The 144179-nt window shown below is 41.8% G+C and overlaps 2 protein-coding genes across 3 annotated transcripts; both read right to left on the bottom strand.

Annotated features, from left to right (window-relative positions):
• Nucleotides 1-24284: 24284 nt before the first annotated feature.
• On the bottom strand, nt 24285-31550 carry HSD3B1 (hydroxy-delta-5-steroid dehydrogenase, 3 beta- and steroid delta-isomerase 1). Its single transcript, XM_058173301.1, has 3 exons — nt 31271-31550; nt 28930-29094; nt 24285-25296 (listed from the first exon to the last, which is right to left on the bottom strand). The coding sequence occupies exons 1-3, from the start codon at nt 31422-31424 to the stop codon at nt 24482-24484; spliced, it is 1134 nt and encodes a 377-aa protein (XP_058029284.1). The 5' UTR covers nt 31425-31550; the 3' UTR covers nt 24285-24481.
• Nucleotides 31551-40443: 8893 nt separating this feature from the next.
• On the bottom strand, nt 40444-123100 carry HAO2 (hydroxyacid oxidase 2). Of its 2 annotated transcripts, XM_058172540.1 has the most exons (13): nt 123013-123100; nt 121650-121827; nt 82021-82093; nt 77219-77272; nt 75593-75652; nt 71841-71889; nt 64039-64191; nt 59169-59320; nt 54206-54489; nt 51678-51893; nt 47446-47604; nt 45190-45259; nt 40444-43244 (listed from the first exon to the last, which is right to left on the bottom strand). In XM_058172540.1, exons 7-13 carry the CDS (start codon nt 64167-64169, stop codon nt 43189-43191), a joined length of 1068 nt encoding a protein of 355 aa, XP_058028523.1. In that variant the 5' UTR covers nt 64170-64191; nt 71841-71889; nt 75593-75652; nt 77219-77272; nt 82021-82093; nt 121650-121827; nt 123013-123100; the 3' UTR covers nt 40444-43188. The 2 variants fall into 2 exon arrangements, with proteins under 2 accessions (XP_058028523.1, XP_058028524.1); XM_058172541.1 differs by lacking the exons at nt 77219-77272; nt 82021-82093; nt 121650-121827; nt 123013-123100 and having other exon boundaries at nt 75593-75795.
• Between the last annotated feature and the right edge of the window lie 21079 nt (nt 123101-144179).

Below are 144179 nucleotides of genomic sequence, written 5' to 3'. Positions count from 1 at the left end.
GGCGGCTTACACTATGTTAAGCAATAGTCTTCATCCATTTGTATATTATATACAAAGTCAACTTTATTGCCCCCAACAATCTGGGTCCTCATTTTACCTACCTTATAAAGGATGGAAGGCTGAGTCAACCTTGGGCCTGGTGGGACTTGAACTTGCAGTAATTGCAAGCAGCTGTGTTAATAACAGACTGTCTTAGTCTGCTGAGCCACCAGAGGCCCCTGGTTGATTGAGTGGAGGAGGCAGCTATTCCTCACCAGAGAGATCTGCATCTTATCAGCACCACTGCCTATCAGCCTGATCCTTCCCCTGTGTCTGTGAAGGCAGTGTTGTGACCCAAGCCCAAGTAGGTAGTAATAAACCTATTCCGTGGAAAAACAAACTTTATTCGAACAGCTGGGAATTACTTCATTCCCAGCTTTGTTCAACTCAAAGTAAAACAATTGCTTCCCAACTCAAATTCCTCAGTTATCTCACAAACCTTAGTCCAATTAGGCAAACTGCCAAAGGCCCTTTCTGGCAAACGTCCAGAAGCCACAAAAACAAAGACGTATATCAAGCAGAAGATGAAGCAGAAGACGCAGCTACAACGTTGTTTTCCAGCAAAGCTAAAACACCGGTGCTGGTCTGTTTTAAGCCTTATGGGAGGGGCCAATCATCTCTTGGCTCTACTCCCGAGTTGTCCTCTCTGCTTGAGCTGCTGTTGCCTTCTGGCAGCTCTTCTCATACGTGCATTAGGAGCAGGCTCCTCCTGTTCCTCTGCCTCACTACTATCAGTCTCTGGAGGCTCTGAAGTCTGCACCTCGCTTCCCGATGGCCCTGGCCTCACCTCAGCTTCATCACTGTTCAACTCCGTTGCCAGCTCCGTAGGCTGCTGACGGACCACAACAGGCAGCTCTCCTAGTTGACTATCTTCCCCAATGTCTAAGAGGCCTGGCACAGCATCCTCAGCCTCTGGCCTCTCCAAACATGTCAAGGGAGATGTGCCATTCCTGTCGGACAGTCCCAGTTCTAACTTCTCCGAACTGGGCTCCAATGGGGCCGTGACAATCAAGTATTTCAGCCAAAGAGAACTCAATGAGAATAACCTTATTTAACATTTCAGAATTTTAACATTTTGAGGCCAGATGGATCTTGATGGTTTTGTACAGTATGCTAATTTGCAATAGGAGGATGGTGTGAAAGTAGAAAAATAAATGTTTTCCCCGCCTTTGTGATCAGATGCAAGCTAACCATTTCTCTCATCCTTAAAAATAATTTTCCTTGTAAAAAGGTGTGTTCATTACTTTATTACGCCATGTTCCTACCTTTGGGGAACACTTATAAATTTGTGTTAGTCCAGTGAGGGAAAAGGTATTTGATCCCCTGCTGATTTTGTATGTTTGCCCACTGACAAAGAAATGACCAGTCTGTAATTGTAATGGTAGGTGTATTTAACAGTGAGAGACAGAATAACAAAAATATCCAGAAAACACATTTCAAAACAGTTATAAATTGATTTGCATTTTAATGAATAAATAAGTATTTGATCCCCTATCAATCAGCAAGATTTCTGGCTCCCAGGTGTCTTTTATACAGGTAACGAGCTGAGATTAGGGGCATTCTCTTAAACGGAGTGCTCCTAATCTCAGTTTGTTACCTGTATAAAAGAAACTTTCCACAGAAGCAAGCAAGCAATCAGATTCCAAACTCTTCACCATGGCCAAGATCAAACAGCTGTCCAAGAATGTCAGGGACAAGATTGTAGACCTACACAAAGCTGAAATGGGCTACAAGAGTATCATCAAGCAGCTTGGTGAGAAGGTGACAATTGTGCAATTATTCGCAAATGGAAGAAACACAAAATAACTAAATCTCCCTCAGTCTGGGGCTCCATGCAAGATCTCACCTCATGGAGGTTCAGTGATCATGAGAACAGTGAGGAATCAGCCCAGAACTACATGGGAGGATCTGGTCAATGATCTCAAGGAACCTGGGATCATATTTACCAAGAAAACAATTGGTAACACTACACTGTGAGGGACTGAAATCTTGCAGTGCCCGCAAGGAACCCCTGCTCAAGAAAGCACATGTATAGGCCCATCTGAAGTTTGCCAATGAACATCTGAATGATTCAGAGGAGAATTGGGGAAAATTGTGGTCAAATGAGACCAAAATCGAGCTGTTTGGCATCAACTCAACTTGCAGTGTTTGGAGGAGGAGGAATGCTGCCCATGACCCCAAGAACACTATCCCCACTGTCAAACATGGAGGTGGAAACATGTTTTGGAGGTGTTTTTCTGCTAAAGGGACAGGACAACTTCACCACATCAAAGGGACAATGGGTGGGGTCATGTACCATCATATCTTGGGTGAGAACCTCCTTCCCTCAGCCAGGGCTTTGAAAATGCACTGTGGATGGGTATTCCAGCATGACAAATGACCCACAACACATGGCCAAGGCTCAAGAAGAAGCACCTTAAGGTCCTGGAGTGGCCCAGCCGGTTTCCAGACCGTAATCCTGTAGAAGATCTCGAGGGAGCTGAAGGTTCCAGCTGCCAACCGTCAGCCTTGAAATCTTAAAGACTTGCAAAGATCTGCAAAGAGGAGTCGGACAAAATCCCCCCTGAAGTGTATGCAAACCTGGTGGCCAACTACAAGAAACGTCTGGCCTGATTGCCAACAAGGGTTTTGCCACCAAGTACTAAGTCATGTTTTGTGAAGGGCTCAAATATTTATTTCACTCATTAATATGCAAATCAATTTATAACTTTTTTGAAACGTTCACTGTTAAAATAAGCCTACCATTAAAATTACAGACAGATCATTTCTTTGCAGTGAGCAAACGTACGAAATCAGCAGGGGATCAAATACTTTTTCCTCTCACTCCCCATACCGTGCAGCCTGGTTCAAGAATCCTAGAGCATAGAATAAGAAGTAGCAGATCATCCTGGTTAAAACCTTATTTGATCTTCAGTGCAAAATAATTAAAAAGGTATATTGATCACTGTTAATTACATGTTCAGCCAAAGAGTATAGAATACTGTAATATATAGATATTTGCCAAACTTCATTTTTCTCCTCGGGTAAGTGTCATTTGAGAGAACATAACTGGCCTGTGCAGTGAGCCTAATGATGAGTATCAACGGACAGTCCAAGTTCTTCTGTTTCTTTAGTCAGACAATTGGATAGAAGAGCTATCTGTAAAGCTCCTGCATAATGTAACTTGGTATTGTACCTAGATGACATACATGGCTGTATATCTTGATGAGAAGCAAGTTCCTATCTGTTGTAAGAAAGACTGCATGTAATTCAGAGCGTTCTTTGTCTTCAGGAAGGGATTAATGTAACCTTACCCAAATAAGGAAAGTAAGCACACTTAATTCAAAAATCCAAATTTCCACGCAATTCAAGGGAAACAGTTCTCTGAACTGATATTAGAAGTTCAATTTCCTCTTTTAGAAGTTGTTTTTAGCTGATTGATTTGAATTTAAGAATACAGAGGTGAATACAGAGAGAATAGGGGAGAAAACAACTATAATGAGTTGTGTTATATTTATGTGTGTGTGTGCGCGTTGCTCACCAGCTCAGTAATACCAGAGCAGCTGGTTCCACCTGCTGGCTGGAAGATTAATTTTCTTTAGTAACTTCACTACCTACGGCCTATTCTAAGACTGAGCGATCAAATGCCCCATTTCTAACATCATACATTATTCAGAGTGGTATTCAATGTTCATCGCTTTTGAACTCGGCAATTGAATGCTAATGGTATGGAAGGAGGAAATAGAACACTTTAATTTGCTGGCCAAGAATGAAATGGATTGGTTAGAATCTTGTACAGACAGGTTTCTTAATTCATTTATATAATAAATTGAAGGCAAGCATCAGAAATGATTTAACTTTCTTTGTATCAAAGTGCATTTTTGCACTCTGTATCAAATCTTCCATTTTTTAAATGTGTTTAAGCATGTTTAAGCATTAGAGCAGTGAGTTCAATATCAAGAATTTAATTGACTTGCCCTCCTGAGCAGATTCTCTCAAAAGCTTTAGTCACAATATAAAAAAAATGCCATTCTGGCTACAAGAAAAATTGCAAAGTCCATAGTAACACAAAAGCTGCATTGGGCCAACTATTATCACACAACAGTGTGCAAGTTGGTGGGATGTCATAATCTCTTCACTAAGCAAACTGCTACAGAAGATAAGTGGGGAGAGACTGGGGAGAAAGGTGACTGGATGTTAAAATGTATTTAGCCAGAGTTTTAGATGGAACAACAGAAGAAACTGCAAATGTTTGAACAAGTCTTTGGTTCATAGTTACATTTCTTTTTATGTATTCCCCATAACTGGGAGGATGAGAAAACAATACATAATCCGGTATATCTATAGTAGTAGTCTTAATAGATTACAGGTAGTCCTCGATTTGCAAGAGTTCAGTTAGTGACAGTTCAAAGTTACAACAGTACTGAAAAAAAGGTCTTACGACAGTTTTTCACAGTTACAACTTTCGCAGCATCCCCATGATCATGTGATCAAAATTCAGATGCTTGGCAACTGGTTCATACTTATGACGTTGCACAGTCCTGGGGTCATGTGGTCACCTTTTGCAACTTTCTGACAAGCAAAAACTAGGGAAGCCAGATTCACTTAATAACCAAGTTACTAACTTATCAACTGCAGTGATTCACTTAACAACTGTGGCGAGAAATATTGCAAAATGGAGCAAAATTCACTTAACAAATGTCTCACTTAACAGAAATTTTAAACTTAATTGTGGTCATAAGTCAAGGATTGCCTATATTGTGTTTTTAGTTTATTAGATGTACTTTCTAAAAATTTTAAATAACATCCTAGACAGGGGTGAAATCTAAAAATTTTCCCTATCAGTTCTGTGGGCGTGGCTTAATTAGTGGGCGTGGCTTGGTGGTCAGATGACTGGGTGGGCATGGCTGACAATAATAATAATAAATAAAAATAATAAACAAAGTATTCAAAACAATAAGAGGTACCAAAAACCAACTTTCACACTTTACACACATACACCACAACACAACTGGCTCACATACAATGTAAAAGCAGTTGCACTTCATACAAAATGGCCCGTGCAACAAGCAGGAACCTCACACAGCCACAAAAGAGCTCAAAAACCAACTTTCACACTTTACAGACACGCAACATAACTGACTCTCTCTCTCTCACACACACACACAATGCCACATACAGCTTTTTGAGATTTTGTGTGTTTGTGTAGTTAGAGTGAAACACTGCAGAAACACCAAACCTCAGAAAGCTGCACAAATATTTTATTTTATTTTATTTATATTTATATATTTATATTTATATCAGGGGTCTCCAACCTTAGTAACTTTAAGATTTGTGGACTTCAACTCCCAGAGTTCCTCAGCCAGCAAAGAGTTGAAGTCCACAAGCCTTAAAATTACTAGGGTTGGAGACCCCTGTTTTAGATAAAAGCAGCTAAATTTAAAACTTCCTTAACTTTAAATTGCTGTCTAAAAAAAAACCCCTTAAAAAACCCCAATTAACTATTTTTTAAAGCTCCCCCCTTTACTTACCCAATTGAGGCAGGCAGATTGAGTTGCTCACCGAGGAGATGGATTGCAGGCAGGCAGATTCAGTTGCTAGCTGATGCAACTGATTGCAGCAGCCAAAGCAAAGCAAATCATAGCGAGCCCGAAAGAAGCAGCAATTAAGCAAGTGGGGATGGGCGATTGAGTGGGCATGGGCGGAGCTGTTGTAAGAGCTTGTAGAAAAAATATTTTTTAAAGGTTCTGGTGATCAGGCAACTCAGCTGGGATCGCCAGAGGAGCCTTTTAAAAGCTTTTTTTAAATAACCTCTTTGGCTGAAGAGGTTGTTAAAAAAATCTTTTAAAAGGTTCTGATGATCCCAGCTGAGCCGCACAATCATCAAAGGCTTTTTTTCTCCAGCGTATAGGGGGAAGATCATCCATGTATGGGTAATACTCTGCTTCTCTGATTGGAGACCGAGTCAAACTTTGTTAGCCACGCCTACTCCTGCCCGGGCGCTCCCCAGTTCGACTTGGTCTTCCGATGAGTTGAGACTGAGAAATGAGACTCCCATTCTTGGATTTTCTTTCAGACCGTAAGTTAGCATAGGTAGTATATTTATTTATATTATTCAGAGTGAGGCTTGGCTATCGCTGATAAGTGATCTAGAGTGGTAATTTCCCTTCCGGCAAATTCATTCATTCAGCCGAAGCCCCGGCCGTTTTCAGCGCTTAGCGAAGGGGGCGTTGCATACTAACAAGCAGCTCCTGGCATAGTCTGCATTTGCAGAGAGGGGCTTGATCCCTGCCTAGATTTTCTAGGTATGCTGTTTCAGGCAGCGCTTGGAACGCCGCTAGAGCCGCGGCAGGAGGGCTCATATGAGCCAGGCTGCCCTACCCGCAGTATAGCGGCTGGTGCGTTAGGCGCCATTTTAGCCGCGGCAGGAAGGGCCAGCCTGCCCAAATTACGTTGAAGTGGCCAGTGCTGAGATGCCCTTAGCCGCAACGGATATGCTCATTAAGAGCCTGGCCATCCGTGTTACAGAAGAGCGGCTAGCGCGATATGCGCTATCATGGCCACGGCAGGAGTGCTCATGGCGAGCCAGACTGCCCGGACTGCAGGGGAAGTGTTTTTGAGCGCAAGGCGCCTTACAGCCACGGCAGGAGCGCCCTTAGGAACAAGGCTGTCTGAATTAGGGTTAAGTGGCCGGCGTTTGAGACGCCCTTTAGCCGCAGCAAAAATGCTCCTTCAGAGCTTGGCTATCCAAATTGCGGAATAGCGGCTAGCACGATTTCTCTTTCATGGCCACAGCAGGAGAGTTCATGGCAAGCCAGGTTGCCTGGAATACGGAGGGAGTGACTTGAACGGCAGGCGCGCTAGGCGCCGTTTTCTCCCTCAGCAGGAGCGGCTCATTACAAGCCAGGCTGTCTGTCCTGGTTTTTTTAAATTCCAAATTTTAAAGTTTTAATCCTTTGTAATTTTATATGGGGTATTTTAGGTTAGGTCAATCTGACGGTTTTAATTTGGCCACTATTGAATAGGTATTTTAAATTGATATTTTAACTTTGTATACTTGCTGTTTTTATTTTTGGCTGTACACCGCCCTGAGTTCTTCGGGAGAAGGGTGGTATAAAAATTTAAATAAATAAATAAATAAATAAATAAATAAATAAATAAATAAATAAATAAATAAATAAATAAATAAGAAAGTAAGGGAGAGTTTAGTTACATTATAGCCGCAGCGGCAGAGCTCATACAGAGCCTTATTGCCGATACTGCACTCTATACGTGAGGCGGCTAGCGTGATTGGCGCTGTTTTGGGCTCAGCAGGAGAGCTCATGTTTTCCCAAGCTGCCGGGTTGAATTTAACGGCTGGCGCGCTTGGCGCCATGTGGCTGTGGCAGGACAGTGGTTATGAACCGGTCTCCATGATCTACAAGTGAAGTGCAGGAATTGCATAGAGAAATCCAGACAAGTTCGCGTTCTTCAAAGTTGAGGCAGAAAAGCTCTTGAAGAGCCAGTCTGCCGGGGGATGATGACTGTGACTGCTCGAATCGCCTTCCCCTCCCCCCGTTTACACCAGGGGGAGTTTTGGTCTGACCAGTTGGCCCATCGAAAAGGTAAGGAGCGGGAAAGTTTGGCGGTAATGCAATAGCAGCGGGATAATCCTCGTTTCAGACCACCCCAAATAACGGGCAAAAGATAGAAAGAAAGACGCCCGGGAAAGACCCCTGCAGTCAATCTGGTTGTATATACATTGACGGTCATACCAGAGTGATCCTTAGACCTATGTAACTACAAGGCGCATGTGCCACATTGGCAGTGTTAGAGATTCCCACCTTCCCGCCCTTTTTTAACGGCGGGAAATTTGCTGCCTTTACTTCAGCTCCAGTTAGAACTGGTCGGCTAGCCTGCCATTTATCTAATTCATTCAGCAATCCTTCGAGCAATGCTCTACTAATTCTGTTTTTTTGACGTTTGTTCTCTGGGCAGCTTCAAGCTTTTTAATAATGATAATAATATAATAATTATAATAATTATATTTTTAATAATAATGAAGAAGATAATATTAAGAATATTTATAATCTTATTCAGGCCTAGTTTCACAGGGACGGCAGACTCATCCTTCACACGGATTCCATATGTCCTTCCCAGGTCTGGAGGTTTTCACATATTATTTAATTCCTTTTAATTTAATGAATTTACATTAATGAATTTAATAAATTAATGAATTTAATAAATTTTAAAAGATTTTTAATATAATAAATTTAAATACAATTTAATACAATTTAAATGTATCCCAAGTCTGATAGTTTCTGGCTGGAGGATTTTACATATTTATGGCTATTCATTGGCATTTATTTCCTCTAAGAGGTTTACCCGTTCATTTCCTCTCCACCCCTTCAGGTTAAGGGGTGCTAAGTAGGAACTGCTGTTCCACAGGTTTGAAATATCCCTGATATTTATACTAACTGTGACTCCTTAGAGGTTCTTATCCCTCGTTCTTCATAATGCCCCTGCTAAGGGGTGGAGTCCACTTGTGGGTTGCTGGGTCAGGTTTTCTGACCTTCTCCTATTATTAATGATCAAGTGATTCTGCGGGTTCTTCTTCTGACCTGCAACCTACCCGTCGCTTGGGGGACCTTGTGCAAGACCTAGGACTTCACTGACAGCAGTGTTTTGGGATTTCACTTCCACCCTCGATATGGGGACATGATACTGTAGGGCCTCTACTGGTATATAGAAATATAGATGTAGATATAAAATAACATAAATAAATAAAATAATAAAATAAAATAAATAAATTAAAATAAAATGATAAATAAACAAATAAATAACAAACAAACAAACAAACCATCATCTACTAGATATCTTGGGTGTCAGTAGGTCCTTGGTTCAGCAGTTCAGGATTAATGAGCCTGTTCTGGACCCGGCTCTCTCCTCGAGAGTCTCCTCTACCCCTTCCAGGAGACGAGGACTGCTATCCATGGTATTTAACTCCACCACAGAGCTATGTTAATGGAGTTGCTCTTTAGTTCCTGGTACCAGCGCAGGTCCTGGGGATCGTCCATTGCTTTGGACGATTATCCAGGTTTCTTACTGTTGCCCTCCCTGAGGACAGCTAGTGTTTTAGAGGTTAATATAATTGCTGTTTCTTTCAGTACGTCACTACAGATCCAGATTACTTCTCCTATGACTCACAGGCTCCGTGTGATTGCTTCAGGTACAGGCCCTATCATTTGGGCGGAAAAGGTAATTCTCTTTTTCCTTCACAGATTCCCTCCTGGAAAGCTCTTGGAACCTTCCAGAAGGGGTCTCTTACATCCTTTGGTGGATTTATCTATGCGCAGTCTTATGACCTTTTTTGGGTCACATTCTATCTGGATTCCTTCCCTGTACAGAGTGGTTCCTGGGCTATTCCCTGGGTAGGGCAATTTCTGACTGCCCACGTACCCTTCTGATCCTGACCACCGGAGAGTGTTCCCTGGAGAAGGTCGTTCACGTTTGTATAGTAGCTGGGTTAGTGCAATCACATCCCAGGTGGTGCAAGGCAACGGTCTAGATCACATCTTATTCCTTGCCTGTTCTTTTTCTCTGTCTTGGAATCCAATCAGGTGTCAGGGCCAATTCTCTACCGAAGGGCCTTGTCTGTCTGAGGATATCCAGGGTTCGATTGGAGGCAGGATCTTCACAGGCCTCACTAAGAGACTTGAATAGACGGCTGGTGGCTGAGGCACGGTGCTGGTTGATCGGTAAAAATGGTGGTTCGGAGGATTCCTCTTCCTTGTATAAATCTCCTACGTGAGTTGCAACAAGAATAGGACAGGAGTCACAGCCTTCGGTCTTCAGAGACGACCAACCTGTAAAATGAAGACTAGGTCTGTTGTTTCGATCCCAACTTTTGGTGCTATTACAGGCGGTTGCGTTGGTTCCCAAAGGGGATTCCCCTTTCAGTTTCCTTGTCAAATAGGGATCCACTCAGTCAATAGGTAGTTGGTCATGAATTGACTTCTTTCAGGGTTCCAATTTCGGGAACCTCCAGTTTAGGTCCCGCTTCCATTGTCATTCCAGATATCGGAGGGTCATGTTCAATCCTGGTCCCATTGGAGTTGGGGGACATATTGGTTTTGGCCTTTCAGGCTGAAGGGTTGACAATTCTGAACCTAAGACTGGGGATATTGCAGTATTCAGGTCTTGAGAGCTTCTGACAGACTGCTATTATCAATCAGAGTTTCTGAGTTACTTCCTGAGGTTTTCCACTTCAGTTTTTCCAGCTGGTTTCCTTTGATTAACATGACACCAGGACTCCATAGGCTGGCATGAAGATCTTACGGCCTAGGTCCAAGTAGGTATAGTAACCCAGTCCGTGGGAAACCATACTTGTTCAACCTCTGGGACTTGTCCCTTTCCCAGCGTCATTTCATCCAAGCTAACACAGGATTCCATTCACGAATCTTTTTCTCGTCTCTCAGACCTTCGGCTTCTTGGGTGACCTGCTACAGGTCTTCCGGACTAACGCCAGAATCCGCAACCTCCAAAGAGATTTACAAGATGGTTTAGGATGCAGAGACGCAACTACTTGTAGCTTCTGACCAACCTCAGAGGCTGGTGCGGTTCGGTTTCGTGCTTTGTAGGAGGGGCCACTCATCTCTTGCTACTTTCCCAAGTTGTCCTTCCTGTTTGAGTTGCTCGTGCATTCTGACATCTTTTCTGCTTGATGCACCTGGACCAGGTTCCTCCTGCTCCTCTGCCTCAGGGCACCTGTTTTCTGGAGAATTTGATGTCCGTAATTGCTTCTCGAGGGTCCTGGTCTCGTCTCAACTTCGTCTCTGTTCTAATCCGTTGCCGATTCCATGGACTGCTGGGGAACCCCGCAGCGAGATCTGGATTTCTTTGGTCCCTAGGGCTTCACATAGCAAGGAATTTTCCAGGTTGGTTCAGGTCTGCTTTGACTGACTAGGTAAGGTGTTGTCCTACTTCCTGAGGACTCTTACCTGATTGTTCTTCAGAAATCTTCCTTGTTCCCAGTTGGTTATTTATCTCAGGTTTGTTTCTTTTACTTATAGACCAAGGGCTCGGAACTCATGTTCCAACCTCTTTGGGAGCAGATAGGTCAGGACCCTTTGGATCATACAATGTCTGCAGGCCCTCCGGCAGACCGAAGGGGCTATGGTAGTAGTGACTCGACGGTTGGTGGTTGCTTAGTCGACCGGCAGGTTTTATCATAGCTGATGTCTCTTCGGGGGGCTAGTCCGAGGATTCTGTATCACATAGAGGTGTCTGATTTTTCCCTTTTTTTCCAATGGGCTATGTCTCAAGTCAGTGTCTTTCAGTGTCTTTGGTCATGGTGTGTTTATTTCTCCTTCCTATCCGACATTTCATCTGATTGGTCCTGGACATCTCAGATTTTCCTTGTACTGTTTGGCCATCCTTTCCCTGTGGAAAGATGGAGTTCTTCTCTTTTCGGAGTCCCTTTGGAAGCACCTCAGGGTCCTTTCTCCGGGGGAGTTTGGTCTCTGAGTGGTCCTTCAATCGCTGGAGGGATTTCTGTTTCCAGGGATCCGGGATTCCGGAAATTCTTTTGAGGCGCGACCATGCGGCGGTGTAATGATACCTGGTTTGGCAAGTAGGTCGGCATAACGGTTTGGTCGTCCTCCTTCCTGCTTCTCGCATTGCGGGTGGGAGGACTGCATTTCATCTGCGGCGACCGACGGGTGAAGAGATTCGGACCAGACGGCTTCCCTCCCTTATGGCTTCCATGCTTTGGTATGTCCCATACATGGATGATCTTCCCCCTATACGTTGGAGAATGGGGCATTGGTCTTACCTGACACGCCCTTTCTCAGCGTGGGGGGGAAGATCATCCAGCCCCACCCTGCTGACCGCCTGGTCCGTTGTCCGGGAGGGATTCTTATTTTCTTCTACAGATGGTGAGTCTCAACATTGCTACGCCTTCGTCGAACTGGGGAACGCCCGGGCAGGAGTAGGCGTGGCTAACAAAGTTTGACTCGGTCTCCAATCAGAGAAGCAGAGTATTACCCATACATGGATGATCTTCCCCCCCACGCCAAGAAAGGGTGTGTCAGGTAAGACCAACGCCCCATTTTACTTTTAAAAGCATTTTGTCGGCTAAAGAAAAATGCTTTTAAAAGTAAAAAAAACCCAAACCTCTTATGATGGTACGGCTCAGCTGGGGCAGGAGACCGGGCAAGGGATTTTTGCTACCGGTTCTCCAAACCACCTGCTGCCATCGCTACAGGATTGGGCGATCTGGTCCGAACCGGGAGCATTTCACCCCTGATCCTATAAAGTATGTTGAGCAAAGAGACATCCAGCCATCCAAAGAGGCTCTAAGGCTAACAGTAAATCAGATATTAGGCGTTCCTCTGCTAGTCCCAAACTTTTGTTTCTTAACCTCAGCAATCTTAAGATGCATTGGCTAGGTAGGAATTTTGGGAGTTGAAGTTGTTGGGTTGAGAAACTCTACTACAACACACCTTAAATCCAATTCTATCCATGAATAAACCCACAGATCCACTCGCTGATCGAAAGTAGAAATGGAAATTAACCTTTTGAAATTAAAGTGCAAATCATTTATACAATGCAATTTTACCTATTTTTCTCTATTTATTCTATTTAATTTTATAATCCTATTGCCTAATGGTGCTAGCACATTTTTTATTTGAAAGGTTAAAAAAGATTTGTCATAACAATTAGCATAGCGGAGGGAACTGCTTAGAATAAACTAGCAGAGCATTCTGGTTACATTTTAATACGTTACCTCGGGTAGCAATTGGTGATACCTCAATTAGATATAAATAAAATATGTATTTCATTAAATGGCTACATTTCTGTGCCATTCTTTGCAAGTCGGGGACATGTAAAGTGTAAAGATATATATTTAAAAAGCATTGTCTTCTGTTACGTATATATATTATTCCATGCCTAGAAAAGGACTAAAATTTTGCTGCTTCTTTTGCAGATGGCAAAAGAAAACACTCGGGTGCTTGCTTGCAAAGCTGAGCCTACCCCAAAATCTATTTTTATTTTCTGTCCTTTCATTTTGTATGTTTGTAATTGATCAGTGAATATTGAAAGCAATCCCCTTAAGAGCTAAAACACTGAAAAAGGCCTTGAAGTTCCAGTCCGGCTTCCGACCCGGTTACAGCACGGAGACAGCTTTGGTCGCATTGGTGGATGATCTCTGGAGGGCCAGGGACAGGGGTTATTCCTCTGCCCTGGTCCTATTAGACCTCTCAGCGGCTTTTGATACCATCGACCATGGTATCTTGCTGCGCCGGCTGGGGGGATTGGGAGTGGGAGGCACCGTTTATCGGTGGTTCTCCTCCTATCTCTCCGACCGGTCGCAGACGGTGTTGACAGGAGGGCAGAGGTCGACCGCGAGGGCCCTCACTTGTGGGGTGCCGCAGGGGTCGATTCTCTCGCCCCTTCTGTTCAACATCTACATGAAGCCGTTGGGTGAGATCATTAGTGGCTTTGGGGTGAAGTACCATCAGTACGCTGATGACACTCAGCTGTACTTCTCCACCCCAGGTCACCCCAATGAAGTTGTTGAAGTGCTGTCCCGGTGTTTGGAAGCCGTACGGGTCTGGATGGGGAGAAACAGGCTCAAGCTCAATCCCTCCAAGGCAGTGGCTGTGGATGCGGCATCTCGATTCAGTCAGCTGCAGCTGCAGCTGACTGTTGGAGGCAGTTATTGGCCCCAAAGGATAGGGTGCGCAACTTAGGGGTCCTCCTGGATGGCGGCTGTCGTTTGAAGATCATCTGACGGCCGTCTCCAGGGGGGCCTTCCACCAGGTTCGCCTGGTTCGGCAGTTGCGCCCCTTCCTTGATCGGGATGCCTTGTGCACAGTCACTCACGCACTCGTTACCTCTCGCTTGGATTATTGTAATGCTCTCTACATGGGGCTCCCCTTGAGGTGCACTCGAAGGCTTCAGCTAGTCAGAATGCAGCTGCGGGTGATAGAGGAGTGTCGCGTACCTCCCATGTAACACCTCTCCTGCGCAGACTGCACTGGCTTCCTGTGGCTTTCGGGTGCACTTTAAGGTTTTGGTTATGACCTTTAAAGCGCTCCATGGCTTAGGGCCGGGGTACTTACGGGACCGCCTACTGTTACCATATGCCTCCCACCGACCCGTACGCTCTCACAGAGAGGGACTTCTCAGGGTGCCGTCCGCCAAGCAATGTCGGCTGGCGGCCCCAGGAAGGTCCTTCTCTGTGGGGCTCCCACTCTGGAGCAGCTTCCCCCGGGTTTACGCCAAATACCTGACCTTCGGACCTTTCGCCGCGAACTGAAGACACATCTTTTTATTCGCGCGGGGCTGGGTTAATTTTTATGGATTTTATAGTTATTATTAATTTTAAACGGGGTTTTAGTTTTTTATAGATTTTTAAATTTTTAGGCAAATTATAATAAGTTTTTTAATTTTATATTTTATATATAGTGTCTTGTTTGTTTTTATTTGCCTGTACACCGCCCTGAGTCCTTCGGGAGAAGGGCGGTATAAAAATTTAATAAATGAAATGAAATGAAATGAAGTCATGTAGCAAACAGGAACCAAGGATATTACATAGCTTTCTTATGGGGATCATACAATTGTATTGATGGACCTCAAAAATAATTTACATAGTTCAATCCTTCGCTGAGCCTGGAAATGTACCATTATAAAAGTATTTTTTCCAGAGCTATCGTATTACCTTTGATTAAAGCATTTTAACAACTTCCATACACTGTTAAAAAAAAAAAGCTGGTTCTCTGGTAACATTGGTTGCACTGTATGCAATTAACAGATTGCATGTAACAGATGTATGTCAGGAAATCTTTTAAATACACTTCTCCAGATCTAATAAATTCTAAGAGAGATTCTTACCCTTTCTGGGTCCTTATCTCAACACATTCTAAATTCTTAGTATGTGTTCAATTTAAGAGTAAAATCAAGGGAATGGAGAAAGTAAATGGTGATCTACCTACCATATCCCAGTAATGGGGATCTAGTGTTCCAGAAGTTGTGGAACAATAAATTGTAGCAACCATTGTCAGGCATGAAGAATTGGGACCACACCAGGGGTGAAATGCTCCTGGTTCGGACCGGCTTATCCAATCCGGTAGTGATGGCGGCTGCTGGTTCGGAGAACTGGTGACAAAAATCCCTGGCCCCGCCCCCCTGCCTCTGCTGAGCCGCGCCATCAGCAGAGAGTTTTTGTTTTTTACTTTTAAAAGCAGTTTTTCTTCAGCCGAAAACATGCCTTTAAAAGTAAAAAAAAGCCTTGAGGATCCCGCCCCTCAGCTGAGATCGGCAGAGCCTTTAAACTTTTAAAAAAAAATTTTTTTAAAGGCTCCTCTGGCGATCTTACCTGAATTCCTTATCAGCAGAACCTTAAAAAACAAGTTTTCTACAAGTAGAAAACTTCCTTTTAAGAGATTCTAAGGCACTTACCTGATTACTGATCTAATGCATGGCTTTCCCAGCCCGAAAGGAGCAGTTTCACTTTCAGCACCAGACAGAATCAGTTGCTAGCTAATCTATTTCCTCAGCGAGCAACTAATGCTGGCTGGCTTTGCTGGCTGAGGAACTCTGGGAATTGAAGTCCACAAACCTTAAAGTTACTAAGATTGGAGACCCCGATCTAAAAAATATAAATATAAATAAAATAATAAAATAAAATATTTGTGCAGCTTTCTGAGATTTGGTGTGTTTCTGTAGTGTTTCACTTTAACTACACAAACACATAAAATCTCACAAAGCTGTATGTGGCATTTTGTGTGTGTGTGTCAGTTGTATTGTGTTGTGTGTGTGTAAAGTGTGAAAGTTGGTTTTTGAGCTTTTTGTGGCTGTGTGAGGTTCCTGCTTGTTGCAAGGGCCATTTTGTGTGAGTGCAGCTGCTTTTACATTTTGTGTGTGTGTCAGTTGTGTTGTGTGTGTGTGTAAAGTGTGAAGGATGGTTTTTGGTACCACTTATTGTTTTGTATACTTTGTTTATTATTTTTATTATTTATTGTTATTGGCCACGCCCACCCAGTCATCTGACCACCAAGCCACGCCCACCAATTAAGCCACGCCCACAGAACCGGTAGGGAAAATTTTTAGATTTCACCCCTGGACCACACATTAAGTTCCAGTTACGCTGATTTCATGGCTATACACTAATGTATGCTAGTCAACTAATGAACATTCAATAAGAACTAATGGAATCCGGTGTGTGTGTGTGTGTGTGTGTGTATTGTATCTATGTATTGTATCTATGTATTGTATATATATTGCTACATACTTGGATCATTTGTGGGCACATAATGACTCCAGGCTGATTCCTGTCTTGACTCTTCCCCCAGACTCTGCTTTTTCTACAACTATTGACAGAATTCCTAATAATGAAAGATGATGTAGAGTAAATCTGTAGGACCAGATTGCACATCCTTATGTACCGTATATAGTTACATAAAATATTTTAATATTCTATGTTCTATATAGAATAAATACAGTCTATATTTTAATATATAAATATTATGTGTGTGTGTGTGTTATTTGAAAGCTATTTTAAATTGCTACTATAGCATGACCACATCTATCTTACTGTAAGTAGAATTTCTGAGCTCATGTCTTGTGGATGGAATCAGAAGAGGGATTGTGCCCCCTTGTGCTCCCAGACACTTCAGAAAGAGAAGACTTTTATGTGATCATAGCAGTGGTGGGTTTCACATTTTTTTACTACCGGTTCTAAGGGTGTGGCTTGGTGGATGCGGCATAGCTTGATGAGCATGGCAGGGGAAGGATACTGTAAAATCCCCATTTCCTCCTGATCAGCTGGGACTTGGGAGGCAGAGAATAAGATGGGAGTGGGGCCAGTCAGAATTTTTACTACCAGTTCTCTGAACTACTCAAAATTTCCTCTACCAGTTCTCCAGCACTGGTCAGAACCTGCTGAAACCCACCTCTGGATCATAGGTGGGAGATTCATTTCTCCATATATTTTTTTTCCAAAAAAAAGGTTAGTTCCACCTAGTATAGTACTGTTGTTTTTACCTTATGTATGGTGGGGTTTGCTCATCCTTAATGGCAAATTCATTGACCACCTCATTGTAACCATTTTTTCTTACTTATGCTTTCTTTGCTTTTGGGAGTGGCTTGTCTGACCAGTTGTAGTTTCCTTTGCAGAATATGGCAGGATGATGTGGTGGTAGGACTCAGTGAACCTTCACTAGGCAACGCATCCTTTTTTCCTCGTTTTTCTGGTCAGGAATGAGGAGTCCAAATTTTGCCTTGGTTTGAAAGCTGAGTAAAAATTATGACTCTTGTTGCACTAACTACAACGTGAGCAAATGACGTGAACAATATAGAAGATCCGCTTTTCTCTTCCATCTTTCTTCTCTCTCTACTAACCTGATATGTGGCATATAACTCAGGGTCGAAGACACTTGGGGAAGGAATTAAAAGCGGAAGCAGGGAAAGAGATAGACTCCCCACCTCTATCCTTGGCTCTGTACTTTAACATGAATCCTGCGTTTGCCTCAGTTTGCATATATTTGGCAAAGATGTTATTGGTTAAAATAAGGAATATTTTTATGCAGGGGGAAAACAGGTAAGATAGTGGCACAGGATTATTTTTTTATATACCACCATTAAATTCCAAAGTGTAGATTCCAGTCTGTTTTGAACTGTTTTGAAATGTCCCCGTTTGGGGACATTTACTGTGTATTTATAAATTCCCTTTATATGCTTCAATCAGAGCAGCATGCCTTCCTTAGGGCAATGGGTACCTTTCTCATATAGCTATTTAATATATGCTTGTCTTGGGGGTGCTGGAATAGTTGCTAGGTTTCTCAAGGTGATATCTGGAATAAAACTGAAAGGAGGTGCTAAATCGACTTCATTCCCTTAAAGCTTTTCTATCATTGTTTATTCATTAATTGCAACACAGCATGTGTTTTCAAAATGAAAGAAACTTATTATAGAAAATTCAGAAAATGTTTCTTTGGACACTTAAAGGACTTCATGTTATTTTGCTAATCTTTCTACCTGGTGTTTTTCTCTATTCTATATGATCTGGACATTCTCAAAAGGGATGATTCAGACAATGTGCAGGAAGAGATTTTATCCAGAGAAACATATTTACCATGATACAAAAAGATGCTGAGACCCCCAGAAAGCGTGCAGAAAAGAGCAACAAAGATCTTTGTTAGGGGTCTGGAGGCTAACCATTTGATGAACAGTTAAGGGAGCTAGGTATGTCTAGCTTATTGAAGAGAAGGATTAGTGGTGACATAACTTCCAGTGTTTGAGCAACTATCACAGAGAATAGGGGATTGACTGATTCCCCAAAGCACTAGGAAGCAGGAGAAGAAGTAATGGGTGAAAGCTTGTTAAAGAGAAATCCAACCTAGAAGTAAGGAGAAATTTTCTGATAGTGAGAAAAAATAATCAATAGAATAGCTTGCATCCCAGAGTTGTGGGTGCTTCATCACTGAGGTTTTCAAAAATAGAGTGGACAACCATTTGACTGGGATGGTATAATGTCTCCTGTCTTGAGCAGATTGTACTAGAAGACATCCAAAGTCCTTTCCAGCCCCATGGTTCCATGTTGAGAAGCATTGGGCAAGGCTGTTTCTTTGATCAATCACAGGTTGAAACAACTGATCCATCAGGAGTCTTTGAGATTCTCCAAGTTCTCATCTTCACAACTGGAACTCCTTTGGGATTAGAACCATCTAATTATGCTAAAAATACCACCCAAGAGAACACAAGCCTTAATACTGAAGCTGAGATCTCGTCTATGGCAGAGAAGCCACATAAACAGCACTGAGGATGTTACCTAATTTGGGTAATGGGTAATGAAACTTCTGCAAGAAAACAACCAAGCTCAGAGAACATCAAGGACTTCTCATTTGAACTCTGATCTACAATGATCTACAATGATCTACAATTATTATAATTATATAATAATAATTATCTACAATTATTCTCCTTTATTGGAGCCTCATAAATGCACTGAACCCAGCGAGACTTTTAGCCGGCATTCTGACCTAATTTCAGCAAATTCACACAGGAGAGAAGCGAATGCAGGGAAAAGTTAACTGCAAAGTTCACTTTTTTATGCCCAAGAGAATCCATACAGGAGCGACGCCATTCCTTCGTGCTGAGTGTGGGAAAATCTTGAGTCAAAACTCTCATCTGGTCAGTCACCAGAGAACTCGCACACGCTTTGTATGTAGAGAGAGTGGCAAAAATTTCCGTGATTGTTCAAACCTGATGCAGCACCAGAGAACCCACCCCAATGAGAATGCCTTGGGTATAGGCTTTACGCAAAGTTCACACCTCACAAGGCACTGGAAAACCCATGTTAGGAGAAACTCTCTAAGTGTCCTGAATGAGGGAGAGACTTCCATTACAAGGCTCAACTCATGCAACATCAGAGGCTTCACATAGCATAACAAGGCAAAGAGAAGTTTGCCTTCTTAGCCATGTGAACCATTTAACAACCACATGATTTGGATTAATAACAACATGATTCACTTAATGACTACTGTAAAAACAGTCATAAAATTGAGTCCTGTCATGTGAGTGTCTCAACTTACAATTGTAATGACAGCCAAAATTCTGCTTCTAGTTATGATCATAGTCAAGGACTACATGTAGTTGAATTCCAATGCAGCTTTTGAAAATTATTATTTTTCATCTCCACGTGAAAAATTTCTCCTTTCATATCAATGCCAAACTCAGGGGGTAGGTAGGTGGAAAATAAGATGCAGATTTAGACTTTTCTTTCTCTCGCTAATTTGTCATTCTAACTTTCATTCCTTTACTGCTTTCTTGGTTGTAATTGAGTTTCGATGTTTGGAATTTTTTTCATAAGCATTCAGCTGAAAAAAATTGACTATGAATAGGCTAAGAATAGAGAGATGCAAATAACTTGCTTTCTAGGTAGTGTCATCCTTTTTGATTCATAATGTTGGAAGCTCTTCATGTGAAGACAAAAATGTCATAAGTGATAAGCAGTAAGTAATGGCTTTGCAGAGGTGGCTTTTCTTTTATAGCACTTCCTGTAGAGCCATTGCCTTACACACTGTAAGCCGCCCTGAGTCTTCGGAGAAGGGCGGGATATAAATGTAAATAATAATAATAATAATAATAATAATAATAATAATAATAATAATAATAATAATAATAATAATAATAATAATAATAATAATAATAATAATAATGTGGTTCTATAAAGCATTTCATGTAAAAAGAAAGAAAAAGCCAAGAGCCATAATCATGTAATTCCTCTTACCTGTAAGCACAATTTTTAAATAGTTGTACTTCTACCATAAACAAATGAGGGAATGTTTCCTGGAATAGTTGATTACAAATCTAAGCATCTAGAAATTTTCACTTGTTTTCATTGATCTTCTACAACATATCCCGAGAACTTAGATGAGGAAATGCCCTGTGCCTTATGCTGAATATAGCAATAGCTTCTTGAGTGCCAATATTATTGAAATATTGTATATTTAGCTTTGTTAGACTCAAATCACTAGGAAGCTAACTGGCTGACCAACCGCACTCAAATTCGTAACTGGCTGACCAACCGCACTCAACGTGTAGTCCTCGGTGGAACTACACATGGAGGGAAGTATGCAGTGGAATACCCCAAGGCTCTGTTTTAGGCCCAGTACTCTTCAACATCTTCATCAATGACTTGGACAAGGGGATAGATGGGGAACTCATCAAATTTGCAGATGACACCAAGCTGGCAGGAATAGCCAACACTCCAGAAGATAGGCTCAAGATACAGAAAGATCTTGACAGACTTGAACATTGGGCACTATCTAACAAAATGAAATTCAACAGTAAAAAAAGTAAGATTCTACATTTAGGCCAAAAAAACAAAATGCACAGGTACCGGATATGTGGTACCTTGGTCAATAGTAGTACCTGTGAGAGGGATCTTGGAGTCCTAGTGGACAACCATTTAGATATGAGCCAGCAGTGTGCAGCAGCTACCAAAAAAGCCAACACAATTCTGGGCTGCATAAGCAGAGGGATATAATCAAGATCACATGAAGTGTTAATACCACTTTATAATGCCTTGGTAAGGCCACACTTGGAATATTGCATTCAGTTTTGGTCGTCACGTTGTAAAAAGGATGTTGAGACTCTAGAAAGAGTGCAGAGAAGAGCGACAAAGATGATTAGGGGACTGGAGGCTAAAACATATGAAGAACGGTTGCAGGAACTCGGTATGTCTAGTTTAATGAAAAGAAGGACTAGGGGAGACATGATAGCAGTGTTCCAATATCTCAGGGGTTGCCACAAAGAAGAGGGAGTCAAACTATTCTCCAAAGCACCTGAGGGTAGAACAAGAAGCAATGGGTGGAAACTAATCAAGGAGAGAAGCAACCTAGAACTAAGGAGAAATTTCCTGACAGTTAGAACAATTAATCAGTGGAACAACTTGCCTGCAGAAGTTGTAAATGCTCCAACACTGGAAATTTTTAAGAAAATGTTGGATAGCCATTTGTCTGAAATGGTATAGAGTTTCCTGCCTGGGCAGGGGGTTGGACTAGAAGACCTCCAAGGTCCCTTCCAACTCTGATATTATTATTATTAAACTATTGAGAAATTGCCATCAAATCAATATAAGATGTCTTGCTAATGCCAAGTGAAAACAATTTGAAGCATATGCTGAAGGTTGTTTGTTTTTTTTCGAGGGAGGGGGTATGTTTCAAACTTAGAATAATCTTTTCAGATTTAAGCTTGTGACAATTCATGAAGCAATAAATAATTTGGATTCTTTTAGAAAATTCAAAGTAAAGTTCTGTATTAAAATATTAATATTAACTATTAAAATAGTTCTAGCCTTTGATCTGATTTAGAAATTAGATGTGCAGATTCTCAAAAGCCTGTAACATTACATTATCCAGTTTGGCAGGATACTTTTTTAAAAATCCAGTACAGGTTTTGTGTGTATTTTTAAAAGAAAAATCTGAAAATATTTATCAACTTCTCAGGCAAAAATTGATTACGTATTTTTAAATTGGTGTAGATTTAGTGATTGCATAGATTTTCTCTATGATGATTTCTCTCCAATCTGGCCCTTCAAATCTTCAGGCAAAAATTAATTTTAAAAGGTAGAAAAGCATAGAGAGATATTTCCAGTTTTCTTTCAGTTTTAAAAAGGTTGTGCACTTATAGCAGTTCTGGGCTGCCTTTCTTTCAGGGTTTCAGTTCAGCAGAACTCAACAACAATAACAAAAATTTTAAAAAACCCAAATCATAAACCAATAAGCCACTATAAAATAATAAAATGGCAACCCAAACAGAAGTTACAAAGTCATCAAAACGGGCTCCAATCTATCAGGATCTGGAGACCTGGGACAACCACCAGTCTTGATAGGATTGGAGCTGATTGTGTGGCAGGTTAAAGATATCCCATCAAAGCCTCAAAAACCAATCATTTTCCAAAATGGCAAGGCATTTTCTTAAGCATGCCCCTCCCCCCTTCCCCCATGTGAGCCTTCCTCCTGTATCTTGTATCTCAAAGGAAGCCTCCACAAATGGGCAATGGAAGCTCTGGTGATAATCTTGTGCCTGGGCAGAAAAAAGGCAGCCTCTGATGTTCCTGAGATGCTTGGAGCTGGGTGTGGGAGTTTTATTGTTTTTACAGAATTGTACGGAGACATGTTGGCCTTTGAAGAAAATACATAGTATATGTTTCTAATCTCATGAGCTGAAGTCTGAGAATTGTACCTAGGAGCTAAGATCAGAGGCCTTTGCTATGCTAGAAACCGGCCATAACCAGAATTTACTGATACGATAGTTACTCTAGAGACAACCCCTAGGAACTAGGACCATAAAAGGAAATTCGTAAATGAGGGCAGGGGGAGTAGTGGGAGATGTAATCAGGGGTGGAGATAATGTATTCATTTTAGACACTTTGGATAGGTTGTGACATCATTATTACTAAGCCAATGAAGAAGAGGTGGGAGATAAATTTGTAAAGGTACTAGGGAATATAAGGCAAATGTATTGATGATTTACGGTGTGTCCACTGTATCTGCCTGTGCGTGGTCCATCCGCTTTGCAAATTGAAGAATAAAATTACCAGTGTTTTCTCTTGGAAGTTTTGGTTGATGCTTGTTTATTTCCAAACTAGACAATGTATCCCACATGGGGACAGGCTTGTTACATGGTGGACAAAGGGAGGGAGAGACTCATAGTGGGTCACCACTGCTAAGCAGATAGGGTATTAACTAAATTGTTCTTGATCCTGATCCCCCAAGAAAGCAACTATTCTTCCTCATCTTCTGTCAGCTGCAGTCAGTACCTTGGCTTTGCTATCAAGGCAGCTTACAAGAGAAGAAAGAAGGTCTCTGTACTGTGAACTACAATACCCGCACCTGGCCCTGCAGCAGGTGGGCAGGCATATGGGTACCTTCCTGCTTCTTCCTGCTTCAGCCTGAATTACTGCTTGGACAGGCAATTGATGCTCCCCTGGCAGCGAGTTGAGAGAGACCCCCAGTATTTCCAGCACCCCAAAACAGCCCCAAAATTGCAATATTTTCTGGGTGAGGAGCTGCCATTAGCAAGGAAGGCTCTTTTCAGCAAGGAAAAAGATGGAGATTTGCTGCTCTGCCATTGTCCTTGTTCTTTTGCAGATGGAGCACTACAGTAATCCTATTTTTTAAGAGAGAGACCTAGGGATGTTTTACAAGACAACAGTTTGAAAATTTCTGATCAAATGTTACCCTGGCAGCTGCCTATGGAGAAAGCAGATATTGAAGGAGACTTGCAGGAGATGGAACATTCCCATAACAGGCTAAAATAGAGAATCGGAGCTGGCTAATCCTTGGCCAGCTATGTCATCACCAACATTGTTCCACATGGTGTCAGGAGAAGAGGGAAAACACTATAAGGGGAAGAGATAAATATGACTTCAAGCTGCCCCAGCTGCAGACTGGAGATGAAATGAAGGCAATGTCATGAGGTTGTATCATATAAAAACAAGTACCATAGCATGTTTAGGCCATGTTTAGAGACATCTGAGCATGGGATCCTTGGATGGTTGTTCATGATGTGCTAGGTCATTTATCTGGTGTGTGTGGACCAAAATTGATGTGAGTGTAAAACTACATGGACTTAAAGATGCTCAACAAACTGAGCCTATCAACACCTTTCTACATTCCCAAAAGGAGAATGAAATGTTTTCACAATACTCTGGATGCTCTGGAATTAGGATGTTGAATGCTGACAGGAACTCAACTTAAGTGGACATAAAAAATGGTCAGACATCAGGAGGGATGCTCATCTGATATTTTAATGTTGCAAATATAGATACAACATGGGAAATTTATTCAAGTTTTCAGTATGTTTTCCCATTTTAGATATTTTGATACTCCTAGTAATGCTGGGCTGTGACCATAATAAAAAAATATTGATTGATTCAATAATTGTTTTAAAGAATAGACTTTTCTGGAATTCAGGTAGTCTTACTTTTCAGGTATGCTGCCCTCAGGGGGGTTATGTCAGCAATCCATTGACTTGTGCGCTGCTTGGATTCTTCCCACGAGTAGCGAGGAGTATAGTTAAAATCCCTTTGTGCTTTCTTGTAAGAAAAACTGAAAGGGGTGTTGAGCAGGATGACAAGGAAATGATTAATAGAAGGAACATATCTGAAGAAAGGTTTGAGCAAGAAGCTCACAATCTCCAGGAACAGAGCATAATAATATAGAAGTGGGATGGGCATCATAGGTTTGGGTTCAACACCAAACCCCAACTCCTTTGTCAGCTCATAATTGAAGTCGGAGTAGCTTGTGTGGGGAGAATCATCTGAGATGTAGTAGAAACGCCCTCGGATCTGTTTCATTTTTGTTGGGTTTCTCATGGCTTTAGCCAGTTGAATATGAGCCCAAGCAACATTTCCCACATAGACAGGATTTACAATCGCCTCTTTCCTAGACAGCCTCAAAAATACATTATTGTTTAGGATGCTTTCATCGAGGTGGCTCAGAAGGAAAGGACTGCCTTCTCCATAGATGTACATAGACCTCAAAGCACATGTCACAAAACTGTTGCCATCCTTGAGTGGCAAGCTATCCAGCTCCAGGACACATTTCTCTGCCTCTCTTTTAGTTTGAGCATAGGGCTGGCCTGGGGTGACCTGATATGGGGTGTCTTCATCACCATCATAGATGGGATCTCCTCTGTTGTTTGGGCCTGTCACCTCAAGGCTGCTGGTGTAAATAAAATACTGGACATCATTGCGAAGGCAGGCTTCCATCAGCAGCTGTGTACCTTCAGAAAAAGGGAAATATTAGCAACATTACAAAGGCTGAGATAGTTGCTATTCATCTGCCCCCCACCTCCCAGGAGAACATCATCTTATAAATTGATGCCACAAAAGGCCTCTGAGCCTGTTTGTCAGAACTGCCACCTTCTAGACTATATTATCCTCTACAGTGGTGGGATTCAAATAATGTAACAACCAGTTCTCTGCCCTAATGACCAGCTGAGTAGGCATGGCTTGGTGGTCATGTGACCATGTGGGCGTGGCCAACTCAACGTCACTCACATCGATGGGCGCTTCGCCTTAGCTGTTACAATGTAATAAGAGTTAACCAGAGAGGCAGTTTCTGTAAGCAGGGCAATAAAGATTAGGCTAGAAACAATACCAGAATCAGTGGTGAAATCCAAATTTTTTTACTACCAGTTCTGTGGGCTTGATAGGCATGGCAGGGGAAGGATACTGCAAAATCCCCATTCCCTCCCCTCTCCTGGGGGAAGGGTATTGCAAAATCTCCATTCCCACCCAACTCTGGTAGCAGCCAGGGACGGTATTTGCTGGTTCTCCGAACTACTCAAAATTTCCACTACCGGTTCTCCAGAACCTGTCAGAACTTGCTAGATTTCACCCCTGACCAGAATGTTTCCTTCCTGCCTTCCTTACAGGATTAGCCCTGTAAAGTGGAAATAAAATATGATTTCTTACAACAACAAGTTCTCTGAACTGCTTAGAAAATTAACAACCAGTTCTCCCGAATAGGTGCAAACTGGCTGAATCCCACCACTGATCCTCTACAAATGGAGGTAAGGATCGTTTTTACTTAGAAGCCCAAGCTGACGCAGGTCTGGTACTGCTGTTTTTGCAAGTGTTGCTAGAAAACAGGCTTATTGTGCATTAATGGGAGCGAAGGTTCCCAGAAGAACTTTCACAGCCCCAGAACTACAGTGAAATATTTAAAGGAGACTTTTATATTTTCCCTCTGTTTCTTAGTGTCCTCCTCCTTTCTAAGCCTTATGTCTGAAGGACTTCACTGAATCTCTCTCCCCTCTCCTGCAATCAAATATGTACTGGAAGCTTTAGAATCTAACTGGATCTTTTTAATGAAGACTGCATGCATTCCCCAAGAATGGTGCTGTTTCAGATAGGTTGCCTATAATTTAATCTACTCATTTCCCATTACTATTTCTCTTTAACCTAGGAATGAATGCCATCTTCTTTATTGAAAAAACAGTTGCATTTCTGATTTTGTTTCAGATGAAATAGTGTTTTAAAAATTATTTTACTGCTCTGATATTACTGATTTTACTGACATAATCACATTGATGGCAATCTGTTTCAAAATAAACCAACAAAGGAACTAATTTCCTTGACTCATTACAGTTATGAATACGCATGTTTCTAGGAAACGTCAATTGTGGCTTATCTCTGTGAGAAGATGGGCTTTGGCATTAATAGCACATAATTCTGCATGGGGCACAGATACCAGGACTGTAGATCACCTCATATGTCCTATTAAATATTTTAGGACTTATTAGGTATGATCATTGCCTTAGGTTATTTATAAAAAATAATAAAGAAGGATGAAAACAAACAAAGATATAAATATAACTATAAATGATACGATTCCTGACCAGGATTATTCTTGATCCGAAGGATTGGGAATATCTTTTCTATAAAATGAAAACGGATCTTGATTTGATATGTGCCTGGATTAGCTAATTTGGTGATGCAGTTTGTGTGTGTGTGTGTGTGTGTGTGTGTGTGTGTGTGTGTGTGTGTGTGTGTGTGTGTCTCCAAGTCAGGATTAAGTCCTGATGACTGCCTGGACTATTCTCTGTGATTTTCTTGGCAAGATTTTCAGAAGTGTTTAATATTGCCTGGGCAGATGAATGTCTGCCCAGGCCCAAGGTGACCTAGCTAACTTTATGCCTAAAACAGGATTAGAATTCACTGTCTCCGGATTTCTGGCTTATTATATTATATAGTTGATTTTTAAAATGAAAGTCCCCCCCCCTCTCTGAGAGAGGGGAGAGAAAGAAAGAACGAAGGAACATTCTCTTCATTGAGAATATTTGGGTTTCTTTGTGTGTTTGGACACACATATACAGTAGTCCTCAACTTACAATAGTTCATTTAGTGACCAAAGTTACAACAGCACTGAAAAAAGTGACTTTATGACCATTTTGAGGACCTGTATACTGCACGAATCAAGAAGAGGGCCGTGAAAATAATTGCAGATCCCTCGCATCCTGGACATAAACTGTTTCAACTCCTACGCTCAAAACGACGCTATAGAGCACTGCACACCAGAACAACTAGACACAAGAACAGTTTTTCCCCGAAGGCCATCACTCTGCTAAACAAATAATTCCATCAACACTGTCAGACTATTTACTGAATCTGCACTACTATTAATCGTCTCATAGTTCCCTTCACCAATCTCTTTCCATTTATGACTATAACTTGTTGCTGGCAATCCTTATGATTTATATTGATATATTGACCATCAATTGTGTTGTAAGTGTTGTACCTTGATGAACGTATCTTTTCTTTTATGTACACTGAGAGCATATGCACCAAGACAAATTCCTTGTGTGTCCAATCACACTTGGCCAATAAAAATTCTATTCTATTCTATTTTTCACAGTTACATTTGCAGCATCCCCATGATCACGTGATCAAAATTCAGTTGCTTGACAACTGGCTCATACTTATGATCATTGCAGCATCCTGAGATCATGTCATCACCTTTTGCAACCTTCTGGCAAGCAAAGTCAATGGGAAAGCCAGATTCACTTAGCAACCAGATCACTAATTTATCAATTGCAGTGATTCACTTAACAAGTGTGGCAAGAAATGTCACACTAAAATGGGACAAAACTCACTTAACAAACAGAAATTTTCTGTTTCTGAACAAAAGAAAATTTGGGCTCAATTGTGATCGTAAGTGGAGGACTACCTGTATATACAGAGAAAAGGAGACAGGCTAAGTGCATCAGGTTAGAAACTGGGAGACAGAGAGTTCTAGTCCTGCCTTAGATACAAAGCCAGATGGGTGAACCTGGGCTAGTGGTCACTTTCTCTCAGCTCTAGAAAGATGGCAAGGACAAACCACTTCTGAAAAACCTTTGCAAGAAAACTGCAGGGACTTTTCCAGACAGAATGGAATAAAATATATGCTGCCTGCTTTACGAGGTTTGTGTGGGGTCAGTTTAAAATTACTTGTTTCTGGGTTTCTTATAGAATAAACGATGTGCGTGGGGTTACCTGATCCCTGTCTTTTTGCATGTGAGACATTAAGAAAGATATTTTCCTCCCAGACAACTTTGTAGGGTTTGTGCAAATGCATATCCATATACCCATGTAATGTCTTCCAGAACTTTTCTTCTTAAACAGACACTTATCCACACAGAGAGAACAATCCCAGCCATAGTGGAAGGAGGAGGTGAACCCTTCTCTCATCTGCAATCCAGATGCTCCCCATGAAGAGAGACACCTGACCATTATCCCTAGTAAGGCCAGGAGCAGCCCATTCACCACCTGCCAGTGAGGGGCTGACCTCTCTCTGTGCAGTCTGAGGAGAATTTAAAATTTCTTTGCAAGCACCACTCTCTGGCTCGGCCTCAAAAGTCATCCCACCTTACCCCTGACGTTGACATCCCAGAGGGTCTGCTTATCAATGAACCCCCGAGGGTCAAGGATGGCAGCTGCATGGATGACAAGCGAGACTCCTTGGACTGCAGTTTCAAGAAGCGGCACATCCCGGATATCACCTTCTATGACTGTCAAGAGGGTGCTACTCTTCACTTCTGGAAGAAGAAAAACACCCAATAAGTAATGACCTATATTTAACTTCCTTATATTCACTATAAAGCAAGCAATGCAGACCATCCTTAGAGAAGGGGAGAGAAATAAGCCCTCTCCTCCTCCCTCCCCATGCTGTTAAGTTTTATTTCCCATTAGCCATCTAGTCAGATAACATAGAAAAACAGGACAGGCAGAGCAGCAATGGACACCCCAGTTTAGCTGCCACTTAAGCTGTCTTTGCCTTTGTGCTGAAAATACAATTTTCTTCAATGCCATTGAAAGACAAACCCTGAACTCAAGCCTACAATGAACTGTGACTCTCCATCTTATCTGAAGGGAAGTCGCTACATGAAGATATCTGTGGCTCTATGCACAAGGACAGGCCCTGTCTTAATCAATGAGCTTAAGGGCAAAGGACGTGTATTCCAAAACAAAGTGTCTCTTCATCTTAGCATGTCAACTGGAGGTTGGAGCAAGTAGCAGGATTTAAAGCTCTAAGGATCATAGGAATTGCTGAGCCTCTTTTCTTATTAGAAAAGATCAGAGAAAGAGACCTTGGACCAAGCTAGAACCTGTGGAAACTTGTTGATGGCAGGGTCTGAAGCTTTTGCCTCAGAACCATTACAGCTGCAATCTGAGGGGGGGAAATTCTGTGGAACTCACTGAGCAAACAAACTGAAGTTCCTTTCTTACAACCCAGGCAGTTGATAGTTTTGAATATGTTCATTAATCCTCTGAGGAAACATGCATTAAACTGAGCTGTTCTGTCAATAGCATAATACATACAATGCATATTCTGTACTTATAAAAAACATTAGTTATGTTACAGTTTATTATATAAATGATTGTACTGACTGCATAAAATACCCCATTTATGTTTGCTGACAAAAATTTGTTAGAAATGAACAAGAATAAGGAATTTATAACATTTATAAAAATATTAGTACTGTAAAGCCCCAGTGGATTTACATTATATCCATAGTTCTCCCAACCTCAGTAATAGATTGGAATAAATATATTCAGCATTCTGTCTAGGAAATATATTCCCAAAATAAAAATATTTTTGCATTCCATTTTAGACATGATTTTTGATGCCTGCATTTCTATTTCCAATCCCAAAATAATAGGAAACTGCCTGTCACTACTGATTTACAGAGTTGCAAAGTTCATGGGTGACTTGTTCCTGGCCGCAAAGCAAAAGTTTGCTAGGATTTTTTTAGTTTCCCCCCTGTGAAGTGATAGCTTTTAACCAAACTACGGGCAGTTGCTGAAGTCAGAAATACCAATGAGACTCTTGAATTTTTCTAATGAACTGACAGACAAGTATATTTTCCTGGATTCCTTACACCAAAATAAGGTTTTGCCAGGAGTGGGAAGAAAAAAAGAAAAGCAAACCCATTTACAGTAGTTAACAACCAGATACCTTCAGGAAAATGAAGGCTAAGCAGGAACTGTGCAAATCCATATACCCAGATATATTCCTATACTACTTTAAATATATAAAGCTTACTTTTAAGCCTTTTCTCTATTAACAGTGCAAACAATATCTGATTTTCATTTTTTCTTAATCTGGATTTGTGCACAAGCTTATGCATATCACTATTTTGGGCATCAGAGAGATGACGTCTATTCTTTCTTTAAAGCTAATCTTCTAATCCAATTTCCATGTGTACACGCATACTATGTACAGTTCCTTTCAATTAAAATTGAAATGTCATGAAAAATATCCTAGATATTGTTGACAGATCTCTTAGCAGAAATGTTATATAGACATATTAATAATAAATTAATTATTAATAAAATAATAAGTTAATTATCTAAATTAATCTGGCTAATGTTGAGGGAAGGGCGGGGTGGGGGGAGCTGAACTTACACTTCTTCAGACTTGGGGCCGAGGCTCAGCTGATAAAATGCTCCTCCATATTAGAAACATTTCTTCTAACATGCCGAGGAAATGTTTTTAATCTAGTTTATTATCTATTCTGTATGTTTAAAAAACTGGAGAAAACATTTCCATTCTATGAATCTTCACCAGCCAGTCTGAAATGGCTTGACTGAGAAACTGAGGTGCCACCTGAGCAAAGTGGGATCCTCTACATGAGAAGCTTCTACAATGTGGATTTGGGTATTTCTTCCTGGGCATCCAAATTACTGCCTCCTTTCAACAACCTTACTTACTTTCAAAATCCTGGAGTGCTTCAACGCTGAAGGTTTTGTCCAAGACTCTGACTTCGGCCAAACTCTCCTTTTCTGTCAGCAGTTGGCAAACAATCCTTTGACCCAGGAACCCACTAGCACCAGTCACTAGACATCTCATTCCTCCCAGGGACATGGTGATGAGCAAGGAGATGCTGCAAGAGCCTGCTGTTCCTCCTGAAACAAAAGAGAAAAAGAAACAGAAAGAAGGAATGCAGCAGAAAGGGGGTGGCTGCAACTGGTAGATCTTGGCCAAGTGGGAGTGACTTCATATTCAAGGCTATTCGCTTCTATCTCTTCCCTCTGCCTACTACTGCTGAGTTATTACATGTTTTTGAAATGAAATCCAAGAACATTCTAATCTCTAAATGTTATTGTACTGCACAGTCTTTGGGTTTTAAAGCTTGAGATGGTAGTTGAGGACACTTTGCATTTGCAGATTGCCTTTTCTTTCTGACCCCTTCTACCTGGTATCTAGTGAAGTCTCTTCTTACCATAGATCAGGGGTGTCAAAGTTGATTGCATGGAGGGCCACATCAGGGCTATGGTTGGCCTCAGGGAGCTGGCCAGGCGTGGGCGACTGGGTGGGCATGGCCAGTTTGACACCTCTCACTGGACATGGCAGATTAGGTGGGCATGGGCAACTGGGTGGACGTGGCCAGCTTAACGCCACTCACTGGGTGTGGCTGACTCAGGACGGAACAAGTCTTACCAGCTAACTTGATGTGGGAACAATTTGGTGCCCCACAAGTTCCTCAGCTCCCCAAACTGCTGGCAGCCAAGGGCATGCACGCACATACATACATCAGTGGTGGGTTGCTCCTGGTTCTTTCTGGTTTTGTCTAGTTCTTCTGAACCGGTAGTAAAAGTGGCGAGAGGCTCCGCCCACCCACCCGGGCATCATAATTGATGATCTGTGCATGTGCAGAAGCGCGCACGCTCCTGTTGCAAACTGGTAGTAAAGCTAAATAGAACCCACCCCTGACATACATGCATTCCAAGTTTGGAGACTTTTATCCACATAGGAAGGAGAGAGCTTTCTCTTCAAGCCAAGGCATGATTGACAGTTTGTAAGGTCAAATGTGGATAAAAATCTCCAAACTTGGAATGGTGTGTGTGTGGGTGTGGGTGTGGGTGTGCGCGCAGCATACTAAAGGAGATGTTCTTCTCCCAATCCCAGACATCGTTGGCATTTCCCTGTCTGGTGCACCCTCCCAGCAAAGGAGGAGGGGGAGGATGCTGCTGCTGTGTGTGGAAACATGGAGGAGAAAGTTTGCAGGAAGCAGTTTCCTCGAGTCCAACTTTTGCCTTGGGAAATCTCTGGAGAGCAAGAGGAAGCGGCAAGAGAGCAGTGCTCCCTGGTCCTGCATGAGGGAGGCTGGCCCGTCTTGAAAGGGAATCCCTGTTTCCAATTATGAGTGGTAAAGATGCTAGCTTGTTGGGGCAGCCTTTTCTCATGCTGCTCCCCCACTATCCTCTCCTCCTTTCAAGGCCGAAGCTGGACTCGGAAAAAACTGCTTCCTGCAAAATTTCACTGTATCAGCATTATAGTTGCCCTCAAAGGGCCAGTTGCATGTAAAACTTTTGTATCATATTCATTCAGGAATGTATTAACATGGGCCGAACAGGATTAATATTTCAAATATGAACAAATATTTCAAATAAACCTGCAAAAATAAATTTAAAACAAAGAACAGACATAAGCTTTTTGGTTCTCTTTCTCTCATGTTGCTTTGTCCGAGCTGGATGCTTAGCATCTTTTATTGGCTACAAGTTCATCCATGTTTGGAGTTAGGTTCTGAGCTGTGGAAACGCTCAGGATAGAATGGAGGTGTGCATCAGTGAGAACACTTTTGTGTGCGTTTTTGTTTACCCTCATCACGGAAACTTTCTTAGGGCTGAGAGAAACTGATTGGCTCACAGTTGAGAACTTGAACTCAGTTTTCCAGTTTCTAACCCGGTGCCATAGCCATAACCAGACTGTCTTTCTTTAATCTCTCAGATGATTTTACCTTATTATATATAAAATTCTCACCTTCCTTAAAGCTTTGGCTGATAATATTAGGGAATCTCAAAGCAGTTTACCATACTCCTGCATCCTAAAACCATATGATGAATTCTTTTGTACAGTAAAGTCTATAAAAATAATATTGCTGATTATTCATCCAAAAAAACAAAAAAACAAACAAGTGAAACAAGGATTTGATTGTGCACAGGATTCAGAGTTGAATGACATTACATATATGTCTCTCTGTGTGATTATCACACAGATGTTTTATCACATATGTACAGTAATGTTTCATTCAAAGTAATGGGTTGAAACTGCCATTAAATTTCATTCCCAAATTAACATTTTTCTTATTTAAGGCATGTTGCTTTTTCACCCCACTGAGAAAGCTATTTTGATATATTTATCCCAAAGATGCTTTTTTCAATTAATATTTTCATTAATTCAGTTCTAAAGAAGTTTCTTGGATGAGTAGTGAATTGTCTTCAAGGAATAACAAAGAAAGTCCAGTTGCCTCTTGAAAAAGCACCTCTGGGACAACCATGACACGAATGACTGTCCATAGGCTTTTGATATATTTAGATTTAAAAATGTATAGTGGGGGAAGACCAAATTAATCTATATATCCTTCTCCTTCAGCTAGACATGGGTGTCAGACTGGCAGCCTGTGGTCTAGATGTGTTATGCGCAGGCCACCCCACCCCAGCTCTGTGAAGGGAAAAAAAAACATCGTGAAATGCAACAGGACACAGTGAGTTTGACATCCATGAGCTAAACAAAGATTATCCCAGGATGCTTTGGGATGAAAAAAAATCAAAGTATAAAATTCTCTCTGTTTACCAGTGTCATTACTGCTCATAGCTCACCAATCCCTTTTTGAACAGTTGGCAGAGTTTTTATCACTCTCCTTGACTTCTGTCTAGTATTACAAGAATTATAGTAATTATCTTCCAGAGGATGGAAATCATAAGTGTATAGTTCGGAGATTAGAATTCATTGGAAAGATGGATGTTTGGAAAAGTGTTCCAATGCCAGTTGAAGAAATAATTGGATTGGCCAGAATCTGAACCATATTCTGCAGCCTGCAGAAAAGCTTGCATTTCAGGAGTGAAATACTCCTCTGGAGCAATTACTCCAGAATTAATGATATCATGACTCAAGATAAAGAGTCTTGGAAATAATCACATACTTTGTAATCCTACTCATACCCGCTGCTTCTATCACCTGGCCTAATGCAGCTGCTATGAAATGCTCCCACTTCCTCAGAATTTATATTGCCTGGTCAGCTATTATAAATATTCACCAGCTATCAAAGGACATGAACTTCATTAGAATTAGTTCCAAGAAAAGAAATTCCAATGGGAAAAAAAATATGGTGACTGAAAATCAAAGGGAATTTCAGAAGTATGCCAGATCTAATTCCTAAATTGGAGGAAAACAGAATCTGGTGACACATGCCTGATACACCTTTTGTATGTACAAGAAAGAAGGAAAATCTCAAGTCACATTTCAATCCCCAGATTGAAATAAAAGATATTTGCTAGTCCATCGAGTGAGGTGATGGAAGAAAAAAAAATAAGTCAAAAAGAGTGAGTTCTCTGAAGATTCTGGGTTCTTTCCTATGCAAACTGTTGTTATTAAGTAAAAGAAAGCTGAGACAATAGTGATGAGAGATAGGAAGCCATGGCAAGTAAGGGCATGACTTACTCATGGCCTTACTTACTCATCAAACCCTCCCAGTTTCCTGGAATGGCAGGCACTGTCTATTCTGGTCAGTATTCCATGAAGTAAATTCCATGAAGGACTCTAAAGGGGCGTGCATAAGAGCACAAACGTGCCTACCGTTCCTGTCCTACTGTTTCTTTCCCTATGTATAAGTGTTTTCCATTATCTTTAACTGGGCACAATCCAGCTAAAATGAAGCACTATAAATTATAAATTGCACATCATCAAATAAAAAAGCAATACATGAAAACAACAAATACGGAGAAATTTCCTAACGGTGATAAAAATCAACCAATGGAACAACTTGCCTTCAGAAGTTGTGGGTGCTCCATCACTAGAGGCTTTCAAAAAGACTCTGGACAATCATTTACCTGAAATGGTAAAGGGCAGTGATGGCAAACCTTTTAGAAACCAAGTGCCCAAATTGCAACCCAAAACCCATTTATTTATTGTAAAGTGCCAACATGCTACATGTGAGCCGCCCACCTTACCTCAGACAGGGGAAGGAGGAAGCGCTCCCATTGGGCTGCTGGGCAGAGGGGCCACCGTGCTTCCATTTGCAGAGCACTGCCCAGCCTCCCCTGCTGTCCCCTTCCCTGCCCCACTTCCGAGCATGTTGCCCCTGCTTCCCAGTTCCAACTCCATCAGGGAATCGCTTTCATTTATTTTATTTATTTATTTATTTATTTATTTATTTGTCATAACAATATATACAAGCGTTACATAAAAGGTTATAAATATATGAACGTATATATGAGGAGAAATGAGGTACTAAAAACGTGTATATACATAGGGAAAGAAACAGTAGGACAGGAACGGTAGGCACGTTTGTGCTCTTATGCACGCCCCTTTAGAGTCCTCTTAGGAAAGTGGTGAGGTCAACCGTGGACAGTTTTTGAGTGAAACCTTTGGGGTTATGAGAAGAAACCACAGAGTCAGGTAATGCATTCCAAGTATATACAATTCTGTTACAGAAATCGTGTTTTCTGCAATCTAAACTGGAACGGTTGACATTGAGTTTGAATCTGTTTGTAGCTCTTGTGATATTGTTATTGAAACTAAAAAAGTCATTGACAGGAAGGACATTACAACGGATGATTTTATATGCTAAACCCAGATCCAGTCGAAGGCGACGAAGTTCCAAGTTTTCTAGACCCAAGATATCAAGTCTGGTGGAATAAGGTATTTTATTAGTTTCAGAGGAATGGAGAATTCTTCTCGTAAAATACCTTTGGACACGCTCAACTGTGTTGATGTCAGATATATGGTAAGGGTTCCAGACAGGAGAGCAGTAATCAAGAATTGGCCTAACAAATGTTTTATATGCTCTGGTCAGTAGCGTGGTGTTTTTTGAAAAGAAGCTACGTAAAATTAAGTTGACAACTCTTAGAGCCTTCTTAGCTATGTAGTTGCAGTGGGCTTTGGAACTTAAATCGTTAGATGTAAAAACTCCAAGGTCTTTGACAGGGTGGGGGTCATCTGCGAGGCAATGTCCATCAAGCATGTACTTTGTGATTGGGTTCTTTCTTCCAATGTGCAAGACTGAGCATTTACTGGTTGAAATTTGTAGTTGCCAAATTTTAGACCAGGCAGATAGATGATCAAGGTCCTTTCCTCCCTCCCCCCTCCCAAAGGGGGTAAGGAAAGACAATAGGCTAGGGGAGAAGGGGTGGCCTTCCATCCACTTCTGACCTGCAGAGCCTCCAGTAGCTGACGGCTTGTTACTCAGTGAGGCAGCCGATGAGGCCGACCCTGATGCTGTGCCCCCTGCGCCCGCCGGGTTGCTCAAGGCCACTCTGCCTGGCGCTGGGCCCAAAGAATTGGAGCTGGATGAAGAAGAGGAAGCCGAGCTGAAGATGGTAAGCAGTGTGACCTACCCACTGCTTTTAGAGCCAGACCTCTTTTGCACTGGAGAAGACTTCTTCTTGGCCGTCTGGTCGGCTCTTGATGGTGCTGCCACACTGCTGCTGCTTTCAGCACTTGGCATAGTGATGGCGCGTGTGCCCACAGAGAGGGCTCTGAGTGCCCTCTCTGGCATGCGTGCCATAGGTTCACCTATGGTATAGGGTCTCCTGCTTGAGCAAGGGGTTGGACTAGAAGACCTCCAAGGTCCCTTCCAATGTAAGGGACGTGCATAAGTGTACCGGTGTGTCTACCATCCCTGTCCTAATATTCCTTTTTACTTACTCTTTTCATGTATCCAAATTATGTTTATACTTTTACCTATCTTATATATGATTGACAAAATAAATAAATAAAATAAAAAAATAAACTCCATTATTTTATGTTCTAAATCTACAAGGGCTGCTTTGCTTCAATGAAGGTTTGAGCAATGCCTTCCCTCAGAGCTGTCTTGTGAAGCTAGATGGACGTCTTGAATCTAAGAGCAAAGATTGGTTTGTTCTGCTCTGAGGAACACAAATGATTTCTTTGTTCTGCTTCATGAAGAATTTAGAGAAAGCTCAGGGGATAGGCTTGTTATCTCCCCTGGAATACTTGTCAAAACCTGCTTGGTTTTCTTTTTTTTTAGTTTTAGTTCTGCCATATCCTATCATCAGCAGCAACCTTGCATAAAGAATTGCTTTATTTCATTATCTTATTGGTAATGAAATAAATTAGAATTGGAATAAATCCAGGATTAGAAATCTGAAAGAAAAAATGGTATAAACTGACTGAACTTTGGCTTGACATGCATTAGCGTCTCTATTCTGACACAGCAAACATCTGACACACAGAGAAGCATCCAGTATGGATGAGGGACCCGTGAATGGAGGTAGATTTTCACATCTGCTGTGTATGCAGGGAGTCAGGCATAAGAATACCCAGCCAAGCACGTACAGTAGAACTGACTAAAGTTGCCAACAACTGTCTGGATCACATCTGACATTTGGATGTATCTCAAGATTTTTTGGAATTAGATGTCAAGGTGGGTGAACTGAATTTTAAAAAAAGGTTTTCTGTTTTCTTCCCACCCTCTCAATATTCATCTATCTGTGCACATCTATTTAACTTAAAGGAAGGCAGAGCCTACAATGAAAAAATCCCCACCAATCTGAGCCAGAGCAGTTCAACTGTGAAACTCAATTAAGGAAGGTGATGAGTGTCCTTGGATGAATATGTTCAAGCAGAAGTTCTAGAGCTCTTTTCATGAATTCTTTCAATTCGCTCCATGCAGTAAGCAGGGGATTGACTCTGATGGCTTAAATGGCTGCTTTCAAGGATACAGTATGTTATATGATTCCATCAATTGTCTAAGTTTGTCGAGTGATTTGCAAAAAAGCCCAAACCAAATAAAATAAGACAAAACATCCTCCAGAGAAACTGCCATATATGGTAGTGGTACCAAGTGGTAAGGGAAAAAGAATGGAAAAATTGCAGATAGCGTTCATTTAGCAACTGCCTCATATAGTGGCTGATCAGAGTTATGATGGTGATGGAAAAGTAACTTTGCAACCAATCCTTGCATTTATGACCCTCACAGGTTTGTAAAGCTAAAGTAAAAACTGCAACAAGATGATAAACACAGTCATAACTGTGAATGAGGTAATCACTGAACAAGGACTACCTGTAATACAAAGAACCTTCTTTGCATTTTATTATTATTAAGAGAATTTTGTAATTTCAATAAATGTAGCTTTAACAATACAAGGTATAGAACTATTATAAAACTGAAAACCAATTTTATATGTGTATTTTAAAATTCTATGGATGTTTTCTTAGGAATAAGCTCCACTGAATCCACCTGCTTAGAATCCATGGAGTTAACTTAGTCTGCTTATGGCTACGTAGGAATTCTAGGCAGATCCCTCTTTTAACTCTGCCTCCAGGTTCTGCCATTCCTTTTCCTATATTTTTTTAGTAAGAAAGGAGTGATTTGCATTTTCTCTCTCTCCCATCCACCCCATCATTCAGTATTATATCTCACTAGCTTGTGCTTCAAATATCCTCTTCATTTTTATTACTTTTGACAATGAGCACAGAACAGAGTTTGACATAAAACTTATTTCATTTACTTGTAGTTGTTTGAAGGAAAAATAATTTGCAATAAATTCCTATGGGTCTTTGTTTTGAAATAGACTCCATCTTGCATATTGGAACTGAAGATCCAATGACTGGATCTCATTCTGTACCATAACCATTTCAGTCCTTTTAGTTTAACCTCTACTTTGCACAATCCACTGTGATTATTAACACAATGCATATGTTTCAAATTCATATATTGTTCCTTTTTTTTAATAAAAAAACCCCCTTTGGACGAAATATCAAGCTTAACCTGTCAATCACTTACATGGCAATAATGAGAACCATTGAAAGAACCTCTTTTTTGCTCTGAGAGGATGAGAATTTTGTCTCTTTGCTAGTTTGTTCTCATCTCTATCCTATCATTTAAACATGGCTAGTCGTTTTTAAAGAAGAGCTGGGGGGGAGGGTCACTCATTTTTCCTTAGCTTTAACAAAGAAAGCCAGGTTGGTCTTGTGATGAAGGGACTAGGCTAGAACCTGGGAGACTGTGAGTTCTAGTTCCACTTTATGTGTGAAATTCAGCTGGGTGGTTGTTGTGGAGAAAATAGGAGGAGAAAGGAATATTAGATATGTTTACTGCCTCAAGTTCTTTATAAATATAATAAACTGGGATAAAAACATCTAATAAAATAAATAATTCTTCCTGCTGTCTTCATCATTTGCTGCCACAGTTGTTTCATTTAGTTCAGTCCGAAAAATCAGAGATCTGGACTTGGTATTTCTGTGGCTCTCTCTAATAACAATGGACAATTAAAACAAAATGTTCATATAACTTGTCCTCCTTTTTCAAAGAGCTCAGTATGTTTCCCCCTATCCTTCATAAATCCTTGGGGCTACTTGGAAAGTTTCGTCATTGTGGGAAACCCTTGACATCTATTGGCTGATAAGTGATAAGTCATTTTCTTATCTAAGGAATTATGAGTTGGCTAAAAGGTCAGGTATCTGTGGAACAGGCAGGCGGCCCCAAGTGAAGGCCAAGGGGAAATGAAAGCAGAGGCATGGTTATCTCCAGGAGAATGTTGAATCTAAACACATTTTTACAGAAGTCAAGAGTTGCAGTTTTCTGCAAACTTAGCCTCCCAATAGTCAAACCTGGAATGGTGCCACTTTCTTCAGTTAACTCTTTTCTGTTCATACTTTCAACAGACCTTTGCCCTGAAAGCAGGGCAGGAAGCTTGGCAGATCATTTTCTCACCCCGGCTTCTTCCAGACTTGGGGCAAATTCCTTGTCTTTCTATACCAAAGGTCTCCAACCTTAACAACTTTAAGCCTGGAGGATTTCAGCTCCCAGAATTCCCCAGCCAGCTTTGCTTTGTTGGCTGGGGAATTCTGGGAGTTGAAGTCCTCCAGGCTTAAAGTTGCCAAGGTTGGAGACCCCTATTCTATACTGATTTCTACTTAGGAAACTGGCTGCAGCATAGGGCCAATCTGTTTTGTGCGATCCCATTCCTGGAGCTTAAGGAAGACTTGTATTACACACCTGACTTCTGGAAGGTTCAGTTCTGGGGCAACATCTCAGAAATTTTATTCCTCCTCAGACTGAAAGGCTGGCTTACAACTGGATCTACGAATGCCAAGGGACACTAGACTTCTTGCTACCCAAAATGACAGCCAAAGCAGTTTGTGACAGTAATATATACTTCAATGAATTCAAGATTTCAAGCAAAAATTTAGCATTGTGTGACTTTGTGAAGTCATTTTTCTGAGCAGCCTCCTTTAAACCACAGCAGTAAAAATAAGAGGCACATTTTGCTGCAGGGTTAAACAATCTCTTTGTGGTTAGGGAGTGCATTTTTTTTTATTTAGGAGTTTCAGGCTGCAGAGTTTGTGATATGATATTTTCCCCTGAGTTGGACTGTTGGAAAAGAATATAATACTTTACAATAGTTTCAAAAATGAAAAATCACTCCATTGAAATTAGGTAGCTTTACTATTAAATTTTGACAAGATATTCTGGCAAAGCTTACCTACAGTTTACCCACCCATTTTATAGGTAAAAAATCACAATGAGCAAATCCTAGCCACAGTTATAAGGCTTATGCTCAGTACATGGATTTTAAAAATATGCACATGATGTGCTGATTTAATTTCTTTTATTTGAATAATAATGAGTGATTGATTAGATTCTCTTTAGACACAGGGGGCTGTGGCTATTTAGAATATAGATAAGAATGAACTGCTTGGTGGGCAGACAAGCAAAATTTTCGATTATATAAACACAGTTCTATACAGTATAATTTATAAACAACGGGACTATTCTATTTTATTTTGGATTGATCAGGCATCCTTTCAAATACAGTATGTTCACTTTTGATATCTGGTATTTGGCTCCCTTTAAGAATTCTGACAAAAGAAGAACGGGACGACAGAGAACAAGGTGGCTGGATGGAGTCACTGAAGCAGTTGGCGTGAGTTTAAACGGACTCCAGAGGATAGTAGAGGATAGGAAGGCCTGGAGGAATGTTGTCCATGGGGTCGCGATGAGTCAGACATGACTTCGCAACTAATAACAACAACAACAAGAATTCTGGAGAACAACACATTATTAGATTAGATTAGAGAAAGGGCAACAACTTAGTTTCTATTCATGAACCCAGAGATAAAGCCCTATGAAGAACAATGAACATTGCTAAGCATGCTAAATTTTGAGAAGACCTTATTGAAAGGGAGATACCCTATAAGAGTGCTCTTCAAATATCTGAATAGGTATCACATAGATGAAGCCTAGATTCTCTATCATTACAGATGGATTTGTGCAAAGCCAAAAAAAAATGAGTTGTATTCCCTGGTAATTGTATGAAGCCATTACTGGGCTTTTATCATCACACGGGTCTGGCTTCCTGTTCCCATATTGATGTCACTCTAGTTAAACTGAGAGCTTCTTCCCTCATCAGCAAATGTTTTTACGGTCATGGGGGGAGGGGGGGCAGGTAGTTTTCCTTTCTAACTGGAAGATGAATAGAGATTGGCTGATGCATTTCTGGATCATCTATTGATCAGGAATGGTGAGTTCTGATTAATGGAGTGATTGATTCTCTGGGAGCACTTCAGACTTGCAAAGACAGGTTCTAGTAAGGAAAAAGAAGTCTAATGAAAATAATATTTAATCTAGCACAGGGGTAGTCAACCTTTTTATACCTACCGCCCACTTTTGTATCTCTGTTAGTAGTAAAATTTTCTAACCGCCGACCAGTTCCACAGTAATGCGTCATGTATCGTCTGCACATGCCTCTCACACATCGTGGATTGGGTTTGGGGGGGGGGACACCGGCTACCAGCTCTGCTTGTCTGTTACAGCTGGGTGGTATGTGGGGAGATGCACGAGCTATTCTGGGACGAGGCTCTTTTGTCTGCGGTCGCACTATAGCGCCATTTAGTTTTACTTGCCTAATGTGAACTAAACTTATGCGTGAGTGATATAAATAGTATATTTTCAGAAATTTAAATGGTCACAGGGAATTTTATGAAAACCTAATGAAAATATTTTTAAATAATTCTATGAATTTTTTTTAAAAAGTCAATTAAATTAAAAAAAAGGAAAGTGCTTCAGTATCGGGCAAAACCCCTACCGCCCACCATGAAAGCTGAAACGCCCACTAGTGGGCAGTAGGGACCAGGTTGACTACCACTGATCTAGCAAGTTGGTTGCTTCCCTTTTGTTGAACGTATTCAAACAGATGTTGGATAGAAACCTGCCAGGGATGTTTTAATTAAGATTTCATCACTGAACTGTACTTGGACTCCGTGGCCTAATATTGCCATTCCAAGTAAGTGATGCCATGATTTTGTTTTATTGTATTATTCAAAGTAAACCACATAAGTCATTGGATAGTATGGCATTTCACACACTTAATCCAGGGAGGAGAATGTAGTAAAATTGAAAGTTTTTAAGGAATGTTTCCTAGCTGGGTATCATGAAGACAGGCATGCAAAAGAATGGGGCTCCCAGTTATTCATAGTTCAATATAGGCCAGCTATAAGTCCCATTCATTTCAGGGCACTGCAAAAATTTCATCAGACAAACTTTTTGACATGTGGTTGATGGCCAAGCTCTCTCCCTTGTTTTTAATCATCCAGAGTTTTTCTTTTCTTTTCTTTAGCTACCATACTATTTCTGGTCCAGTGAGTGTTGCAGGAGAGTTCTTTACAATTTGGAATATTGAACAAGATGCCGGCCAATTTCTGCGACATTTTTACAGCCTAAGTGAAAAGAAAATATGCAAATGGTTAAAGGAATCTACTATACCCAGAAAACAAGGCTCATCAAGAAAAAAAAATTAAAACAGATTCAAGTTTCTTGTTATGAGCTGATGAATAGAAGTACATTTAAACATGGAAATCTAATTTTGCATTCCCCCCACTTTCCCTGACTCTCAGCTAGAGTTAGTCCTCGATTTATAACAGTTTACTCAGTGACCATTCAAAGTTACTGAAAAAAGTGGTTTATTATCGTTTTTCACACAAATGACCATCCCTATGGTCACATGATGAAAACTGATTGCTTGGCAACTGACTAATATTTATGACAGTTATAGCATGCTGGAGACGTGTGATCACTTTTGTGACCTTCTGACAAGCAAAGTCAATGGGGAAGCCAAATTCATTTAACAACTGTGTTACTAACTTAACAATTGCAGTGATTCATTTAACAACTGTGGCAAAAAAGATTGTAAAATGGGGCAAAATTCACTTAATAAATATCTCGCTTAGCAACAGAAATTTTGAGCACAAATGTAATCGTAAGTTGAGGAATACCTATATAATTTCTTTTCAGTTGAAAAACAATTCATCTTATGAATTTTGAAATTGAATATATCAACATTATATAGAACTTTGTCCCCTCTCTATAATAACTACGGGATTTTGAAATGTTAAAAATGCAAATAAATAAATGCAAATAAATTTATTTTAGTTTTGTTCTGTACACCAATTCCTTCAATCAATGAATATTCCCTAATTGCATTTGCCAAAACCTCCATCACTAATGCAAATAAAACTGGGGATAAAGGGCAACCCTGTCTTGTTCCTTGGCTTAAGGTTATTATCTCTGTAACACCATCATTTATAACTATTTTCACTTTATTCTCTGAATATAGTTGATTTATGACTTTTCTATTTTTTTTTAGAAATTGAGATATTCAAAGAAATGAGTGGTATAATGAAACCTGGAGTATGGCAACAAATAATAAATTAACAACAGAAATTAAATTTTAAAAAGGGATGATTAAAGTAAACAATTATAATGAAATATGGGGGGATTTTATAAAAAGTGTTGGTGGAAGACAAAGGGAATAAGCCTAGTCAAGAATATATATTGTTTTGGAGGGGATAAGGACACAATTGAAATATATTGTATATCTTTTAGTTGTTATAGAAGAAATATAAGGGGGAAAAAGGTCTTGAGGGGGGATCAGTGGTGGATTGCTCCGCCCACCCATCTGGACATCATCAAATACCCTCTGTGCATGCGCAGAAGTGGCATGCGAGCAAACCAATAGCAAAGGCAAGTGAAACCCACCATGGGGGGGGATGCACTGTAATATCTCCCCCTTTTTTGTATTTAGATTTATATGTATTATGTTTATATTGTTTGTATTCAAAATAAAAAAATATTAAAAAAACATTATATAGAACTGAGCTGCACAGCTTGGCAGTGTATTTCCAGGTGCCATTTAAGGTGCTGCTAACTACCGGTACTTATAAAGCCCTTCAAGGCATAGGCTCTGTTATTTGAAGGCCTGCCTGATCAGTAAGATTGAACAAAGTTGGTGACCTTCAAGACCCTTCAATCAAAAAATGCTATTTATTGGAACCCAGGAAACGTGTCTTCTCACTCATGAAACTGTTTTCTGGTACTCAGATCTCCCAGAGATCCAGCTTCCACCCTAAGAATGTTCCAGAAATTTAAAAACGCAGATGTTTTCCCAGGCCTTGGGACGGGTGTTTGTGTAGCTTTGTCAGTGTAATATATTATATATGGGATGCAATTAAAAAATTACTTTTTAATCTGTTTTTATACTGTAAGCTGCTCAGAATAGTTCTAGAGTCAGGTGGCCTTCCAGATCTAATCAACACATAGAGATATACCAATCAAAGAAATGAAAAAATAAAATAAAATACAACTGTAAAGTAAAAATGTTTTTACCTGTGAGAGCCATTGACAGACAAAATTCATCTTTTAAAATCTTCAAAAGTTCTTGAAGTCCTTCTTTACCCTGTTTCAAAAATGAATGGCATTGTAAATGATGTGACTAACCTAGCTTGAAGATGTAGAGAATCCTGCAGAAAGCTTTTACTGAAAGCTTTTTCAAATAAAAGGCTCTCATTTTCAGCATTTTCTATGATGTTGGCTGTATATTTATTTTTCTTTTGTTTCTAATCAGAATTGTCAGTGTTTAAAGCAGTAGTGGGTTTCAATTTGGGCCACTACTGGTTCGCTTGTAGGCGTGCACGCGTCTGCTCGCGTGCGTGCCGCTTCTGCACATGCACAGAGACGTCCGGGCTGGTGGGCAGAGCCCTGTTTGCTACCAGTTTGCGTGATCCAGGGCGAACCAGTAGCAACCCACCACTTCTTTAAAGCTATGTAAAACCTGTTGACCCTATCTCAGGGGTCTCCAACCTTGGTCCCTTTAAGACTTGTGGACTTCAATTCCCAGAGTCCCTCAGCCAGCAAAGCTTAAAGGGACCAAGGTTGGAGGGACCAAGGTTGGAGACCCCTGCCCTATCTGAGCAAAATGCTAGTGCCTTGACTGGGGGAAATGGGATGTAGGCTAACTATATTCCATTTCCAGTTCTCAAAAAAAATATTACTTGTCTCTTAGTCATTCCCAAGGGTATTTTGGAATCTTCACTTTCTCTAATAGCATTGCTGAGAGATCAAATAAATTGGCACAGTAGGGAAGCTTGAACTAGTTATTAGATATGTATGAATCTGCTTCAACCATTTCATTTACCATCCAGGTTTCTTGGTACTATTTTGGGTTGCAACTTTTTTTCATTGATTAAAATAAATCCTTAAAACCTGTCTCTGTTTCATTTAAATATTTAACCTCCATTCAGACTTTTCATATTCTAGTTCCACCGAAGTACATAGGTGCTCATATAAAAGCATCGAGAAGAATTTTTTAAAGGTGCAAATTGTTTCTATTGACTTTTTTTAAAAATAAAGCTATCCAATTTTGTACAAATGTTTCAAAACCATTTGCTATTTCTCAGATGTTTTCTTAACAATAAATTATCTGTGAATTTTGGAGACCAGAAAGTATCTCATTAGTGAGCTACTTTCAGTATAATTGTTTCTGCTTAGTGGAGTAAATTTTAGAATCTTGTAAATTTGATCTAAGGATCATCAATTTATGTTCCTACTAATTATTATTATGTTACTACAGTATGTTATTTGCGACATAGCTCATAACCAGAAAGAAACTGAAACCAGTGTAGAAAACAGGGATCAATTCTGGATTAGGAGAATACAACTGTCAGGTGGGTCTAGAAAAAAGATAAGATTTTGTTTATTGGATACCAGAAAACGGGGACACTGGGAGGGGGAGAGCCAAAAAAGTCAAAATGGCACTTCTAATTATACAAGCAAGATCCTCCCCCTTTTAAATGTGTGTTATGTAAGACATGTAAAATGGCCCCAGGCTTTGATTGTATTGATTGGCTACCAACTCGACTTTTTTGACCCTCTTGCAGATGCCTTGCAAGGAGAGTCTAATTTTCTCCAGAATGATTTGATTACAGCTTTCATTTTAGTGCAATTCTAGCAAACTTACAACATACCATCACTTTCTTCTTTTCCATTTTTTTCTAAACTTCCCTGCCTCCAGCTATCATAAAATTCAGTAAAGCGTATTGTTGTGGCTATAATTAGGTTTATCTTTATAGGAAAGGGTATAATGATTTATAAAAAGGCAGAGATGTGCTCAAGCACACGAGAGACCAAGACTAAATGCTAGCAGAATTTTTTTTTATGACTAAGAGCTTGTTTGTAAAAACTCAGCTTTTGCTTTCTGAACACCAGCTTTTCCTATGGTGAACAGTGTACTTGATTTAAAACTCCCTTTCTGCATAGAGATTTTTCTCCACTATCCTTGCTTGAATTATAACTTGTCATGCTAAGAGCCTGCTGCATCAGAGACCTGAAGTAAATCTAAAAATGTGTGTAAATGGGTATATGTGAATGTGAGCAGACGTAATGAAGCTTGCTGAATAAATCAAGTTTGTACATTAAGCTTGATCGTTAGACAGGCATGCAGTATGAAATCAAATGGGAAGCATTATCTAGTGAGTGCAAATCTAAGGAAAATGGGGAAGCCGACTTCAGTTATTCACATAAAGAGACAGCTATTTATCTTCAACTTTTGATCATAGCCATTCCTGTGCAGGGACTTATGTTCACCTTATAGGCCAAACCCCACATTGTGGGTCTGCCGATGAAGACACATTTTGCTCCAAGTGCCAATGCTTTCAACACATCATTCCCTGTTCGGATTCCACCATCCAAGTAAACTTCGATTTTGCCTTGCACTGCAGTAGTAACTTCAACCAGAGCAGCAATCTGCAAACATGATCAATCAAATTAAATTATTAAAATTGCACAGGATGGGGGCGAGTGTGAGTTCTTAACTAAAACAAATAGACCCTTTTTCAGTTAGTTCCCAGTAATAGAGGTTGCAGGGCTGAAAAAATCCCAAATGTTTGAAGACAAGAATATCTGAAGGACATAAACCTTCTGTATAACCTGGTTGTCTGTTGAAATTATTAGTCAAGAACCTCTTGCATATACATCTCAACAATCCTCGATATCCATTTGATTGGGAGGAAGAAATGGATCTTCAGGGGCTGTACTTATGCTCAGGAATTTCTTTCCAAGAGAGAGCCCCAAATACATTAACATCCTATTAACAAGTTTTGCAAAAGCCGTTTAAAACTTTTTACAGCAAGACTTCCTTTTTATTTTTATCAATAGCTGCTATAATAGTTTACTGTCTATGATGCAGAGTAACAATTTTATTGCTGCTTTGCCATATGTTATATTATGATGTTTATTCTGTTTTTTAATTTGTGAAGCTTGGAGTTTGGGAAGCTAGCAACTGGATGGATGGAGCTCATATTTTAAATGGGGTTATAGTTTTCTAACTTTAACTTTACTCAGGAAGAATCTTTACAATGAAAATGCAACATTGTTTATTAATTTGAACCAAGTACCCAGGTTCTTCCTGTTGTCTTCATCATTTGCTGCCACAGTTGTTTCATTTAGTTCAGTCCGAAAAATCAGAGATCTGGACTTGGTATTTCTGTGGCTCTCTCTAATAACAATGGACAATTAAAACCAAAGCTTCATATAACTTGTCCTCCTTTTTCAAAGAGCTCAGTATGTTTCCCCCTATCCTTCATAAATCCTTGGGACTACTTGGAAACTTCCCCTGGGCGTTGCCAGCCGACATTGCTTGGTGGACGGTACCCTAAGGAGTCCCTCTCTGTGAGAACGCACGGGTCGGTGGGAGGCAATCGATGGCAGTAGGCGGTCCTGTAAATAACCCGGCTGTTGTGTCTCGCTCGCTTTCCCCGCAGCTGGGTCCCTCTTATCTCCAGCCGAACGCTGAGGAATGTCCTGGCATGCCTCCAGGCCCCAGCCCTGGGCACCATGCCCAGACAGGCCAAGCAAGACGAAGGGCCTGACATGCCTCCAGCCCCCAGCCCTGGCTCCAAACGGAGCAACTAGACCCCTCCCCCTCCCCCACAGCATGTGAGCCTGAGGAATGTGAATTGCCAACAGCTGGAGCCTGGAGAGATCCTCGCTTCAGGAGAATTGATAGGCGACGTCAGCAAAAGGAAGGGAGGGGCAGGCCTGGATAAGTGCTGAGTCATGGAGCCACACCCCATGGCCTATATAAAGGATCTGCTTTCTGGCATTCTCTGAGTCAGGCAAAGTCTACCTTGGACTGCTGAAGTCACTTCCTGGTCTCCTGCCTGCCATGAGAACTTTGCTAGGACTTGGGCAGAGCTGCAGAGGCACCCCTGATACGGACTTCCCCAACCCGGCCGTCAGCCGAGGAGTGGGACACGACACCGGCCCTATGCCATGGAGCACTTTAAAGGTAGTAACCAACACCTTGAAGCGCACCCGAAAGACCACAGGTAGCCAGTGCAGCCTGCGCAGGAGTGGTGTCAGATGGGAGCCACGATGTTCTGTTTCCCTCCCCCAATACTCCCAACAAAGAGTCAGTCAAAGGCCTTCTCTTCCACTTTATTTACATAGATAAATGTCCTGGCCATTGGGCCTGCCAAGTCTCTGGAGATAACGAGGAAATTATAGATAAGGCCAGAATTACTCACGAATATATTCTTCCCTCCATTGATACAGTTTGCCCACGCAAATTCATCGCTTTGTCCAAGACAAAAAACCAGGAAGTCCCGCCTCCTATTTATAGTCTCTGCAGATGTCACTGCATGACCATCATTCCTTGACTTTGTCCCAATGCTTCCTCTGCTGCGCGCGCCGGTCACGTCTGTGCAGTCTTGCATCACTCCAAAACTGTTCTTGGGGCGTTGCCAAATCAGAAGAAGGCTCGGGAGAATCAGGCCTTGCCGGCCCCTCCTCCTCCCTTTGAGTGGGTGCCAGGGAGGGAGAGGGCCCAAGAGAAGCAGGGCTTGCCAGGTCTTCTCCCTCACTTTCTGAATCATCTGAGTCCAGGAGTCCAGGTCCAGGAACCTGGGTCACAACACACGAGCAGCTCCCTCTATCACCTGCGCACCTGCATTCTGGACCAACTGGAGCCTCCGGGTGCTCTTCAAGGGGAGCCCCATGTAGAGAGCATTGCAGTAATCCAAGCGAGAGGTAACAAGAGCATGAGTGACCATGCATAGGGCATCCTGGTCAAGGAAGGGGCACAACTGGCGAATCAGGCGAACCTGATAAAAAGCTCTCCTGGAGACAGCCGTCAAGTGATCTTCAAAGGACAGCCGCCCATCCAGGAAAACGCCCAAGTTGCGCACCCTTTCCATCCGGGCCAGTGATTCTCCCCCAACAGTCAGCGGCGGCTGCAGCTGACTGTACCGGGGTGCCGGCATCCACAGCCACTCCATCTTGGAAGGATTGAGCTTGAGCCTGTTTCTCCCCATCCAGATCCGTACGGCTTCCAGATACCGGGACAGTACTTCGATAGCTTTGTTGGGGTGGCCTGGGGTGGAGAAGTACAGCTGCATATCATCAGCGTACAGTTGGTATCTCACCCCAAAACCACTGATGATCTCACCCAGCGGCTTCATATAGATGTTGAACAGGAGAGGCGAGAGAATCGACCCCTGCGGACCCCACACATGGGGCGCCTCGGGGTCAATCTCTGCCCCCCTGCCAACACCGTCTGCGACCGGTCAGAGAGATAGGAGGAGAACCACCGATAAACGGTGCCTCCCACTCCCAAACTCTCCAACCGGTGCAGCAGGATACTATGGTCGATGGTATCAAAAGCTGCTGAGAGGACTAATAGGACCAGGGCAGAGGAATAACCCCTATCCCTGGCCCTCCAGAGATCATCAACCAACACGACCAAAGCCATCTCCATACTGTATCCGGGCCGAAACCCGGACTGGAACGGGTCTAGATAGACAGTTTCCTCCAGATATTGGGGTAATTGACGTGCCACCACACTCTCTACAACCTTCGCCACAAAGCGAAGGTTGGTGACCGGACGATAATTTCCTAAAACAGCTGGGTCCAGGGAAGGCTTCTTGAGGAGGGGTCTCACCACCGCCTCTTTCAAGGCAGCAGGGACAACCCCTTCCATCAAAGAAGCATTGATAATCCCCCGGAGCCAGCCTCGTGTCACCTCCTGCGTGGCCAGTACCAGCCAGGAGGGGCACGGGTCCAGTAAACATGTGGTGGCATTCAACCTCCCCAACAACCTGTCCATGTCCTCAGGAGCCACAGGATCAAATCCATCCCAAACGGTCTCAACAAGATGAGTCTCCGACCTCTCACTTGGATCCACCCAATTTTGATCCAGACCGAAGCTGAACGATTTTATCGTATAGATAACCACTAAACTCCTCGGCACGTCCTTGCAACGGTTCATCCCGCACCCCCGTTGAAGGAGGGAGCAGGTCACCCGAAAAAGGGTGGCCGGGTGGTTATCTGCCGATGCAATGAGGGAGGAGACGTAAAGATGTCTTGCTTCCCTCAGTGCCACTAGGTAGGTCCTACTATAAGACCTAACTAGTGTCCAGTCAGCCTCCAAACGGCTGGATCTCCAGGCACTCTCTAGGCATCTTCTCCGGCGTTTCATCTCCCTCAGCTCCTCAGTAAACCAAGGAGCTGGTTGAGACCTACGCCGGGTCAGAGGCCGCGAAGGCACAACACGGTCTAGAGCCCCAGCCGCGGCCAGTTCCCAAACCGTGACTAGTTCTTCAGCCATGCCGTGGGCTAGACCCTCAGGAAACGGCCCAAGCTCCGTCAGGAACCTCTCCGGGTCCATCAGGCGCCTGGGACAGAACCAACGTATTGGTCCCGTCTCCCTGCGGTGTTGAGTGGCGGTCTGAAAGTCCAGACGAAGGAGAGAATGATCCGATCATGACAACGGTTTGCTAGAGCCAGATTGCAAATAGGATAAATAATGGCTCATGACTTACAGTAGGAAGGACCCCATCTAGCTGTCTTCCTCCGTGGTTGGATACGATAATCCCTTGGACCCCATGTCTCACAGCTAGCTCAGCATCTTCCTTTGTCAGAATCCCCTTGATGATGATTGGCAGCTGGGTCAGACTTTGTAGCCAGGTGATGTCATTCCAATTGATAGATGGGTCTATGGATCCAGGGGGCAGACCATATTCAGTCTGGTCTTCATCCTGAAGGAGAGAGGAAGATAGAAACTTCATTGCCATTGTATGCATGTCTGTTTAAGTAAATGCTATCTTACAGGTCCTGCAATATTATTATAATTTAACATTTCTCCAGTAATATGATTAAGTTTGTATATAATTTATTTTTCCTATCATTCCTACATTAATGTATTTGTTAAAATCTAATGTTCCAAAAGAATTATCTTTTTATAAGGTGTTTCCAAGTATCTTATATATGTCCCATGGAATACTTGGTCACCTAAGAATTCTCCAGCATGCTGTAATACAGAAGTCTTCAAACTTGGCAGCTTTAAGGCTTGTGGACTAACTTCCAGAATTCTCCAGCCAGCTATGCTGGCTGGAGAATTCTAGGAGTTGAAATCTACAAGTCTTAAAGCTGCCAAGTTTGGGGACCCTTGCTGTAATAGGTGCCTTCTCTTTTGCTGACAAGAAGATCAGGGTATCAGATTCTAAAGCTGACAAATTTCATGAATATCCTCCAAAATTTTCTGGTGCTTCATGTTTCAACTTCTAGTATATAAGTAGCCTTTTGACAACATTTTGCCATTCCTCATTTTGTTGTAAAGAAGCCTTGTAAGTTTGCAAGAGATTGTAAGGAATGTGACAATGAAGGTTAAAATATCCTCTAGGCTAGGAACATCCACACTCCAGAGTAGCCTCAGGATGCCCAAGAATATGTCGCTTCGGTAGCTAACCCAAGGAGAACCACAGAAAATGGGAGAAAATAGCAGTGTAACATTCCTTCCCTGGGAAGACAGAGATAGAGATCCAGGAAAATGAAGGGCAGGATGTAATTTAGTGATGAAGAAACTAACGAACTATCCTTTCATAGTTCAAGGAGATTTCTTCTTTTTTCTGGTCATTGCTTAGTACAGTCTGGTAGAGAATGAGCAATTACCCCAAGAACTCATTTACTGTAACCAAGAAAACTTCTTGTCATTTGGGATTGCATTGCCTTTCCATGACCCTTTTCTCAAGGAGAGGAAGGTGGAACTTGGAAATCCATTTCTCTGCCCCCTCCCCATGGTTCATCACTGAAGGTTTGTCATTTCCCTCTTAAAGAGCTGATAAAGGTTGTCCTCACCAGAACCTTCAAAACTTGCAGAGTTTCAGAGTCGTCAGACTTTTCATAAAAACGAACAGTCTTTTTTTTCACATATTGACCATTTCTATAGTTTGAGCCTAGAAAAATCCTGGAACAAACCCCTTCCAATAGATGCATATCAAGTACAAATATGCAAAGTATATTCTAGAAATCTGGATCGGGATTCATCCCCCTCTCCAGATAATCAATCATACTTGAGCTTATTTTGAGGAATGTCATAGATTTAATTTTGGATGGCTCAGGCTTTTATTACATATTATTGTATATATAATGGTCTTGGTCATTTTCTGTGTGAATAATCAAAAAGTGTGGATCACAAAGAACTATATTGTCACAATGGCTCAGCCATTGTGGTGTAGTGTTCACACAATGTGGTGTGAATAAGCCCAGATAGGTGTTTTCTTTTTTACTTATAAGGCCCTTTTGCTGGCTTTTCTGGCCTAAAGCCAAAAAGCCAAAGTAATGGTTGGGAAATGTTGAGTTTCAGAATTTCCACAGGAAAAATAAAAATGAAATGTCCTTCACAAAACCACATGTACTCATTGCAGTAGTAAATATTACACATCAGCTGTTACTTAAATGTCAAATATTAAGTGCTACTAATGAAATATTTTTATTAGAATATTTGTTTAAGAACAACACAATATAATAGATAATTTCCTTCCAGGGTCGGAAGGAAATTATCCATTCCTACCAAATATAGGAATCCATTATTATAGCTTCCTCAACTGATGGTCATTCAACCATCTGCAGAGCCATCAGACAAAATTGATCAATAGTTAATATTGGTATTTTAAAAATAATTTTCAGAGAGAGAGATAATTTAGTCATCTGTTAACATTATAGGTTTTTAGTAATTCAGAAGATAATACCTCAGAAATGAATTCTGTACATGTGAACTTGCTACGTTTAAACATCACATGAAGTTACCCTTCATGGAAGCTCACATACAGCTGTTTAGGGTGATGTTTTCACAGTCACATCATTAATTCAGAGGATTCAGTCTTAGAAACAGTTTATGCCTCAGGAGTGGAAGCTGCATAGGTAGGCAATTCTAAACCCTAGTTTGCAGATTGCACATTTTGGAAACTCAGCCAGGATTCTAAAATGTGCAAGCATGTTTAGATTCTAAGATCCGCCATCCTTTCCTTCACATGCTTTTTTAAACTGATGGGTTTTAGGAGTTACCAACCTCAAAAGCTCCTTTAAAGTTCTTCACTTGAATGGATTTCAAGAACTGGTAATTGTTGCGAATGTCATTCCGCCTCTTGCCAGTGTAGGGCACGTCAACTGTGAGCACCAGGGCCTGGAATCCCAATGCATTAACCCGTTGTACCAGCTGCTGTGAGAACCTCCTGTTCCGATGGAGGTAGAGTTGGAACCACCGTAAACCAGTAGGTGCAGCAGCAACAATTTCTTCCACAGAGAAAGTGGAATAAGTGCTGGCTATGTAGCAGGTATTCATAGCTTCTGCCGCTTTAGAAAATTTGGAGGGAAGGGGGAAAGAATCAAAACTGACTCCCATAATTAAGTTCCAGCCTAATCATCTATCATCAATCTTCCCATGCAGCCAATAAGTCCCAGTTAAAGATTGTGGTGTGGGGAGGAGTCAATTGGTAGAACTGTAATTGAAGCTCTGTTCATTTTGTATGTACATCAACATTGTGTGACACTTACAAAGGGGCAGGACTAAAACTGCCTGTAGATGCTGCTGTTCTAAGAGGGACAGTCCCAGCCTCTCTGGAGAGTCCAATTCTTACTGTGGTTTCTTGGTTATTCTAGAGATTTTGCATCAGAAGAACTGAATGCTTGGCATACACATTGCTGTGAGAGATTTACAAAATCTTTGGAATAGTTTATTAAACAATAAGGCTCTTCTTAATCTGCTGCTGTTTCCATCATCCACCTAATATTAGCAATATGACCTTATATTCCCTGTTCCTTCTAAAGCCTGTTCATTTGCAGTTTGTTTCTTCTTGAAGGATTTTCAACAGCATCTACCTGGCATGTAGTGGATGTATTGTTAGAGCTATTATTCCATAGTTATAGCATTCCTTTAAATGCCCCATTTTAGAAAATGCAACAATTTTAGACCTTATTTCTGCATGGAGCCATGCTGCTTCCCCCCCCCCCCAAATTTGTTCATAGGGGTTGACTTGTTCTATATTGCTTCTATCTTAGACCCTTTAAGAACTCTATGAAGATTTCATTCACTCTTGAGGCTTTTATACTTGCTCACAGGTTTATAGTTCATCTGACTTGTTCCTCAAGCTCATCCTCAGGTTCTTTTCTTGACTATGGTCTCACCTGAGTTGCTCTTCTTATACATGCTTTTCATTAATTCCTTCCTTCCTGTTTGTTTCTTATATCACTGAGATGGGAAGCTTCCCATAATTCTTCTAATTTCCTTAAATAGATCCTTTGTGCTTTGTATACTGTTATTTTTTCAACTTATCTATATTCTGAGTTCAGGTATACCAGTTTATCACTTCTTGGAAGTTTTTATTAATCTTTTTAAGATAAAGGTAAAGGTTTCCCTCGCACATATGTGCTAGTCATTGCCGACTCTAGCGGGCGGTGCTCATCTCCGTTTCAAAGCCGAAGAGCCAGTGCTGTCCGAAGACATCTCCATGGTCATGTGGCCAGCATGACTCAACGCCAAAGGCACACGGAACGCTGTTAGCTTCCCACCAAGGTGGTCCCTATTTTTTCTACTTGCATTTACGTGCTTTCGAAACTGCTAGGTTGGCAGAAGCTGGGACAAGTAATGGAAGCTCACCCCATTACACGGCAGCATTAGGGATTCGAACCGCTGAGCTGCTGACCTTTCAATTGACAAGCTCAACGTCCTAGCCCCTGAGCTTAATCTTTTTAGTTTTCCCCAAATCAGTAGCTTTCGTTATTTCTTTTTTTCCTTAGTTTTTTTCTATAACTTTATTTGAAAACAATTTGTCCTTTAGGGAGATTCTCAGTCATGGTTGTCCCAAAGGTACTTTTTCAAGGGGCAACTGGACTTTCTGGTTTTTCTTTGAAGACATTTCGCTTCTCATCCAAGAAGCTTTTTCAGCTCTGAAGTAGTGGTTGCCCCTTGAAAAAGTGTGTCCTTTGTTTCTGGCTTTCTAGCTTTCTCTTTTTTAATGATCATTTTAATTTCTCCCCACAATTCTTCAGGTATTATGTCCTCAAGGTTCCAGTCTTTGAAACTGTTTTTAGCTTCATATTCTTCAGAAATGTATTCAAGGTTGTATCTCATTAGTTTAATCCTCTTTACAGTAAGTCTCTTTCAGTCTGATACCTTTCTATGATTAATAACCGATGGCCTGATTCACAATCAGCCCTTGGTAATGTTTGCAAGTCAGCAGAGAACTTTTCCATTTACTGCTACATCAGATAAAAATATCTTTTGTTATGGCATCGCCCACTTCAAGACATCTTGTTACATAACTGTCATTTAGGTGACTGAAAGAAATTATTAGCAATGGACATTTTCTACATAGAAGTCTATCAGTCATTATCCTACATTATTGCAACTCCTAGTCCATATTTTCCAAATTCTGAATGCCTTAAAAGTCCAGCCCCATTTCCCTGACAGTAAGCAGCAGTGCAGTTAATACTGGCATGGAGCCAAATGAAATGCCTTGGCTGGACTTTTGACTAGGCAGTCACAGGCAAGGTTGTAGCCATTCTGTTGGAGGAAGAAAACAGTGGCTAGATGGAGGGATGGAGGGATGGAAGGATAGACATAGTTCATGTATATACCCACTCACATATTTACACTTGCACTTGTATATAAAAGTAGTAAGTCAGAATTCTGTGTTAGAGGAATGAATACAAAGACCTCTCCCCATTCCTAAGAGGTCTGTAAGGGCCATGCATAAGAGCACAAGCGTGTCTACCGTTCCTGTCCTATTGTTTCCTTTCATTATATCCAATTAATATAGTTGTTACATACTTATGCTTATATATGTGCTTATATATTGTATAGTTATTTCATGCTTATGCTTATATACCAACTTCAAATTTTCCTTTTAAACTGGTTTTAATTTTTGTACTAATTGTTTTTACTTTGGCTGTAAACCGCCCTGAGTCCTTTGGGAGAAGGGCGGTATAGAAATTTAAACAATAAATAAATAAATATATACTGTGTGACAAAATAAATAAATAAATAAATAGTAGAAAGGCGCCAGATTGTATCCCCCTTGGGATACTTGCCACAACAATCTTCATGGCACGGGGGAAAGCAAAGCAAACACCTACTTCCAAAAGTAGATTAAGCAGGAGCAGCCCAATCCTTCAGCACTTTTTTGTCCTCCTTTAGCTATCTATTTGGGAGTCAAATTGGTTGCTTAAGGAACCCTTGCTTCCTGGAGTGCCATATATTTTGCATGCAGCAGTTCAAGCCTTACTGCATTCCCTACTAAAAGAAACTGGGTGGACTCACAGTGCAGATACTCTGTGGGAAACAAGTAATGTGTTCTGTTTTCTCTCTCTATATAAATTTACAATTACTGTTTAGGTTTTGTAGATGATAGTAAAAACAATAGCACTTAGACTTATATACTGCTTCACAGTGCTTTACAGCCCTCTCTAAGTGGTTTACAGAGTCAGCATATTGCCCCCAACAATCTGGGTCCTCATTCTACTGACCTCAGAAAGATGGAAGGCTGAGTCAACCTTGAGCTGGTGAGACCTGAATTGCCAAACTGCTGGCAGCCAGTGATCAGCAGAAGTAGCCTGTAATACTGCATTGCATCACCGTGGCTCTTTAGATTATTTTATTTTATTTATTTTATTTTATTTGTCAAGAATGTATTAGGTAATTATATATAAGTATTGTTCTGTCTCGGGGGCTGGAGTCACAACATGTATAAGCATGAATTGAATACATAAAATAGATACAAACAGAGGAAACATTAGGACAGGGACAGTAGGCACGCTGGTGCTCTTATGCACACCCCTTACAGACCTCTTAGGAATGGGGTGAGGACAGACTTAGGTCAAAATTTTGGGGGTTTTGGGATGAAACCACAGAGTCAGATAATGCATTCCAGGTATTTTTTTTTTATTTTTTTATTTGCATTTATATCCCACCCTTCTCCGAAGACTCAGGGCGGCTTACACTATGTTAAGCAATAGTCTTCATCCATTTGTATATTATATACAAAGTCAACTTATTGCCCCCAACAATCTGGGTCCTCATTTTACCTACCTTATAAAGGATGGAAGGCTGAGTCAACTTTGGGCCTGGTGGGACTTGAACCTGCAGTAATTGCAACCAGCTGTGTTAATAACAGACTGTCTTAGCAGTCTGAGCCACCAGAGGCCCTTTATTGATCACTCTGTTGCTGAAGTCATATTTTCTGCAATCGAGTTTGGAGCGGTTCACTTTAAGTTTGTATCTGTTGTGTGCTAGTGTATTGTTGTGGTTGAAGCTGAAGTAATCATTGACCAGTAGCAAATAATTTTATGAGCTATGCTTAGGTCATACCGAAGGTGGCGTAGTTCTAAGTTTTCTAAGCGTAGAATTTCAAGTCTGGTGGCATAAGGTATTTTGTTGCAAGCAGAGAAGTGGAGGACTCTTCTTGTGAAATATTTCTGAATACGTTCAATTGTATTAATGTCCAATATATAGTGTGGGTTCCAGACAGATGAGCTATATTCGAGAATTGATCTAGCAAATGTTTTGTATGCTCTAATTAGTAGTGTGATATTACCGGAGAAGAAGCTATGCAAGATTAGGTTTACAACTCTTAATGCCTTTTTGGTGATGTTGTTACAGTGGGCTTTGGCACTTAGATCGTTAGATATGAATACGCCAAGGTCCTTGACAGAGTGAGGGTCATCTACAAGGTTGTGTCCGCTCAGCTTGTATTTTATGTTCTGGTTTATGACAGATAGATAGACGATAGATAGATAGATAGATAGATAGATAGATAGATAGATAGATAGATAGATAGATAGATAGATGGATGGATGGATGATAGATACATAGATGTTAGATAATAGATAGATAAATAGATGGATGGATGGATTTACAATTGCTTGTTTTCTTTTGAACCCACCATACCATAATCCCTTATCCCATAGACCAGGAACTATTTCAGCAAGATTATTTTTGGCCTATACTGTTGCTAGGGAAAAAGATTCTTGCATACCTCGAGCTGTGCTCTGCTCTCCATCAGGACAGGCCAAACCGTGGAAGCCAGAGGGAGCAATCCCCACGGGGAAGTCAATTTCAGAGCCAAGAATTGTGGTCCTTGGATTTATTGCTGACATATCTCGCAGCACACGTGGCCGCAAATAGATTCTGTGGGATGAAGAGAGAGCAGAAGCAGCAGGGCTGATAGGAGTAATATTACTGAAGAAAGTCCAGAAAAATGAAGTCTTCCTATCAATCTGCTTCTCCATTTATTTTTCTATCCATTATTCAATCTACCATAATAACTTCAAGCAACGTCCTAGATTTTGTCATGTATCCTGAATTCTGCAACGGCTGAGAGCAACCAAATGTGTGCTGCAAAAGTGATATATATGTCATTGCTGCCATCTAGTTGTCCAGATGTTTTCAGTGCAGATCTGAAAGACCTGCAATGGCACTGATCTTGTTCAGTTTGTAAGGCCTATGAAGAAGATAGAAATGCCTATGCAGCCCTGTGAAGGAGAGTGTTTTTGGTGTACCTAGTCTTGAACTCCTTGTGACTTCATGGAGAAGTCCCTGCTGTATTCCTGGGGACATTTTCAGAAGTGGCTTGCCAGTGCCTTCTTCCTATGCTTGAGAGACAAAGACTTGCCAAAAGTCATCTAGCTGGCTTCCTGCCTAAGGGAAAACTGGAATGGGATTTTCCCACTGCACTGAATGGCTTTGGAAGGAGAGATGCCATAGCCTATAGACCAGTGGTAGTCAACCTGGTCCCTACCGCCCACTAGTGGGCGTTCCAGCTTTCATGGTGGGTGGTAGGGGTTTTGTCCAATACTGAAGGACTTTCCTTTTTTTAAATTTAATTGACTTTTTAAAAAATTTTCATAGCATTATTTAAAAACATTTTCATTAGGTTTTCATAAAATTCCCCGTGACAATTTAAATTTCTGAAAATATACTATTTGTATCTCCCGCGCGTAAGTTTAGTTCACGTTACATAAGTGAAACTAAATGGCACTATAGTTCGACCGCAAACAAAAAAGCCTCGTCCCAGAATAGCTCGCGTATCTCCCCCCACATCACCCAGCTGTAACAGACAAGCAGAGCTGGTAGCCGGTGCCCCTCCCCTCCCACAAATCCAATCCACGATGCGCGAGAGGCATGCGCAGACGATACATGGCTGTGGAACTGGTGGGCAGTTAGAAAATTTTATTATTAACAGAGATACAAAAGTGGGTGGTAGGTATAAAAAGGTTGACTACCCCTGCTATAGACACAAGTTACCCTTGCATTTACCTAGCTATATCCTTCAGTTAACTCTTTCAGTGACAGACAATGAACACTGAGAAGATACTAGATCAGAAAAGAGCAAAACCAGCCATCTTTCTTACTTTTTTTTTTTTTTTTTACATTTATACCCCGCCCTTCTCCGAAGACTCAGGGCGGCTTACAATGTATAAGGCAATAGTCTCATTCTATTTGTATATTTTTTTTACAAAGTCAACTTATTGCCCCCCCAACAATCTGGGTCCTCATTTTACCTACCTTATAAAGGGTGGAAGGCTGAGTCAACCTTGGGCCGGGCTCGAACCTGCAGTAATTGCAGGCTCTGTGTTCTAATAACAGGCTTCTCTATTGCCTGAGCTATCCCGGCCCTTGGATATAAAAGTTGCAGGCAGGCAGTCCTTTTATTATGTAAGCTTAGTTTTCCCATCCTAGTGCCCACAGAAATGTAGGAATTATGCTGGCTAAGAAACAGAGATTTGTAAGTATGCTATAAATAATATAAATGTATGCCATGCCTCCACTGGGAAAATACTATGAGACTCCTTCTGTTTTGAAAGGCTATGTGTTTCTTGTAGTGAAAGTGGGACCAGGAACTATTTCAGTAGCTCTGGAGTAACCAGAAACTCAAGTTTAACCATCTAGGAGTGATTGCTGGTGCTCACAGTAGTGATCTGCTGCTCACTATTGTAGCAAGCTAGGCTGTGTCACATACTTCTGTGAGGAGTTGCAAGAACACTCAACAAATCTAGGGTGTTATCAGGGGCTTCTGGTTGACATTGTGGTGAGATCAGTCATGAGGAGCGGGGTCTCTGTGCTCCCTTTCAGAGTTCTCCCCGTTGGTGGGCTCTGAAAGGAGCCAAAGCCACCCTGTAGGGGCAGTGAAGCAAAGAGGGATGCCCTGTAAGGTCAAGGAGAGTCGCAACTCTTCTGTCTGATCCAGGGTTCTTTTTCCCTCTCAGGCACGGCGAGGAGAAGAGGCAGCCAAAAGATGGCTGCCATGAAGCTGGGACAACCAAGGAACAACTGATGCTGGAGCAAAGCAGGTGAACAGTGACTGGAACTGGGGGAGAGGATTCCTTTTTACTTAAAACCTAACCCCAAGGAACAATTTAGAACTATCTGCTCAGAATTGCTTATCAAAGTGGTGATTAAGCATTCTGAAAAAAAGAATGGAAGGAAAAGACTTAAAGAGAGAAAAACAATAAATTTATAAAAATATAGAAAATTGGACTTTTAAACTGGGAAGATGTGGTAATGGGAAGGCATTTTAAAATGCTGGAATTATTTACTTAAAAACTTATCCTGCTTCTATAATTGAATTACAATTAAAATTACAATCAAAATAACTAAAATTAGACTGACTAGTGGCAACACTATATTTAAGTTTAGACCGCCACCTGCTGACAAAAGGAAAATATACAAGTCTGGGAATTCTTACATGAAGGATTGTGAAAATATTTACTGGGTTATATCTAACTACCTCATGATTACTGGAGACTCAAATACAAGGACAAGGAAGCTATTTAATTAAATCAACCCAGAATTTATACTAGAAGATTGAAACTGTAAAGGGGATGTAAAGAGGCTTTTGATAATTTCTGGGAATATTTAAATGGAACTGATTGATTTCCTATGGGATACAAAGAACTGTGATTAGTGTACTTCTTGAAGGGCAATTTTAGGTCTGAATAAGTGGTTCCTGGACTACTGGACAAAAGTGGGATTTTTAAAAAATAAAATAAGATGCTTCATAAAGAAGAAATGAGTGGAACTTTGAAGGATATGGCATTGATTTTCCAAAGCACAAAGGACATCATGGAGAAAGGTTTTAAAGAGATTATGGAAAAAATGGAAAATACTATATGAGGGATGATGAGTAAAGATCTAGATGCTCAGAAAAAGGAGGAGCTAACAGAAGGAATGGAGGAAAAGATAGAACCGAAGAACCAGCGAACAAAAGAAGAAGACAAGGAGGAGATAATAATAAAAATAACAGTGATTGGTGAATTAAACTGGGGGAAAATATTTTAAGAGAGTTGAAAAGAGAATTGAAGATACAGGAAGATATTTTTGAATGGGAGAGAGGGGTTTGGGCAGATACTTTGGAAGCTAGGCAATGAAAGAGGGTAGAGATGGACGAAATACTTAGATTGAATATCCAAGAAGTAGATGCAGACAGAGATAAAGATCCAAGAGAGAAATATGGGAGGCAAGTCAAAAAAAACCATAGCAATTAAAGTACTGAAGCCGGCATGAGTCGATGGATAGAAAGGAAAGGGTTTCTCTCTTTTTTGATGTTTTGATTTGCTTTTCTTTTTTTCTTTCTTTCCCTTCGTTTTTAGAATGTTGGCATGATTAGAAGTTAAGTAGAAATAAGAGAAGGGGGAAACATTTGTGTGTGTGTGTGTGTGTGTGTGTGTGTGTGTGTGTGTGTGTTTGTGTGTGTACTGGAATAAAAGTAACAATAAAATGGGAAAACTAGAGTTTGAATGATAGTATTATTAAGTACGTTTTAACAATATTGTGATTGGCATTGGAATAATATATTAAAACATTGACCAATTAAATAATGAAAGAACATACTTTAATATAAATATGTGTATTACTATCAGAATTATATTGATTTGAATATTGTAAAGAATATGATTAGAATAATTTTGTATGTCTAAATAATATTGGAATTGGTATTAGAATTGTATATTGAAAAATTGACTAATGAAATAATGAATGATTGTATCTCAATACAAATAGATATAAAGAGTGAAATATGGGAGGTAAGTTAAAAATGAAAAGGATTCAAAGCACCAAAGTAGGTGACAGATGTTGGATAGAAAGAAAATGTCTTTTAATAAAAAGGTGACATGATTAAAGTTAGAATAGAGATAGAAATAAAAGAAAAGGAGAATATTAGTATATACATTTTTACATAATAAAATAAAAGCAATAACAAGAGGGAAACTTAGAAATTGAATGGCAGTATTATTATGTATGATCAAATAATATGGTGAGTGGCATTAGAGCAATATATTAAAACATGGAATAATTAAATAATAATAACTACAACTTAATACAAATGTGTATTATTATTAGAAATATATAAATTCACTGAATGTAATAACTATGATTAATTTTATTAGTTTTATTTGTATTAGAATGTATGATATCCAGGTGCCACACATTGATATCAGTGGTGGGTTGTGAACCGGTAGAAAGAGCAGCAGGAGGCTCCGCCCATCCACCCGGACGTCATTATGGATGATCTGTGCATGTGTAGAAGTGTGTGTGCAGGCGCTCCCATTGCAAATTGGTACATAGAATCCACCCCTGATTGATATGTATATGTAAAATAAAATAAAAAACTTGAAACAAAAAAAAACCCTAGGGTTTTATCAGTTGTTAGCATATTCACAGCCAATTTCTTTTCCCAAATCAAATTTCTAGTGTAGTGAATACCAGATCATTCATATCTATCTGAGTTTGCATCAGAGAGTGAATGAGGAGAATAAAATTCATTTGGCTTGGTACTACATCTCAAAGTGAATACATCTGACTCAGTTATGAGTAGCTATCTTCTTTCAAAGACTTACTTTATATCCTACCTTTTATATGCCATGAGATTGTCATCCCGGGTATAACATTCATCAGCACCTGCTGCAAAATAATCCCAGATAGGTTTGGGAAGATGCTTTTTAGCATATGCTTCAAAATCTGACAAACAGACAAGAGTCATTTCAAAATAAAGTGAGATGAACCTGGTAGGAAGAGAGACTGAATAAATATAACAGGTATAGAATTCCGGATGAGAATCCTAAAATAAAGCTGAAAAAGAAATAGTAATATAAGCAAGAACCTACCATGTAATGAACAAGATCTCACAAAAGCATCCGGAGTTCATTTAGGTCATGGCCCGCAGGCCAGATGCGTCACATGCTGGCCCCGCCCCCACCCGGTTTAGCAAAGGGGGAAAAAGTCCTGGTATATCCCATGATGTCCCCATGACAACATGAATCTGACACCTCTGATTTAGGTGATCTCAGAAATATAAGCCAAGCAAAATGTGTTGTGATTCCAAGTTATTCTTTTATTATATACGGTATTTATATTCATCTTCACCCAAAAATGTGAAATCCACTTCCACGCCTAGTCTATAGACCTGGTTTTCTTGCCATCATCTATACAAGCAGAAGCCATGTCCAACCTAATCACCACCAAGATAAACCTATTTTATTGAGCATGAAGATACAACTCACCACTGGTTGTTTTTTTTTCCCTTAAAAAAAGGAAACTGCTAAGAGCCTTTTCATTTTTGACAGAATCTGATGGCTTGAATAGGCATAGCTGCTTATTCTGTGGAAATAAAGTTAGCCAAAGATTGGAGAAAGTATATATATAGATGACCTTGTGTGGGATGGCTCTTTCGGATGGAAGAGAAATGATTCATTCGTTTCCCTATCTATGGCAGGCAGTTTCAATTAAAATGACAGAAATTGCCATAATGTCCTTTGGTAAGAAATGACCTATAAGAAAAGGACAGGTACCTACAGTATATTACTTTGCATTATTGTATTGTTGAAGCTGATTTGCGGGTCAGAAATAAGTGCCAAAGTGTTCGTTTTCCCCAAATTCTCCATGCATAGTCACCTGAATTGCAACCTGTGAAATGCTCGATATATTCTAGAATAGGAAAGGATATAATAACTTCAGCAAGTACATTTTTGAAAGAAAACCATCATAAAATGCCAATTATGTTCTATGCAGAACAACATTTCATTGGTCTCCAAGAATGCCTGAACTGATGAATATCAGGAAGTGGGTTGGAGTGGAGGACTTCTAATGAGTTGCCCACATCTGTCTCCATTGCTCATGAATTGCAGAGCATTATAACGAAAAAGGCAGCTGGAAGTGAAACCTCTTTGCCAAAATTCTCTCTAGAATAAAGAGAGCTCTGGTAATTGCCCACATCTCCTTCAACACAGCTGATTTTTGTGACCAGACAGCAGAAACAAACATTTCTGAAGTCATGTGATCAACTGGAAGTCATGGGTTTCATTGTGTTCTGAGCCGTAAATGCAGCCTTTTGTGGACTCAAGGTTTGACAAAACCACCTTTTAGATAATTTTGGAGCTTATTTTTTAATGCTTATTTAAAATTGGCGATAAAAACTTTCAGAACCGCAAGCCTACAAATTACTGGGTGAATTTCTCTTCAATCCATTTTTTAAAAACTACCTCTTTTCAGCTTTGTAAGGTGTTTTTTTTTTTGGTATATGTGTATATTTTTGCAATATACAGCAAAGGAGTGACTTCAGAGTTGTTTTAAAAAAGTTTAAATGTTTTGTAAAACTGATTTAAAGAAAAATTAGAATAGAACAGAACAGAATAGAATAGAAACTTTAAATGTACACTAATCAGCATACATTAAAGTGAAATGTCATTGCATTCAGCTCTCAAAAGATAATCATTATGCATATACCCACATACACACGAGAAACATCACAGTCTAGTTTGAATGTATACATATACATGGTAAAAAAAAAGAATCCTGCAAATTTACAAGAGGGATAGCATAAGGAACAACTGTTACAAAATCTAGTAGTCTTGATATAAATACCTCCTCCCAGAGGGTAGCAACAGAAACAGACCGTGAAGTGGGTGTGCTTTGCACATATCGCTTATAAACAGTATCCTGAATAATGGGAAATGAGCTTCCTATAATCTTCGCAGCTGTCCTTCCTACTCTCTGTATGGGCCTTCTAACTGAGGTACTGCTACCACTAAATCAAACAGTGATGCAGTTCGTTAAAACTTTCAATCATGTCTCTGTAAAAAGTGGTCAGGACAGAAGGAGAAAGATGTGCTCTCCTAATCTGACGCAGGAAATGCAAATGCTGTTTTGCACACTTCAAAGACTTTGAAACTAATTAGAAATATTCCTCCTCTCTATTTTACATTTCAATGCAAAATAAGATTTTTGAAGGTCAATTGCTAAAGTACATGATGGCTACTTTGAAAGAAACATTTGATTTGTGAGCTGATGAAATCCTTGAGTTTTTAATTCTTTACTGGAATTAAAAGTTGATGCTGAAAATAAACTTTCTTGAAGACAACTAAAATGGACTTTAAGGTGGATTTAAAAAAATACAATTTATAAAAAAGAGATGGCATTACTAAATGTACAAATGGAATTGAATGATCATTTAAAAATCAAAAGGGACATACAAATAATACATCTATAGAGTGAAGTGGACTATCCTTTTAAACTGAAATATTTACTGATGTTATTTCATGGCTATTACAAATGGATTTGGATAAAGATGATAAGAACTTAAAGAAAAGAAACAAGAGATTGGAAGGAAACAGGAGTTAAAATTTTATCTATGGAACTAAGGGATGGTTGGGAGGAGAAGGGAAAAAAATAAAATTGGTCTATTTGACCGTAATTAAATAATGAGTTACTATCTTTGGTGATATTGATGAAGATTCTCAGTCATCCAGATAGAATTATCTGGAAGCTGCTTGGATGGGCAATGAAGTCTGTATTAGGGGCCAGAATAGCTCAGGCTGTAAGGAGCCTGTTATTAGAACACAGTAGCCTGCAATTACTGCAGGTTCAAGCCTGGCCCAAGGTTGACTCAGCCTTCCATCCTTTATAAGGTAGGTAAAATGAGGACCCAGATTGTTGGGGGGGCAATAAGTTGACTTTGTAAATATACAAATAGAATGAGACTATTGCCTTACACAATGTAAGCCGCCCTGAGTCTTCGGAGAAGGGCGGGATATAAATGTAAAAAAAAAAAAAAGTCTCAAATCAACAAGAAAATAAGTCCAGTTGCCATGACTGAACTTCCATCAGATATCTTTGGTTATGTTACCTGGATTTGACAGTTTTCTTTCTTTCTTTCTTTCTTTCTTTCTTTCTTTCTTTCTTTCTTTCTTTCTTTCTTTCTTTCTTTCTTCCTTCCTTCCTTCCTTCCTTCCTTCCTTCCTTCCTTCCTTCCTTCCTTCTTTCTTTCTTTCTTTCTTTCTCTCTCTCTCTCTCTCTCTCTCTCTTTCTCTCTTTCTCCCTTCCTTCCTTCCTTCCTTTTTTTCTTATGTTTGATGATGCTATGGATTAGTTTGTAATATCTACTTCATTATTTTTGGATATCTAAATATTTATTTATTTATTTATTTATTTTGTCACAACATCATACAAAAAGATTATATAGTATATAACCATGTAAACATATATAGGAAGAAGAAAAGAAAAACAATAGGACAGGAACGGTAGGCACGTTTGTGCGCTTATGCACGCCCCTTATGGTCCTCTTAGGAATGGGGTGAGGTCAATAGTAGAAAGTTTTTGGTTAAAGCTTTTAGGATTATGGGAAGAGACCACAGAGTCAGGTAAAGTATTCCAAGCACTGATGATTCTGTTACAGAAGTCATATTTTCTGCAATCTAGATTAAAGCGGTTAACATTAAGTTTAAATCTATTGGTTGCTCTTGTATTATTGCAATTAAAGCTGAAGTAGTCTTTGACAGGAAGGACATTACAATAGATGATTCTATGAGTTAAACTTAGGTCTTGTCTAAGGCGACGGAGTTCCAAGTTTTCTAAGCCTAGGATTTCAAGTCTGGTGGGATAAGGTATTTTGTTGTTTTCAGAGGAATGGAGAACTCTTCTTGTAAAATATTTCTGGACACGTTCAATTGTATTGATGTCAGAGATGTGGTGAGGATTCCAAACAGGTGAGCTGTATTCTAGAATTGGTCTAGCAAATGTTTTATATGCTCTGGTTAGTAGTGTGGTGTTTTGGAAAAGAAGCTACATAAAATTAGGTTTACAACTCTTAGAGCTTTTTGCTATGTAGTTGCAGTGGGCTTTGGCACTTAGATCATTTGACATGAAAACTCCAAGGTCTTTAACGGGATGGGGTCGTCTGTAAGGTAATGTCCATCTAGTATGTACTTAGTTTTGGGTTCTTTTTCCTATATGTAAGACTGAGCATTTGCTGGTTGAAATTTGGAGCTGCCAATTTTAGACCAAGCGGTTAGATGGTCAAGGTCGTTTTGAATGATAGAAGTGTTGTCTGTGGTGTTAAATAGTTTGACATCGTCAGCAAAGAGAACACAATTACTTGAGATATGGTCACAAAGATCATTAATGTATAGTATAAAGAGTGTTGGTCCAAGGGCGCTGCCTTGAGGAACGCCACTCTTGACAGGAACAGGATTTGATAAAGCATTGCCAATTTTGACCACTTGTTGTCTGTTAGACAGAAAAGCAGATATCCATTTGTGGAGGGGTCCTGAGATGCCATAGGATGTTAGTTTAAGGAGAAGTTTATCATGTACTACTGAGTCAAAAGCTTTGCAGAAGTCTATGTAGATTGCATCTATTGATTTGCCTTGATCTAGATTTGAAGTCCATATGTTTTGCAGTGGAGAAGTTGTAAGTTACATGATAACTTCTCCTGAAACCAAATTGTTTGTTGGAGAGTAGGTTGTTAGTTTCTAAGTGTGAGGTAATGGATTGGTTGATGATAGATTCCATGACTTTGCAGGTGACGCAGCAAAGGGAGATCGGTCTGTAGTTTTCGACTAAGCTGGGGTCTCCTTTTTTGAAGATGGGGATGACTGTGGCTAGTGACCAAAGTTTGGGAAGAGAACTGGTAGTGAAAGCTTTATCAAAGATAATACTTAGGGGTTCGGCTATATTAATGGAAAGTTTTTAAGAAATATGCACATAGTCCAACGGGCCCAATAGAAAGCGATGGTTTTAAGTTGTGAAGAGCTTTACCAACGTTGTCTTCTGTGAAATCTATATGAGTTAAATCATCATAGTCATTGCTGGTTCGTTTGTGGAATGTTGGATATGTGTTATCGGAGTTAACAAAAACTGAGCCAAAGAAAATGTTGAAGAGGTTTGCTTTGACTGTTTCGTCATTGCATTCTTTGTTGTTAGAATCTTTTAGTGGTGGGATGGATCTTGAGTCTTTAAGTTTATTGTTGACAAAATTATAAAAGGCTCGATTGGAATTTGTGCGTAGAAGGTTCTCTTCTTGCTTGGTGTGGTAATTTGTGCATTCAGTTTTTATTTGGTTGCATATGTTTCTGTAGCGGTTTTTGAAATTTGTAACATAGCCTTTTTTGTTTCTTTTCAGAGGATTTTTTTGATTGAAGCTTTTTATTGATATGGGTAGTTTGTTTTTCTTGGACATGGTAGTCATTCGTGGTACATATAATTTAATGACTCTATTGATTTCGAGTAGGAAGACTCTATAGAGGTCATCAGCGGTTATGCAGGTTGCAAACAGATTTTGCCAGTTCAGAAATGAAAGATCGTTGTTTATAAGGTCGTAATTGGCTTTTTTGAAGTTGTAGTTGGGAGTTCTGTTGTTATGACGATTTAAGTATGGACGTATATTGAGACGAAAATCAATCATGCAGTGGTCACTGTTTGAAAAAGGTTCTTTAATTTGTAGTCCGTAAATTGAGTTTGGATTGTTGCAGAAGATGAGGTCAAGGCAGTTGTTGAGTCTTGTATTGTTAGTTACAAGTTGTTCAAGACCTAGGTTTGTAACAGCGTTGTATAGTGTAGTATGGATTGGGTCAGTTGAGCATTCATTGGTTGTCCAGTTAATGAGGGGTAGATTTAGGTCACCCAGGAAGATGAGAGGGTATGGGCAAGAGGTAGCCCATGTTAGCATTGAGGTTAGCATATTTGCGTGGGTAATGTCATAGTCGGGGGCTCTGTAGCATAGTAAGAATCGAAGAGTAGTGTCAAGGGATAGGTCGCATGCTATGGTTTCAGGAAGAGAGAGATTATGTGCTACTTGGATATTTTTTAGATTCAGTGACTTTTTGTAAAAGATAGCCACTCCACCACCTCTTCGGTTTTCCCGATCTGATCGATAGACTTGATATTCTTTGTTTGAGATAATGGAGTCAGGAAGGGATGAATTCAGCCATGTTTCACAAACAAAAATGATATCAAATGTGCCACTGTTTAATAAGAGGATAAATTCAGGTAATTTGTTGACTATGCTTCTTGCATTTATCAATTTGCATTTGAGATCTGATATGATTGGTGTTGAAGAGGTAAGGGGCGTGCATACCTAGTTTTGGATGTTAGTAGGTTGGGGGTTGTGTACAATAGATGGTTGTATAGATGGTTGGATGGTAGTTTGGGTGTTTGGATGGATGGTTGTTTGGATGGCTGGTTGGGTGGATTGTTGGGTGGCTGTTTGTATGGCTGGTTGGATGGCTGTTTGTATGGCTGGTTGGATGGCTGATTGGATGGCTGCTTGGATGGCTGGTTGGGTTGTTGGTTGGATGGCTGTTGAATGAATGGCTGGTAAGATGGTTAGTTGAATGGGTGGTAGGGGGATGGGTACTTGATTGAATACAGGGATGGCTGGTTGATTGTTATGGGTGATGGGTGGTTCAGAGGTGACTTTATGATTGTAGGTTTTATTTTTTATGCAATCAGCAGAAATAACAAGTTATTATTTCTGGTGATGTTTAATAGCCCTACAATTTTACTTTATTTTATTTGTAATGTTTAACTGGTATGAGAGCATTGAGGAGGATTTAGATTAAATGAAAAAGAGGATCATATACTTATATTGTTAAGTATTTTTGTTAATTAATAAGGGGAGTTGAAGATATAGAGATTAGTTTGTAGAAAATTGGGTGAGGTGTGGAATAGAGGCATCTGGCTGTATTTCAAGATTTATTTAAATTAATTAATTTTAATTAAATTAATTAGGATTTAATTAAATAATTAATTTAAGGTTGTATTAAAAGTTTCGATATCTTTGGAAGTCTAGGAGATAATTTCAACAAACATAAAGAAAGCTTGGGAAGGATTCCATTGATGAAAATCAATGGAGGGGCCGGATAGCTCAGGCTGGTACAGCCTGTTATTAAGAACACAAAGCCTGCAATTACTGCAGGTTCAAGCCCGGCCCAAGGTTGACTCAGCCTTCCATCCTTTATAAGGTAGGTAAAATGAGGACCCAGATTGTTGGGGGGGCAATAAGTTGACTTTGTAAAAATATACAAATAGAATGAGACTATTGCCTTATACACTGTAAGCCGCCCTGAGTCTTTGGAGAAGGGCGGGATATAAATGTAAACAAAAACAAAAAATCCAAAAGGGAAAATAACCCAAGAAACTTGGGAAAATCCAAAAAATATGATTATAAAAGCCCAGTCCAGTACAAAACCACTAAAAAAGAAAAAGAAAGGAAGATGGAAGCCTAGAAACTACAGTATATCGCAAGGCTACCAACACTCCATGCATTCTGAGCTTCAACAGTAACCATTCACTGTCACATGAAAAGAGTGTGTCAAAACATTATATGTCAGGGTGAAAACACACTGTAGTGCCAAAAACAAAGAGAGAGAGTATCTACCTGAACAATTTAGGCAGAATAGGAAATCACAAGATGCCTGTGCAATATCCTGTGGAGAGAAAGGAAGAAAGAAGGTACAAGACCAATTATGTGGCACATCCTGCCATCCATCAAAAATATTTCAGAACCAGGTAGAATGCAACTTCCGAGGTCTGCCAATGGGCATTGCCCACTGTCCAGAGGCTACCATACAAGGATAAATCATCACTACAAAGATTGTTTGCAGGTGAGAGAAACTTCAAATATAATTTACTGGATTCTCTGCATGGATTGCCACTGCGACTATATGTGATAGGCAGGGAGGAAGATAACCACCAGATTGTGAGAACACGAGCGAGCAGTTAGTCAAGGAAACCCAAACTCATTGGGAGCCTCATACTGCAGTCAACAAGGACATGCATTCCATTTCATAGCTATTGCAACTGTTGGCCAAGCAGGGACAAAAATAGCCAGAAAAATGAATGAAGCCTAGGAAACAGGTCCCTTATCAGTTAAAAGGAGTGCTGATTTACCAATTTATCAAGTTTATCAAGTACTTAGGAGCCAAGCATAGCAGCACAAGGAAACAACAATCAATGACTTAATAACTAACCATCAACACCCTAATTAACAACTAAAAGCTACATGCAATCATGAACTATATATATATATATATGTATATATATATATATATATATATATATATATATATATATATATATATATATATATATATACCGTATATACTCGAATATAAGCCGATCCGAGTATAAGCCGAGGTCCCTAATTTTACCCCAAAAAACTGGGGTAAACTGGGACTCGAGTATAAGCCGAGGAGGAAATGAGGCAGCTACCAGTCAGGAAAGCCTCCTCCTCAGCCGAGAAGGCTGGCGGCTCCCCGCCCGCCTCTCACTGCACCGGCAGGGCTTCCCGTGCTAATGCAAAAGCCCGCCAAGTTTGCACCATCCGGTATAATGTGAAAAAGAAAATATATATATATATATATATATATATATATATATATATATATATATATATATATATATATATTTGTTTTCTGAGGTTTTCACGGGTGTTTGTATGTAGGTCTTTGGTTGTTCGGGTTTTCTCCCGTGTAAAATTGGAAGTGTCTTGGCGACGTTTCGACAAAGTCTCATTCGTCATCTTCAGGCTTCAGCTTCGTGCTTCTGGGAGCAGTATGTGATCGCAGCTGTTCCTTCGTTTTAACTGCTAGTGGGGGTTTGAACTGATTGGGTGGGAGTTTGGCTGTGCTCTGATTGGCTGGGGTTTTTTTTGTACTCTGATTGGCTGGGGGTGTGTCCTGTTTGGGTGGGGGCTTGGTTGTGCTCAGTTTAGTCTGTGTTGCAGAGGGACTTGAGCTGGTGAGCTGCATAGCTGTTGTTTGGCTTTGTGGTCGTGCTACATCTTCATAGTGGGTGTCAGTCTGCTGCATGTATGGATTGGAGGGGTTTGAAATGGCTAATGTTGCAGCTGCGGTCTGGCTTCTGGTCCTTGGTATGTATATATATATATATATATACACAATATATATATATATATATATATATATATACACAATATATATATACCGAATATAAGCCGATCCGAGTATAAGCCGAGGTCCCCAATTTTACCCCAAAAACTGGGGTAAACTGGGACTCGAGTATAAGCCGAGGAGGAAATGAGGCAGCTACCAGTCAGGAAAGCCTCCTCCTCAGCCGAGAAGGCTGGCGGCTCCCCGCCCGCCTCTCACTGCACCGGCAGGGCTTCCCGTGCTAATGCAAAAGCCCGCCAAGTTTGCACCATCCGGTATAATGTGAAAAAAAGAAAATATATATATATATATATATATATATATATATATATATATATATATATATATATATATATATATATATTTGTTTTCTGAGGTATTCACGGTGTTTGTATGTAGGTCTTTTGTTGTACGGGTTTTCTCCCGTGTAAAATTGGAAGTGTCTTGGCGACGTTTCGACAAAGTCTCATTCGTCATCTTCAGGCTTCAGCTTCGTGCTTCTGGGAGCAGTATGTGATCGCAGCTGTTCCTTCGTTTTAACTGCTAGTGGGGGTTTGAACTGATTGGGTGGGAGTTTGGCTGTGCTCTGATTGGCTGGGGTTTCTTTTGTACTCTGATTGGCTGGGGGTGTGTCCTGTTTGGGTGGGGGCTTGGTTGTGCTCAGTTTAGTCTGTGTTGCAGAGGGACTTGAGCTGGTGAGCTGCATAGCTGTTGTTTGGCTTTGTGGTCGTGCTACATCTTCATAGTGGGTGTCAGTCTGCTGCATGTATGGATTGGAGGGGTTTGAAATGGCTAATGTTGCAGCTGCGGTCTGGCTTCTGGTCCTTGGTATGTATATATATATATATATATACACAATATATATATATATATATATATATATATATACACAAACACATAGAAAAGCCTAGTGCACATACTCTAGAGAGAGAGAAATTCCCTGATGATGGGCTCCAGCAAGAGCCACATAGCTGGAAGAATAAACCTTTGGTCCTTGTGACCAATTCAGATTAGATCCTTCAATGTTATGCTGGGACACATATATTTGCTTTCATTTGCAAAATAAGTAGAATCTGCCAGTAATAGTTAAGACTTAATTTTCTGGTTGAGTTCCAGGACCCCACAATCTCAGGAGTTCCACAATCTGAGCCTTTGAAATATCTGGCAGATCATGGAAGGAGAAAAAAATTGCCATGGAAGGGCGCCACAGGTTAAAATGCCCAATGGGCATAAAGCTTTTTCTGAACTTAGTGTCCTCCCTGATTAAGTCACTTTAGCCTGGTTTGTCTAGAAAAATAAATACAGATGCTCCAAAAAACAAAGATCTCAAGGAGGGAAATCTAGCAAGATCTTTTTAGATCTGGTGTCTATCTCCCTTGATGATCCTAAGTGGGTCACAACAACTGCTTCACAATCATTTATAAAATAACTGTTGCTACTACTGGATAACCTTTTTGGATTTTCTGCTGAGACCAGGGCTGAATATTTTTGGGGGTGGGGGATTTGTTTATAGATAAGAGATGGGATAAAGAGATAAATGTTTGTAACTTTAGATAGAATGAATAGTTATTGTATTTTTTATATTTATTGTGATAAAGGTTGGATGTCATTTCTTTATATATTTCTTTTATCTTTATTATACTCTTAACACTTTTTAGCAATAGCAATAGCATTTAGACTTATATACTGCTTCACAGTGCTTTACAGCCCTGTCTAAGCAGTTTATAGAGTCAACATATTGCCCCCAACAATCTGGCTTCTCATTTTATTGACCTCAGCAGGATGGAAGGCTGAGTCAATCTTGAACTGGTAAGAATCAAACCCCTCGCAGTGAGTAGAGTTAGCCTGCAACACTGCATTCTAACCACTGTGCCACCATAACACTTTTATTCCTATATTCTCTTTTCTTTCTTTCAGTTTATTTTCTATTATATTTTACTATAATAATAATTCCTGACGAATTATCTCTTCTTTTATGTACACTGAGAGTATATGCACCAAGACAAATTCCTTGTGTGTCCAACCACACTTGGCCAATAAAGAATTCTATTCTATAATAATAAATTATAATATGGACATATACATATGCATATTAAAATGGAAGTGATCCTTTTCCTTAATTTTAATCAGACAAGTGGAAGACTTGTAAACGCCATTGCACAAGCCAAATTACAAATTGTTCAGCTACGTTCCTTTCCTCCATCATCCATTTTCCTCCCATACCCTTTCAAAAACTTACTTTTAACACCAGAATAGCCGCAGATAAAAGACTTTGCTCCGGCTGAGATTTTAAGAGAATCTGGAATGTATACAAGCACTTTGTAAGAACAGGAGTTCTTTAGTTTAAGGATAAGTGCCAGAAATTTAATAAACTACTACAAGAGATTAAAGCTTAACTTTTGCAATAAACTTTGTACTGTTTACCCTGTTCTGAAAATGTTCTTATCATGCAATGTTAGTTGCATATCCAAGACCCTGGAAGTTTTACAGAAGCATGGATGATGAAATCATTATGCAGTGTGGAAAAATGTGGGCAGTGCTCTTGCATTTTACAATGGGGAAGGCCTGCATATTTTCAGAGCATGTATGATCGGCAGATTTCTTCAGAATCTATTACTCAATCCCAGATATTTAGACTTTTATGAATTAGTTAGCATACATATTTATACCAATTAAATGGTTCCTCATGTCATACATTCTCCCCGCTAGAAGCTTGTTTGTTAAGACAAGAGGGGCTTTTTACAAGCAGTACCGCTAGAGGGAAAATGTCATTATAGGCAAATGAAATCATGTACCTTTCCAAGCAAGAGCAGGCAAGGAAGCAAATAATGCAGTATCTAAATTGCATGTTAACAACTCTTGTTAGATTATTCATCTGCTATTAGTACATGCAGAGAAAATGGCATCAGTTTCATCCCTTAGATTCTGCCAACATTCCCTGGAAACTGAGCATTCCCCTCATCTCCATCCCCACTCCGACCTTGTCTCAGAGCCATGATTTACATTTTATTTATTTGCAAGAACTCTTGTTTCCCAGAAAGGCCAGAAAGTCAATGTTCCATCGCAGGGGCATTGATCATACTTTCTTTCTTAAAATTTCAATAATAATAAGCCAACTGTAGAAGATGGATGAGTTTTAGATGCAGAGGGTCTCCAACCTTGGTCCCTTTAAGACTTGTGGACTTCAACTCCCAGAGTTCCTCAGCCAGCTTTGCTGGCTGAGGGACTCTGGGAGTTGAAGTCCACAAGTCTTAAAGGGACCAAGGTTGGAGACCCCTGTTTTAGATGCAGAGGGTGATTTTAAGAACTTTTTATACAATGGAGAAAACTCTTTGGCATATGGGAATGAGACATGGCTGTATCCACTCCCTTATTTTTTTGTTCAACCTATTTTGTTCAACCTATACATTAACATATATATTGAGGGAACCTGGACTGGAAGAAGATGAATGTGACTTTACAGAGGAAGAAAGATCAATAATCTGGACTATATTGATGACATTACTCTGATAGCTGAAAACAGAAAAGATCTGCAAATACTAGTACAGATAATCCTTGAATTAAAACTATTCATTTAGTCACCATTCAAAGTTACTATGGCACTGCCATAGTAAAGAATACATAATAAAGTAAAGAGAAGATTTATGACCAGTTTTCACCCTTATAATTGCTGCAGCAACCCCATGATCACATGATCTAAATTCGGGCACTTCGCAACTGCCATATATTTATGTGACCACGATATGTATTCTTCCCAGCTGGCTTCTGACAAAGAAAGTCAACGGGGGAAGCCAGATTTATTTAATGACTGCATGATTTACTTAACAACTAGGGCAAAAAGGTCGCAAAATGGAGCAAAACTCACCTAACAGTTGCCTCGCTTAGCAATGGAAAGTTTGGGTTGTAAGTCAAGGACTACCTGTAAGGAAAGCCAAGGAACATAGGGAAAAATGGGAGTAAGGTTAAATGGAAAGAATTCCAAACCATTGACAATAGCCTTATAATTGACAATGAAGTGGTAGATAGCTTCTGCCTTTTAAGACTGTCTAGTCTAGGATCAGTGGCTAAGGCGCTGAGCATGTTGACTGAAAGGTTGGAAGTTCAGCAGTCCGAATCCCTAATGCACTCCTATTACTTGTCCCAGCTTCTGCCAGCCTAGCAGTTTGAAAGCACGTAAAAAAATGCAAGTAGAAAAATAGGGACCACCTTTGGTGGGAACAACTAGCACATATGTGTGAGGGGAACCTTTACCTTTACCTTTAGACTAGAGTTAAGGAACCAGCAGTCAGGAAAAATGCCACAGAGATTAATATTTGATAAAAGGCCTTGGCAAATTATTCAGATGCTGCAATGTGCCTATATCTACAAAGATCAGAACTGTGCAGGCAGTGGTTTTCCTTGTGATACTCTATAGAAACAAAAGTTGGATTTTGAAGAAACAGGTTAGGAAGATTACTGACACTATGGTGGAGACTTCTGAGAATATCTTGGATAGCCAAGAAAATAAAAAGTGGACAATTGAATAAATCCAGAATTCTTATGCAAGGCATAAATGGGCATATTATGTGAAGACCTGCATCCTTTTCTGTGGGATGTTTACTGTTGTTTTATGTTTGTGCTTAACGTCTCCCCTGTGAAGAAAAGGGCTTGTTGTAAGTGACTTGATTGTGGACTTTGGACCCACGGAATGAGCTTGGGGGGGAGGGGAGCCATGGAGTGGGGCTGGGTTACAACAGTGCTTGGTGCCTGAACAGAATTAACTCTAAATAGGTTTCACTTCCAGGTCCTGGGATTCTGATAACTGAAGAAACATTGTACAATACAGAATTGGTCTAAATAGCTTCAGGCCTTTCCATTGTATTGATTGCTAGCAGGTTGAGCAGGGAGAAGAAAGGCTTCCGAATGCTTTCTTGAAATTTTGCTGGCAAAAAGACCCAAGAGATTTGCAACATATTTCAGTTTCCAGAGAAAAAGATAACCAAAAATTGCAAATGCCCAATAGAAAAGTGCTTGTATTTTGTCCCTAGAAGAAACATTACTTTTGCCAGGAAGATATTTTTTTTACAAGAACTCAAAGAGTAGAGGAGAGTGAGGGCTGACTGGCATGTTTTGGAGTTGAACAGACTCAACAATATAAATTTAGGGAATTTATATTGAGTCTCTGATTAAGGATAGGGTGATATATTAAATACAAAAGAGGGGCTGCTGAAATAATATCACCTGACCCTCAATAAAATAGTTGTAAGCAGATCAGTGTAGCCTTGATGTTTCAAAAACAAATTTAGGCTGCTCCTAAATTTGGGCAGTTGTCACAACTGCAGAAATCTATAGATATTTTGGCTAAGTCAGGTGTTAATAAAGTTCCAGGAGGCGTGATAGGTAGTATGTTTATATGGAAAACGTCACATCACAAACTACCCAGGATTTCTTATAAATGCTCCGGCAAATGTGTCTGGTTCCAATACACTGCACAAAAGGCATGCCAAAAAATGATTTGGATTTGTATGTTATTAGAAGAGGAAGGGAAAGTTTGTTAGCTAGTGAGCAAGCATAACCATGGGGAAGGGTGATTGGGGCCCATTGGGTATGTTTATGGGTATGGGTGCTGTTATCTGGACTAGCCCTCTGTTCTTGTTTGTTATTCTCTCTGTTGTTCCTTTGTTCTTAAATTCTATACTTTGTATTTTGTTATTGTTCACTGTCCAATAGTCAGTTTGGAGTTGGGTGGTGCCTAAATTGAGTTTTACTGACCAAAACAGAGATGGAGAAGAACCTTCAGCCTCGAGGCTAAATCCAGCCCCCACCCTCACCTTGCCTTGAAATTCTAGGTTTTGAATACGCTAAGAACTCCCAATTCTTTCCTTGCAAAGCACTGCTCCAATCTCTGGGATCGGTGCTTCCCAAGAGCTTTGCTCACTCCCTTATTTTCTCCTAAATCAGAGCCAGGTGCAATCTGCTACTTCATCTACACAAGATGATTTTGTACTTAGGAAGGACAAGGCAATGGTTCAGCAATTATGGTGTTTGTCAGGACATTCTGGTTGAACAGGTTTGCCAGCCTGTTCTTTTAACATAACATAATAACAGAGTTGGAAGGGACCTTGGAGGTCTTCTAGTCCAACCCGCTGCCGAGGCAGGAAACCCTACACCATTTCAGACAAATGGCTATCCAACATTTTCTTAAAAATTTCCAGCGTTGGTGCTGTCGTGTCCCACTCCTCCGCTGACGGCCGGGTCAGGGAAATCCGAATCAGGTGTGCCTCTGCAGCTCTGCCAAAGTCCTAGCAAAGTCCTCAGGGCAGGCAGGAGACCAGAAAGTGACTTCAGCAAGATATGTTTAGACTTTGCCTGACTCAGAGAATGCCAGAAAGCAGATCCTTTATATAGGCCATGGGGTGTGGCTCCATGACTCAGCACTTATCCAGGCCTGCCCCTCCCTTCCTTCTGTTGCCTCCGCCTATCAAGTCTTCTGACGCGGGGTCACTCCAGTCGGCAGCTGTTGGCAATTGACCTCCCTCAGGCTCACATGCTGTGGAGGAGGGGGAGGGGTCTAGTTACTCCGTTTGCCTGGGCATGGAGCCAGAGCTGGGGGCTGGAGGTATTTCTTCTTCTTCTTCAGCCTGTCTGGGCATGGAGCCAGGGCTGGGGCCGGGAGGCATACTAGACCATTCCTCCGTGTTCGGAAGCAGATAAGAAGACCCCGGCTGAGGTGAGATTGGACGAGACACAACAGGTGCATTCACAACTTCTGCAGGCAAGTTGTTCCACTTATTGATTGTTCTAACTGTCAGGAACTTTCTCCTTAGTTCTAAGTTGCTTCTCTCCTTGATTAGTTTCCACCCATTGCTTCTTGTTCTACCCTCAGGTGCTTAGGAGAATAGTTTGACTCCCTCTTCTTTGTGGCAATCACTGAGACATTGGAACACTGCTATCATGTCTCCCCTAGTCCTTCTTTTCATTAAACTAGACATACTGAGTTCCTGCAACTGTTCTTCATATGTTTTAGCCTCCAGTCCCCTAATCATCTTTGTTGCTCTTCTCTGCACTCTTTCTAGAGTCTCAACATCTTTTTTACATCGTGGCGACCAAAATTGAATGCAATATTCCAAGTGTGGCCTTACCAAGGCATTATAAAGTGGTATTAACCCTTCACGTGATCTTGATTCTATCCCTCTGTTTATTCTTATAGGTGAGTCTATTGCTGAGAGACACCAATAGAAGGAAAACAGTTTGTTTCTCCAGTCACTGAAGTTATTTTTCACCCCCGTAACCAGTACATCCTCACTGCAATCTTGTGAGACACTGTTATCTTTTCTCGACCTACTATTTAAGGAGGGAACAAATCTTAATAATCGAGCCAATTAACAGCATATAATTTGCCACTCAAGGGCAGAGATTGAAGATCTGAGATAGAATAGAATAGAGCTGGAATAGTCCAGCCCCTTGCTCTGGCAGGAGACCCTGCACCATTTCAGAGAAATGGCTATCCCCCTGTTCTTCTTAAAAACCTCCAGTGATGAAGCGGCCATAATTTCTGTTAGGAAGTTTCTCCTTAATTCCAGGTTGCTTCTCTCTTTGATTATCTAGAAGTCTCCAATTTTGGTCTGCACGAGCACAGAATATCTCCTGTTGGTTTGAGCTCTGAGCTTGGCAATTTGGTTGCAAATGTTTCGTCACCATTCAAGGAGACATCATCAGGTGACAAAACGTTTGAAACCAGATTGCCAAGCTTGGAGCTCAAACCGACAGCCTAACTACCAACCTGAGCTACTAAAAAAGACGTTGAGACTCTAGAAAGAGTGCAGAGAAAAGCAACAAAGATGATTAGGGGACTGGAGGCTAAAACATATGAAGAATGGTTGCAGGAACTCAGTATGTCTAGTTTAATGAAAAGAAGGACTAGGAGGGACGTGATAGCAGTATTCCAATAGCTCAGGGGCTGCCACAAAGAAGAGGGAGTCAAGCTATTCTCCAAAGCACCTGAGGGTAGAACAAGAAGCAATGGGTGGAAACTAATCAAGGAGAGACGCAATTTAAAACTAAGGAGAAATTTCCTGACAGTTAGAACAATCAATAAGTGGAACAACTTGCCTGCAGAAGTTGTGAATGCTCCAACACTGGAAATTTTTAAGAAGAGAGTGGACAACCACTTGTCTGAAGTGAAGTAGGGTTTCCTGCCTGGGCAGAGGGTTGGACTAGAAGACTTCCAAGGTCCCATCCAACTCTGTTATTACTATTATATTAATATTCAAACACATGTCAACAGAATATCTCCTCTGTAGCCAAAGAACTACATGTTTATCCTGTTTTGTATTGTTGTTTATTCTTGCCCTTGTTTAGACCCACAGAAACATTTGAGAGTGTTGAAATTTCCATATTATTGAAGATATTTCAGGAATAAATGAGCCACTAGGTGTCACCATAACTCCACAGATCTGTTTTGGTAGCCCACTATTATGTTGGTTGTTGGGAGACAGGATTACCCATTTGTGTAAGTAAATCCCCTAAACAGGGGATTTACTTAGCTTTCCTCACTCTATTGTTGCATTTGATTATATGTCCTTTCCCCCATCTTCTAAGAATATTTGTGTTGAATCACATCTCATCACAATGTTTCCTCTGCAGCTCATATTTCTTTCTTTGGTTTCCTTTCCCATGGAACCTTACCATTATTCTGGTAATATTTCTGTTTTAGGGTCTCTCTTGAACATTCTTTCTTTCAGAATGTTTGGCAGATTCCCTGTAAGCACAAAGATAAATTTCATGAGATTACAAATGTTAAATGACCAAAAAAAACCAAAACAAAAACAAACCTCCCCACACACACAAAGTGGTAAATAAAATGACAAGCCCAATATGCAGTTATGTAATATATAAATGAAAATAAAAGCTTCAAAAAATATATCATTGTGGGCCAAAATGTTTGGTAGAATTAGATTGTTTGAAAGTCTTTATCTTATCGTTTAAGGGTCAAACTCGATTTCATTGAGGGCCGCATCAGGGTTATGTTTGACCCTGGAGGGCCGGAGTGGGCTTGGTCAGCTTGACTTCACTTGTGTCAGGGGCGCCTATAGTGACCCATGTGTTCTGCCAGAGAAAATGGGCTCCCAATCTCCGTTTTCGGCTGGGACGGCCTCCTTCAACCCTCTGCCAGTGAAAATGGCAGATGGCACGTGGCACGCTGCCCTCCCGAGCTCTGTTTTTGCTGGAAGAGAGTTGTAGGATGCTGTCCCAATCAAAAGCAGAGATTGGGAGCCCATTTTTGTTGTTAGAGGCACCACGGGCCAGTCCTTTGCTGTTTCTAGGGTGGCCCCGCAGGCCAGATCTAAGCACCCATGGGCTGGATCTGGCCTGCGGGCCTTGAGTTTGACATCCCTGGTCTAAAGTTTCTGCTTCACATGTCTACTAAGAGCATGTATTGTTTCCTGCAAATCAGGGTTTGCTATTCTATGCAGTTCAACAGTCCCCTTACTGGTATTTCATATTTGAATTAAAAACTTTCTTGTATGTGCAATGAATACAAAATGAACATTTCTGTTGCATTAATCTCATTTTAAAACTAAATGAAATTAATTTTACTATTTTAGACTAATATTCTTAGAATAAAAGGTTTTCAGCATATTCATTTCCATGGATATTAGTTATTTCTTTTTGTTGGATTTATTTTTTCAGCAAGTTATAGTATTCATTTCCATATGCCAATTATGAATGGTAAGCTGTTCCTGAATAGCTAACATACAGAGATATGCAATCTTTCCTGCATTAAGATTTCAAGTACATATTGTGCATTGTATACAGACATTGGAACTATGAATAATGCCACATCTCTGCACTATATATATACTGTCCCAATGTGCAATTCATGGCAGTACAATAATGTCCTGGCATGCCACTCTTTCTTCTTGATCGCACAAGTTTTATCTCATCTGGTACCCACCCCATAAATTGTCATTTAGGGTGGAAGAATAAAAGCACCCTCCTTCGTTCCCTCCCCTACTCTCCTTTAATTGGATGTTATCTGACCATAATATAAAGTGCTGTTTCTCAAACTTGGTAACTTTAAGATGTATAGATTTCAGCTCTCAGAATTCTGGGAGTTGAAGTCCACACATCTTAAGGTTGCCATTTTCAAGAAACACTGTGATAAAGTATATAATGCAATGAGCAAAATGAAAAAGAAAGAAAGAAAATGTTGTGCCAGTACATGTTTGTGTCAAAGCTAAGTGTTGGGTAAGGAGAGAAACAGAACTGATGCCCTCTCTCTCCCAAGATGTCCACCCTAGCATCATGCAGGCCAGTGGTGGGTTTCAAATTTTTTTACTACCGGTTCTGTGGGTGTGGCTTGGTGGGCATGGCAGAGAAAGGATACTGTAAAATCTCCATTCCCTTTCCAAACCAGGGGAAGGTTACTGCAAAATCCCCATTTCCTCCCAATCAGCTGGAATTTGGGAGGCAAAGAATAAATGGGGACAGGGCCAGTCAGAATTTTTATTACTGGTTCTCCGAAGTACTCAAAATTTCCGCTACTGGTTCTCCAGAACTGGTCAGAACCTGCTGAAACCCACCTCTGTTGCAGGCTCTTTCAGCTACTGTTGAGGAAATAGACTACTCTTACAGACAAGTTTTAAACCACCACTATTATACCTGATCATTTTATACCAATACCATACCACTCCTTATGTTGGGAACCTACCTATCTGATCATTTTAATTTAATAGAAGCCAGAAAGAATATACAGTGCTTGCTCTTATTCTGAACTAATTAAAAGCTTTTGAGGATCAGATTACACATACTGTGTGAAATTCTGGAACAGAAAGTCAAATCTTTCATATTTTGTTTATTCACATTTACCATAACCTAATGGGTGCTCAACAATTTTTGTTCAGTATGAGGCTTACAGACCCAACAATAAAATGTAATTTTAATAGTACCCATGGTTTCTGAAACAGAGCACAGGAGTTTCCTACAACTGTTCTCTTTCCTTAGTTCTGTTGCGGGAACATAAAAGTCAGCAGAACAATAATTGTTTGTTCTGAATATTTTGTATTCTGAATAATTTGTATTCTGAATATGGACATTACCTACTCCTGTTCTTTTATTGATTTTTCCTTTAGATTATTCCCTGCCTTCACAAATCTCCAATCTATTTTTAATCCTTCTTCCTCCACACCAGTACCTAAGTCAAGTGATATCATGACCTTTAGAAAATCAATATTTTTATTTCCCCTAAAATGTCTCTTGGTGGTCCATCACTCTGAAAGAGTACTGATGCCCACATCTCTCCACATGTGCAGATACCATAGCATAGATTCAGAAAGACACCTTGCAAGCAAAAAACAAGGTTTCTATAAGAATAAGGAATGTTCAGACCCTCATAACCTGCAGTCAGGTTACCTCATACCAAAATAAGAGTCCTGGCACAAAAACATTGAGCTGGTAAACCTCTGTGGTTTATTTGGCTTCAGGACTTCTTTTATAGCCTGAGGCCCATTCATAGAACATGGCTCTCATTTGAGGCCACACTGAAATAATAGGTCCATTACCTTTCCTTTAATCTCAGGGGCAGGAAAAGTGAAAGCCAAATGAAGCAGGCTTTTAACTGGTTTGCCAACGAGACAAATAAGGCCTGAGAGAAGCTGGCTGATTTGAAGCCATCACTTCAACATGTAGGTAGTGTTGTTTGATACAGCAGTAATGAGGAAAGGTATAACCACTGTGATCTGTTCCTCATGCTGCCCAATCTGCATAAAGGTGGTCAGAATAGGGTAAGTTTATAGCTATTTGTGTCTGAATAGACTAAGTGAATGAAACATCCAAATGTGTAAGGATGTGCCCTTGTTTAATTTTGCTTGAATGCTGTCTGGATAGTTTTACTAAAAAAAACCCAAAACGCTATAGGTTTAAATAAGGAAAAAAAATTCCTCCAAAGTTTCTTCGTTGGATATTTTTTTTTTCCTTTTAGCAGAGAATAAGTACCTGTACATAAAATTATTTTGTCCCTAGGAAGAAAATTCCTTTTGATTTTACATGGAAGTTTCTTTTAAGAACTACTGAGGCCTTTCTTACATTCAGGCTGATGGCTCCATAGCTAGAGTTATGTTTCTCTTTTATCTATCATATCTACCTATCTCCTATCTAACTGTCTCCTATTCTCTTTTTCACTTCTATCATTCATCTATCTATCTATCTATCTATCTATCTATCTATCTATCTATCTATCTATCTATCTATCTATCTATCTATCTATCTATCTATCTATCTATCTCATGCCAGAATAAACTTTTCAACCAGGCTTCATTTATTTTCTTCTTGCATTTCGGAAAATTGTCCCACAATCCAGACCCCTCCCTTTTCCTCCCCCTGGCTCCAATATGATCTGAAAGAAATATGCAGGTTGCATTCAGCCAAGTTTTCATCTGGGGTCTTGTGTATTAATGACATGCAGCCAGGGGTGGGGAGGAAGGTTAAAAACTCCCTCTGTTGCACCTCCAAATTAATCATGTTTACATCTGGCTTGAGACAATGTCAAACAAAGATATGTTTCTTGTTAAAGCTTTAAGCTGTATCACAAAAGCAGAATGTCTATTTTGCTAATAGCCAGTATCAATTTTCATGCCTTTTAAAGCCATAAATATTTTAAATATCAAAGCATTTCTCTTCAGTGTATGTTGGTATCCTTTTCTCCTAAGAGCTTTCCTGTAATGGCTTTTCTTTTTTCTTCTGCTTTATTCTGTTAAGCGAAATTGATGCATGATATAGTCTGTAAATGGCCGATTAGCTTTTACCTAGGCAACATTTTTATGCATACCCTGCCCCCACTGCACTGCCCCAATGTGTTTGATTATTATGGCTCTTATTTCTAAACTGCAGGTCTTGAAAAGATTATACCTGTAGATTAAATAGTTGGTATTAGCAAACTAAATCTATATACCCTGGAAATAACTTCCACTGTATTCAATTAAGTTGATTCCTAGCTCAGTAACTGCATATGGTTAGCAGCCTTAGTCTTCAAGAATTAGAACATTTTGGGAACTTTTTAATGCTCCCCAAACGCTGTGATTTATTTGCTTGATAAGGAGAAGCTTTCCTTTACCTTTTTATGAGGCTTACCTATTTCGTATAATCGGTTCTTTAAAACACATTACAATTATCAACTATTACAGAAGTGTAGCAATAGTTAAAGATTTTTGAAAAAATCTCTTGCTCCATCAATGCAAAATGTGAAGGATTAAGGTAAGAAATACTCAAGTAATATATACTACCCCCTGAAGGTAAAAAAAAGAGGATTTTTCTTTTGTGTTTTAGCTTAGTTCAGCTAAAACACAAAAGAAAAATCCACTTTTTTTACCTTCAGAGGGTAGTCTGTATTACTTGACAAGTTAAAACATGGAGATATTTTATAATGTTGATATGCCAGGTTAAAGCTAAGAAACAAAGTAGATCATGGAAAAATTGAAACAAGACAATGCACAGCAGCAGTTTTCAAACATTCCAAGTGTTTTCCATAAAATCAAAGGACTATTTAAATCTTATTTTTACCTGGGTGAAGTATGTATATTGCTTCAGCCATTAATAGGCAGAGATGAGCCACATTTATACATCATTCAAAAGAGACAATAGAAAAGGTACCAATAAATAAATAGATCAGAACACATATTCTCCAGCAGCCAACACCCAGATAAGCAGGGATTAACACCAGAAATAGAATGAGACAGAAAAAAAACCTAAACAAGGAATACTAAGGAGAAAACCATAACCCCAACAACAGTAGCACGGCAAGGTACTGTATATAAATGAGGAGCAAACCCTATACTCACTAACACTGATAATGTTACCTAATCCTACTTTTGTATGTTTGATTTTTATTGGTAATTACTGTAAATAGTTGCATGATATTTCTTTCTTCAATGCAGTTTTATATACTGTGAATATACAACATATGCACAGATCTTTTTTTATTCAGGCCATTGATCAAGATGTAATCCAAAAAAGAAAAATCTTCAAATATTTTTATAATGTGTGCAAAGATAAAACTATGCAGATGGGATTTTAACTGGGTATGCATTATGTTTGTGTGTGTGTGTGTGAGAAAAACAGAAAGCTTTGTAGACATGGAGATGATCATTATTAAGCCAAATGAATGCTAAGACACCATCATGGTTATTTAAATCCCAAAGAAAAAAAAGGCGAGAATAAGGAGGAAGAGGAAAAATGGAGCTGGTGTTTAACCCATGTCTTTGACAATCTAAAATAATTGCTGGAGTGAGGGAACAGTTTGAGAGAAGAACACCCCCAGCTGCCAACATTTCAGAATCTGAAATAGAGACATATTTTCCCCCAATATGTCTACCCTATCGCTGTCTATAACCTGCTTTGCTGTTCCTCTCAATGTTTTGTTTTTCTCAAATTTTGAAGACCTCTACCATACTACTATCAATTCCATTAACACACTGTGTTCTTCCTCTTTTGAAAAGATTAGCAAACAAACCTTCAGTTCACTGTGGCAAAGTCTGGGAAGTGTGTTACCCCCAGTAAATCCTAGAGGCATAACACCATAACTATTTGACATCATGTTCTGTGACTTCCATAGCTTTATTTCACAGTAACTTGAATCCATGTATAAATTATCTCTAGATGTACCTTCATCAAATGGTAAAAAGTTTATGAAGCAGATAGAACAGGAGATGGCATATATTTTTTGTATTAACAGGGATTTGAGTGCTTTATTGTCTTGGACATGGAACATTGTAAAAATTGTATGATCCCATATATGTCCTATAAAAATAAGCAACAATTATTTAACGTTAAATCCCAAGCAGGTATTATAGAACGGTTATCTCTCTACGTATAATCCCCATCACTTAAACATTGACTAAACAAGCTACAACCTTCAAATATTTAATTTTCAAAAATACAGTATAGCATTCTAGACAGCAATATTACAAAAAGGGAAATAGAGTAAAGCGACTGTTTTTCAGATTTGAATTAAATTATATATTCCTGTTTATTTGATTCCTGGTACTTTGGAGAAAGTGAATAGTGGTTCTAGGACCATTAATCAACAATTCTACCTTTTTATTTTCAATAAATAGTTCTGGTTTCTTATATATTGATTGACAGCATATGATAGATAACACATGACCAGCAATTAACATCACTTCTCTTTTTTCTTTTCAAGAAGTTGAACTTACGTTTACATTCATGAACTTTATTTGATTTCTAAAAAAAGATTGGTTTATTGGCAGTACCTATAGAAGTTTCTTGAAATAGCTTACTCCTTCTAGTTTTAATGAGGGCAGTATTATAATGCTTGCTAAGCTTGCCAAAGAACTTACCATATGCTCCAATTGTTAATTTATTGCTTTGGTTCTAAGAGCTTCTTTGAATAAAGAAGATAGCCTCTTGGTTCCAGTAACTTTGCATGCAAGTCAGAATGGATTTTTAAGTGGCACCAAGGTTTTGCAATAAGATTCTTAACTGTATTGTGATCTATGGCTGTATTAAAGATTTGAAGATTGTATATGATGAATGGTTGCAGGAACTGGGTATGTCTAGTCTAATGAAGAGAAGGACTAGGAGTGACATGATAGTAGTCTTCCAATATTTTAGGGTCTGTCACAAAGAAGAGGGGACAACCTATTCTCTACAGCATCTGAGGGCAGGACAAGAAGTAATGGATGGAAATATATCAAAGAGAGATCTAACCTAGAACTAAGAAGAAATTTCCTGACAGTGAGAACAATCAGTAGAATGGCTTGTCTTCAGAAGTTGTGGATGCTCCATCACTGGAGGTTTTTAAGAAGAGATTAGACAGCAATTTATTTTATTTTTTTTATTTTTTTATTTTGTCACAACAATATATGTAGGTATCATACAAAAAGATTATATAGTATATAAACACATATATGAGTAAATATAAGGAGGTATAAGCATATATATATATATATATATATATATATATATATATATATATATATATATATATATATATATATATATATATATATATATATATATATAGGAAGAAGAAAAGAAAACAATAGGACAGGAATGGTAGGCACGTTTGTGCGCTTATGCACTTATATGGTCCTCTTAGGAATGGGGTGAGGTGAATAGTAGAAAGTTTTGGTTAATGCTTTTAGGATTATGAGAAGAGACCACAGAGTCAGGTAAAGTATTCCAAGCACTGATGATTCTGTTACAGAAGTCATATTTTCTGCAATCTAGATTAAAGCGGTTGACATTAAGTTTAAATCTATTAGTTGCTCTAGTATTATTGCAATTAAAGCTGAAGTAGTCTTTAACAGGAAGGACATTACAATAGATGATTCTGTGAGTTAAACTTAGGTCTTGTCGAAGGCGACGGAGTTCCAAGTTTTCTAAGCCTAGGATTTCAAGTCTGGTGGGATAAGGTATTTTATTGTTTTCAGAGGAATGGAGAACTCTTCTTGTAAAATATTTCTGGACACGTTCAATTGTATTGATGTCAGAGATATGGTGAGGGTTCCAAACAGGTGAGCTGTATTCTAGAATTGGTCTAGCAAATGTTTTATATGCTCTGGTTAGTAGTATGGTGTTTTTGGAAAAGAAGCTATGCAAGATTAGGTTTACAACTCTTAGAGCTTTTTGCTATGTAGTTGCAGTGGGCTTTGGCACTTAGATCATTTGACATGAAAACTCCAAGGTCTTTAACGGGATGGGGGTCGTCTGTAAGGTAATGTCCATCTAGTATGTACTTAGTGTTTGGGTTCTTTTTTCCTATATGTAAGACTGAGCATTTGCTGGTTGAGATTTGGAGCTGCCAATTTTTAGACCAAGCAGTTAGATGATCAAGGTCGTTTTGAATGATAGATGTATTGTCTGTGGTGTTAAATAGTTTGACATCGTCAGCAAAGAGAACACAATTACTTGAGATATGGTCACAAAGATCATTAATGTATAGTATAAAGAGTGTTGGTCCAAGGACGTTGCCTTGAGGAACGCCACTCTTGACAGGAACAGGATTTGATAAAGCATTGCCAATTTTGACCACTTGTTGTCTGTTAGACAGAAAAGCAGATATCCATTTGTGAAGGGGTCCTGAGATGCCATAGGATATTAGTTTAAGGAGAAGTTTATCGTGTACTACTGAGTCAAAAGCTTTGCAGAAGTCTATGTAGATTGCATCTATTGATTTGCCTTGATCAAGATTTGTAGTCCATATGTTTTTACAGTGGAGAAGTTGTAAGTTACATGATAATTTTTTCCTGAAACCAAATTGTTTATTGGAGAGTAGGTTGTTAGTTTCTAAGTGTGAGGTAATGGATTGGTTGATGATTGATTCCATGACTTTGCAGGTGACGAGCAAAGACACATCGGTCTGTAATTTTCCACTAAGCTGTGCTCTCCTTTTTTGAACATAGGGATGACTGTGGCTAGTGACCAAACTTTGGGAAGAGAACTGGTAGTGAAAGCTTTATCAAAGATAATACTTAGGAGATCTGCTATATTAATGGAAAGTTTTTTTAAGAAGTATGCACATAGTCCATCGGGTCCAATAGATAGCGATGGTTTTAAGTTATGAAGAGCTTTTCCAACATTATCTTCTGTGAAATCTATATGAGTTAAGTCATCATAATCATTGCTGGTACGTTTGTGGAATGTCGGATATGTGTTATTGGAGTTAACAAAAACTGAGCCAAAGAAAATGTTGAAGAGGTTTGCTTTAACTGTTTCGTCATTGCATTCTTTGTTGTTAGAATCTTTTAGTGGTGGGATGGATCTTGAGTCTTTAAGTTTATTGTTAACAAAATTATAAAAGGCACGATTGGAATTTGTGCACAGAAGGTTCTCTTCTTGCTTGGTGTGGTAATTTGTGCATTCAGTTTTTAATTGGTTGCATATATTTCTGTAGCAGTTTTTGAAATTTGCAACATAGCCTTTTTTGTTTCTTTTCCAGAGGGATTTTTTTTTTGATTGAAGCTTTTTTATTGATACGGGTAGTTTGTTTTTCCTGATCATGGTAGTCATTTGTGGTACATATAGTTTAATGACTCTATTGATTTCAAGTAGGAAGACTCTATAGTGGTCTTCAGTGGTTATGCAGGTTATAATTTGTCCTACTTATTTATTTATTTATTTTTATTTATTTATTTATTATTCACACTTTTATACCGCCCTATCTCCCTAGGGACTCAGGGCGGTTTACAGCCATATAAAAGCATATATATATATACAAGGTAAAACATTAATTTAAAAAACTTATTACATAGGCCGAATATTTAAAATAGAGATATAAATAATAAAACCCCATTTAAAACCAGTTTTAAAATTTAAACATTTAAAAATTTAAAATTCTAGTCCAGTCCTGCGCAGATAAATAGATGTGTCTTAAGCTCGCGGCGGAAGGTTCGAAGGTCAGGAAGTTGGCGAAGTCCTGTGGGAAGCTCGTTCCAGAGGGTGGGGGCCCCCACAGAAAAGGCTCTTCCCCTGGGTGTCGCCAGTCGGCACTGCCTGGCCAACGGCACCCTGAGGAGTCCCTCTCTATGAGAGCGCATGGGTCGGTGAGAGGCATTCGGTGGCAGCAGACGGTCCCGTAAGTAGCCCGGCCCTATGCCATGGAGCGCTTTGAAGATCATTACCAAAACCTTGAAGCGCACCCGGAAGGCCACAGGCAGCCAGTGCAGTCTTGAGCAGTGGGTTGGGCTAGAAGACCTCCAATGTCATTTCCAATTCTGTTATTCTGCTATTCTGATTGATTGATAACTGATGCCATTGCTTTAACTTAAAATAGACACTTGAACAGCTTGGGGCACTCCTTGGGACACTTAACAGGCTTTGGACCTGTTTCTTGGATATTTGGATATTTCTGAAGAGTTTTACTCATTTTGGGTTCCCCCACATTTTATACAGTTTTGTTTTATTTCTGATCCTAAATCCTAAATTGTATATAAGAGAGGCATCCATATAAATCCTTTAAATCAATCAATCCTGAATAGTTAGATTTTATTTTATCAGTCTTGTGTATTGAACATGTCAAGGAAATGGCTTTCCCTTTTTGATTTGGCTATGCAGCATCTTTTTAGCCCATTAGAAATTCTGAAAATATTAGATGAATTGCAATAGAGGAGAGAAGAGTATACATGTGCTATATATAGATGATACATATTACTTTCTAATCTCATTTAATTGGTTGTCTACTTACTCTACAAATTGGAGTAATTCAAATTTGTTGCCACTGGCACTCAGTGATAATTTTGATATGTAAGTAACTTGGATTTTAGGTTGTAGACTGATTCTTATCTTTGATATAAAGATTACTGGGAAGCTTTCTCCTCTAGTATTTCTGAAATTATGCTGTAATTTAATACAAATTTAAAAGATGTGGACAAATGGCATATAGTTCATGTGAGTGTCTAGTGTACAATGAATTTAATCTCGTCTGATTTATATTTTGACTGGTCCTTTATTTATATTGCTTTATATTACTTAGCAATCTTCAAACAGCTGAAAGATTGTTATGCAGAAGATTAAGTCCTGTGCTTTGACAATCCAGAATTGAAGGCATGTAATAAGAACAGGAAGTGAGATCCTGGTTGAGCTTTTTTTTGGGGGGGTGGGGGGAATATTTTCCTAGCATGAAGAACAGTTTGACAATGGAACCAATTATTTAAACAAGTTGTAGACTCCCTTACATATGTTCAGGCAGAGGCAGGATGGGCATCTGTCAGAAACACTTTAATTTGGATTCTTGCAGAACATATAAATCAGACAACAGCAGAAATGGCCCTTTCCAATCAATGACTCTGCAATTCTATTCCATGCTATTAAATAATATTATTTGGAGGAATATCCTTCAATATTTTTACTGCATAAATTGCTTATTATCTGCACTAATGTCAAGCATTTCATTAGGTATTAAAGTAAATAATCCAATAACCTAATGTAATCCGTGGTGAAATATTCCCCGGTTTGCTACCTGTTCACTGCCTGCGCATGCGCGGTGCATGCCAAATGCATGCGGTGCACTTGCATGCGCAGTCAGTGCCAAATGCACGCTGCACAGAGAAAAAGGAGGCTTAAGAAGATAAGTAGAACAGCGGGGGGGGGGGAACAGCTGTGCCATGCAATTTAGATTCACTAAATCGCAGGATTTCCTGCTTTCTAGTGATTTTAAATTGCGCAGCACAGCTGATTGTCGGAAATACCAGTTTGGACCACCTGGTAGCTTTTTTTTACTACCGGTTCACCCAAACTGGTGCGAACCGGTAGGATTTCACCACTGAATGTAACCATGGTGCCTGATTGAAAAAAGAGCTTTAAAATTCTCTCTGGACTCATTTTGAAAGTTATTATTTTGACACCACCGAAATCCCAGCAAGTATTGTGATGTTTAATTGCATATAATGCAAAATATACTTGAAAAATCCTTTTATTTATATTGCTTTATATTACTTAGCAATCTTCAAACAGCTGAAAGATTGTCATGCAGAAGAGTAAGTCCTGTGTTTTGACGATCCAGAATTGAAGGCATGTATAAGAACAGGAAGTGAGATCCTGGTTGAGTTTTAGGTGGGGGTGGGATATTTCTCCCCCCCCCCCCAGGTATAATGTGCACAGGTCACATTATAGGGTAAGCCCAATTAAAATAAGCTGTGAAATCTGCATTGATGCAAACTCAGGTAAACTGATCCTCTCACAAGGTTATTATTTTCGTCCAATTTACCTATAAAGAAATTGTTTTTAAAACTCTTGTAAAACTTAAAACAGCTTTTTAAAATCTCAAGTGTTCTTCTTGGCTCTGTTCCGCAGCTGAAAGAATTACATGGAATGGATATTAATAATTTCTGTCACTTTCCAAGTTTGAATATCCTATTCTTTTAAATTAGTTGAAGGTTTCTTCTGCTTTGATTTTAAAATGACGTTAATGCAGAAAAAGTGGTTTTGTGTATATTAGCCATCTCAGGGACTGTTTATTAAGGATTGGCTGCTATTCATGTGTTAGATCTTAAATTCTCTGGCTTGGGCTGTCCTGTAATTACGTATTTTAAACTGAAATCCACAGGATTGTTAATAGGATCTTCTACCAATTATTATGTCTGAAAGATAAATTTCCTTATTTTGGGTATGCCTCCAGTATATGGTCAAGAACTGTGAACATGGAACTGGACAAAAGAATTATTATGCATCAATAGAAGAATAAATCGAAATATAATGTACAAGAGTGGATTGTTGAGCTATGCTGTTTGTCCCAGTGGTGGGATTCAGCCAGTTCGCACCACTTCAGGAGAACCAGTTGTTAACTTTCTGAGCAATTTGGCAAACTGGTTGTTGGAAGAAATCATTAGGGCAGAGAATCAGTTGTTAAATTACTTGAATCCCACCACTGGTTTGTCCCCATCTGAATTAATGTGAAATTTTATACTGAAGTACATGATGGTGATTTATCATTTAAATTAACATAAATTTAACTGCTTTACCTGAACTGTTTACATGCAGTAGGTTTCTCTGTTACTTGGGAGATATTCGGACAGAAATTTGGTGTCTTACATCTGAAGTTGGCAAACAGGAGTCATTAAATGCCATATGCTTTCTGTTTGAGGAATCCTATGTTCCTTTTCCACCACAGGTGGTAGAAATTGGATCACAATTTCTACCACAGGTTGGTCCAAACTTAAGGTGAGTTAGTATTGTGTAAAGATATATTGTATATAAATATAAGGTTATTAATGTATTAATTATACTTTTGTTTAAGAATAAATACTGGTCTTTGCTGTAATACTAAATACTAAATACTTATTACATATTTATTTTAATACTAAAATTTAACATGTGAAAATGACAGATTAGAATAGATGAAGGAAAGAGAGTCTGTCTTGGCAATTGCAATTCTGCCAAAATATGATCAGATTATCTGAGTAAGAGAATTGCAAACGATCTGGCACTGATAATCAAAAACATGGTTGGGAAACAGATGTGGAGCGCCTCAGAGAGTCTCCTTGAATGCAACGGAAAAGGTCTCAAGTAATAAAATGGAAAGGATCCTGGTAAGAAATATAGGGTGCTGACACTTTTACGACCTGAGATGCTTACAATATACAGAAACAGCGTTTTGTTTGCTTTCCGTACACAGCTTGATATCACATGCTCGGCAATCCGTGCTGCCACTTGGAGTCAGGAAGGACAATATATTTCCCTTTCCAAATAGACCTAGTGATTCTAGTCAGGTGTAGAAAGAAAATAAATTATAGGATACATTTTATGTCTATTAATCAATTGGTTTGTCATTTTCCAAACCTTGATCCTCATGAAAAGAAAGTCACAATGGGTAAGGGGGAATGTAGGGAACAGGCAACAGAACAGAGATAAGTTTGTCCTAAAGGAAAAGAGAGTTCTTGTTTGAGAGATTGGGCTCCAGGATAAATCTGTGCATTTCAGGTGAGGAAGCTTCACCGAAACAAAAAAGAAGCATGATCTTATTGTGCTTTTCAATTATGCACATCTCACACAAATGGGATGTTAAATAATTATTTATTAGGCGCTCCAGATTTAAAACAAGGAAGAGCCACAGTGCGTGTGTAGACAGGCCAATGGTCAGGCTGTGTCCCTGCACTACTTTGTAGAACATGCTTTGAACTATTCTTAACGGCAATTTACATCACTGAAAGTTTGAAATATAACACAAGGGATGTTGCAATTGCAAACAAAAGAGAAAGAATGGGGAGAAAATTACATTAACAAAATACTGTATAATTCCCAGGTGTGGTCATATAAACTGAATGAGAGAGATGCTAAAACTTTTATATAAAATAGGTATGCCTGAGATGGATGACTCCTATGCTAAGCTTTGTTAGATGTGACAATTCCATACCGGATCAAGATTCAGGCAATGATATGAAAAATGAATTACCTAGGAGTTATGGGAATATGTAAAAAAAGCATAAATTTGCTACACAAAATGCAAAATAGCTTTAGTAAGCCTTGCTCCTCCCTCATTCCAATTAGCATATTAAAAATAATAATGAAGATATTGCTAGAGAAATTGTATTAGATATTAATATATTTAGCAATTCGCTTAATTTAGAGTTATAGCTAGCTATAAATATAAACATGCATACAAACTTGATGGAATTATGTGCATAATGCAAGTCACTAGTTTACTTATAATAGATTCTGTTCAATATTTCTAAGCACCCTATTATCTTGCTAAATATCCTACAATTATATAGCATTTTCCCAAATTAGTATTATTAGTCTTATTTAATAAGAAGAGCCATCAAAGTTATTTTAAAAGCCTTTGGATTCATCTTTTTGGGGCATTGAAGAAATTTAACATGGCAGCTAGATCCATTGGTTTGGCATATTTGTCAGACCAAATATTTCTCTGCTGGAAAAAGTACGAAACATTATTCTATAGAATATGCCACTTTTTCATCTAATAAGCTGTGACAGCAGTGGCAATACATTTAAAAGCTTATAGATTGATAACCACAAGATATTTTTACAATTGTTAGAGGGATTTTATGAAAGGGGAATGGGGTGGAGAATTTTCTCCATTAAAGTATTGAGACTTGCTCTGAAACATGCCTGGCTCATTCCCCAAGGAATGGAAAACTTGAAAAGGAACCCAAATTGCAGGCATGTCTGTTTCTTTAAAACTGGCCTCTTTTTAAAATATTTTGGCAATAGGATAATTAGTTTTGTAAACTTCCCTACATCAAGATCTTTTCTAATCATGAGTAGCAACAGCATAGCAATAGCAATATGTACTATTCAAACATTCAATGATAAAAATTATGAATTAAAAGTTCAGTGCAAATACCAAACAAACGAAGAATAGAATTCTGCAACTAGACAAAACAAAACTTTTCATTGAAAAAAAAATATCAGTCAAATATTTAATTCAAATCCACACCATTAAATGGAAAGGTGAGTTTGGTCACCTCCATACCATACTTGAAATCCAGGCCTACCTTTGGGACAGTCTTTTTCACTCCCTACCTCACACTCACCATGGATCAACAAGTGCTCACTGCAATAGCAACCGATGAAAGTCTTACACCTGTCCAAGCAAAGAGAAATTTCCAGCAGCTACATCTTCAAACCCTCACTAAATTCATGAATGTCCCTCAAATTACCTATTGGTAATGACCTATTGAGAATTTCTGCTAGGTAAGTTGAAAACATGATGTGACTGTTCAAAACTAAATGTCAAGCTGCAGATTAAAAAGCCTCCTGTTCAAATCCCACTTCAACTATGAAATAATTTACTGAGATTAAGAAGTTAAGTAGTTAATTAAGATGTTCTAGAAAAATGGATACAAAGAAGGATTCCTGTTAGATTCGGGCAATAACGAGGCAGGAGACCAGGATAGTGACAACAGCTCTTTACTATATGGTGAACCCAGCAACTCGGGCTGGGAAAAACCTCTCCTTAAATACAGTTTAGCCGGAGGCTTCAACCAATCAGCAACGTGCTTTTTTCCCGCCAAAACATTTAAAGATACATTACACTCCTTCCCTCCCAGAAAACACTTTACCATTATTTACATGAGATTTACATATTATTTTTCAACGTAATCACGCAAGTAGACTGGGCGTCTCCTGACTCTTTCGGACCTGCGCAATTCATTCTCTGGGAGTGAGTCGAGCTGACCGGAGGGACTGTCTGTTCCTCTCAGCTCCTCCTCTAGGCCATCCGGCCCTGGATTATTTGCAGAGTCGTCCCTGCTGTTTTCTGACGGAACCTGTTGGCGTCGCTGGACCTCCTGGAAGTCAGATAAGTCCCGCGTTTGCCCCGGGTTTGAGTCAGCTGTGGATTCAAACATTGTATAGTCAGGGCCTGTTTCGTCTAAGTCCGCTTGTTCGGTTGCGTTTTCTTATTTGGTCTATGTGCCGCTTCCATACCCGGCCATCCTTTATCTCTACTAAATATGACTTGGGACCTGTTATTTCTAGGATTTTTCTGCTAACCAGGTCGGGCCTTCGCTATAGTTGTGTGCCCACACTCGGTCGCCTATTGCCATCCCTCTTGTTTTATCGAGTGCCCCCTTGTAACCGTCTGGTGTGTAGTTCGGGTTTAAACGGTCTAGTGGGCACCTGAGCTTCCGACCCATTAATAACTCTGCTGGGCTTCTGCCAGTTGTGACACAGGGGGTTCTGTGTTGGACGGCCAGGAAGGTATCGATTTTTGTTTGCCAGTCGCCTGGCTTGATTCTGGACAATGCCTCTTTGCGCTCCGGACGGAACGCTCTGCAAGGCCATTCGCCGCAGGGTGGAAAGGCGCCGAGAGGACATGCCGGATGCCCTCTTCTGCCAAGTACCCCTCAAACTGGGTTGCCGTGAATTGCGGGCCGTTATCGGATACTAACGTGTCGGGCAACCCATGGGTTACAAATAGGTGCCGTAGGACTGAGATCACCGCCTCGGCTGTCATGGATCTCATGAGAATGATTTCCAGCCATTTGGAGTAGGCATCGACTACTACCAGAAAGGTTTGGCCGTGGAAGGCTGGCAAAATCGATGTGGATCCTAGACCAGGGCCCTTGGGGTCTCTCCCATTCGAATCGGGGCCGTTGGGGTAGCGGTCTGACTCCTGGCAGGCCTGGCATTTCCTACCCTCTCAGCAATTTCCGAGTCCATTAAGGGCCACCACACATAGCTTCTCGCTAGACCCTTCATCCTCACGATCCCTGGGTGACCTTCGTGAAGGAGATCCAACACCCTTTTCCTCAATCTCTCTGGGATCACCACTCGATCCCCCCATAGCAGGCACCCCCCTTGAGCCGAAAGTTCCCCTTGTTTCTTTACAAACTCTTTAAAACGCTCGCCCGGCGCAGCGGGCCACCCTCTTTGTACCCAACCAAGTACAGTTCGTATTGTAATGTCCTTATATGAAGCCCGAGCCACCTCTTTGGATGTGACTGGGCCAGAGTCCAAAGAGTCAATTAGCAGAACTGGTATTCCTGGAGTGGGGTCTTCAATAGTCTCTGGTAACGGGCATCTGCTCAGTGCATCTGCGTGCCCTAAATCCTTTCCTGGCCGGTGTAGCAATTTGTAAGAATACGCTGCCAGGAAGATAGTCCATCGGGTCAGTCTTGGCGAAAGTGCCACGGGCGTTGGGCGGTCGCCTGCCAGCAGACCTAGCAAAGGTCTATGGTCCGTGATGATTTCAAAATCACGACCAAATACATACTCATGGAATTTCTTTACCCCTGCGACTATAGCCAAGGCTTCCTTATCAAGCTGGCTATAATTCCTCTCAGTTGATGACATGGTTCGGGAGTAGTATGCAATGGGGGCTTCCGTGCCATTAGGTAACCTGTGGCTGAGCACAGCCCCACCCCATAGGGAGATGCATCGCAGCTTAACACTAGAGGTAGTGTGCCATTGTACTGGATAAGGAGGCTATCACTCGTTAGGAGATTTTTACCCTTGAATGCCCTAGCTTCCGCCTTTCCCCAAGACCATGCAGCCGTCTTAGCTAATAATTTATGCAACGGCTCTGCTACTGTTGCCTTATTCCTTAAGAATACTGCGTAGAAGTTGACCAGACCCAAGAATGCCTGTAACTCCGTTTTGTTCTTGGGCACCGGGGCCTTCCTGATGGCCCGCACTTGCTCTCAGTGGGTGAATCCTTCCTGTCTATCCGGTAGCCCAGGAATTCCACAGACTCAACCCCGATCTGGCATTTGTTTAGTTTAACCGTGAGACCGGCAGACCGGAAAATGCCCAACACTTTTCGCAGCCTCGCCCCTAATTCCTCTAGGTTTTCAGCGGATACCAGTACATCGTCAAAGTATGGTACCACCCCTGGTAAGCCCTGCAATAGCTGCTCCATCAGGTTCTGAAATAACCCTGGAGCCACACTAACCCCAAACTGTAATCGGGTACACTTAAAAGCCCCTCTGTGAGTCACAATTGTCTGCGCTTCGGCTGTGCTGCTGTCTACGGGCAGCTGTTGATAGGCTTGGGCCAGGTCTAGCTTGGCAAAAACTTGCCCTTGCCCCATTGAGTGCAGTAAGTGCTGTACCACCGGAACGGGGTAAGCACTCTTTTGCAACGCTTTGTTAAGCGTTGCCTTGTAGTCAGCACAAATCCGGACCGATCCGTCCGGTTTGACTGGGGTGACTATGGGGTCTCCCACTTAGCATGGTCAACTGGCACTAGAATTCCTGGTTTACTAGTTTGTCCAGTTCCCAGTCAATCCTGGGCTTTAGGGCTAACGGGACCCTCCTAGCCTTTAGGCGGATGGGGCAACTTGGGGTCTAAGTTAAAGGATATAGGGGTCCCCTTGTACTTGCCCAGGCAGTCTTTGAAACGCCCCAAACTCCTTCGTGAGTGCGCCTTTGAGGTCGACTTCGCTTCTGAAGATTCCGGTCACTCCCATGCCCAATGCTCGGAACCAGTCCAGTCCCAACAAGCTTGGCAGGGTCCCATCGACGATGGTGATGGGCAGAATTTTCTTGTAGTGTCCATATCGACGTGGACGGACGTTACCCTCGAACAGGGATGCGATTCCCCTGGTAGTCCTGTACTTTTAGTCTTTGTGGTTGCAGCTTGCGCTTTGCGATGGCGGGTAAGGCTCTCACGAGGTTGTCCCAGGACATGATCGTGATCGATGAGCCGGTGTCCACCTCCAGTCGGCACGGCACCCCCTCAATCTTTGCTTTTGTGAAGATTTTCTTTTCTAGGCGTGTTGATGCGTGACCCACTCTCACGACAGTTTGGTTTAATTTCGCGCCTTTTTTAAACTGACCAATCGCGGGCCGCCGCTGTTCCCGCTCTGATTGGCTGGTTTGAATTTTTGGCGGGAAGGTTGGGGAGCTCGACAGACCTGTGCTAGGTGCCCTTCCTTCGCATCGCCGACAGGTTGCATCTTTAAATCTGCATTGTTGTCGTTGGTGTTGCCCTCCGCAACTCGCGCAGTCGCCCCGGTCGTCTTTCTCCGGCCTCCCGGTGTGGAAGACTCCTTCCTCGTCCTCCCCCTCCGATTCGACCTGGACCTCTTCATTGTGGACCGGGGTTGATTTCGCACCAGCCGTTGGTGTGACCTGCTTTTGTAAGGTTTCCGCTGCTTGGGTGGACATCTCGTGAGCCCTGGCTTCGTCCAGGGCGTTTGCCAGCGTTAGGTTGCTTTTAGCCAGCAGCCGCCTCCGCAAACGGATGTCCCTGACCCCACGGATGAGTTGCTCCAGCAATGCCTCGTCCAAGTCTCGATACTCGCAATGTTTTGAGGCTTTTCTTAGGGCGGCCATGTATGCACTGATGGACTCGCCTTCTTGCTGTCTGCGCTCCCCGAATTCAAACCGTTGTACATACTTGGATGGCATCGGTGCAAAATGTGCTTTCAGCAGAGTCTGCAGAGTTTGCCACGGTACCGACTGTACCGGCGTTGGCTCAGCCAGGGATTCTGCAGTGTCGAAAACTTCTGGACCGCAGTGGCTTAGGAAGTAGGCTCGTTTCCTGTTGTCGGAAACTCCTTGAAGTTCGTTTGCTTCGAGGAAACACTCGAAGCGAGCCATGTATGACCCCCATTTCTCCTTAGCTGGGTTGAATGGCGCTGGCGGTGTGTAGCCGGACATCGCTGCTTTCCGCCCTTGTTTTGCTGGGTTCGTGTCTTCCTGGTGAGTTCAGCTCTTTTCCTGGCGCTCTTAGCCTTGAGATCCCACCTTCGTCGCCAGTGTTAGATTCGGGCAATAACGAGGCAGGAGACCAGGATAGTGACAACAGCTCTTTACTATATGGTGAACCCAGCAACTCGAGCTGGGAAAAACCTCTCCTTAAATACAGTTTAGCCGGAGGCTTCAACCAATCAGCAACGTGCTTTTTTCCCGCCAAAACATTTAAAGATACATTACAATTCCAGCTGCTGTCAGTAAAAAGACTAAAGGTATGATTTTGGTCTTGACATGAATTTATGCTGTGCTCCCACCCTGAGGTAGATATAAGGGCTCTTTCTTCCATGACACAAAGCATTATCTGACATCAGAAAAGGGATCTCAACATAGCAGTAAGAACAGGAAAGAGTGCTCTGTAAGTGAAAATGAGCCATGGTTGAGATAAATTACGAATTTTTTTTTATTTGCATTTATATCCCGCCCTTCTCCGAAGACTCAGGGTGGCTTACACTATGTCAAGCAATAGTCTTCATCCATTTGTATATTATATACAAAGTCAACTTATTGCCCCCAACAATCTGGGTCCTCATTTTACCTACCTTATAAAGGATGGAAGGCTGAGTCAACCTTGGGCCTGATGGGGCTTGAACCTGCAGTAATTGCAGGCAGCTGCTGTTAATAACAGACTGTCTTACCAGTCTGAGCCACAGAGGCCCTATTAATATTAATAGTAATATTTGCAGATTCTGAACCAGACAAATAAGCTGAAAAAACATGCACAATTCATGAACCCCTAAACCAGGAGTATCAAACTCAATTTCATTGCGGGCCACATCAGGGTTGTGTTTGACCTTGGGGAGTTGGGGTGGGCATGACCAGGGTGGGCATGGCCAGCTTGACATCATTTGTGTTGGGGGCACCTGTGGTGCCTGAGTGCTCTGCCAGCGAAAATGAGCTCCTGAGCTCTGTTTTCAGCTGTGACTGTGTCCTGCAATCCTCTGCCAGTGAAAATGGAGCTCGGGAGGGCCGCGTATGGCCCTCTCAAGCTCTGTTTTCACTGGCAGAGACACCATGGGCCAGTCCTTTGCTGTTTCCAGAGCAGCCCCACAGGCCAGATCTAAGCACCCTGTAGGCTGGATCCCGCCCCCGGGCCTTGAGTTTGACACCCCTGCCCTAGACCATTCCAAAATAGCAATTTATGAAAAGGGTAGATTGTTAGTGGGAACTATTCCCCAAAGACAAGAAGTAACCTGATTTTTATTATTATTATTTTTTTGGCATAGTTTCAAGCAAATTGCATAAGAAAATTCTTTTTAGAAGCTCTTCTACGAAATAGAGCAAAAACAGAGAAAAACCATTGGCGAGTGGCTACCTCTGCTATACCTAAAAACAACCACTTGTGCTTTTCATGATCTGAAAAAGGATTAAGGGAGGATTCTTTTAGTCAAATTGATTTAAATCACCTATCAGAAGGAATGAATTTTAATATATTCACTAACAATCCTTTCTAGGAAAAGTGCAGTCATGTTCTATGTAACATGAATAAAGATTTTTCTGGATTCAAAATTGCAATTTTTGAGTTTTATAAAGTATCTATACATAAAGCAATATTTAATTAGCAGTTTTCAGATTAATTTTCATCACGTAGTGGTCTTAGTACTCAATAAGCAGACACATATTTTGATGTCATTAGGAGATGAAGTAACTTCAGTTCATTGAACAGAAGAGGGGTTTTGCCACAATGAGCTAAGAGAATGTTATTGCGTATTGAGAGGAGGCAATGATGAGGCCAGGTATTAAATGAACAGTCTTTATTTTAAGAGCCAACGGCGCTCAACAACAACTCAACAGGAACGAAAAAACACCTCAGAGCGCGCCCGCTAAATCACTGACAGCTCTTATATATGCGGCTGTCAGGAGGCGGCTCCAATCGCCAGCCTCACAATTCCCGCCTTTTAGCCAGCTCGCGCCTTAGCCAATCAGCAAGCACCCGCTGAGGCTAAGGCACGAGCCGGCGTCGTAACCTAGAGGATTCTACACCCCTTCCCTCCCAGCAAGCGCATGCGTAGTCGGACAAATACGCCGGTCGGCTCCGCCCTGATTGTCTTAGAACAGGGGCGGAGCCCAGCCCAAGAGGAGCGGCCGCGTCTTTTTGGAAGTTGGCCGGGGGTGCTGCCCTTGCTGCTACTGGAGGCCTCGCTGACGTCCGGAATCCTGGATCTCCCGTTAAGTCCCCCGACGAGAACGCTCCGGTTTTAGAGGGTTGGTGTCCCTCCGAAGCAGTTTGCCGTGGGGCGGAGGCCTGGTAGTCATCTGAATTAGTGTCTGCTGAATGGGAGGCCTGGCAGGGTTCTCCGTTAGGCATGGAGAGGCTTGGTGGAAAATGCAGGTCTTGGTCTCCGCTTGGCGGAGAGTGGCCGGTATGCCCGTAGGGGGGTAACGTTGGTCGCCGCCGTAGTTGATTTATGTGTCACCTCCATTCTCGCCCGTCTTCCAACCGGACCCTGTAAGAACAGGGTCCCGTTATGGTTATTACGTGGCCGGCCACCCATTTGGGCGCCGCCCCATAGTTTTGTGCAAAAACTGGATCCCCAATTCAATGTCTCGCACACACCTCAATCCGCAACCTCTCCGGCAGTAATGGCGGGTGCAGCTGGTCCAGAGTTGTCCTGATCCGGGCCCCATTAATAATTCGCGGGGCTTAGATTGAAGGGGGCAGGGCGAGCGTGTTGTGCCAGGAGATACTGGCAGACTCTGGTATGCCAATCAGTAGGCCCTAACCGCCTAATGCTTCTTTGGCCGATCTTACGGCCCATTCTGCCCGTCCGCTAGCTGCCGGGTGGAACGGAGTGTGGGTGCGTGCACGCCACGCTGGGCCAAGAAAGTTTGGAAGGTGCCGCTGTGAATTGGGGCCCGTTATCTGTCACTATGACATCGGGCAACCCATGGGTGGCAAAGAGCTGTTCTAACACTCTGATGGTGGCTTCCGCTGTGGTGGAGGGCATGCGTGCCAATTCCACCCAGCGGGAGTAGGCATCCACGACCACTAGAAAGGTCTGGCCCATGTATGGTCCAGCGAAGTCCAAATGGACTCTGGACCAAGGCGCCTTGGGGCCTTCCCAGTCCCTGATCGGGGCTGCAGGTGCAACTGGCCTGGAGAGCTGGCAGCGCTGGCATTTGGAAACCCACAGCTCGATGTCCTGGTCCAGCTTGGGCCACCAGACGTAGCTGCGGGCCAATGCCTTCATGCGCACGATGCCAGGGTGTGCCTCATGAAGGCTCTGTAATATAGGTACCCTTAGTTCCGTGGGGGGCAACTACTCTATTTCCCCAGACTAGGCAGCCTTTCAACGCAGACAATTCATGTTGCCTACGCTGAAAGGGCACGAACTCAGGGGGCATGACTGTGTTGGGCCATCCCCTGCATACCCAATCGAGAACACGGATCAGGGTAGGATCCGAGACAGTGTGCTTGGCGACTGTTGTGACCCAGGTTCCTGGACCCGGACTCCTGGACTCGGATGATTCAGAAAGTGAGGGAGAAGACCTGGCCAGCCCTGCTTCTCTTGAGCCCTTTCCCTCCCTGGCACCCACTCAAAGGGATGGGGAGGGGCCGGCACAGCCTGATTCCATGGAGCCTCCTTCTGATTTGGCAACGCCCCAAGAACAGTTTTGGAGCGATGCAAGGTCACGTAGACATAATCGCCGTGCGCAGCAGCGGAAGAGTTGGGACAAAGCCAAGTCATAATTGTCATGCAGTGACATCTGCAGAGACTATAAATAGGAGGCGGGACTTCCTGGTTTTTTGTCTTGGACAAAATAATGAGTTGGCGCGAGCTAATGAATTGGCGCGAGCTAACTATTTCAATGGAGGGAAGAATACATTCGTGAGTAATTCTGGCCTTATCTATAATTTCCTCGTTATCTCCAGAAACTTGGCAGGCCCGTGGGTAGACGTGGCCAGGACATGTATCTATGTAAATAAAAGGGAAAAAAAAGGAAGGCCTCTGACGGACTCTTTGCTGGGAGTATTGGGGGAAGGGAAACAGAACATTTTGTCCAAGACCTGACTAAAACATCTTCTACCAAAGATGGATCAGCAGCAGGTACAGCAGCAGTTAGAGCAGCTACAAGCAGCTAATCAACAGCTCCAGCAGCAAGTGGCTCACTTGGCAGGCCAACTTGCTGCCAGGAATGTGCCTGCAGCCCCCCATCCTCCCACCTCCTCCTCGCCGCAAGTGCCCGATAACCGCATCGGATAAGTTTTCTGGGCAGCCTGAGATGTTCCCGACCTTTTGGGACAGTGCCAGCTCTACATGGCTATGAGGCCAGAGGATTTCCCCAGACGACTGGGCTAAGGTGGCCTTCGTGATTAACCTTCTTCCGGCTCGGCTGCTCGATGGGCCACGCCTCTTGCTCCAGGACAGCCCCTGCTGGCGGACCAACAGCGTTTTGGCAGCACCTGCGCACCATGTATGAGGACCCGTCAATGCTGACGGCAACCAGGCGCCTTAAGGAACTCAGTCAAGGGAAACGCCCCTGCAGGAGTACATCGCCGAATTTCGTCTTTTGTGCCAGGACTCTGACTGGAATGATGCAGCGCTGGTGGACGCGTTCAGGAGGGACTCTCAGAGGAATTGCAAGACGAGCTGGCCCGCGTGGAGGCGCCGCGGACCCTTGACAACTTGGTGCCTTTGTCTCCGCCGATGCCCGCCTGCAACGGCGACCGTCCCGTCGCACCCCGGGACCCGCCGACATCTGTGCCCCACTTCCTGCACCACCAGCACCCAGGGTCGCCCCACGCTTTTGTAACCGCTGCGGAAGAGCCCATGGAGTTGGGAGCGGCCAGATCTCGCCTGACAGCCCAGGAGCGGAACCGAGGCGCCAAGGGGATTGTGCCTGTACTGTGGGAGCCCGCCACTTCGCTGCTTCTTGCCCCAGAAAGCGGCGGGCACGACGCCGTCCCCGAATCACAGCGTGACCAATCGGAAGCGGAGCAGGCCCGACCTGGGAAACCCTAGGTCGGGCACGTACTAAGCCCCACTGGACGCTATGGAAGTAGACTCTGGGCCCCTCGGCATCTGATTCTGGACACACGGATATGGTTGGGGAACCAGTCGGACGGGCTCCAGGCGCATGCGCTGGTGGACTCAGGGCCACAACAAACTTTATGGACCAGGCCTTTGTGACCCAGTTTGCGGTCCCGTGGTTCCGTGGACCCTCCGATGCGGTAGAGACAATTGATGGGCGAGAACTGGTGTCCGGCCCCATTAAATTTGCCACCCAGCCTTTGCGCCTGGCTATTGGGGACCATGAGGAGGCGATCCAGTTTTATGTCACGGCGGACCTTCATTTTCCTTGGTCCTTGGGATGGCCTGGCCGGACCCACGATCCTCAGGTGGCCTGGTCGCGGAACACCATCTCTTTCCCGAGTCTGCAGTGCGTCGATCACATCCGCCACACCTGTGCCGGCCAGAACGTCCCCACCGCTGCCATCACCTTGCCTCCTGAGCTGACGGACTTCGCCCGGCGTGTTCAGCGAGAAGGAGGCGGACCGACTACCCCCGCATCGGCCCTACGATTGCCCCGTGGACCTTATGCCCAACGCACCACTGCCTGTGGGACGCCTGTATTCCATGTCGGAGCCCGAGTTGGCCGCCCTCAGGGACTTCCTGGACAAAAACCTGGCCCGAGGTTCATCCGCCTTCAAAGTCCCTCTCGGCCCCGGTCCTCTTCGTGAAGAAGAAGACAGGGACTTGCGCCTATGCTGCGATTACCGCGGCTAAACGCCATTACGGTGCGGAATCGCTACCCCCTGCCGCTCATCCCAGAGCTACTGGAGAGGTTGCGGGAGGCCACGATCTTCACCAAGCTTGATCTTCGGGGGGCCTACAACCTGGTGCGGATGCGAGAAGGAGACGAATGGAAGACGGCATTCGCACCCGATACGGACACTACGAATACACTGTCATGCCATTTGGGTTGACCAACGCTCCGCCGTTTTCCAGCACTTCATGAACAACGTGTTCCGAGACATGTTGGATCGGTTCGTGGTTATCTACCTGGACGACATCCTGATTTACTCGGTCCAGGAAAGCCACCTTCGACACGCCGGTCTGGTTCTGCAACGCTTGGAGCAACAACTCAATGCGGCTGGAGAAATGTGTCTTCTTCCGGACTTCCATAGAATTCCTCGGGCATATCATCTCGCCCAAGGGCATAGCCATGGACCCATGTAAAGTAGAAGCTTTGTGTAGCTGGGAAGCCCCTCGTCGGGTGAAGGATGTTCAGCGCTTGCTGGGCTTCGCCAACTACTACCGGACCTTCATCCCGGGCTTTGCCACACTGACGGCTCCACTTACCCAGCTCCTCAGGAAGAAGGTTGCATTCCGGTGGGGTCCCCCGCAGCAAGAAGCATTCACAGCCCTCAAGAAAGCCTTCGTCACAGAACCCGTCCTGAGGCATCCCGACCGCTCCGGCCTTTTGTGGTGGAAACAGACGCGTCCAATGTGGCTCTGGGAGCGGTGCTGCTACAGGCTCCGGCAGAATGGTGGCACACTTTTCCTGCGCTTACTACTCCCGGAAACTCAATCCTTCCGAGCGCAACTACACTATCTGGGAAAAGAGTTGCTGGCTATCAAGGCTGCATTCGAGGCTTGGCGACACCATCTGGAGGGCCCGACATCAGGTGGAGGTCCGAACGGACCATCGGAATCTCGAGCACCTCACCACAGCTCGGAAGTTGAACCAGCGGCAGATCCGTGGTCGTTGTTTTGCCGGTTCAACTTCCGTGACGTACATTCCCAGCGGTCACAACCGGAGGCGGATGCCCTGTCCCGCAAGCCAGAGTACCTCTGCGCCAAGGACCCCTTCCTCCACGGACAGTGCTGCGGCAGAAGCCTTGGCGCAGCACGGGAGCCAGTGGACTTGCGGGCCCAGGTGCGAGGCGCAGCGCCAGGGCGCCTGGTCGCAGCAAAGGAGAGCGGAGGTGGGCCCCGTCTCCTTGGACCTTGGAGGAGGACTTACTCAAGTTTGGGCGATTATATGTGCCCACAGGACCACTCCGAGCCCTCGTCATGACCCAGTGCCACGACAACCCTGCAGCAGGACATTTTGGGTTCTTCAAGACCCTCCACCTGGTGACACGGACCTTTTGGTGGCCCCGAGTGCGGCATGATATACATGCCTATGTGACATCCTGCGTACCGTGCCGGCAAGCCAAGGTCGCCACGGGGCCCCGCCCGGTCTCCTCCAACCCTTGCCGACACCCGACAGACCCTGGGGGGCGATCTCTATGGACTTCCTGACAGACCTGCCGCCGTCCTCTGGGTTCACCACGGTGCTGGTGGTGGTGGACATGCTCACCAAGATGGCACACTTCATCCCATGCCGCGGACTGACCACAGCCGCAAAACGCCCGTCTCTTTCTGCAGCACATCTTCCGCCTCCATGGTCTACGGACAGGGTGGTTTCAGACCGCGGAGTTCAGTTCACAGCCCGCTTCTGGAAGAGCCTGATGGCCGCGTTGGAGGTGCAGGTGTGTCTGTCGTCATCGCACCATCCGGAGACCGACGGGGGTACAGAGAAGGTCATCGGTATACTGGAACAGTATCTCCGTTGCTTCATCAACCAGCAACAGGACAACTGGGCCGACTACCTGTCCCTGGCGGAGTTTGCTTTTAACAACTCTCAGCACACCGTTCTTTGCCAATGTGGGGTACCATCCGCGGCTCTTCCCTCTGGCACCACCGGACTCTCCTGTTCCCGAAACGCAGACCTTCCTGACGGAATTGCATGCGGTCCAACAGTTGGTACGTCAGCAGCTGAATCGGGCAAAGGAGGATTACAAACGGTCCGCCGACCGCTCCCGACGGGCAACGCCCCCGCTGGCAGTTGGAGACCGGGTGTGGCTCTCCACCAAACACCTCCCGTCCGACCGCCCGGTAAAGAAGTTGGACCACCGATTCATCGGCCCGTTCCCTGTCGAGGCAGTCATCAACCCGGTAGCCTACCGACTGACCCTGCCACGATCCATGCGGATCCACCCCGTTTTTCACCGGTCCCTTCTGGTTCCTGAGGCCACACCGAGTCCCCTTCGGTGCCCAACAGCACCGTCACTGTCGCCGAGGACGGATCAGAGGAATCTGAAGTCCACAGCGCACGAGACTCCCGCTGGCTGAAGGGTCGTTTCCAATATTTGATCGCGTGGAAGGGATACGGGACTGATTTCTCCTGGGTAGATGCCTCCGGCGTTCATGCCCTGACCTGGTGCAGGCCTTCCATGAGCAGAACCCAGCCCGACCGCATCCCGATCGTCAGCCCGGGGAAGGGCCCTGCGGTGAGGATAGTGTTGTGACCCAGGTTCCTGGACCCGGACTCCTGGACTCGGATGATTCAGAAAGTGAGGAGAAGACCTGGCCAGCCCTGCTTCTCTTGAGCCCTTTCCTCCTGGCACCCACTCAAAGGGATGGGGAGGGCCGGCACAGCCTGATTCCATGGAGCCTCCTTCTGATTTGGCAACGCCCCAAGAACAGTTTTGGAGCGATGCAAGGTCACGTAGACGTAATCGCCGTGCGCAGCAGCGGAAGAGTTGGGACAAAGCCAAGTCATAATTGTCATGCAGTGACATCTGCAGAGACTATAAATAGGAGGCGGGACTTCCTGGTTTTTTGTCTTGGACAAAATAATGAGTTGGCGCGAGCTAATGAATTGGCGCGAGCTAACTATTTCAATGGAGGGAAGAATACATTCGTGAGTAATTCTGGCCTTATCTATAATTTCCTCGTTATCTCCAGAAACTTGGCAGGCCCGTGGGTAGACGTGGCCAGGACATGTATCTATGTAAATAAAAGGGAAAAAAAAGGAAGGCCTCTGACGGACTCTTTGCTGGGAGTATTGGGGGAAGGGAAACAGAACAGCGACGTCAGCGGCCGAGATAGGCCCTTGCCATTCGTCAATGAGCAACATTGATGCAGCGGGGGCCGGGTCTATTGCGACCTCCGGAAGCGGGCAACGGCTAAGGGCATCAGCATGCCCTAGCGCTCGGCTTGTGCAGTAGTTGATAGTTATATGCTGCCAAAAATTCGGTCCATCTGGACATTCGAGGCGAAAGAATAGGAGGCGTTTGGCGGTCACCGGCCAATAACCCCAAAAGAGGTTTGTGGTCGGTGACCAATTGAAAAAAACGCCCATAGACATAATCATGGAATTTTTTAATTCCTGCCACAGCTGCCAACGCCTCCTTATCCAATTGGCTATAATTCCGCTCGGGCGCCGAGAGCGTCCTGGAATAATAGGCAATTGGAGCCTCGGAGCCGTTGGGCAGGATGTGACTTAAGACAGCCCCGATCCCGTAAGGCGAGGCGTCACAAGAAAGAGAAAGAGGCTGCCTAGGGTCATATTGTACTAAGACAGATGAGGATGTGAGCAAGGCTTTAACGGCTCGGAAAGCCGCTTCTTCATGTTGACCCCACTGCCAAGGGCACTTGGCATGGAGGAGTCTGTGAAGAGGCTCTGCCACGGATGCCTTATGAGGCAAAAACATAGCGTAGAAGTTCAGTAAACCGAGAAAAGCCTGCAGCTCGGTTTTATTGGCAGGGGTGGGGGCGTTCCTGATTGCTTCAATTTTCGAGGGTGTGGGGTGGATGCCCCGGGAGTCCACAAGGAATCCCAGGAATTCCACCCTAGGTACTCCAAAAACGCACTTATGTTTTTTTAACTTGAGCCCCGCAGCCCTGATTCTGCTCAGAACCGCTTTGAGTTTAGTTCTGAGGTTATTGCGACTATTGGCTGCAATGAGGATGTCATCAAAATAAGGGACGACACCCTCAATCCCATGGAGCAAACGCTCCATCAGACATTGGAACAAACCGGGGGCCACGCAAACGCCGAATTGAAGGCGTTTGCACTTGAATGCCCCTCGGTGTGTGACAATAGTCTGCGCCAAAGCCGTTGCATCATCGACTGGCAATTGTTGATATGCTTGTGCCAGGTCGAGTTTTGCGAAAATGGATCCCCGGCCTAAGGAGTGCAACAAGTGTTGCACCACAGGCACCGGGTAGGGGTTAGCTTGTAGAGCTCTATTGATGGTTCCCTTGTAATCAGCACAGATCCGTATGGATCCGTCCTGCTTTATGGGAACCACAATAGGTGTTTCCCAAGGGGAATGTTCTACCTGTTCCAATACTCCTTGGGCAACAAGCTTTTCAAGCTCCTGATCTACTTTAGGACGCAAGGCAAACGGCACCCTTCTAGCCTTCAATCGAATGGGCGTAATTTGGGGGTCCAAATTAAAAGAGATGGGCTTTCCCCGATATTCACCTAATTTGCCGTCAAACACACCTGCGAATTCCTGGAGGATGTCCCCGCAGACGTCTGAGTTAGCCGAGTGGACTCCTAGAACGTTGAGGCCGAATGCCTCAAACCAATCAAGCCCCAGGAGGCTGGGTAAATTTCCTTTGACCACCACCAACGGAAGACGCCCCTTGAAACGGCCATGGCTAACTTTGAAGAGATCGCAGCCGATGACAGGAATCGCGTGACCTTGATAGTCTTTTAGTTGAATGGGGCATTGCTTGAGTTGACTTTTTAACATTTCCGGCATCAGGCGCTTAAGGGTAGCCCAGGAAATTATTGACTTGGAGGACCCCGTATCTAGCTCCATTTTACAGGGTACCCCCTCGATATTTACCGTGAGGTAAATCTTGTTGCTGGGCTTAGTCGAGGTGGCATGGTTCACTTCAAAACACTCATCGCGTTGGCTAAAAGGTTTTCTGAACGTTTTTTTATTCCTCACTGTCTCTGGCCAGGGTTCTGTCGGAGGCAAAACGGCCTGGCAAACTTTGGCTAAATGCCCCTTTTTATTGCAACGCAGACATACTGCTGATTTGAAACGGCAGTTTGCTCTTTCGTGATTACCGCCGCAGCCCGCACACTTGAAGGGAGCTTGTTTTGGCTTCCAGGAATGATTCTTATTTTGCGCCATTTTGAGGCGACTCACGCTGTCCCCCTCATCTGAGGAATCTGTCAGTTCTGATTCTGCATGGTGAATGACAGATTCCCCTGAGGGTGGCGGTTTTGAAGCATGAAATCTATGAATTTCAGTCGCTGACTTTTCGGACATCTCAGTCGCTTGGGCTTCATCTATAGCTGACGCTAGAGTCAATTCTTTTCGGGCCAGTAACCGCCGTTGGAGCCTCAAATCATGCACTCCACTGACTAGCTGCTCCAGCAAGTCATCGTCCAGGTCACGAAATTCGCACTGTGATGCGGCTGACCGGAGTGCTGCCACATAGTTCGCCACCGATTCCCCCTCTTTCTGCACCCGTTGGCGGAAGGAATGTCTTCTGGCTATTCGCGAAGGCGCTGGGGCGTAATGGTTTTTTAATTTATCAACCAGAACGTCCCACGAAACTTCACGCAACAACTGTGGGGCCACCAGTGCCTTCGCTGTTCCGAACATTTCCCGGCCACAGAGGCTGAGGAAAAATCCCTTCTTCCGAACATTGGGCATCTCGGGGGTTTCATTTGCTTGTAAAAAGCATTCAAATCGTTCCAGAAAAGTGTCCCAGGATTCGGTGGCCGGCTCAAACGGCCCGAAAAAGGGTTGATTGGCCATACCTCACAAACGGCGACTATTCGGCTTAACAATCACCACTGTAAAAGTCCCACCCTTCGTCGCCAGTATTGCGTATTGAGAGGAGGCAATGATGAGGCCAGGTATTAAATGAACAGTCTTTATTTTAAGAGCCAACGGCGCTCAACAACAACTCAACAGGAACGAAAAAACACCTCAGAGCGCGCCCGCTAAATCACTGACAGCTCTTATATATGCGGCTGTCAGGAGGCGGCTCCAATCGCCAGCCTCACAATTCCCGCCTTTTAGCCAGCTCACGCCTTAGCCAATCAGCGAGCACCCGCTGAGGCTAAGGCACGAGCCGGCGTTGTAACCTAGAGGATTCTACAAATGTTGACAGATTTTAAAACATACAAACAATCTTGTATGTCCTAGCTAGCTTTCTCATCAAGCAGTATTCACAGACTAGGAAAGTTCAGCCAAATCAGCAGAAAAACCTTAAAATATCGGTTAAGTGGAAAATTCAGACTCTATAAGACATGCAAGTCAGTAATGGGGAAATGCCCAATAATCTGTTCCACCTATTAAGTTCTTATTTTTTTCCTTATGTCCTTTAACAATGTTCTTGAAATACTTTTCAGTTTTTCTTGGTTAAAGTGTCAGAACCAGGTTAGTGGTGCTGGACTCTCAATCATACCAATGGTGTTATATAAACAAATTAAGGCATTTTCCATCCACAACTTCTTGCCAAAAGCTGTGGGTTTTACTTCAGAATTGTGTTTGTCTGTTTTTTTTTAATTTATTTCTTTTTGTCACAGTAGTATACACAGTATACATAAACAATTGTCATAGATAAAACATGCAGCTCTGACTGGTTTATAAAATAGGTGCCTGAGCATTTCTTTCAGAGAATTAAAACAATATTCGTCGACAATAATAATGACAGTGATAGTACTGAAATGGTGCAATGATCTGGACAGGGCCATCTAAATCTATCATTGCAGTTAGTGACTGTTTGTCTCACATAACTAAATTCTGCACTAATAAATGCAGACCAGGATCTGCCTGTTTGAGGTGTGCATTTTAGGTACATAATGAAATCGTAATTATACTTTGGTTGAAACCTCAAGAATTCCAGTATAGTCTCCAGCGCATCTTTAGTATTCATGGTTAGTATTCTGTTTTATTTTAGAAAGTTATTGAAAAGGAATTCTCCCTTGTTGTTTTTCTTAGATGTAAGAAGGCCTCTATATCTTGGAAACTGAATATTACATTTACTGGAATGTAAAAATTAGATGTGGTGTGCCAGAAAAACAGTTTTCTTGGGGTACTTGAGAGATTGTCTTACCTCAGTTGTGTTTACCTGTTTGATACAGTCAGCCAGGATGGGCATCCTTCATATCCTGTTGCCAAAGAATGCCAGTTGGCTTACCTTACCGAACATTCCCCCTCCAGAAATCTGGATGACCCCACCCTGCTGACCTTTTGTAAAGCCCAGAAAACCTGGGCTTGGGACTGGGCCACCGCAGGTGTGCAGGGACCAACTTCTTAATTGTGTTAGTGATCTGTCCATAATGGCATAATGGCTGCATCAATATTTGGAAGACTTGATATTTAATAGATAGCTTGATTATATCAATATATACAAGATAGTGCTTCCTATTCTATATTTTCTCAAACCTTTCTTGCCAAAAGCCCTCCTAGAAAATAAATTTGTTTCAGGGTGGGTTCTACTTACCGTTACTACCGGTTTGTATCGTGCCTGCGCGCGCGCGATTGCTCTGCTCGCACGCATGCTCTTCTGCACATGCGCAGATAGCTTGTGATAACATTTGGGTCAGTGGGCGGAGCCTCCCGCCGGTTTTACTTCCGGTTCTATAGAACCGGGGGCAACCCATCACTGATTTGTTTCCCTTTCTTCTGCCATTTTTTTGTTCCACTTCCAGCCCTCTGCCTCTGTGCCACTCTTTCCCTGCCAAATCCATTTCTCCCAGCTTTATTGTGGTCCCATATCTATGGAGGCAGGCCACATATGGCCTCCACTAGCTAAGGGTTACTACTTCAAAAATGCCCTTGAATCAGTGTTTATAAATATGTTGATACAATCAACTATAATGGGGAGAAGGAGTGAACATGAAGAACAGGAGGAAGAGCTGCAACCAAGACAGAGGTCAGATAAAAGAAATCTCAGTCTGGGGCAGAAGTGTAATTTGAGAAAATGCCTCAGACATCTTCTCATAAAGATAAAGGGAGGGCGAGGGAAGCACATTATAATCTGCAAGATTGTATTATAACCTTATAGTAAGTTTGACTAGTTTGACTAATACTAACTAGTATTAGTCCTAGGACTTTGGCTTATAAGCCACTGTGCCTCAAGAGACTGAAATGTACAATGGGAGGGTATTTAGAACTTATTGCTGCTTTTACTGCTTTTTCTCCTTTTTTTATTAAAAATATTTTATTTGTGGGCTTTTTAAAACTACTTTCCCCCTCTTTTCTTTTTCTCTGTTTATTTCCTTTTCTTCTCCTTTACATGATTATGTTCATTTATTTTTTGGAATATTGGATCAACAGCTCCATAACTGGACAGGGAGAAGAAATCTGATTGCATGTGGACCTCAATGTGCCTTCTACAGCCCCTAGAATACTTTAGATGTCTTTGATCACCTTTAAATTGGGATAGTATCAATCTTTTTTACCCTTTTTATGTTTTTAATGGAGAAGATGGTATGGCGTCTATTTCACTGCTTAAAAAGACCCCAATTGGGCCAACTTTAAATAAGCCAAACAAGTGAAATTGCAAATACATATTTCACAGGAAACCACATCAGCCAAGAGACATACAAGTTAGCCGGGGTCTTGACTGAAAGACTGAGCACCCAAACAGGCAAAAATGCATGGCTCCCTCATAAGAAATGGGCACTATTCCAGAACGTAACAGTTTTTATCTTATATATATATCTGAAATGGGAAGAAATAGCTCAATATGTTTTCTTTTTCTTCCAAACAAAAGTATTCAGTTGAGTTTCAGGTATTTTAAAATAAATATGGAGGGTATAGAATAAACTGTACCATTCTTGGCCCTATCCTCATTCTCATTACTGACAAGTCTAGAAAGTTTCTGGTTTCAGGAGAGATAATATTGTGAAAGGAACATTTTCATAAGCCTCATGATGGAATATCTCAGTAATAACAGGATGAAAATAAAATATTCAACTTGTGTGTGACCTGATTAGTGCAATTGATTTTCTTCCTCAAATTTCACATCACCTTTCATGATTGTACAAATGCTTCACTGCAGTAATGGTTGCTCTGGAGAAAAGGTTTAATTCAGCTCATCAAATATTGTTTACCAGTAAAGCTCAATGTATCTTTTTATATGTTTTTGGCATTTTATTCTGGAGGTTATAAATCTCCTTGCATATTAGTTGTTGCCCTGTTTAAACACTGATACAGTGTCAAAAGATTTCCAAAATATATAGACCCATTTACAATGGCATGAACTGTACTGTACTGTACTGTACTGTACACATGGATAGCTAAATGCTGAAAGTGAGAATTCTTTAAATTTTGTAAAAAAAAATAAATGCTAAGGGAACAGAAAAAACATATCATTAAATAGTATAATGTAAATAATTAAAAGAGAATTGTGACAATTGTCTTTGTCTTAAAATAAATAATTAAATGAATAATAATGATAGCCTCTCCTTATCCCAGGTCCTTGGGAAGAACTCTATAGATGAATAAAAATAGCAAATCTAATCTAAGATGACTGTGATGAACCATAATAATTTAAATTAATCCATAGCCATAATAGTTTGATATAGAGGCTATAAGAAAAAATGGACTGGATAAATATAGTTGTTGAAGTATTATAATTAGGTGTTCTTCCTATATGCTAATATAATAATAATAATATAATAACAACAGAGTTGGAAGGGACCTTGGAGGCCTTCTAGTCCAACCCCCTGCCCAGGCAGGAAACCCTACACCATCTCAGACAGATGGTTATCCAACATTTTCTTAAAAATTTCCAGTGTTGGAGCATTTACAACTTCTGCAGGCAAGTTGTTCCACTTATTGATTGTTCTAACTGTCAGGAAATTTCTTCTTAGTTCTAAGTTGCTTCTTTCCTTGATCAGTTTCCACCCACTGCTTCTTGTTCTACCCTCAGGTGCTTTGGAGAACAGCCTGACTCCCTCTTCTTTGTGGCAACCCCTGAGATATTGGAACACTGCTATCATGTCTCCCCTAGTCCTTCTTTTCATTAAACTAGACATACCCAGTTCCTGCAACCGTTCTTCATATGTTTTAGCCTCCAGTCCCCTAATCATCTTTGTTGCTCTTCTCTGCACTCTTTCTAGAGTCTCAGCATCTTTTTTACATCGTGGCGACCAAAACTGAATGCAGTATTCCAAGTGTGGCTTTACAAGGCATTATAAAGTGGTATTAACAGTTCACATGATCTTGATTCTATCCCTCTGTTTATGCAGCCCAGAACTGTGTTGGCTTTTTTAGCAGCTGCTGCACACTGCTGGCTCATATCTAAATGGTTGTCCACTAGGACTCCAAGATCCCTCTCACAGGTACTACTATTGAGCAAGGTACCACGTATATGGTACCTGTGCATTTTTTTTTTGCCTAAATGTAGAACCTTACTTTTTTCATTTTGTTAGATAGCGCCCAATGTTCAAGTCTGTCAAGATCCTTCTGCAACTTGAACCTATCTTCTGGAGTGTTGGCTATTCCTGCTAGCTTGATGTCATCTGCAATATCTAGGTCACTAATATCTAGTAATATATAGGTCACTAATTAATTAGGTCACTAACGGCCCCTACATACCTCTTTATTTACTTTCCTGTTTAGATGAAAGTTCCAGTATGTAGTCACAACAACCTTAATTGCTAAACCATCTGCTTTGTTTATATATATTTATATATATATGAATATATAATTTTTATATATTTATATATAATTTTTATATATAGCACCCTTATGAAATATATCCTTCTAGAGTTATAATGATGGTATCTGGATGGTTCACAAGGTATGTATCTCCATTAACTACAACATTCTCATGGATACTGATAACAGGTGTATTTACAACTTAACCCGTTAAATGGGTTGATATTTACATTTGAAGGCTTACTGAACACTCCTGTATACGTGCAGACCCCTTCTCAATTATAAAACAATACTTCGTCAATGGCCAAATGTAGGGACATCCTCAACTTCAGTCTCTGTAATCATAGATATATGAAGTCTATTGTCCAGTCTCCAGTGTTCTGTGCTCTTAACAGCAGGAGATGTTAGCTTTAAGAAATTTATTGTTAGATTCTCTCCAATTTTGGGAGTGTTCTTAGGTGAGTTTTTCAATAATAGTGAAAGAAGTAGCTGAATCAAGCAGCTTATGTGTTTCCAGTAATACAATTGTATCAACTGGGTGGTCTAAGCGCACAAACTCTCTATCTGGCCAGTTTTTAAAAAAGATTTGAAAATATTCAAGATTCTGTTGGTTTTTAGTGGATGGAGAATTCATACTTCCCAAGAGCTGCTTGTCTTTCTGACCCTTGCAACCTCTTAAAAGGCTGTTGGCCAAGATATCTGGGATCTCTCTCTGGACATGCTGCACGCAGGACTCACTGCTGGGAGCGATGCAGTCTGCATTGCAATGGAGGTTTGTACTGGGGGTTCCTTCATGGTGGCTACAATTTGGGTTAGAAGGAGATACTAATGTTCACTCACTGGAAACACATGTGCACTGCACATGCAGAAGAAGCTATTGGAACCATAAAAGACCTTGCAAATTGATAAGAGCTAACCAAGAGTTCCTTTGTTAATGTTAAAAACTTGTTTCAATATGCATTTTTATTTGCAGTAATAATACTTATACTATTCTCTATACTCTATACTTATACACTATATATATTTAATAAATTATAAATTATATACTAATTTCTACAGAGGAATTATTGACTCTGTCATCTGCACCTCTATAACTGTCTGATTTGGTTCTGCAACCCAAAAGACAGACACAGACTTCAGAGGATTAGAACTGCAGAAAAAATAATTGCTAGCAACCTGTCTTCCATTGAGGACCTGTGTACTGCATGAGTCAAAAAGAGGGCTGTGAAATTATTTACAGATCCCTCACATCCCTCACATAAACTGTTTCAACTCCTACTCTCAAAATGACGCAATAGAGCACTGCACACCAGAACAACTAGACACAAGAACAGTTTTTTTCCTGAACGCCATCACTTAGCTAAACAAATAATTCCCTCAATACTGTCAAACTATTTACTATTTACTAAGTAAACAACAAACTTAAAGACTCGAGATCCATCCCACCCCTAAAAGGACCTAACGGTAACGAATGCAATGATGAAGTAGTTAAAGCAAACCTCTCTAACACATTCTTTGGCTCAGTCTTTGTAAACAGCAATGGCTCATGCCCAACATTCCCTAGTCGTACCACTAATAACTTCAATGATCTAACACAAATAGATTTCACAGAAGATAAAGTTAAAAAGGCACTACGTAGACTAAAACCATCTCTATCTATTGGACCTGATGGACTATGTGCATACTTCTTAAAAAAGCTTTCCACTCCTATAGCAGAACCCCTAAAGATAATCTTTGAAAAATCCTTCACAACCAGCTCCCTATCTGCTACAACGTCCTACCTGTCAATGACTACTTCAGCTTCAACCACAACAATACATGAGCACACAATAGATACAAACTTAAGGTAAATCGCATCAAACTAGATTGCAGAAAATATGACTTCAGCAACAGAGTGATCAGTGCTTGGAAGGCACTACTTGACTCTATGATATCATCCCCAAACCTCCAAAATTTTAACCTTAGACTGGCTACTGTTGACCTCACCCCATTCCTAAGAGGTCTGTAGGGGGCATGCATAAGAGCACCAGCATGCCTACTATCCCTGTCCTAATGTCCCCTTTAATTGTATTAATTTTATGTATTCAGTTCATGCTTATACTTATATATATTATCTAATACGTACTCGACAAATAAATAAAATAAAGTCTGCACTACTATTAATCTTCTCATTGTTCTCACCACCCATCTCCTTCCACTTATGACTGTATGACTGTAACCTTGTTGCTTGTATCCTTACGATTTATATTGATATTGTTTCCTGATTGTTTATTTGTACCCTATGACTATCATTAGAATAGAATAGAATAGAATAGAATAGAATAGAATAGAATAGAATTTTTTATTGGCCAAGTGTGACTGGACACACAAGGAATTTGTCTTGGTGCATATGTTCTCAGTGTACATAAAAGAAAAGATACGTTCATCAAGGTACAACATTTACAACACAAATGATGGTCAGTATATCAATATATGATTCTTGATGAACGTATCTTTTCTTTTATGTACACTGAGAGCATATGCACCGAGACAAATTCTTTGTGTGTCCAATCACACTTGGCCAATAAAAAATTCTATTCTATTCTATTCTATTCTATTCTATTCTATTCTATTCTATTCTATTCTATTCTATGAACTAAATCTATATTTTCCCCATCAACCAGTATATTTCTAGAGAAAATAAAACTATATGGCACTATAAAAATCATTCCTTTCAAAGGTGAAGGAATAGATTTGCAGCAATTCTTCTATTTCCCTCTAATTGCTGTTTCGTCTTAGAATCTGCTTCAGCAATTTTTTTTTGGAGGGGGAGCTTTGAAGCACATTTTAAGTGGGGAAGGTGAAGTGGAAAAGTAGTCACCAAGAATCATCATTTCAATGATGAATTTCTTCTATTGGCAGAGAGACAAACCAGCTGGATACCATCCAATAGAATAATGTAAGGCTTAGCCAATCCCTCTATTTGTTACAGTTTTATTATATATTTCCTCATTTAAACTATTTGCATAATATACAGTAAGTATATGCAGAAATATGCTGAATTTAAGATAATAAGTATTACCTTTAGCTCTTATTGTTTATTTCTGGATTTAGGGTCAGGGGAAGATCACTCCAACATTGCCAAATACTGCTTCAACCCATTCATTATTTTAAATCATCATCATCAACAATAACATCAGCATCATCAGAAAAAAACAAGAATTTACATGAATATTTACCAGTTGTAGATTAGAATTATACTTCTAAATAGTCTTCCAGTTGAGATTCATGACAGTAGGACATTTTTTCCAACTATGGGACTTCAAACTATTGTAGTATTCATGGGAAATGGGTATGCTTCCAAAGTATAGGTTCAACATTTTTGCAATCAAAACAGCACATTATATTCTTTGGCAGCTAAACAAAAATAAAAAGTTACAGATGAGAAATTGGTCCCAAAGAATCATATTAAATGTGATCTCCCTTCTTGTAAAATGAGCACCTATATACATTTGAATAATAAATAAATAAATAAAATGAACTTTGAACAATTCTTCAGTAATTAGCTGAACACTTAATCGCATGAGTTTTATTGGTTTTGACTGTGGTTTATATTTGCTGTTTCAAACTTCGTTTCAATCTGTTTTTGAGCTGATCCAGTACTCTAATAAACAACATTGTTTTTCTTGTCTTGAACCCTCATTTTCCTCCTGAGAAGGCCCATAGGTCTCCAATATAGTTAAAGTAATAGTAGTGGTGGTAGTTTTGATGATGATGAAGATGATGATGATACCATTTTGTTGAATGAACCATGATCTATCCATTGAAATATAACTTATAGATGCCAGAATATTTTTCATTGGCCTTGATTTATTGGACATTCCAATTTCATGCCTCCCTTCAGTCCCAATTTCTAATGACATGTATTCCATAGCACATGACATTCTCATGTTACAAACGTCTGTTACTTATTCTATATGCTCACACGATATTAATACTTCGTGCATGCATGATTCATATTTGAATCCCGTTCCTTCTTTTGGGAAAATTCAAATATGGTAACTTTGTCACAATAGTATTCATTTCTTATTCAGAATCTTGGCACCTGGCACGATAAATATAGATGGTTTTATTTGCAAAATGCCATGCAAATTGATCACAACAGGAATTCTGACAAGTAACCTCCTAAGGCTACATGGAAAAGATTACCATTCAGAAAAGCTCCACGGGGCTGAGTTTTCAGATATGATTGATGGTGGAGAATTTTAACATTGATAATCTACAGATTTGGTAAATGAAAATTATATCCTCAATTCCTGCTCCCATCTCTTTACATTTTCTTCCAAACATTGAATAAACACTGAAGTGTGTCTGGGTGTGTTTCAGGGGAGATTGATTTGTTCCTATTTTCCTGCAGTGTTAAGAGACACCTAACTTGCTGCCTGCTTTGTAGTTAAACTGAGGAACAGAGACTGACTTCTGACATTACACATCATAATACTTTGTAGTTCATTGTAGGAGTTGATTTGTCAAGCTTTCCTCAACAACTTTACTGGGAGTTATATTGTGGCGCTGACATTTAAAATCTGTTAGAAATCTCACCTCAGTACCTCTATAGAGTTACAATTTTCAGTGCTGCTCTGATAGAAGAAATGATTCTTAAATTGCTATGTGTATAACAGGAATCTCTGATAAAGAAAATAGAAATTTAAAACATATTATAAAAAAATAAGTATTTAAAAATGTACTTAGTAATACCATTTGTTGAAATGAAAGACGGACGTAAGGTCAGAAAAGTATAAAATGGCTGCCCTATGAGAAATTAGCTCCTATTTTCCTTCTCAGTTTGGCTCTACCAAAACCACTGTAGCAGCATCTGGAATAATACTAAATATGTTTTCCAGATGTAGTCACACTCAAAAGTTCATGTTTACATATGATGCCGGCCATCAATGTCCATAATCCATCTTTCTTTGTGTAATTTATTTGTTTGTATACAGAACAAATAGCTGAGTGCTATCCAAATAAAATTATTCTATATTATAAAATTCAAGATGAAAGTACCAAAATACCTAGCACTTAATAGTACAGATCACAAAAATTTGACCGGGAGGTCAATAAGTGTGCAGAGCTGAGAAATTTTCTGGTGGCCAGTGTCCATATTAAATTTTTAGTCTAAATGTGGCCCTCAAACAAACATAATGGAAAGAAATATTTCATATAGATAGATGGCATTAAAATTAAAAGTTTTGCTGTCAGTCATGTCTGAATCTAGGGTGCAGTGCTCATCTCTGTTTCTTGGCTGAGGGATCCAGCATTGTCTGAAGACAATTTCTGTAGCCAGGTGGCCAGCATGATTGTATGCCAAAGGTGCTTGAAATGCTGTTACCTTTCCACCTAAGTGGCACTTATTAATGTACTTGCATTAGCATGCTTTCAAACTGCTAGGTGGGCAAGTAACAGGAACTCCCTCGTTGTGCAGTGCTCAGGACTTGAACCCAGGCTGTCATCTTTTCAGCTAGCAAACTCAGTGTTATTAAGTGCTGAGCTATCATACCCCCTATATAAGGGTTATCCTACCCATATTATGAGAAGGAGAATATCCATTGCCAAACTGGATATTTGTAGGTGTCACATTCATCTTCCTCCTCCCCCCTCTTCCTTCCAACTGGTATGCTGTCTTTGTTAAAATCATCACGTTAGAATCATACAATGAAGTCTTTTTTTTTTAAAGAGACAGAGGCTCCTTTAGTGACTTTAGTCAAGTTTCTCATTCTACCTTACAGTACTGTGCTTGGGAAAATAAAAAAGGGAGTGCTTACTGTGAAGTTTGGAGCTATGAGAAAGAAGATGAAATATAAATCTAACAAATAAATTACATATCCCAATTTCCTAAGTGTACCTCTGACTCAACTCCAGTTTCATCCTTACAGCAACCCTTTGGGCCAAAAGAGAGTGACTGGATCAATTAAACATGACATACTCTACTAGTTCAGTCCTCGATCATTTGTGCATCTGTGCTTTTCATGTGGAATTTCCCCATCCTCTAGTAATGTGTATAGAACAGGGTTCTCCAACCTTGGCAACTTTAAGACTGGAGGACTTCAACTCCTTAAAGTTGCCAGGGTTGGAGACCCCTGGTATAGAACACATTGGGTCCTAAGAGCACAAATATTGGCTTCTTCTTGGCCTAGATGACACTAGCACCTGTAATCAATACTGTGAAGCTTGCTGTTGTTTGTTTCCTATTGATTATTGGTTGATTGAACTCTCTATTAGTGGAACTCTATTCTTAGCTACAATCCACTTTACTATTTCTTCTGGAAATTAAAACTGGGTCCTATTGGTGAGAGTAACCATCCAGTAGGCCTTACTTGGAAATATGATGCCTGCAAGTGGTTGACACTTGTGATACTGTGACTCTTGGGAAAATTTGTTAACCTTCGAAAGGTCTCTGAGGCAGAAATACTTTCAAGTTTTACAAGATGGTGAAGTCCCCTTTGGTTCTTTTAAAAAGTATTAGCAGAGGTCAGATTAACAAGTCAACACGGTAACTGGAGATGAGCAGGATTCCTCAAACTGGGGCTGAAAAGAAAAGAATAAGGGAGGGGATTGGGTGTGAGGATGAAAAGCTCCCAAGACAACCTGACTCTGATCCTTCTCCTTGGTTGGGCCTGGGGCATACTAGATAAGGTGAAGGGAAATTGTAAAATTAGACCTGGCAACCTTCACAGAGAGGCCCAGCACAAGCTCCTTGGCCTGAGGGAAGCTGAGAAAGTTTGAGGAATTGTGGGGGAAAAAGATCTTGGCAGGCTAACTTCCTGTGGCGGCATCCAAGGCTAATTAGTTTTCAGTGTTCTGTGTGTGCTTGGATGGAAACGAGCCAGCACTGAGAGGCACTAGATGAGGAAATCAAAACCACATGGACTAAAGAAAAAGAAGAAGAAGAAGAAGAAGAAGGAAAAAAAGGGGTGGGGGTCCTTTTTAGCTACATTTTCTTTTTTCCAAAGGGGGAGTCAGACGTTTCTTTTCATGAACACTAAATCACCGCTGCTCCCCTGTCTATCACATCTCACATCTGCCTCAGAACTCATTAAACATCAAAAGGCAGCTCGATCAGTTCTGCTTAGTTAGAAGTCTAAGTTACTAGAAGTCTAACCAGAAAAGATTTTGTATGTTTTTAATAATAGCTTAAGGAACTTCTTAGCACTCCATAAATTACTTAATGCAACAAACTCTTCCTGTGGACCAGCAAATGTTTTATAGAGAGAATAAATACTGCCTTAACATGCTTGTGGTGAGCCCACAGCCATAGATAAGAAGTTTAAATGAAACTTTAATTCAAATTTCATATACATTCATATACAGTATTTTATGTACAAGCATGCAGTTGTGTGGGTGGGTGTGAGGGTATTCTCTTCCGAATTCTTGAGGCTATTCATGCTTATTATTATTACTATTCCAAATTGACTTTTTAGTACTGTGATGCTTTATATCTTTTCTCTCTTCATTCTGCCGGATTTGTTAAGTAATCTGCAGATAATTCCTGAATTTATTAAATAGAAGACTAACATTTCCCCCTCAATAATTCATCTTTGAAATAATAGGGTCATTTTATGTTTGTTGACAATATGGTAAACGAGGCAGATGAGTTTTTCTTTCCTATTATTCTTAGAGGGAGGGCCTCTTGAATCTTAGAGGGAGGGCCTCTTCCTTTTAACTAAATATAATTATTTTTGGCCTCAATACATTTCTTCTGTAACCTACTAGCTGATGATGATTATCCAGCATTGCCCGGGTATTTATTTATCCCAATCTTGTATTAGACAGGAAAAGGAATGAATTATATCTTTAGTGTCAAATCAAAGCAACTTTATTCTCAGGGTTTTAAAAGTATAAGCACAGTATACAAATTATAAAGTAAAATATTATTCAAATTAAGAATAATATTAATTTAAGACAAAACTTGATTATAAACAACCTTTTTAGTTTCACCTCCAGAAGCAAGAATAAATATATTCTGTGGTGAACCCACCTTTGAGCAAACAGAATAAAGTTATCTGTGGGAGAAACATGGTGATCTCAAATTTACTCCACAGTATTTAATAGACTGACACTGTGACTTATTGATCGTGGCTGAAAATGTCTCAATTTTTTTAAAAAATCAATCTTTTTCCAGAGAGTAAGTCATCTGTGGACCAAGTTTGGTTAAAATTGCTAGAGATGTTCCAGAGTTATGGTGGAACACACACAGACACACACAGGGAGAGGGGAATATTGGATTGTGCTTTCCAAGGAAAAAATATAACTACCCTATTGGGAAGAGAAGCAGCTGGGACATATGGATAGTGTACAAAAGATTATGCAGTTTTTACAAATCAATGGACTCACCTTAAGACTATAAACTCAGGGTTTTATTTTTTCTTTTAAAAATAGCAGTAGAACACAAACACACACACACACACACACACACACACCAGGGGTGAAATGCTCCCGGTTCGCACCGGCTCACCCGATTAGGTAGTGATGGCAGCTGCTGGTTCAGAGGACCGGTAGCAAAAAACCCTGGCCCCGCTCCTCCTGCCTCTGCTGAGCCGCACCATCAGCAGAGGTTTGGTTTTTTTACTTTTAAAAGTTTTTCTTCAGCTGAAACATGCCTTGAAAAGTGAAAAAAAAACCCTCTGATGATCGCGGGGCTGAGCAGAGATCATCAGAACACTTTAAAAGTTTTTTTTTTAAAAAACCCTTCAGCCGAAGGGGAAAAGAAAAAAGAAAAAAACCGGAGGTTTTAAAAGCCGCCTCTGGCGATCCCAGAGGAGTTTCCTGATCCTCACAGGTTTTTAAGCTCACTTTTTAACAGCCCCCACTTACAAGAGCCCCCACCCAAGCCCAGCCAATTCTCCCTCCTCACTTACCTACCTATAATTACTGCTCTTTTGGGCTGGCAACAGCATGTTTTCTTCAGCTACTGAAGAAAAAAAAAAGCTTGCTTTGACTTCCTGCTTTGCTGGCTGAGGAACTCTGGGATTTGAAGTCCACAATAAAATATAATAAAATAATAAAATAAAATATTTGTGCAGCTTTCTGAGATTTGGAGTGTTTCTGTAGTGTTTCACTCTAACTACACAAACACACAAAATCTCAGAAAGCTGTATATGGCATTTTGTGAGAGTGTGTGTGTGTGTGTGTGTGTGTGTGTGAGTTGTGTGTGTGTAAAGTGTGAAAGTTGGTTTTTGAGCTTTTTGTAGCTGTGTGAAGGGTGAAGGGTGAAGTGCAGCTGCTTTTACATTCTGTGTGAGTGTGTTGTGTTGTGTGTGTGTGTAAAGTGTGAAAGTTGGTTTTTGATACCTCTTGTTTTTTTATACTTTGTTTATTATTTTTATTATTTATTGTTATTGGCCATGCCCACTCAGTCATCTGACCACCAAGCCACGCCCACCAATTAAGCCACGCCCACAGAACCGGTAGGGAAAATTTTTAGATTTCACCCCTGACACACCCCAATATATCCCCTTTAATTTTAATCAAAGAGAGTATATAAATGCAATTTATAACAGATAACAAAACTCAGTGCATGAAGCAAAGGAGTTCTTTACTTGTGCCAATGGCATTAATGCTAATGCGCATGTCCAAGATGGCGGCCGCACCGCTGAACAGCTGATGCGGCGACGGGCCTATTTCGGGCCAGACCGGGTGGGGGGGGGTCTTTTTGACAGCTTGGACCCCCCGCCCGGGTAGAGGAGACTGCGGTGAGTTGGAGGATGGGCAAACTGAGGCGGGGCGTCTCCGGGTTCCCTTAGGAGGAGTCCCGGAGCGCCCCCCCCCCGGCGGTGCGGCCGACGATGGCCGCGGCGGCGGCGGCGGCGGCGGCCCGGCCTTTTCCAGCGGCCGGGCCTTTTCCAGCGACGGCGGCGGCGGCCCGGCCTTTTCCAGCGGCCGGGCCTTTTCCAGCGGCCGGGCCTTTTCCAGCGGCGGCGGCGGCGGCCTGGCTGGGCGGCAGCGGCCCGGCTTTTCCAGCGACGGCGGCGGCGGTGGCAGCCGGTTTTTCCGCGGTTTTTCCGCGGCGGTGGTCGGCGGCCTGGCCTGGCCCTGCTTCGGGAGGGGCTTAGAACCTCTCTCCCCTTTGTTACCCCTCGTCTGTGGTGCCGGTGGTGTGAGCAGCCTGGCCTTTTCCAACAGTGGCGGCGGCGGCCGAGTTCTTCAGTGGCGGCGGCCTGGCCTGGAGGCTCTTTCCCCCCCGGCAGCGGCAGTGGCGGTGGCGGTGGCGGCGGTGGCGGCCTGGCTGGACCGGCTTGGCCAGGGCCTAGCCTGTTGGTGGTTGACTGGGTCCGGCGAACTGTGGCATGACCCAGCAAACCCGACGGGTGAGTGGCCTATTCCAGCTGGAGGCCTGGCTTGGCGGCCACGAAGAGGCCCGATGGTCGCCTTCTTTGTCATCTTGAAGGTTGTCCACGGGTCCAGGGGACGCCCTCGCTACCATCTAGAGGACGTCTATGGACCGTCTATGGGGGCTTTTTTGAGTCCTTTGCCCCCCCCCCCCGGATTTTTGGAGAGAGATGCCTCGTCGGTAGGGGATCTTTTGAAGACCTTTGGTCCCCAACAGGGGGAATTGAGGATGGTCCTGGACAATCCTAGCCTGTCTATTGTAGGACTATATCCTCTCTCTCCCCCCCCGCGCCCATAGACCACCCCTCGGGACTGGAGATGAGGGGTTGGAGCTCTGACTGAATCATGGCGGTTTGTTCATCTACCGCCCAAGACCTATATCCCGCTGTCTTCTACTCGGAACTACTGGCCAATTTCCATCTTGACAGGTCCAGGATGGGTCTGTTCGCCGGACTTTTATCATGCGGACATTTACAGCGGCTGACCTTCTTGCCCTGCGAGACTCCCCTCTCTCGCGGGTCTGGCCCCCCACATTATCGAGGGCCCATCTTGAGGACGGGTTTTGGAACCCCGAGAGATGGCATGCCAAAAATAGGAGACTCAGGGGATTTTTAATTAATTATTTTAATAGGGTTTTTAAGGGGAATTTTAATGGGACTTTTAAGGGGAGGGTGGGAACTGACGGGTCTGGGTTGGAGGGGGAGGTAGTGTTGGGTGGGGTGGAGGGTTAGGGTGGGTGAGGGGTAGCCCGTCGGGAGGAAACCAGTTCCAGCGCATGCTCGTGGCGACTATCAATTGGGTTCGGAGGTTATGGGGAAGTGTGTTCCTTTGTGTGAGGTGAGTCTATTTGCACGGTAAGTGGGAGGGGCAGATATGGCGGAAGGGGGATCGATCGACATAGGGGTCACGCGTTCGTTGTTTGCAGGCGATCGCGTGCCCCGATCCCCCTGACTTCTCCCGTTCCCCGGATGGCCAAGACCCTCAGAGCCTGGGCCTTCGTCTGATGTTATGCAACGCACGGTCCGTGGCCAATAAGGCCCCCCTAATACATGATCTGATTCAGGGGTGCAGCGGATATTATAGGCGTTACGGAGACCTGGTTGGGCACTGAAGGGGTGTGCCCTGGTCGAGATGTGCCCACGGGTTTCCGTGCATTCCATCAGCCGAGGCCCAGGGTAGGGGTGGAGGGTGGCGGTTGCTATTAAAGAGAGTCTAGAGCCGAGGAGACCACTGTACCTCAGATTGCCCGGTGTGAATCCCTCTTTGTGAGGTGGGGTCATAGATGTCAGATGGGCTTGCTGGTCACGTACCTGGCCCCTTGCTGCGTGACAGCTGCCCTGCCCGAGCTCCTGGAGGTGCTTGCCGAGGTGGCAGTGGAGACCCCCAGACTTTTAGTCATGGGGGACTTTAACTTGCCATCTGCCGGCTCGTCATCGACGGTAGCTCGGGAGTTCCTGGCCTCCATGACGGCCTTGGACCTGACTCAAGTAGTGGATGGCCCCACTCACATCGGGGGAGGCACACTGGACCTGATTTTTGTCTCTGGTCAGTGGTTGAGAGATCTGGACTTAAAGGAAATAGTCATTGAACCTTTGTCATGGTCAGATCACTCTCTCCTTCGCCTGGACTTTCTGACCGCTACCCAACACCGCAGGGAGACGGAACCATTACGGTGGTACCGTCCCAGGCGCCTGATGGACCCAGAGAGGTTTCGGACGGAGCTTGGGCCACTTCCTGAGGGTCTGGCTCACGGCACGGCAGAGGAACTAGCTGCAGCCTGGGAACGGGCTGCGGCTGGGGCTTTAGACCGTGCCGTGCCTTTGCGGCCCCTGCCCCGGCGCAGATCCCACCCGGCTCCTTGGTTCCCCGAGGAGCTGAGGGGGATGAAACGCCGGAGAAGACGCCTAGAGAGTTCCTGGAGGTCCAGCCGTTCAGAGGCTGATCGGACACTAGTTAGATCCTATACCAGGACCTACCTAGTGGCACTGAGGAAGCGAGGCGTTCTCGCCTCCTCCCTCATTGCGTCGACAGATAACCGCCCAGCTGCCCTGTTTGGGTGACCCGCTCCCTCCTTCACCAGGGGAGCGGGATGACCCGATGCGAGGGCGATGCTGAGGAGTTTAACGGTTATCTATACGATAAAATCGTTCAGCTCAGGGACGGTCTGGACCAAAATTATGGCGATTCAGACGGGGTATCTGAGGGCGGTCTTGGTGATGTTGTTTGGGATGAGTTTGACCCTGTGACTCCCGAGGACATGGACAGGTTGCTGGGTAGATTGAATGCCACCACGTGTTTACTGGACCCGTGCCCTCCTGGCTGGTGCTGGCCACTCAGGAGGTGACACGAGGCTGGCTCCAGGGATTACGAGTGCTTCCTTGTTGGAGGAGTCTTTCCGGCCGCCTTGAAAGAGGCGGTGGTGAGGCCCTCCTCAAGAAGCCTTCCTGACCCGGCTGTTTTAGGTAATTATCGTCCGGTCTCCAACCTTCGCTTCGCGGCGAAGGTTGTAGAGAGTATGGTGGCATATCAGTTTCCCCTGCACCTGGAGGAAACTGTCTATCTGGGCCCGGTCCAGTCCGGCTTCCGACCCGGGTACAGCACTGAGACGGCTTTGGTCGCGTTGGTGGATGATCTCTGGAGGGCCAGGGATAGGGGTTATTCCTCTGCCCTGGTCCTATTAGACCTCTCAGCGGCTTTTGATACCATCGATCATGGTATCCTGCTGCGCCGGTTGGGGGGGTTGGGAGTGGGAGGCACCGCTATCGGTGGTTCTCCTCCTATCTCTCCGACCGTCGCAGACGGTGTTGACGGGGGCAGAGGTCACCGCCGCGCCTCACTTGTGGGGTGCCGCAGGGGTCGATCTCTCTCGCCTTCTGTTCAACATCTATATGAAGCCGCTGGGTGAGATCATCAGTGGCTTCGTGTGAGGTACCAGCTGTACGCTGATGACACCCAGCTGTACTTTTCCACACCGGGCCACCCCAATGAAGCTATCAAGTGCTGTCCCGGTGTTTGGAAGCCGACGGGTCTGGATGGGGAGAAACAGGCTCAAGCTCAATCCTCCAAGGCGGGGTGGCTGTGGATGCCGGCATCCCGGTACAGTCAGCTGAGTCCGCGGCTGACTGTCGGGAGCGAGTCATTGGCCCCGATGGAGAGGGTGCGTAATTTGGGCGTTCTCCTGGATGCACGGCTGTCTTTTGAAGATCATTTGACGGCCGTCTCCAGGAGAGCTTTCCACCAGGTTCGCCTGGTGCGCCAGTTGCGCCCCTTTCTAGACCGGGATGCCTTGTGCACAGTCACTCACGCCCTTGTGACGCCTCGCCTGACTACTGCAATGCTCTCACATGGGGCTCCCCTGAAGGGCATCCGAGGCTGCAGTTGGTCCAGAATGCAGCTGCGCTGGTGATAGAGGGAGCCCTCGTGGCTCCCGAGTGACACCTATCCTGCGCAGGCTGCACTGGCTACCTGTGGCCTTCGGGTGCGCTTCAAGGTGTTGGTGAACGCCTTTAAAGCGCCCATGGCATAGGGCCGGGTTACTTACGGGACCGCCTGCTGCTACCAAATACCTCTCACCGACCCGTGCGCTCTCACAGAGAGGGACTCCTCAGGGTGCCGTCGGTAGCGACAATGTCGTCTGGCGACACCCAGGGAAGGGCCTTCTCTGTGGGGCCCCGCCTGGAACGAACTCCCCAGGACTTCGCCAACTTCCGGACCTCCGAACCTTCATGAGCTCAAAACTTACTTATTTATCTGCGCTGGACTGGGTTAGTTTTTTAAGTTATGGGTTTTTAAATGGGTTTTACTTCCAAATTTTAATTATGGCCAATTTAAATAAGTTTTTTATTAGTATTTTAATTGTATGTATTGTGCATTTTACTTGGCTGTGAACCGCCCTGAGTCCTTCGGGAGAAGGGCGGTATACAAATTTAAATAATAAATAAATAAATAAATAAATAAATTAAATTCTACTGAATATAGACCAGATGCATACAATATGTTTTAAAAAATACATTATTCAGATCATTTGTGATGAATTTTCATATTGCTCAATGATTCTTTTCTAATGGCTATTTACATGAGTAAATGCTGGTTTTCCAAACCACATTGTTCATGACAGAGGCACAAAATTCATACTGTTATTTGCATTGACATCCAGCATGTGAATATCAGGGCAAGCAAAGGAAAGTTTCTCTGAATGCAAGCTGAGGTTTGAGAGTCTAAAGACTTGTCAAAACATAGTGTGAAATCAAATTATATAATTAAGCCCTCCAAGAAGAATTGGCAGTGACTTAATTTGTAGAGGCTGTTGCCAGATGAATTTTTCATTAATGATGCGGAATAGGTCATCACATGCACAACTACACACTCCTCTGGATGTTTTCCATTTCTCCCCCCCCCCTTTATTTCATGCATGAATTAGGCTGGTATTCAGTTTAACAGGGAGAGAATCCTGGAAAAATTCAAGTTCACTGTGTTCATTACTTCATATGTAAAACAGAAACAAGAGCATGACAGAGGAGAAGGTGACAGCCTCTTTCTTGATGGAAAGCAAAGAATTTAGGCACCATTCTTATTGGGGTAGTAAAATTGTATTTTGGCTGAATCACTTTATTAAATCTTCCATATGAAAATGTCCTTCTTTTAGAAAATTGTAATATCATGAAGTCTTTTATGTTATTTCCCACACAGAAACACAGATTTAATTTTTTTTGTTGATATAGAACGGCACACAACACGTTAATCTTCACCTGATGTCTTACGTGGCACAGATCAAGAAATCTACTACATAAAGGAAGTCCATGGTGTCCTGGTTAAAGAAAAGAGATTGATGGAAAAGTTGGGAAAGAAACAGGGATCCAATCACCAACACTTCTCAGAAATTGTTGTTAAAATTTTTGATTGGAAGCCGCCCAGAGTTGCAAGATGAGCAGCTATGTAAATCTTTTAAATAGATACATAAATAAAATGCCAACAGAAATAGTATTTTTTTCTGGGAAGCAAAAGGAAGATGCAACTGGTCTGGAGAAGAGGACATTCTTGGTTAAATCAATGAAGATTCTCAGTCATCCAGATAGAGTTGTCTGTAAGTTGAGTCATGGCAACTGGACTTCTTTACTTATTGCTCTGAAATGTTTCATTGTGTTTCAAACCAAAAAGAAAAGATGTTGCCATGATTCAACTTCCAAATTCCTGGTTTAGACCCCACGGCCATTCCTGGTCCATTCCACATGCTATGCTGCCTCCTCCTGTCCTATAAAGCCAGAAAAAGTCTTCTTCTGCTGCTGTGTCAAATGCAACCCCTCCCTCTTTTCTGCCAAGTTCCATAAAATGCAAGTAAGTCTTCCCTGAAAACATCTTGTTGCCTGAGACATTCCTGCATTTTCTCTTGTCTGACCCTCTGCCATAGGGTCCTAACTATAAGAAACCTAGAAAAGAAGCATCGGCTGGAGAATTGTGGGTGTTCGTGGGGTGTAACAAAGGATAAATTAAAAAAATAAAAGGAAATAGAAATGTGAAGAAAGAGTAGTTCTCTCCAGCTGGATCTACTTCTGCCGTGGTACACCAGTCATTTCCCAGAAAGTGCATAAATCTTGGGGATGATACATGAAAGTAACCAAAAATTGGTTCTTGCTGTAAATAGGTTTTGCAAATTATGAAAATGCAACTCAGTCATTCAAGTGATTGTTCAGACGGCAGAGGAGATGAAACTCCAGAATCTAGTTTCCTTATCCTACCTCTCCATTCCTCTGAATAAAGATAGTAAAAAGGTTCAGCTTGGCAGAATAGGGTGTGAACCTGTAATTTAAAAATGCTGCGAGCCCCTGAAAACAGAACGATGAATAACTTGGGCAGTTTGTGGCAGTGTGAAAGAGGGGATGACAGGCCTTCTGCTGGAATAAAGTGAGACATGGTGTATCTGCAAAGATAGGACCCTGCAAAAGTGAGGGCACCATACTCAAGTCCCCACTTGTCTTTGAACCAGTCCCAATTCTTAGTCCAACCTCAAATTCACAGGACTTTAATTGGGAAAATAAAATGAGGAGAGCTCAGTAATAGTCTGTGGTCTTTCAGGGCTTGAAGCATGGTCTTGGTCTGTAATGTGGCTACTTGTCAACTTGTATATGTCAGAACACCTCATCCCCTTTAAAGAGGCTGGAATTGCTCCCTCTCAAAACGATATATACAACCTCCTGCCCCCAGCTGTATAATCACTAAAATGAGAGAGAGAAAACCCATTATTCTAGAGAAATACTAATAAGGACAGAGGCAGAATTCAGATCTATGAAGTTGGCACAGTATTCAGAATAAATTATAATGGTGACTGGTATCACAACTCTTACAGAATATAGAAGAATATTCTGGGAAGAATAAATGAAAATGTTCCACTTGTGGTCCCACCATACTTTATCTAATGCATTAGGTGATGTGTCTATCCCACCCTACTCTCTGTACAAATGGTAGGGAAGTGTCATGGGAAATGGCTCCTGTCACTCACTGTTTTTCTGCTGTGGGCCAGCCCTAGAACCCTATCACTTCTCCAATGCTTCGTTTCATTTATGCACAAAGCCCCCAAGGGAGTAACTCCTTTCCTGTCTTTCTTGGCAGTCTTCAGTCTGAGCTGTGAAATTCTACAAATTTGTTCCTAAAAAGGCCATGTGACTCAATAGAGGCATACAAACTTGAAGAAAAATGAAAATATTATGCTGGCTCATTTCATTTGCCACCAGCAGTAGAATTCTGCACCATACCAGGATGGTGAATCTTTGTTTGACGTAGGGCTCATGGGCTCTAACTCTTCAATAATAAGCTAATTTCACCAAAGTATGTTAGACGTCATTTCACACGGTCAGAGTGTCTAAAGAAATGCCGTCCTTTTCACATATCATAAGGTAAGACAATAGCCCCTCAGAAGCAGGCTCACTGGAAGAAAAAATTGGCAGCACTTCAAAATGGCCTCATTTCACCTGTGAAAGGAAGTTAAGAGGAAGCCAATGAGGGCCATGTTTCAGGAACCCTGGTCAGCAAAGTTTTTATAGATTGTGTATGATGGAGTTTGAGCCTGCAAGGAGGCAGGGTAAAGCACACTGCAGGAAACTTATTCCTGTTAATTTTTTATTTTATTTTATTTGTCACAACAGTATATATAAGCATAAGCATGAAAATAACTATATAATATATAAGCATATATATTAGCATAAGTATGTAATAACTATATTAATTGGATATAATGAAAGGAAACAATAGGACAGGAACGGTAGGCACATTTGTGCTCTTATGCACGCCCCTTATAAACCTCTTAGGAATGAGGTGAGGTCAATAATGAGAGTTTTTGGTTAAAGCTTTGGGGATTTTGAAAAGAGACCACAGAGTCAGGTAGTGTGTTCCAAGCACTAATAACTCTGTTACAGAAGTCATATTTTCTGCAATCAAGATTGAAACGGTTAACATTGAGTTTAAATCTATTGTTTACTCTTATATTGTTATGATTGAAGCTGAAGTAATCTTCAACAGGAAGGACATTACAATAGATGATTCTATGAGTTAAACTTAGGTCTTGTCGAAGGTGGCAGAGTTCTAAGTTTTCTAAATTCAAGATTTCAAGTCTGGTGGCATAAGGTATTTTGTTGTATTCAGAGGAGTGGAGAACTCTTCTTGTAAAATATTTTTGTTGGGTATGAGCCATTACTGTTAACAAAGACTGAGCCGAAGAATGTATTAAAGTGGTTTGCTTTAACTGTTTCATCATTATTTACTTTGCCATTGGATTCATTTAATGGTGGGATGGATCTCAAGTCATTAAGTTTGTTGTTCACAAAATTATAAAAAGCACGATTGGAATTTGTGCGCAGAAGGTCTTCTTCTTGCTTGGTGTGGTAATTGGTGCATTCAATTTTTATTTGGTTGCATATATCTCTGTAGCGGTTTTTGAAATTAGCTACATGTCCTTTTTTGTTTTTTCTCCAAAGGGATTTTTTTTTTTTGATTGAAGCTTTTTTATTGATATGGGTAATTTGTTTTTTTCTGATTTTGGTGGTGGTTTGTGGTACGTAGGGTTTAATGACTCTATTGACTTCGAGTAGGAAAACTCTGTAGTGGTCTTCAGCAGTGATACAGGTTGAGAATAGATTTTGCCAGTCAAGAAATGAGAGGTAGGCGTTTATAAGGTCATAATTGGCTTTTTTGAAATTGTAGTTTGGAATATTATTATTATGATGATTTTTGTAAGGGCGTATATTGAGACAAAAGTCTATCATGCTGTGGTCACCGTTGGAAAAAGGTTCTTTTATTTGTAGTCCATAAACTGAGTTTGAGTTGTTGCAGAAGATGAGGTCAAGGCAGTTGTTGAGTCTTGTATTGTTAGTTACTAGTTATTCAAGTTGTTCACAGCAAAATTTAAGGGCGATTATAGGAATGGTTATAAGAGTCTTCAAAAATCTCTATTATGACAGCAGTTGCTGTGTAAAGATTGGTAGTAGAGCCCCTGGTTTTTTTCAACATTGATACTGGGGTTAGACAGGGCTGCATGTTATGTTATCACCCTTTCTGGTTCTCCTCACCATTGATTTTGTTATGTGGTTTATGGACCAAATGCTGCAATTCCCTGGAAGAATCACACGAGGCTCACAGATCTTGATTTTGCTGACAATGTTGCTACCAACTTAGACAATGAGACTAAAATGTATGACTACGTATTAGTGCAGATAAGACCAGTCATGTTGACTGGGAGTCACCCTCCCAACACATTAATCACAACTGTCTATCAGCCAATAGAACATGTGCAACAGTTTACATACCTCGGTAGAATCTTATCACAAGATGGCAGCATAGCTGCAGATATCTATATACAAAAATTGAGAAAGTCTCAACAGTATTCCAGGGCCTATGACCTACCGTATTTGGTCAGGTCCAACAACAGATAAGAAGACCAAGTTACAGCTTTATAAGACAACTGTTGTGCCAACAGCGATCTATGCCAGTGAAACATGGGCATTAACAGCATTATCGTGTCCCACCCCCACTCCGACGAATGAGTCAAGGATGTCCGTAACAAACTTGGCAATGAAGCCTCTGCAGCTTGCCAAGTTCCTTCGAGGTTTATCAGGGCAGGCAGGAGTCCAAGTTGTGACTTCAGCGATAGGGTCCGGTATCAGCAAAGTAGAGAAGACTTTGTTTGACTCAAGGTTGGAATCCCAAAAGCAGGTCCTTTATATAGACTGTGGGGTGTGGCTTCATGACTCAGCATCAGGCCTGCCCCACTCCTGTTTCTGCTGGCGTCGCCTCTCAGATCTCCGGAAGCAAGGGTCCTCCTACTCTGAATTGTCTTCAGCTGGATCTGCTGTCAGCGTCTGGGAAAGGGAGGGGTCAGAGGGAGTAGGCCCGGGTAATTCCACCACCTGGCTGGCTTCCTGCTCTGAAGGCTGAGCCAAAGGAACACACGCTGTATGAGTGAGATTTATTGGGCTTCTCCTTTCACTCCTTGAATCCTCTCCAGGCATGGGGCCAGGGCCGGGGGCTGGAGTCATGACAGGCCATTCATCTTCATTATCAGACTCAGAGTCTGATAAAAGGCCCGGTTGGAGACAGGAGGGGCCCGGCTGAGGAGAGGAGGGAGGGCGAGTCACAACAAGCATGGACAGCACAAAAGCTCTATGTATTCCCTCAATGTTGCCTACAGAAAATTCTGGGTGTCACTTGGCATGACCATGTCACCAATGAGGAAATTTTCTGGCTCAGTGGATCCAGGAAGTTGCAAGAATTGTGACAGAATGTCAAATTCACCTAGCTGGCCATAATTTTTTGCTTGCCAGAACATCGATACCTGAAAAACGCTGTAAGATGAGAGCTGCCAGAGGGAAAGCAAAGACCACACAAAACTTGGCACCAGACATTTAAAGATGACTTATGGATAAATGGGAAGATGCCAGAGATGCTGCTGCAGATAGGATTCATTGGAAGAAGTTGATGCCCTATGTGTTTCATGCAAAAGGAACCAATGATGATGATGATGATGATGATAGGAGTGGCACATTTTTTACCCTAATGGGAAAAATGGGTTTCCAGATATGTACATGGGCCAAAGGTTGAAAATCAATATTGGGTTCAGATTATGAGACCTCCTTTTAAATAATAAATTGAGCCCAATACTGCTTTCCAACATATCAGTATTTATGAATGCTGCTTCAGTCTCAATCTCTTTCATTTTTCAGCTTTTCTAACCTGTCCAGGTTTGTCCAATATGGCACAATACTCTTGTGATGCCATTCAATCCACAATAGAACTGTGACACTGCAGACACAGCAAGCTAAAACATACATTGTACACTTTCCTTCTCAACTAACAGTCCAACTTCCTCATTTCAAACGAGTCAACTTCTTTTCATAGTTTCATGATCTGCAAATCCTCATTGTTGCTCAATCTTAAATTCAAAATAATCACAATCATAAATAGATTACCTGGCAATAATTCGCATGGAGTTAACAATTAAAATCCTAAGCAATTATTTCCAGCACTAACTTGAAGCCAACAATTAATTTGTTTAATATTTAAGCCAATAATTAATTATCCCTTTTTTAACTGGAACACTGAGATTTCCTTTCAAAAGTTTTAAATGAAATGAAATGAAATGAAATGCACTTTCTAATTTAATGTATTTTTACAGTGTGCTGACTAGAGTCAATACATACCTTATTTTGATCTCAAGAGCAAATTCACATTCAATCTCCTCTCTGGTCTTAGGTAATGACTGCAGATCTGGAGAATTTAAGGCTAACAGCTCATTGGAATTTTAGTATCCTTTTTGTGCCGGCTATCAGGGAGCATCAATTCAGATCATGAAAGTTTTAAGATTGATCCAACTAAGAAGTTGAATAAACTTCCCAGTTGCCCAAATGGGCGTTCCAAGATAATAAAATAAAATTGAACTCTCCTTCAAGTAGAATTCATTTCCTGATGTCTTCATGAAGTTGTCTCTGATTATGTAATTTTCTTGGCAGCAAGAAAGTGGTGTGCCATTTATTTGTTTTGGGAAGTTTCTATCAACTTGACAAGCTTATCTGCAGCTCTTGAATTCTCCTGAGATCTCCCATTCTCATACACTGTACTAACTTTGAGCTTCTAAATCCAGAGAAGGTTGGTCAGATGCTGCCACCTGCTGAGAGTGCCAAGATAATGCAGCCTGCTAAAGGCATGCCAGACTGCAATGAAGAGCATGGCATTTTTCAGAAATCCAACCTTGCCAAGATGGAACTAAAAGTAGTTCCCCCTCTAAAATAGGGCAAGTAACTTATAAGGATGCTCATATAAATTGTGTACTGACTATACTTGTGAGCAAAATTGAGTTCAACCACAATAACTGCTGATACATCTTGCTTCCCCTATTCTCAGGAATGTACCTTTTTAGTAGATGAAAATAGTGACAATAAAGATGGCACAATGGACTCTCAGACGTTGGTGGAATGATTTTTTTTTCTTGCGTAAAAATGGGGGTTTGTGTCCTGGAAACTAACAACAGATGTGTTATGTGAAGACGCTCTAGCAAGGCGGAAGGTTATGTGTGACATATGTTACTGGTAGCACTGGTTTTCCCTGTCCATGTTCACCATGGAATGATTTAAGTGTATAATGAAAATTCTGTAGATCACACAAATGATACACTTAATTAACCTAAATAAGAATAGTTTTGGCTCTCTGCCTCCATGCATCCTTTGCTTGGGATGGAAATATTCCTCCTGGTTGTTTTATTTATTTTTCTTTTAATGACCCTGTAATCCCTTGCATTGGAGTGGAGTCAGGGCAACTGAATGGAGCTGAGTGTATACTGGCTGGACACCTACAAGGAGCTCACAGCAGATATTTTCTGCTTTGTGTCCAGAGAGAGAAATATCTGCCGCTACTTAGGACTGAACTCACAGCCTCCTGATTGTTCTAGGTTACCATGCCACTCCCCTGATTGTTTCATTAATTCCTCTGTATTGTTCCAAAACGTGTTCTTACCAGGAACTAAGTTGACCCTCTCTCATTCTAAAAGTGATAACAGTGTCCTAAAGACATGTGCATCTCCACAAACCCTCACTCCATTCTCCACAGTTTTCACAAATCAACAGCCACATGGTAGTAAAATAGGTGCTGTAATTCCCTGCCCTGCAGTGTGTCCACAGGAGTACCAATCCTCATCTGAGTTTTTACACTGTTACACACCTACAATATAGGTAAACATAAATTTAAAAATGAAGATGTCTGTCGTGTCCCACTCCTCCGCTGACGGCCGGGTCAGGGAAATCCGAATCAGGCGTGCCTCTGCAGCTCTGCCAAAGTCCTAGCAAAGTTCTCAAGGCAGGCAGGAGACCAGAAAGTGACTTCAGCAAGATATGTTAGACTTTGCCTGACTCAGAGAATGCCAGAAAGCAGATCCTTTATATAGGCCATGGGGTGTGGCTCCATGACTCAGCACTTATCCAGGCCTGCCCCTCCCTTCCTTCTGTCGCCGCCGCCTATCAATTCTTCTGAAGCGAGGGTCACTCCAGTCTGCAGCTGTTGGCAATTGACCTTCCTCAGGCTCACATGCTGTGGGGGAGGGGGAGGGGTCTAGTTGCTCCGTTTGCCTGGGCATGGAGCCAGAGCTGGGGGCTGGAGGTACTTCTTCCTCCTCAGCCTGTCTGGGCATGGAGCCAGGGCTGGGGCCGGGAGGCATACTAGGACATTCCTCAGCGTTCGGAAGCAGATAAGAAGGCCCCTGCTGCGGTGAAAGCGGACGAGACACAACAGTGTCAAGGAGAGAAGTAACAGCTTCCCAGCCGCTTTAGCAGCAACTAGGATACACGGTGGCTCAGTGGCTAAGATGCTGAGCTTGTCGATCTAAAGGTTGGCAGTTCAGCGGTTCAAATCCCTAGTGCTGAATAACAGGTTGAGCTCCCGTTACTTGTCCCAGCTTCTGCTAACCTAGCAGTTGGAAAGCACGTAAAAAATGCAAGTAGAAAAATAGGGACCACTTTGGTGGGAAGGTAACAGCGTTCCGTGTGCCTTTGGCGTTGAGTCATGCTGGCCACATGACCACAGAGACATCTTTGGACAGCACTGGCTCTCTGGCTTTGAAACGGAAATGAGCACTGCCCCCTAGAATCGGGAACGACCAGCACATATATGCGAGGGGAACCTTTATCTTTACCTTTAGGAGAATAAAACTGGCTGCTCTATCACAGAGCCAGGCATCCTGTATTGAATACTGCTAGCTCACAAAGGTTATCCTGAAGATCAAGAAAGGGAATTCTGGGCTGATGCTGTTTTGGAAACACAGCCACTGAGAAGCACAGATCTATTTGGAAAATATAAAAATGGAGAAGAGTAGTTAAAGGGCCACATACCATTTATTCTCATCATTAGGAGTTGAGATTGACTTGAGAGAGTCTACCTTCTTACTCATGCATGATCCACAATTTATCTCATTTTTTTCTCCTTTCAAGGTAATGGGAATTTGTTAAGCTTCTGGAATATATCTACATTTATAGTTGGCTTGTCCATCAAGTGCCATGTTGGGTGTAACTATTAAATCAGTGTTCAAACAAGCCATGTGTGCATTTAGATCGTACCTTCTGAAGATCCAAATCTATCTTACAAAGACCAATTTACCCAGCCACTACCAAAGAGAGCTTTGCAATTGATTTCAAATATTAAAATCAGTGGGTAACTTTTTGTTGTTCATATTATTTACTCCTTAAACTATTAACATGCGCAGATGGTTTGTTTTGAGTTGGAGTTACATCATTCAGAATAAATGGTCCCAAAGATAACCAGGAGTTGAGTCAGGGAGGGCTGTAAAGGTAACAATCAGATCTTGAATTGAACACAGAAAGAATCTGGTAACTAGTTGAGTTCTTGAAGCAGAAGTGTTACATGAGAAAAATAATTAGTGTCCAAACTGCCCAAACAATGGTATTGTAGATCAGCTGAAGTTTCTGGAAATGTCTTCAGCTTCAGCCTATGTCCAGTGCCTTGCAGTAGTCCAAATAAGAGGTCATTAAAGCATAAGTGGCAGCCAAAATGACCTCCTGATCCAGGAAATATTGCAACTCAGGCACAGGATGGTGCTGCCCTCATAGTCCTATGAGCCCAGGAGAAACCCCACATTAGAAACCAGTTCTGCCAACGGAAGTGCAGCACCATCCAGAAATAAAGGTGCAGGGACTTGGAGTGCTTTGAATGACTTGGAATATTGGAATGCTTCCACACCTGAAGTCACTGTATTTTACTGCAATGAAACTAGGTCTGTTCATCTCCATCTAGAAAATAATCTCCAGGCATTGAGACCACATCAGCTGTTTGGCCCTATGTTAAGATATACAACTGAAAATTGATGATACCTGGCTCCATACTGGCAGATCTTCCAGTGGTTTCATGCAGATATTAAAGAGGAAGGATAAAATGTCACAGAAAAGCCAGTCTGGTATAATGGTTAAGACATCAGGCTAGAAATTGGGAGACTATGAGTTGTAGTCCTGCCTTAAGTATAAAGCTAGCTAGGTGGTGTTGGGCTGGTCTCTCGCTCTCCCTCGCTCTCCCTCCCTCTCTCCCCCTCTCTTCCCCTCCCTTGGAAGTAGGCAAAGGCAAACCATCTCAAATCTTTCCTTAAAAAACCTGCACGATTTTCCCAGGCAGTTGGCAGGAGACAAGACTGAGATAAGGCACCAACATGCCTCTTGACGTTATGCCTGTGGCACCTCACAATAGAAGGTACTAGGGATCCAACTCTTCCTCCTTTCCGTGGCTTGAATTGCCCACGGAAGAAGCAGAAGTGCCCTCTCTCCTACTCCCAGTCCTTGCAGCAGTCCAGAAGGCAATCCCGATTTATAGACCTGAAGGCCACTAAGAGATCAAACACAACAGGAGGGTTGTATCTCTGTTGTCCTGGTTGTATCACAGGTACACTCAAGAATACACGGTTTCTGTACCTGGCAGGAACCCAGACTGAAAAAGTTCCAGATAATCCATTTTATCCAGGTTGCCCATAACTGTAAACCCATTACCATCATAACAATCTTTCCCCGCAAAGGGGAACGTAGAGGCTGGGCTATGATTTTCCAAACTAGTCAGGCTGAATTATGGCTTTTAAAAGAGAAGGTGAATCACCACCTCTTTCAACGTACTCCCTCACTCAAAGGAGCATTCAGCACGATCCAATTGCATCTTCTATTAGCTCCCTGAGGCTTTCATCAATCAGGAAAGACAGGCATTAAATCATGACTGGTGAGGCTGATATCACAGAGAACCCTTTCCATAAGCACAAATTCATGTTAGATAAATAAGTTGCCCACTCAATTATCTCTATTGGCCCTCTTCAGTTAGTATCTAACTCCAAATAAATCTGAGCTATTTTTTTCCTCCAGAGT

This window comes from Ahaetulla prasina, chromosome 2, assembly GCF_028640845.1.
Source record: "Ahaetulla prasina isolate Xishuangbanna chromosome 2, ASM2864084v1, whole genome shotgun sequence".
NCBI lineage: Eukaryota > Metazoa > Chordata > Lepidosauria > Squamata > Colubridae > Ahaetulla > Ahaetulla prasina.
This window is presented reverse-complemented; position numbering and strand designations above follow the sequence as displayed.

Coding starts and splice junctions, on each gene's coding strand:
- HSD3B1 (XM_058173301.1), bottom strand. CDS start 31,424: ATGTCCCTGGGAGGAATGAGATGTCTAGTGACTGGTGCTAGTGGGTTC. Junction 29,095..31,270: donor AGCACTCCAGGATTTTGAAA/GTAAGTAAGGTT, acceptor TTCTTCTTCCAG/AAGTGAAGAGTAGCACCCTC. Junction 25,297..28,929: donor CTGGGATGTCAACGTCAGGG/GTAAGGTGGGAT, acceptor CTTTTTCTGAAG/GTACACAGCTGCTGATGGAA.
- HAO2 (XM_058172540.1), bottom strand. CDS start 64,169: ATGACTCTTGTCTGTTTGTCAGATTTTGAAGCATATGCTAAAAAGCAT. Junction 47,605..51,677: donor TAGATGGGGTCCTTCCTACT/GTAAGTCATGAG, acceptor TCATGTTTGCAG/ATTGCTGCTCTGGTTGAAGT. Junction 43,245..45,189: donor TCTGTCAATGGCTCTCACAG/GTAAAAACATTT, acceptor CTTTTCACTTAG/GCTGTAAAAATGTCGCAGAA.